At 34.9% G+C, this 144,179-nt stretch overlaps 8 protein-coding genes, 1 long non-coding RNA gene and 1 pseudogene across 20 annotated transcripts in view; 2 read left to right on the top strand and 8 right to left on the bottom strand.

The window, feature by feature from the left end:
* The window catches only part of LOC122289094 (SWI/SNF complex component SNF12 homolog), a 15,870-nt gene extending 7,410 nt beyond the window's left edge, over positions 1-8,460 (bottom strand). Inside the window, exon 1 of the mRNA XM_043096028.1 lies at positions 8,215-8,460. Coding sequence (XP_042951962.1) covers positions 8,215-8,263 — 49 coding nt within the window. The 5' untranslated portion in view covers positions 8,264-8,460. The remainder of the gene's footprint in view (positions 1-8,214) is intronic.
* Positions 1-8,880, bottom strand: part of LOC122289095 (UPF0235 protein At5g63440) — an 11,685-nt gene extending 2,805 nt beyond the window's left edge. The window contains exons 1-5 of one of the 2 annotated variants that reach the window (XM_043096029.1): positions 8,736-8,880; positions 4,601-4,767; positions 3,631-3,745; positions 3,144-3,297; positions 2,580-2,676 (exon numbers count right to left, since the gene is read on the bottom strand). In XM_043096029.1, the coding sequence (XP_042951963.1) occupies positions 2,580-2,676; positions 3,144-3,297; positions 3,631-3,745; positions 4,601-4,715 (481 nt within the window). In that variant the 5' untranslated portion in view covers positions 4,716-4,767; positions 8,736-8,880. Of the gene's footprint in view, positions 1-2,579; positions 2,677-3,143; positions 3,298-3,630; positions 3,746-4,600; positions 4,768-8,735 lie in introns of those variants that run through there. The other variant, XM_043096030.1, reaches the window with a different exon arrangement.
* Positions 8,881-9,379: 499 nt separating this feature from the next.
* LOC122288894 lies at positions 9,380-9,787 on the top strand. Its single transcript, XR_006236047.1, has 2 exons — positions 9,380-9,520; positions 9,635-9,787. It is a non-coding gene; the product is annotated as an uncharacterized LOC122288894 (long non-coding RNA).
* A 9,173-nt stretch (positions 9,788-18,960) lies between these two features.
* LOC122289730 (elongation factor 1-delta-like) lies at positions 18,961-24,355 on the bottom strand. 7 transcript variants are annotated; one of them, XM_043096963.1, is made up of 8 exons: positions 24,220-24,355; positions 21,021-21,130; positions 20,724-20,840; positions 20,476-20,569; positions 20,196-20,319; positions 19,974-20,087; positions 19,535-19,696; positions 18,961-19,161 (listed from the first exon to the last, which is right to left on the bottom strand). In XM_043096963.1, coding segments are annotated over exons 2-8 (699 nt in total). In that variant the 5' UTR covers positions 21,107-21,130; positions 24,220-24,355; the 3' UTR covers positions 18,961-19,159. The 7 variants fall into 7 exon arrangements, with proteins under 7 accessions (XP_042952897.1, XP_042952899.1, XP_042952900.1 ...); XM_043096965.1 differs by having other exon boundaries at positions 24,229-24,348; XM_043096966.1 differs by having other exon boundaries at positions 21,021-21,127; positions 24,220-24,327.
* A 4,905-nt stretch (positions 24,356-29,260) lies between these two features.
* LOC122289732 (elongation factor 1-delta-like) lies at positions 29,261-34,003 on the bottom strand. Of its 2 annotated transcripts, none has more exons than XM_043096969.1 (8): positions 33,856-34,003; positions 31,317-31,426; positions 31,020-31,136; positions 30,772-30,865; positions 30,492-30,615; positions 30,269-30,382; positions 29,832-29,993; positions 29,261-29,457 (listed from the first exon to the last, which is right to left on the bottom strand). In XM_043096969.1, coding segments are annotated over exons 2-8 (699 nt in total). In that variant the 5' UTR covers positions 31,403-31,426; positions 33,856-34,003; the 3' UTR covers positions 29,261-29,455. The 2 variants fall into 2 exon arrangements, with proteins under 2 accessions (XP_042952903.1, XP_042952905.1); XM_043096971.1 differs by having other exon boundaries at positions 31,317-31,423.
* A 27,617-nt stretch (positions 34,004-61,620) lies between these two features.
* Positions 61,621-75,729, top strand: LOC122289191. Of its 3 annotated transcripts, none has more exons than XM_043096158.1 (28): positions 61,621-61,814; positions 61,953-62,112; positions 62,265-62,401; positions 62,670-62,786; positions 63,002-63,145; positions 63,283-63,669; positions 63,757-63,914; positions 67,810-67,931; positions 68,038-68,129; positions 68,402-68,648; positions 68,757-68,820; positions 69,057-69,217; positions 69,321-69,391; positions 69,489-69,662; positions 70,373-70,444; positions 70,827-70,928; positions 71,008-71,097; positions 71,458-71,533; positions 71,608-71,701; positions 71,808-71,877; positions 71,980-72,159; positions 73,166-73,288; positions 73,381-73,464; positions 73,543-73,727; positions 73,936-74,074; positions 74,171-74,230; positions 75,084-75,188; positions 75,285-75,729. In XM_043096158.1, the coding sequence occupies exons 1-28, from the start codon at positions 61,716-61,718 to the stop codon at positions 75,396-75,398; spliced, it is 3,627 nt and encodes a 1,208-aa protein (XP_042952092.1). In that variant the 5' UTR covers positions 61,621-61,715; the 3' UTR covers positions 75,399-75,729. The 3 variants fall into 3 exon arrangements, with proteins under 3 accessions (XP_042952092.1, XP_042952091.1, XP_042952094.1); XM_043096160.1 differs by having other exon boundaries at positions 61,622-61,814; positions 63,283-63,654; XM_043096157.1 differs by having other exon boundaries at positions 63,283-63,914; positions 69,069-69,217.
* Positions 75,730-76,086: 357 nt separating this feature from the next.
* Positions 76,087-82,171, bottom strand: LOC122289192 (uridine kinase-like protein 2, chloroplastic). The gene is made up of 14 exons (XM_043096161.1): positions 81,768-82,171; positions 81,314-81,432; positions 79,884-79,959; positions 79,599-79,714; positions 79,275-79,371; positions 78,794-78,876; positions 78,377-78,571; positions 77,735-77,818; positions 77,563-77,632; positions 77,382-77,442; positions 77,044-77,122; positions 76,846-76,915; positions 76,476-76,564; positions 76,087-76,382 (listed from the first exon to the last, which is right to left on the bottom strand). Exons 2-14 carry the CDS (start codon positions 81,386-81,388, stop codon positions 76,233-76,235), a joined length of 1,245 nt encoding a protein of 414 aa, XP_042952095.1. The 5' UTR covers positions 81,389-81,432; positions 81,768-82,171; the 3' UTR covers positions 76,087-76,232.
* A 31,378-nt stretch (positions 82,172-113,549) lies between these two features.
* LOC122290137 (calcium-binding protein CML37-like) lies at positions 113,550-114,276 on the bottom strand. Its single transcript, XM_043097694.1, has one exon. The coding sequence runs from the start codon at positions 114,086-114,088 to the stop codon at positions 113,666-113,668; it is 423 nt and encodes a 140-aa protein (XP_042953628.1). The 5' UTR covers positions 114,089-114,276; the 3' UTR covers positions 113,550-113,665.
* An 8,984-nt stretch (positions 114,277-123,260) lies between these two features.
* LOC122289154 lies at positions 123,261-130,279 on the bottom strand (annotated as a pseudogene).
* Positions 130,280-132,516: 2,237 nt separating this feature from the next.
* On the bottom strand, positions 132,517-143,211 carry LOC122289821 (ribonuclease J). Of its 2 annotated transcripts, none has more exons than XM_043097131.1 (17): positions 142,855-143,211; positions 141,904-142,132; positions 141,359-141,482; positions 140,749-140,805; positions 139,808-139,999; positions 139,655-139,732; positions 138,869-139,051; positions 138,662-138,742; positions 137,151-137,216; positions 136,966-137,058; positions 136,355-136,480; positions 136,057-136,170; positions 135,100-135,195; positions 134,921-135,018; positions 134,368-134,840; positions 133,199-133,665; positions 132,517-133,068 (listed from the first exon to the last, which is right to left on the bottom strand). In XM_043097131.1, the coding sequence occupies exons 1-17, from the start codon at positions 143,021-143,023 to the stop codon at positions 132,973-132,975; spliced, it is 2,742 nt and encodes a 913-aa protein (XP_042953065.1). In that variant the 5' UTR covers positions 143,024-143,211; the 3' UTR covers positions 132,517-132,972. The 2 variants fall into 2 exon arrangements, with proteins under 2 accessions (XP_042953065.1, XP_042953066.1); XM_043097132.1 differs by having other exon boundaries at positions 141,373-141,482.
* Positions 143,212-144,179: the final 968 nt, after the last annotated feature.

Raw genomic sequence — 144,179 nt, 5'->3', positions numbered from 1 at the left:
CCAGAGCTGCCGTTGCCTCAGCCTCCTTCTCTAGGTAAGTGTCACACGGCTTCCCTCTTTCAAGTGCAGTTCTTTATTCATTTGTGTTTTCCCTTTTTATTAGTTATGTTTCAGACTTCCCAAAAAGCCCCTCCAATGCTTCCATAATCACATATATGCCCTTTGACCCTTAGCCTATACCCTCCTGGACCAGATTCTTTATATTATAATGGCCTTTGGGCTTTAAGCCTTTCGACCAAGTGGTTTCCTTTTAAGGGTGTTGGGCCTAGTTTTTTTTAATAAACCTATTAGGCTTGGTTTTATCTGGACTTGTTTATTTTGGGTGGGCTTGTTTTGCTATATTTCAGAAACTGTTGGAGTGTTTTAAGTGGACTGTTTTCTTTAATTGAGCCTTGGGCCTTCTTATTTTTAAAAGATTTTAAGCATATTTTCAAGTGTTCTTTTATATTGTTTCAGCCTATTACTTTAGTTAATATTCCATTAACCTTTAAATAAATTTTACAAAATTATTAAGATATATGTTTACACAGAATATTAAGTAATATGATATGAGTTTTGAATAATATTATTTTATGTAATCTTTGTATAATTGAATATTTATTAAAACTATCTCTTTGGTATTATTTTAAGTATTTAGAATGCTACGACACTTTTTTCTAGAAAAGTTAGTAACGATTAGTGGCTAGTATAGGTTACGAGCTACAACGTGAGATTGTGGAAGCAGCACTAAGAGGTAATTAGTATGATCATATAATTGTATGTGTACTATAAATTTCCTAATGGTGCATGAAAATATGATGTTTGTCTACACTAGGCTACCAGCTAAGTCAAGGTTAGATTCCTTTCACGATCTTTGATGAATTATGACATTATGCTCGTATGAATGAATTTGTTGTTTAATGGAGTGAATGATTCTAAAATCATATGGAAGCCATGAAATGTTCATGTAGTAATTTAAGTCAAGCATGCCATGTAATAAAATAGCCAGTTTATGTATGCCATGTTCATGTAGTACTTAGATCATGTATGCCATGTTCATGTAGTGATTAAATCATATATGCTATGTAATATCATGAAGTATTTTCAGATAATGTATGCCATGGAATGTTTATGTTTAGATCATATTGTGCCAGATACAAGAATATGCCATGTATAAGGATATGTCATGTTATGCTATGCCATGCTAGAAACGTTCATGATATTAAATAAGTTCTCACGCATTATGAAAGATAAGATGTTAAAGGGTGACATAGACCTAAGCGTGTTCACCACAAGCTATGTTAAGACGGTGCCACGGACCTAAGCATAGTTCACCATATGATTAAATGAAACATAGACCTAAGCGTGTTTCATTCCAAGTTATGTTTTGTTAAGGATGACACAGACCTAAGCATGTTCATTACAAGATATGTTAAGGATGATACGGACCTAAGCGTATTCATCACAAGTTATGTTAAGGGTGACACGGATCTAAACGTATTCACCACAAGTTATGTTATGCGGTGCCACGAATTCAAGCGTGGTTCCACTTATGTTAAGTGAAACACGGACTCAAGCGTGTTTCACTTCATGTTATGACAAATTATGGAGTGCCACAGACTCAAGCGTGGTTCACCATATAATAAGTGAAAAACAAGTTAAACAAGTAATTTATGTATTCATGTTATATGTTTGCCATGATTATGTATATATTCACTCATGTTGATGATGAATATGCATGCTATGAAAATCTGTGAATGATATATGTTTGTTTGAAGAGTCTTATCAAAAAATTAAGTCTTTTTAAGTTATGTTTGCGGTATGATGTACTATTTACTTAGTATTCGACTCATTTTTGTTTGTTTGTTTGTTCTTTGTTCTCTTCTACGTTTAACTGTCACAAACGATGATTGTTAAGGACATAAAGCTGGAGGACCAGGAGTAGATCTAGTACAAGGCTTAGTTTATTTTGTGATTTTTGGATAAAAAGTCAGACGTAGGGTTAGTTTATGTTTTTATTTTGTGGCGGATTTTTTGGCTTGCTGGCAAGGTGCAGTTGGAAGTGGATGAAGTACAGAGGAATGGAGAATGATCGCCCTATGCTTATTCTAGTGTTTATGGCTTGAGAAAAATGGGAAGTGTTTTGAAGATCGTGAACGCACAAGGATGGAATTTAGGGACTTTTTCTTCAACACTTTAAACTCTTGGGTGAATAATCTTTTGAGGGATATCAACATTTGTAATGCTTTTCCTACTGTTTCTGCTTTAGATTGTACTTAGGTTTATTCTTTTGTATACTACCTGTGTACTTGGGCTATGCCTATTTACTATGAATAAAATCTCTATTATCTATCAAAAAAAAAAAGTTTATGCTTTTATTTTACGTTTTCATTTTATGTTTTAAAAAACAGTTATGTTCAGTTTAATTAATTTTTTCAATAAATGAGATATTTCAAGATATGAATCTCTTTACCGGCCATTATATTATGTACGTTAGTAACATCTCTATACTACGGGAACAGGGTGTTACAGCTCTAATATTAAATGTTAAAATTTTTGTTCAACAAGAATGCATGCCAGATAAAATAATGTTTTGTTACTTGTGATTGCTGAACGTTGGGCACGATCTTCAACTTCTATAGCAACTTGAACAAGTCCTCCTTCTAACTGGGATATACAGGGTGGAACAGGAGCATCCTGCAGCACATACCAAAAACGTGGATAAGAAAGATTTTTTTTTTATTGGTATTGTGTGTCTGAGAACAGCATCCCGACTAATCCTGGGGGTGTACACGCCCTCGGCAAGAAGTTTCTTGCAAGTGCACCTCGAGTAATTCGAGTGGAAAGTACAAGCAGAACAAGTAGAAACAAATATATGCATATGGAGAGACAAGGTGCTTGGCCATCCTGAAAGGGTGTAACAGCTAATGAGAGAGAGAGAGAGAGAGAGAGAGAGAGAGAGAGAGAGAGAGAGAGAGAGAGATCCTATTACTTGATAAGTATGAGACAATGAGCTAAAACTTATTGATTGGCATGCTCTCTGACAAAAATAGTATAAGGTTCAATTATGTTTTTATATTCAAGTCCACCTATCAGAAAAAAATTTCTATATTCAATCTACAGATGATTTTTTTTAAATAAGCCGTTATAACCATTTCTTATACCTGTGGGTTAGTTTCGGCAGCAACTGTACTAAGTGAACCATCAATAACATAAATAAAAGAAGCAGTTTCCAGATCTTCTTCTGAGCGGTAGCAGACAAAGAGTTCACAACCCATACAGTTCATTCGGAATTGCTTCTCCAGTTTCCCTTCACCCCTGGATAAGAAAGATCCACAGCGTAAATATGAGATTGAATGCATGCACATTTATAACTCAAAAACCACTCGATGAAAATGATTATTGGTTCATAAAGACAATGTGCTCAGTTGGACAAAACAAGCATCACAAGACACTATCCTGTGTGCCATGGTACAAGTAATAATCAGCCAAATGAACGAAGATAGAAATTTGGCTCTAAATATAGCTTACATTATATTTTAGAATTAACAACTTAAAACCAACAGAAAGGAGCCAAATATTTAAAAAATACTAAAAAAAAAAGGAAAAATAACTATATTGCACAATATTTTTGTTGATAATTAAATTTACCGTTTCAAGAGAATTTTGCCTGCCTCATTGATGTTTAACCTTGCAAGATGCTTCTTCTTGTCCAACACATATGCTTTGTCAGTCTTCCTTTTGGGCATTTTCTGCAACTGGGTATCTTAGAACAAATAAACTTTAGCATCGACTAAAGCAAGTTATACTAACTCTTAAGCACTCCCAACGGATTTTTCACCTTATCCTTTAAAATACATAACTAAAACCCACTTTTTCTATTTTACGTACTGATTCTTACAATATATCATACATCAGCTTATCTATTTTTTCTTCATATCATTTAAATATTATACTTTTTAATACTTTTCCTCCAATAGAAAATCAACAGCAAGAGAGAAACTAATTTAAAATGTTTACAATGATGAATAGTTCCCTCTACATTTAGTGAATTAGCAAAATGTAAAATAAAGAATGGAATACAAGATCCATTGGAGGGCACTTTTGAGAGAATTTCTTTATATTTTAAAGAAAATTGTATTATAGGGCATCCATTGGGAATTTGGGAGTGCTCTTAGGGGGATACAATGCCTAATATGGTCAAAATTATATTGTTTCAATAGGGGCGAGTAGGTAACCTAATCCATCAATCAAATATAATTTGCCTATGAAGTTGTGTTAAGACTCTGAATTTTCTAAAGAGTGAATGTCAAGCTTCTTTTATTTATTTTTTCGAATGTGAATATTAAACATTTCAAAACAATAAAATTCTTTATCCAATTCATGGCCAAAGCCAGTGAACATATATAATACGAGTTAGGGAATAGCTAGTAAATCAATTTGAGTTCATTTCCATTTGATAGAGTTAAAAATGCGAACTACTTTTCATTCAAAAGAAGTAACCTCCATGCCAAAGCGAATACACATAACTTAAGGGGTAGATTACTTGATTTTCCAACAGTTTCTTCGGAACCAAACAGAGAAATAAAATGAGAGAGAGAGAGAGAGAGAGAGAGAGAACCTGTTATGAGGACGTGAGAACCACAGTGTTTGCAGTAATAGACAAAGAGATCGGAATCCGGTCCATCTGGAGCGGCGTCCTCGCTCGAGTATGTATGCGTCGTCCTCTTCGGCATTCCTTCCCCGCTTCTTCCCTCCGAGAGACAGGACAAGTCTTTTGCTTAAAAACTGTCATTTCACGTCTAGAATTAGGCTAGTTTGGATTGAGGGTGTTTTATTTTATCCAATCAGACCATTGTTAATGGATTATACATATGTAAATGACAATTTTGATGAATGTAAGATGAATTTAGATTTTGGCTATTCCATTTACATAAGTATTGGAATAGCTATTTTTTTATTATATAACAATAAAATAATATAACATGAATTTGACTTTAGCTATTCACATCAAATCTCCACATTGGATATCTATTTATTTATAATATAGTAATGAGTAATTAATAATTTAAAAAATATTTAATTTTTTTCATTATTAATTTATTTTATTTTATCATATTTTAATTATTAATTTTTTTTATTTTATCACATTTTACTTAAATAGTTTCAAGTTTGTGAATGTAGATAAAGAGAAGAGAGAGTGCGTTATAAAAAAATAATAAAATAAGTATATGGTATAAGTATATGGTATATGTACAAGAGATATCAAATTTGGTATAAGGTTTACAATTATTGTAGCTAAAAGCCTGTTTTTACAACGCAACAAAAATGATGAAAATGGAAGTTTTAAGAGTCAAATTAAGCAATGGAATTCTTTATGTGTCCCAACTTGGGCAGTTCGGCAAAAGTAACATAGGGTACGTATAAGAGTCGGACAGATTTATTTATTTATTTTTTTTTACTGGCTTCATTCTCCATTACCCTCAGCCATGAAAAATTTACGTGCCATTTAAAGCTTCTAATTCAGCCATTTTATTGCACAGATGAGAGAGAGCCTACAATTCAAAAATTTCCCCTTTTCAAAATCAACTTTTTTCCACTGAGACGGGGGTTTAGAAGTCAGAATATACTGCTAAAAAACTCCATGAAGGTTGTATGAGTTAACAGTGTGAGAATAGTGCAAGCATAAATGCAAGTACAAGGATGTAACATTAATGGAATGGAGGCAGGGGGTTCAATTCTTATCACCAAAAATCAAACTATGCCAAAGATCTTGACTTATTCTGAAAAAGCAATAAAAGATATACAATAAATACGCAGAGTAACAATAAAGGGAACAACTTTTCATTGGAGAATTACCGTGATTCCCCCATCAAAATACACCAAAATAAACTGTTTCTACACCCATGACTTGTGAAAATAACTAATTGCTTTTTTTTTTTTTTCCTTTTCTGGCTAGGACGATACGAGTGAGTAAGTTGTAATACTCTCTAACAGAGGTGATGGAATGAGTAATCGAAGCAGATCTCTGCAACCCACCCATAAAAACTCATAGAAGATAAACAAATAGAACCAAAAAAGCTTACCACTACGGCGATAGAGCTGTGAGATTTGAGAGGCGCAGAGATGATAGGGAGGGCTAGGGTTCTGAAGGAATCAAGGATTTAAATAGAGATTGATAGTGAGCTACTGATTCGGCATTTCGCGACACACCAATCTGGAATGAACGACACATTCCAGACCTTCCGATATTTATTTAGGGTAATGATACCCGTACGTTTTGTTAGCCTTGTTTGGATTGGGAAGTGATCTCATCTTATTTTATCTCATCATTACAACTTTCTTAAATTTCCACATAAAATATAATAAACAATTCAACTTTTTTAAATCCCAATTCAACTTTTTTAAATCTCAAAACAACAATAATAATATTTTATTTAACTTTTATCTTTCATCTAAAATCATCTCACCTCATCTCAGAATTCAAACGAGTAATGGCCACATGGCTTCTAATACTTTATCAACTATTATTTACTACTCGGTCCACGTGGCTTCTATTTTATTTGTTCTAACTTCTGACTTCCAGCAAGATTCAAAATCCAATGCTGAGACTCATTTGCCCTCCGCATCCAAGTTATTTCCTCCACACTCAAAAACCACCGTATACGACAATGAAACAGGGAGGGCTAGGGTTCTGAAGGAATCAAGGATTTAAATAGAGATTGATAGTGAGCTACTGATTCGGCGTTTCGAGACACACCAATCTGGAATGAACGACACATTCCAGACCTTCCGATATTTATTTAGGGTAATGATACCCGTATGTTTTGTTTGCCTTGTTTGGATTGGGAAGTGATCTCATCTTATTTTATCTCATCATTACAACTTTCTTAAATTTCCACATAAAATATAATAAACAATTCAACTTTTTTAAATCTCAATTCAACTTTTTTAAATCTCAAAACAACAATAATAATATTTTATTTAACTTTTATCTTTCATCTAAAATCATCTCACCTCATCTCAGAATTCAAACGAGTAATGGCCACATGGCTTCTAATACTTTATCAACTATTATTTACTACTCGGTCCACGTGGCTTCTATTTTATTTGTTCTACCTTCTGACTTCCAGCAAGATTCAAAATCCAATGCTGAGACTCATTTGCCCTCCGCATCCAAGTTATTTCCTCCACACTCAAAAACCACCGTATACGACAATGAAACAAGACGGTCACTATCACTGACGAACTCTCTCTCTCTCTCTCTCTCTCTCTCTCTCTCCAGAAGCCTCCCTCGCATTGAGGAAAGAGAAAAAAAATGCAAAAATCCAAAATCTAAACTTCTACATCAATCATCTAAGCTCGGAAACAGCCTGAAAAGCTGTGAAAATAAATATGCTAACTAAAAAATAAGCTTCTGAAAATTCACAAATTCTAGAGGACTGATCATGAAACTAGCAATACCATAGATCTTTTTCTAATTGTGGTAGAAGGAGATGACTCTAGGGAGTATGTTGTGAGAGAGAAGCATGGGCTAAGAAGAGGCTTTTAACATTATCCTCCGAGTTTTTTAACATTTCCAATACAGAAATAGTAAGGGAGTCCTCTGATCCCTTGCCTTCTTCAATGCTTGAGGGAGAATGGTTGGAGAATTGGTTTTGCTGGCTGAAGAAATGGTCCGCTCACTTACCTGGGAAAATAGTTTCCCGTGAAGAAATGTAAGGGCTCTTATGAGAAAAGGGGCGGGACTGTTTTGGGCGATTTGGGTCTGAGACAGTGTTCCTACTACAAAAGGCAGAAGGTGAAAAAAAAAAAAAAAAAAAAAGACAGGCAGAGTAGTAGATAAGTGGTAAGAAGTTGCAAGGGAATCATTACTCATAGTCCAATTTTTTTATTCTAATCTAGCGTTAAATTCATAAAAAAAATTGATGTATAAAAAAATAGAATATAATTAATCAAATAAAAGACGTTTGGGAAGTAAGTCCAGAAGTGGATGATCATGACTAATGAGGAGATTAGGTAACCTTTTGACTCCCACGCGTACGTACGCACGTATGAATTGGACATGGACAGCCTGAGCTTGTGCCTGGGCATGAGCCGGAGCCTGAGCCTGCGCCAGCGCAAGCGCCTGAGTTTGAGGCTCAGACAGCTGGAAGTGGCATGGGAAGTGAGACCCACTTTGTGTTTGAGGTTGTGACTGAGATAGAAGATGGGTTTGGACCGTCCCAGGATTACCAAAAGGGATTGGCGCCCCAACATTCTTCTTAGTGTTATTATGATTCATTGAAACCGTTGTATGACGCCACAAATACTTCAGGGAACAAGCTACAGCATCAAAATCCACAAAACTTCCCTTGCGTAAGCATACTAAAAGCGAAGATTCAAGCTATCTTTTGCCCCATTAAAATTTCTTCCATATTTTCAGAACTTAGGTATTTAATCGAGTATGAATCGTGAAATTTCCTAAATCCCAACACAGAATTCCCACACAGCGTCGATTTTCGTATAAACCCTTATTTTTCGGGACCCTAGTTTCATAAGAAAACCAGAGATCTTCAATCCAAAGTTGAAAACATTGAGCCCAAGACAGAATTCCTTTGGAACTCCAGATATAAAATAAATCCAGCCTTCAATTCAAAATACTGCTTCGATACAAAGACGAAGAAAATCACGAAGGAGAATACGAACGATAGACATGAACATGCGTATAGAATTGGAAACACATGTCAAGAGTAAGCAAGACGAAGAAAACTAACCGTAAGTACAAGTTCTTTTCTCCTTTGCTTTGAGACCGCCAATGAAGCCGAACTGTTTCTCCTTCCTCAGCTCCCTGTCGCTCTCGTTCACTGGTATTTGTTCAATCGTCGAAGTTACGAAAGTACCCTCCTTTAGATTTACAGGCTTCGAAGACCCAATTGAAATTAATATGGGCCCTTATTGGGCTACCTTCACTTCTTAAAACGGCCTAACATCTTCGGTAGATTAGTTAGCTACCCGGGCCACAATCGATTTGACACAGCGGCCCAATAAAAAATGATAACGAATTCAAAATGATCAATCTTTTCGTAAATGAAATATTAAGGCCCTCGTGGAAATCTCCCTCGATGGTATTGTGGCACGCCTTTATTGTTAGAAGATAAGAATATAACTGCCCTCATACAATTCTTTACCTGTTATAAATTATCTTAAATTGTATGACCACATTTAGCTAACCGTTAAATGCATAGTGCTAGTCGTCAAATACATAGTACTAGTCGTCAAAAGCATAGTCTCTTTTGTAATCCTATATATATGGATATATTGATGTTATATGATATACAGATCAATAACAAAATCTCCTCTCTCGCTCTCTTTCAATCTCTTGAAACTCTCTTTTTTTTGAGTTCATAACACGTTATCAGCATGATTACTCTCCGTCTCTATCTTGCTCCCTCTTCTCTTCTCCCAACTCCATCACGTTTGACTCTAGATCAGACGAGGATCTGATGAAGTTTTCGTAAGCAGCTAGCTAGCTCTTAGTCTCCTCTGCTTCGCAGGCCAGGTATGTTACCAGCTACCAGTTTCATATTGAAAAACCATATACATACACAATCCTTTGAGCCTTTTCCTGTTTGTTAATCTGCATGCGCACCTCCTTTCTCTGTGTTTGGAATAGATCTTTCACTTCTCGTGTCCTTGCCTTTTCTAGATCATTATTTATTTGTTGTTTCTCTGATCAAGCATAGAGTTGAAAGTTTTACGTTTTATGGGTTAGATCTTGTGAATCTTTTCTTAGTTGTCAGGAAGTTGCTTAAGCACCTGTTTTTGATGCTCAAGGATGTTTATATATTTCTTTAAGAATTGGATTTCAAAGTCTATGTTGAGTTGGAAAGCGTCTTTGTTATTTGATGTATAAGCAGGAAAGGTTTGGTTTCGTGTGATTCTCATGGTTGTATTTTTTTGAATTGGGTCAACTTTGGGATAGTTTTGGGGGTTTAAGAAAGTCCGTCTGACAAATTATTAGTTGTATTTCTGATTCTCGCTTTGTGATCCTTGATTGTAAGGATCTTTGTGATCATTGTTTTCTCGAGAGACAGAGGCCAGAATGGCACTACTGGATCCGCTGCAATGAAGCAAAACCAAATTATGTGACCCATATGAATTCAATTCGAGTAGGCTGATAAACTAATTAGTAAAAGAACTAGCCCTGATTAGTATATTACAATTATTGGAAAGAAGAAAGAAATATTGAACGAAGAGACCTTAAAATAATCACAGCCAACTGGAAGATGAGCTTGTGAATGTGGGGTACATCAAATGGGTCAGCCAAGTGGATGAGGACAGCGTAAATATTAAAGAAAGATAAAAAGTTTCAAATATGGCATGCCGTGGGGCCCTCAACGTGTGTGTTTGGTGAGATCACAAGCATGGTAAGGTCATGGTTCAATGATTCTCTGAAAGTGCTGGAAGCCAATATTCAACTTATTAGTCAAATATGCCAACCATAAAAAGTTTCAAATATGGCATGCCAGCCATAAAAGTTTTTATATCGTGGCTCTTGTCAGAAATAAAAAAAGAAATAATAAATAAATAATAATAATAGAAACCATTAGACAAAATGACATGACAATTATAAAAGAACTTATTTATTGAAGTTGTATGAAGGTTCTGATAATTTTGAAGTCAGTGATCTTCAACTTCAAGTAAGTTTTTAATATATTATTTATAATTGCTGAGGTGAATATTAATGATTATATTCATTATTATTACTTGATAAATTCTATGTTTATTCACATAGTTTATATACAAGTTTTATTTATTTATACTTGTTATAAATTATTTATGATATAATTTATCTGAGAATGGAAATGGAGCATCCCTGAAGGATCGCCCTAAATCAATAATAGCTTTTGAGTATCTCATAGTTTAAATGATTGATACTTGTACCAAAAGCTCATTATAATTTATGCATCTGAAGTTGCATAATTGAAATTGTGGAAAGAATATATATTTGAATGAACGTCTCGAATGTGCTCCTAAAGTATCAATATCGAGTATGCTCTTGAAGTAGCAATATGAAATGCAAACGTTCACAATATATTCTAAATTATATCTGATCTTTCAGTGACTGAGCAAAATAATGAGCTTTTGATAAGAATCATTAGTCACGTCTTACTAGATCTACATCATTCCCTGAAGTGAATGATAATGAATTTATATCATTCTATTCCCTGAAGTGAAAAGAATGATGCATTTCATTCAAAGAAACTAAGAGATTGGATGTGATAATGAATATGTTTTCGGGCCAAAAGCTCGTATTGGAAAAGTTATAAGCTTTCTCTTCGAGATGAAATTATACAATTATTGAATCAAATATTATGATGCATCAAAAAGTGATATGATTCAAAATATTTGTATCATTCATGGTTATCTTGACCATCCAAAATCAATTATGATAAATTGAATGATTTTCATATGGACGTCTATAAAAGAACCAGAAGATTCTTTTACTATAAAGAAAGTCTTACCACCAGAAGTGGAAAGAAAAATTTGCTTGAAGCAAATAAGATGAAATTATTCGACGTTATCTTGATTATCATATGTGAACCAGAAGTTCAGATGATAATTAAATTTTAGATACAATAAGATAAAAATGTCTCATATTCTAGCTGCTAAAATCCCAGCGAGGATTGAAGTCCCTGTAGGACAATTAAGAAATTCAGTAATCTAAAAACATGTCTAAAGGCATGTAAGATGTATTGATACAAAAGATAGAGCATCTCAAAAAAGAAAGACATAAATAATTGGTGCTCATGAAGAGGTCATACCCACAGAACAAGTAATAAAGTCCATCCAAATTTTCTGTATAAAATTCTCCTATATAAATCTCCTGAAAAGTGCCTCCTGAAGAGGTTTTTCATGAAAATGTCTTCCCTTGAAGAGGGACAGGTACCTGAAAATAACGAGATCTCGATACATTTCATGAATATTAGAGAAATTATGGATAGAAATAAAATCGTTGTCGACAACGTATATCCATATGATATGGCAATTGACATTACCAGAAGTAATGGAGAAAGTGAATCAAGAACCGTCGAAAAATACGACATAAAATATTGGCCAAATTTGAAAGAAACAATTCCTGCAGAATTGATTCACTAGTAAAATATGATGCATCGGGACTTATAGTCCAAACACCTAAAGAAGTGATGCTTGTTGAATGTCAGTGGGTATTTATAGAAAGGAAATAAAAGTGTGATAAATAAATCACAAGTCAGTTTCTCAATTCCTGCAGAATTGATATCACTAAGTAAAATGTGATAAATATGGACTTAAAGTCCAAACACCTAAAGAGGTGATTTTTGTTAAATATCAGTGGATATTTATATACATGATATAAAAAGTCTGAAACTTTTAATATGAAAATGTGATATAGAAATCACAAGTTAGTTTCTCGAAGAAATAATATTGATATGATTTTAAAGTGGTTGAAATCATATTGAGATTTTTATTAGCTTGAAAGTTACCGAGAGTTTGGATATGCATGATTAACTGCATATTTATATGGATCATTGGATCATGATATATATATAAAAATCCCTGAAGGATAGAAAATGTCTGAAACTTCTAATATGAATATATCTAGAAATATGTATTCTATCAAATTTCAAAGATCCTTATATGATCTAAAGCAATCCAAACACAAATGGAAACAAGCTATTATTGCAGTGATTTAAATGCCATTGAGACTTTAGAAGAGCTCATGAAAACTGTACATATTTGAAATATAAATCTGAAACCCTTGCGGCTTCAAGGGAAAGATGGATGATATTATTAAATATCATCTCTTAAATACAATTAGTATTTCAGATTCATATTATGGGTTTGATAAGGAGTGTGCATTATTAAAGAAAAAATAAAAGGGAGCACACAGAATATCTACCAGATGATAGATACACAAATATGAATATTTGTGAAATAATTATTTTATTATCTTGAAGCAAAAATTACAGAAATTTAAGACACTTTGCCTCATTCTTCAAACGCTCTTGTTCTTCAAGAATCTGCATGGCATCCCTATCTAAAAGGGTGGGCAATCGAAAAGAAGATTTAAGTAAGGATTTTAAATTCTTATTCTCTTGTTTTATTGCTCCTATCTTCATATTGGACTCCAGAAGAAGTCGCTGAAGGATAACAATATTCTCTTGGAGTTTGTCAACTCCACAAGTTCTAGATTGTAGTCGCTGAGAAAATGCGATAATGGATGATGAGTATCGGGTACCGAGACTCACAAGCTTATAAATAGCTTCATTATCTGACCTATGAGTCAGATCGTTATATTGCATGATAGCACATGTGGTAGAAGCAGAAACAGCTGATGAACGAGGTGCAGAATACCTCATATATTGACCCTGAGAAGATTGCTGAGCCATTGCAGAAAGAGATTGTAGGATAAGAATGCAGAAAGAGATTGCAGAGTAAAAATGCAGTATGATTACAGAAAAGTGAAGAAAATAAGATGCGAATGAAGATGAGCTGAATATCTCTTTTATAGAGAAAATTATGATACAGCATCTCTCGTGAAGCAAGAGAAAAGAGACGAAATATAACTTCATAGCTCTGTGGCACCTGACAGCACGCCTGACACCTACAGAAGAGTTGAAAATCTGCGGTGCTTGTCTGATCTAAAAAGGCTGGCCACCGTTTTTATTGAAAAAGGAGGTTAGCAGTTTAATATTGATGAATTCTCCACTAACTATGTTATTTACAAGAAATCCAAAAGAGTACAACTCCAGAAGAGTAGTGATGAGCAGAAAGATTCAGTTGTGATTATTTTATCAACATGGTTCAAGTCCACAATTAGTTGGATGTACAGATGGGAGTTATTTTTCAGATCCACAAAGAGGTAGATCTCAAACTGGATATGTATTTACTTATGGAAATTCTACCATATCATGGAGACCTATCTGCTACCTCTTTAAATCACTCAGAGATCATTGCAATTCATAAAGCAAGTCGAGAATGCATTTGGCTAAGATCAATGATCCAACATATTCAAGAAAAGTGTGGTTTTCCAGTGATTAATGATAGTCCAACAACTTTATACGAAGATAATGCTGCTTGTATTACTCAAATTAGAGGAGGATATATCAAAGGTGATAGAACCAAACATATTTCACCTAAATTCTTTTATACTCATGAACTTCAAGAGAAATGTGAAATTAACGTCAAACAGATACGATCAAGTGATAATCTGACAGATTTATTCACAAAAGCATTACCAACTGCAGTATTTAAGAAAATTATGCAGAACATTGGAATGCGGAGATTTGAAGACCTGTTATCATACACTTTTCAGGGGAAGTAATGTCCTGAAGACTTGTGCTGATTGTACTCTTTTTCCTTCGCTAAGGTTTTATCCCACTGGGTTTTCCTTTGCAAGGTTTTAATGAGGCAATCCTAAAGCACTCGGCGATACACATGAATATTGTACTCTTTTTCCTCCGCCATTGGTTTTTTTCCCACAGGGTTTTTCCTTGGCAATGTTTTAACGAGGCATATTCTTTAAAATATGGTCATCCAAAGGGGAAGTGTTATAAACCATCTTGAATTGTATGACCACATTTAGCTAGCCGTCAAATACATAGTGCTAGTCGTCAAACGCATAGTGCTAGTCATCAAAAGCATAGTCTCTTTTGTAACCCTATATATATGGGTATATTGATGTTATATGATATACAGATCAAAAAGAGAATCTCCTCTCTCGCTGTCTCTCAATCTCTTGAAACTCTTTTTTTTTTTAGTTCATAACACCACCAATGATATTTTTTCTATTTTTAGCTTTCAAAATTAATAGTGAACACTTACTTAAGAATAAGGGATGAAGTTGTTTCAGGCCAGCTAATTTTTTCAATTTTCTTTCTCAATTTTCTAAGAAACCAAACGGTGCTCTAAATTATAATTTTGGAGATCTTTTGTATATTTTAGGGCTTTAATACAATTAAGGTCTTATTTGATTACACAGTTCAGTTGAGATAAAATTAAATTATGTATTTTATTAAAAGTTGAATAAAATATTATTATAATATAATTTTTTAATATTAATTTTGTTTTGAAATTTAAAAAAGTTGAATTGTTTATTATATATTGTGTGAAAATTTGTAAAAATTGTAATGATTATATAAAATAAGATGAGATAAAATGGTTTGAATTTGGATATACAAACCAACCTTAACTCTCATTTTTCTAGAAAATCTAATTTCTGGTTTTTCTTGTAACAATGGAAATGAAATATACAAATTTTTTTAATATTTTTCCTTCATTTTTTGGGAACTAGTTACCAAATAGAGCCACAGACTGTAATTTCGGAGATTTTTTGTATTTCCTTTGTGTTTTTATATGATTAACTCTCTTTTTTCTCATAAAACTCAATTTCCTATTTTTTCTTGTAAAATATGTTTTTTATCATATTTCTTGTAAGATTTGTATTTCTTTTATTGTCAATGAGTCCTTCTCCAGGCACCGAAGAATCTCTCGAAAAAATGTTCCGAACTGTGTGTTACATTTTTTTATTTTTTATTTTCTTTTTTCAATACATTTTTTTAATCATCATAAATATTTAAAAAATTAAAAAAAAATCACAACATTATTTAAAAATATTTTCTTAATCAGTAAATAAATAAAAAAATCGGACACCTTTTCGATAGAATTAGTATTTCTCATTGTTGATTGTTTCATGCGATGAGCATGAGAGTTTAGGAGAAGGAAAATGCTTGTGTGCCCGTGCCTCCTCAAAATGATTGCTGGTCACAAAAAAAATAATAATTTTTTTATTTAATGATTAAGGAAGTGATTTTAAGTATATTCTCTCTTTTTTTTAAAAAAACATACTTAAATATATTAAAAAATCTGAAAAGAAAAAAAAAACGTAACCATGCGATCAAAATGAGCGGTGCACTCTGGACGGTAGAGTAGCACCGTTCTTAGGAGAAAGATTGGGGGTCAGAGCACCAAGAGAGGAAAGGAAGGGTTTAGAAAAAAGTGGTATTGTAACGTCATCCTTGTCCTCAAGAAAAAGTGGGATAGGTGGTCAAAGCCTCAGAGATGGTTGAAAACATCTAAGAAACCACATGTACCTGCAAGCTAGACCTTGGAAGTGAGACAAACTGAGATGAAAACCCGACAAGAAGAAAGGACAGTTCACTGTCAAAATCTACTTACAAAACCATTCAGCTTCAGAGATTCCAAAAATGCCACCTGCAACATAAGAGAACTGAATAGGTAAATCAAAAGATAAAGTCTCATTTAGCTATTTCAGGTGAAAAACTGGTTGTAATGGATTAGGCAAAATCATGCCGATTGATTTTAAGTTACAGTATTTCTAAAAGTAAAGTCAAATTTGCTTATAATGGTTCAAGGAGCAAATGTTTATTTTAATATTTATTTGAAACTCTCTCTCTCCTCTTGATGTTTTATCACACAACCACAATCAATTTCTTTCACTATAATTTTTTCCCACTTTTCACTTCTCTGCTTCCTTTCATCGTTCCGCCTCGTGAAATTGTAGAAGGAGCTAGCAAAGAACATCACAGGGAGGTGAATCGCCAGGGAAGCCACTGCACCACCCTCTCTTCTCGCTATCTTTGATCCCGTTTGGTCTCTTCCTCTCCTAGTTCCACCAGGGACTTTCGCTATAATAGCCAAAGACAAACTCAAGTTTTAGTTAATATAAGATAAATTTGTCTTTATTTATTCTATTCGCATCAAATCCTCATATTGAATTATCAATTATTCATTATATAATAAAAAAAATTAATAAAATTTTAATTTATTTAATTTCATCATATTTTGTCATTCTACCGAGTACGTGTTAATTATTAATTATATGCTAAGTAAATTATTAGTTAAAAAATCATATTGAGAGGGGTTACAAGAAAATTTTTGTGAGAAAATATCAAGAGGAGAGCCAATGTTCTAAAGAAATAATAAACTATAGATTTGCTCCATCTACAGTTACAAGCGAATTTGACTTTAATTTTGAATATACTGTAGCTAAAACTTGATTCAGATCAGTTTGCCAAATTCAATATAGTCAATTTTTCATCTCTAATAACTATTTGAAGGATTTGATTTACCTTTAGCTATTCAAATGAGAATGCGCTGGAATGGAAGCAACTCTGGAAAGCAAAAATACATGACAAAGACAAAGACTACAATAGAAATGCTAAACCCACACATGGAGGTCCCGACAATTGCGCTTTTTTTTTTTTTGGTACTTAGTGATTAAGAATGTGCTTTTCAATGATGTTGTATTTTTTTTTTAAATATTTAAGAGTGTTGAAAAAATACATGAAAACAAAAAGAAAAAAATAAAATAAAAATTATTCTGTTGGGATCCCATGTGTGGCTATAGACACATACATGGAAAGTAGATTGGAAAATTCTCCAAATCATAAATTCACTTGTAAAGGGAATCTAACGAGAGAGAAGCAAGAGCACCTTTGCTTGGTTTAGATAAAGATGAGCTTCATTTCATTATTCAAATTTTCATATAAAATATAATAAACAATTCAAAATTTTTAAATTATAATAAAAATAATAATATTAAATAATAATATTTTTTTCAACTTTTTACTTATCTCCTCTCTATCTAAACTTAAAGCTTAATGGTAGAGATAATCGCTAGATGCCTCAATTAATTAAAAGCCATCGTTGCCATCAACAACAATCACCGATTCACCTTCTTCCAATTTGACAAATTTCCCTTCAGGGATTGCTCAAAGATCGCCTCAAAATGAAAGCCACATGGATCCTTGAAAGTGTTAATTTTTGTCCAACCAATCACACAAAGTGGACCACATCCAACAACATCATTGAAAAGCATTCACACAAAGCGCCTAATGGATCCAAAGCTCTCCTACGACCCACTACTAATTAGTACTTGTTGTTTTCAATTTGTTTTTCATTTCTCGTAATCTCGTTATGCATAGTAGGCCTATGCATGAAATGCAATGGGTTGATCTGTCCGCAAGATTCAGCTTGAGCCCACTCGACAAAAGTCGAGTTCTTCGGATTCACGTTACTAGTGGGTTGAACTAAGTAAATATTGGTCAAAACCAATACTGACTATTGGGTTTTGAACCAAGGCAGAGCTCGTCGTAATGAAATGATAGCTTTGTACCATGTCTCGAGTCGCATGTGTAAAGTCTGTCAAGGGCAAGTCAAGAATAGTACCATCGCTAAAATGCAAAGAGAGGGAGGAGTGCACGGGATAAGAGAGGAGGGCTCAATACTGGGCGGTGGGCGGTGTGAGTTTCAAGTCCAAGGCCCTTGAAATGTGAGAGGACGTAATGATTAGTGTTGAGGGAGGGTTTGGTTCTGGCAAGGTGAGGATGCTGGGTGAGGGCGCAGAGGTAGGATGTGAGGATGTAGTTGCTGGCAGAGCTGAGGAAAAACTGACAGAAGTGAGGAGCATTTTAGGAATTTGATTGCATGAGTGTAGAGTGCGAATAATGCAGGGTATAGAAGCCCAGAATGCAGAGAATGAGGACGAGTAAGTAAGTACTCAAGGGTGTTGGTTTCGACGTGACCAAGAAGGTGTCGGGATTGGAGAAAGCCACTTCAGCCATTTCCAGAAAACTTAAAAAAAACACCAAGTTTAGAAAAAGAGAGAATTTAGGGCATTGAGCTAGCATTATATTCAGAGGAGGAAGTGTCGGAGCTGTTTTGTTTTTCTGTAATTGGGATGCAAAGCATGAGTTGTGATGTGCCAATCAATGCCAGAAAACGGATGAAAACCCTCTTCCTCTTGGCCTTGGATGGATTCTCATTCAGTGCTAAAAAAACAGATGAAAACCGATTCGTCCGTACAGACCCGCATGTACAAACGGGTCGTGTCAGTTTGGCGCATTTTGAAAATCGGGTTGGATCGGACCATGCGCAGATCCGAATTGGCCTCATCGGGTTGCAAGCCTAATGCATAGATAGTATGTGGTCCACATATTCGGAACGAAACATAAATATGGTCAAGTCATATTATTTCCATGCCAAAAGCACAAAGTAAAATAACAGACCACAAGTCCAGCAAACAAAACTTGGGATATTAATTGTTCTGCATCAAATATAGGAATAAATAGACATTAAATAAAGGTCTTCAATCTCTCCACGACAGCAACCTATCCGACCGAGGCAAACCCTCCAATTCTGCAACAACAATTAGACATGACAAAAATATATATTAACACCAAGAAAAAATTTGCAAATTATACCACAAAAATCCTACTTGATAAATGATAAGTGAAGTAGAAAAATAAATAAATGTAGGGCAATTCCATCACTCAGACTGCAGCAAACTTGAGTAGCCGAGCGGCCATGGCAGCCCTTAAAATTATTAATGTGCGCCTATCGCACTGTTGTGCGCCACGATTTTCTAATAGAAACCTCTCCCGTGGAATACCACGCCACCCCTTCCTCAAGAGGGAAGCGCTCGGCCTTAGGCGCTTTTAATTATGCCACAACAATTCTGAGCCTTAATCAGCCAATCATACACAACAAAGAGATTTCAAACTCCACTTACATATTTTGTTGAAGGCCACAATATCACAACTCTGGACAAACTCATTAATTGGTTCTTCTGTAAGACGTTCCTCAATGAGAGTATCAACAGATACCAAGTCATCCACAATGGTAAGCATTATCTGCAATTTCTTGATACCATACCCAACCGGGACCAGTTTAGCTGTGACAATCGAGTTGATGTCAGAATAGTGTATGATACTTTGCTCCATGTCAGATATCAGAGAACTCACACAACAGATAAAAGGGAAAGAAATTGCCAAAATATAACACCACAAAATGGTGTAACTAATAGAAATATCAACCGTCAGCTAAACTTTGATGATCAATCCAGCTGAGAACAGTTTTCCATGAGAAATTGAAGCAAGACAAAGCCTTAGGCTTGATTACTTTCTAAAGCCCAAAACTAAAAACATGAGAAATCAGAACGAAGAACATACATGCTCCCCAAAACAGCCCTTCCATCTGCACACTTCTTACTGCTTCCTCAAGTTTTTTCATGTCAGTTTCATCATCCCATGGCTTCACATCCAAAAGAACCGAGGACTTGCCAGCTGATTATTTGGGCAAAAAATAAAATAGATTATTACTGCCAGCATGATAACAAAGAATACACTAAAATTTATTCAAAAGCATGCTAGGTCGCAAAAAAAAGCACGGACACTCTTTCTTTTTGCCAGATGCCTTGATGGCAGCGGCGCGTTCTTCTGCAGCCTTCTTCTCCTCTTCAGTCTCCTCGCCAAAAAGGTCTACATCATCATCATCATCATCTTCTGCGGCTGAGGCCTGATAACATCATAACATCAGGAAAGCATCCAGAAGCAAGGTAAATAGTGCAACCCAAATAGACCAAAAACGGAGTGATAAGTAAAAAAGGCATATGAATACATAAACAGGGAGATGTGTAGATTAACACCAAAAAATAATTTAGAAGGTACTTGCCTTAGTGTCAGCAACTGGAGGGGTTGCAATTGCCTCCCTTGTGATGGGAGCAGATCCCTCAACAGTGACACCACATCCTTCTCCAGAAACACCGCTAGAAGCGACATGAACACATAATTAGACAAAAAGAAACCATGCAGAACACAAGGATAAAACGTACAGACATATATCAAACAGCATCTCCAAGACAAGCTCACAAGATGAATAAAGATATCACAATAACAATAAAATTAATAGTTGGGACATACGAGATCCTCAAGAGTGCATCAATGTGATTGAACCACCGAGACACATTAATGTATTCAGCTGATGGAGCCTTCAAAATAGCTCCATATACAGTAAGATCGTCCTTGGAAGCTTGATAGCTGAAAAGAGCGATAAGCAATTTACATACCATAGAAAAAACTTGAATCTAAATCACTATCATGAATGCTAGTGTCTTCTCGTGTTCTTCTCACATACTCCCAAAGCAAGTCTAGGAAGAATAGGAAAACAATGCTTACATGAAAAAAGGAGCATAAAATGACAACTGACGCAAGACTTACCCTGTAATGTAACTACGAGTAAGGAGGTAATCATCAAGTTTCTTCAGGCCAGAGGGTGAGTTGACATCATAGAATGTGACTGCCATTCCAGCTAAGAGTGCGGGTTGCTTCTACAAGCAAATAGGAAGTGCAAAAGACAAGGATAAGTGCTTCTTTGATGAGCAACAACAAACAAATAAACTGGACCTCCTGCAAAATATCTATAGTCTCCCATTTCCAAACATAGTTCTAAGAAAAATTCAAGTTTTAAGCATTTTTCCCTTTTGCTAGTTTGGTGGATCTCTTGAATACTACCTGAATATTGGAGTTCACCCCCTCTTTTGTCTCATTTAAGTTTCCATTACTTGTAAAAAACAAGAAAATTAGAGAGAAGCATGTTTTCACAACGCAACAAAAATGATGAAAATGGAAGTTTTAAAAGTCAAATTAAGCAATGGAATTCTTTATGCGTCCCAACTTAGGCAGTTCGGCAAAAATAACATAGGGTATGTATAATAAGAGTCAGACAGAATTTTTTTATTTTTTTTAACTGGCTTCATTCTCCATTACCCTCAGCCATGAAAAATTTAACTGCCATTTAAATCTTCTAATTCAGCCATTTTATTGCACAGATGAGAGAGCCTACGATTCAAAAATTTTCCCTTTTCAAAATCAACTTTTTTCCACTGGTTTAGAAGTCAGAATATACTGCTAAACAACTTCATGAAGGTTGTACGAGTTAACAGTGTGAGAATAGTGCAGGCATAAATTCAAGTACAAGGATGTAACATTAACGGAACGGAGGCAAGGGGGTTCAAATCTTATCCACCAAAAATCAAACTATGCCAAAGATCTTGACTTATTCTGAAAATGCAATAAAAGATATACAATAAATATGCAGAGTAACAATAAAGGGAACAACTTTTCATTGGAGAATTACCATGATTCCCCCATCAAAATACACCGAAATAGACTGTTTCTACACCCATGACTTGTGAAATTTTTTTTTTTTTCCTCTTCTGGCTAGGACGATACGAGTGAGTAAGTTGCAATACTCTCTAACAGAGGTGATGGAATGAGTAATCGAAGCAGATCTCTGCAACCCACCCATAGAAACTCATAGAAGATTAACGAAAAGAACCAAAAAAGCTTACCGCTGCGGCAATAGAGCTGAGAGATTTGAGAGGCGCGGAGATGATTTTGAGGGCTAGGGTTTTGAAGGAATCAAGGATTTAAATAGAGACTGATAGTAAGCGACTGATTCGGTCTTTCGCGACTCACCAATCTGGAATGAGCGACACATTCCAGGCCTTCTGATATTTATTTAGGGTAATGATACCCGTACGTTTTGTTTGTCTCGTTTGGATTGGGAAGTGATCTCATCTTATTTCATCTTATCATTACAACTTTCTTAAATTTTCACATAAAATATAGTAATCAATTCAACTTTTTCAAATCTCAAAACATCAATAATAATATTTTATTCAATTTTTATCTTTCATATAAAATTATCTCATCTCATCTTAGAATTTAAACTAATAATGGCCACGTGGCTTCTAATATTTTATTCAACTATTCCTTCTAACTTCCAGCAAGATTCAAAATCCAACGCTGAGATTCATTTGCCCTCTGCATCCGAGTTATTTCCTCCACACTCAAAGACCACCATATACGACAATGAAACAAGATGGTCTCTCTCTCTCTCTCTCTCTCTCTCTCTCTCTCTCTCTCCAGAAGCCTCCCTCGCATTGAGGAAAGAGAAAAAAAAATGCAACAATCCAAAATCTAAACTTCTTCAATTCAATCATCTAAGCTTGGAAACAGTCAGAAAAGCTGTGAAAATAAATATGCTAACTAAAAAATAAGCTTCTAAAAAGTCACAAATTCTAGAGGACTGATCATGAAACTAGCAATACCATAGATCTTTTTCTAATTGTGGTGGAAGTAGATGGCTCTAGGGAGTATGTTGTGAGAGAGACGCATGGGCTAAGAAGAGGCTTTTAACATCATCCTCTGAGTTTTTTAACATTTCCAATAAATAAATAGTAAGGGACTCCTCTGATCCCTTGCCTTCTTCAATGCTTGAGGGAGAATGGTTGGAGAATTGGTTTTTCTGGCTGAAGAAATGGTCCGCTCCCTTACCTGGGAAAATGGTTTCCAGTGAAGAAATATAAAGGCTCTTATGAGAAAAGGGACGGGACTGTTTTGGGCAATTTGGGTCTGAGACAGTGTTCCTACTACAAAAGGCAGAAGGTTAGAGAGAGAGAGAGAGAGATGCAGACTAGTAGATAAGTGGTAAGTAGGGGGATCATTACTCATAGTCCAATTTTTCGATTTTAATCTAGCGTTAAATTCCTAAAAAAAATTGATGTATAAGAAAATAGAATATAATTAATCAAATAAAAGACGTTTGGAAAGTAAGTCCGGAAGTGGATGATCATGACTAATGAGGAGATCGGGTAACCTTTTGACTCCCACGCGTACGTACGCAAGTATGAATTGGACATGGACAGCCTGAGCTTGTGCCTGGGCATGAGCCTGAGCCTGCGCCAGCGCAAGCGCCTGAGTTTGAGGCTCAGACAGCTGGAAGTGGCCTGGGAAGTGAGACCCACTTTGTGTTTGAGGTTGTGACTGAGATAGAAGATGGGTTTGGTGGTTCTGGTTCATGGGCATAGACTGTGGAACCGTCCCAGAATTACCAAAAGGGATTGACGCCCCAACATTCTTCTTAGTGTTATTATGATTCATTGAAACCGTTGTATGACCTCACAAATACTTCAGGGAACAAGCTACAGCATCAAAATCCACAAAACTTCCCTTGCGTAAGCATACTAAAAGCGAAGATTCAAGCTATCTTTTGCCCCATTAAAATTTCTTCGATATTTTCAGAACTTAGGTATTTAATCGAGTATGAATCGTGAAATTTCCTAAATCCCAACACAGAATTCCCACACAGCGTCAGTTTTCGTATAAAACCTTATTTTTCGGGAACCCTAGTTCATAAGAAAACCCCAGATCTTCAATCCAAAGTTGAACACATTGAGCCCAAGACAGAATTCCTTTGGAACTCCAGATATAAAATAAATCCAGCCTTCAATTCAAACTACTGCTTCGATACAAAGACGAAGAAAATCACGAAGGAGAATACGAACGATAGACATGAACATGCGTACAGAATTGGAAACACATGTCAAGAGTAAGCAAGACGAAGAAAACTAACCGTACATACAAGTTCTTTTCTCCTTTGCTTTGAGAGCGCCGCCGAACTGTTTCTCCTTCCTCAGCCCCCTGTCGCTCCCGCTCACTGGTATTTGTTGAATCTCGATGTTACGAAAGTACCCTCCTCTAGATTTACAGGCTTCGAAGACCCAATAGAAATTAATATGGGCCCTTATTGGGCAACCTTCACTTCTAAAAACGGCCTAACATCTTCGGTAGATTAGTTAGCTACCCAGGCCACAATCGATTTGACCCAGCGGCCCAATAAAAAATGGTAACGAATTCAAAATGATCAATCATTTCGTAAATGAAATATTAAGGCCCTCATGGGCAGCCTTTACTTCTAAAAAGCCCAACATCTTTGGTAGGCTACTCAGCTTTGACACAACAGCCCAATCAGAAAATGTAACGTGTTCAAGATGACCAATCATAGCATATATTGGCACGTAAGTGAAAATTTACTTCTTGTTATAAAACTATCGAAAGGATAGAGAAAGAGATAGAATTCAGAAAAATTATGAAACTTATGAATTTCTTAAATGATTCAACGATATATATAGGAGTACAAAGGGTATTTTGCTTTTTACAACTAGCACTATGCATTTTGCGGCTAGCTCACTATGCTAGCACTATACACTATACATTTTGCGGCTATCTCACTATGCTAGCACTATGCACTATACATTTTACGGCTAGCTCATTGTGGTCATATAATTTATTTTACAACAATATTATTTTACAACACTTCTTCTTCTTTTCTTTTTTTTTAATTATTCGATACCATGAAATAGAAATAACAAAATTGCAAATTGCGTCTATACATAAGAGATTCATTGTTCATCACAAAGGAAATGACTCTTTGGGCCATGATCACTGATTAATACTAATATCTTTTTTTTGGTTGATTTAGTAACCAGCCACGTGGCATTACTAAATCAAATTAAAAGATTTCTCAATTATTAGTTAAAATAATTTTACTTATCATCCTTATATATTATACATCATACTTATTTTAATTTTTTATTTATTTATTTTTATTTTTTATAATAAATATATGATATATTAATGATAAGTAGAACAACTTTATTAATTTAATAAAAATAAAATATAATAAAAATAATCAAAACATAATTTTTTAATATGTAACATATATAGTGTAGGATGATGAGTAGTATCCATATGAGTTATATTGTCAGCTGATCAAACATGTTCTGTTTTTTAATTAATAGAAATAAGGCATAGTCTATGATATTTATTTGAGATAATAAAATAGAAATAAAATTATGATCATGAAGTTGAATGCAATGATTTTCTTCTTCTCAAAAAATAAAAATTATGATTTTGAAAATAAGAGAGATGGATTGAAATTTTTAATAGTATTATTGTTTGGTAATGAAATTGAATGGTATATATTAAAGGTTTATTAAGGAATTTGATGATCGTTTGTAATTAATGAATTATTTTACAGATGTTTATCATAATAAATTAAGAGTAATTCTATTTATCATCTTCACACACCACATATCATATTTATTTTAATTTTTTCATAATAAATATATAGTATATAAATGATAAATAAAATAATTTAATTAGTTTAATAAGAATAAAATAAAATAAAAAATATATAGTATAGAATGATAAGTAATTCAAACGATCGAATAGCAGCGTCCATATTTAAATTTCAAAACTGTGTTGTTTCTTGTATTGATTTTGATCTAATCACTTAATTGAATTCTTTTCATCATACCTGCCATATGACAGACGATGATTATAAAAAATTTAAAAAACATTTTTCGAAGGAAATTGCTGTAAACCGATGGTTTACCGATTTTATTTTATTTTTTAAAATTTCTTAGTGATTAAATAAGTAAATATGATTGAGTTTATCTATTTTTTGTAAAAAAAAATATATATTTAAAAGTGTTAAAAAAATAAAAGAAAAATCTATACACCATACTACCATTTCACTTTCATCCCACTAAGTATAACATGACAGATTTATCACTATTTAATAATTATTTATTACATATTTTTTTTATTTAATGGTGATTAATGAGTTATATCTTATTTAATAGAATGAAAATAAGATAGAAATGTGGTATATAATATTATTAAAAAATAATTTTAAAAAAAGAAAAAAAACAAAAGAATCGGTTGGATCATCGGTAGGGAATCGGTCCCTCTAGCATGATCCTTTTTCGAATACAATAAGGGTTTCCATATAAAATATGAAAAATCATACAGACAAAAACGTTGTAAATCTTGCAATGAGAAATTAGTAGTCCAAAAGAAGAGCAATGCTATATACAGTCGTGAAATTATAAACGCTGCACAATTGTTTTGAAAAAGAGTGAGGTCCACGATTAAAAAGTTAGTTTTTTTTTTTTTATGTGGATCCCATATTAATTTATTTTTTTCAAAGCGACTGTATGTTGCTTGCACAATTACGGCTGCAACTATCATTTCTCCCAAAAGAAATGGGGAACGGAGACTAAGAAGCACTCTCGATGGTATTGTGACGTCTTTATTGTAAGAAGATAAGAATATAACTGCCCTCATACAATTTTCCACCGGGGATCTTTTTTCTATTTTTAGCTTACAAAATTAATAGTGAACACAAGTAAGGGGTGAAGTTGTTTCAGGCCAGCTAAGACTAATTTTTTCAATTTTCTAAGAAACCAAACAGAGCTCTAAATTATAATTTTGGAGATCTTTTGTATTACTTTAGGACTTTAATAAGATTAAGGTTTCATTTTGTTACACAGTTTATATAAGATGAGATAACATGACGTGTTTTGTTAAAAATTGAACAAAATATTATTATAATATAATTTTTTAATATTGATGTTATTTTAAGATTTAAAAAAGTTGAATTGTTTATTATATTTTGTATGAAATTTTTTGAAAATTATAATAATTATATAAGATAAAATAAAATAATTTAGATTTGAGTATCCAAACTCTCATTTTTTCATAAAATCCAATTTTTCGTTTTTCTTGTAACAATGAAAATGAAAGATACAATTATTTTTTTTTTTTAAATTTGTTTCCTTCATTTTTCTGGGAACCAGTTACCAAATAGGGCCCTAGATTGTAATTTCGGAGATTTGTTGTATTTCCTTTGTGTTGTTATACGATTAACTCTCTTTTTTCATAAAACTCAATTTCTCGTTTTGTCTTGTAAGATATGTTTTTTTATTGTATTTCTTTTAAGATTTGTATTTCCTTTATTGTTGATCGTTTCAAGGGATGGGAACGAGAGTTTCAGAGAAAGAGGGAAGGTGAGACTTGAGAGGGGGTTATTTGGGATTTGCTTATATGAAGGCGGTTGTATTCTTCTAATCTTGGAATGCAGGCATGCCACAATGCCATTGGAGGATGTAAATGTCCTTTCACCTTGCCACATTTAAAGATATTCTAAAAGAAAAATTCTACTCAATATCCTGAGTTCTTCTGCTCAATATTCCTAGACCAAACACCTATTAAATATTGACTTCAAGCCGCAACCAATACTACAACTCATATTATTTAATAATGAGAAATGATATGATAACAGTTATATCATAATCGATTTACAACTAATGGTTTAATAATTATATTTTTCATGTAATTTAAACTATTGTTAGGATAATAATTTTAAATTAAAGTGAAAATAAATAATTTTTAAACATGAAGTTGTAGATAAATTGTAGAGCAATTGGAATTGTAATAACGTCCTTGTCAAAAGTGATATAGATGGTCAAAGCCTCGGAGATAATTGAAAACGTCTTAGAAATCATATGTTCCTCTAATAGCCAAAGACAAACACAAGTTTTAGTTAATATAAGATAAATTTGTCTTTGTTTATTCTATTCGCATCAAATCTTTATATTGAATTATCATTTTATTTATTATATAATAATAAAATAATATTAATTTAATTTTTTTTAATTTTAATTTATTTAATTTATCATATTTTGCCATTCTGTTGATTATATTTTAATTAGTAATTATATTCTAATTAAATTATTGGTTAAAAGATCGTATTGAAAGGAGTTACAAACAAATTTTGAGAGAAAATATCAAGAAGAGAGATGGTGTTATAAAGAAATAATAAACTATTAGATTTGCTCCATCTACGGTTACAAGCAAATTTGACTTTAATTTTGAATATACTATAGCTAAAACTTGGTTCAGATCAGTTAGCCAAATTCATTATAGTCTGTTTTTCATCTCTAATAACTATTTGAAGGATTTTATTTACCTTTGGCTATTCAAATGAGAATGCTCTCAAATGGAAGAAACTTGGAAAGCAAAAACACATGAAAAAGACTACAATAGAAATGCTAAACCCATGGGAGATCCGACAGTGATTGTTTTTTTTTGGTACTTAGTGATTAAGAATGTGCTTTTTAATGATGTTGTGGGTTTTTTAAAAAAAATATTTAAGAGTGTTTAAAAAAATACATGAAAACCAAAAACACAAAATAAAATAAAATAAAAATTACACTATTGGAATCCCAATGTGTGGCTGTAGACATATACATGGAAAGTAGAATGGAAAGTTCTCCAAATCATAAATCCACTTGCAAAGAGTGTCTTTGCTCGGTTTGGATTAAGATGTTATCTTATTATTACAATTTTTATAATTTTTTAGACAAAATATAATAAACAATTTAATTTTTTCATATTCATCTCGACATCTAAACCTAAAGCTTAATGGTAGAGAAAAACGCTGGAAGCCCCGATTAATTAAAAACCATCTTTGCCATCAACAACAATCACAGATTCACCTTCTTCCAATCTGACAAGATCCCCTTCAGGATTGCTCAAAGATCGCCTCAAAATGAAAGCCACAAGGATCCTTGAAAGTGTTAGCTTCTGTCCAACCAATCACGCAAAGTGGACCACATCCAACAACATCATTGAAAAGCATTCACACAAAGCGCCTAATGGATCCAAAGCTCTCCTACGACCCACTGCTAATTAGTACTTGTTGCTTTCGTTTTGTTTTTCATTTCTCGTAATCTCGTTATGCATAGACAGTATATGTGGGCCACATATTCAGAAAGAAATATAGATATGGTCAAGTCATATTATTTGCATGCCAAAAGCACAAAGCAAAGTAACAGACCACAAGTCCAGCAAACAAAACTTGGGATATTAATTGTTCTGCATCAAATATAGGAATAAATAGACATTAAATAAAGGTCTTCAATCTCTCCAAGCAACCTATCCGGCCGAGGCAAACCCTCCAATTCTGAAACAACAATTAGACATGACAAAAATGTATATTAACACCAAGAAAAAACTTGCAAATTATACCACAAAAATCCTACTTGATAAATGATAAGTGAAGTAGAAAAATAAATAAATGTAGGGCAATTCCATCACTCAGACTGCAGCAAACTTGAGTTGCTGAGTGGCCATGGCAGCCCTTAAAATTATTAATGTGCGCCTATCGCACTATTGTGCGCCACGATTTTCTAATAGAAACCTCTCCCGTGGAATACCACGCCACCCCTTCCTCAAGAGGGAAGCGCTCGGCCTTACGCGCTTTTAATTATGCCACAACAATTCTGAGACCTGAATCAGCCAATCATACACAACAAAGAGATTTCAAACTCCACTTACATATTTTGTTGAAGGCCACAATATCACAACTCTGGACAAACTCATTAATTGGTTCTTCTGTAAGACGTTCCTCAATGAGAGTATCAACAGATACCAAGTCATCCACAATGGTAAGCATTATCTGCAATTTCTTGATGCCATACCCAACCGGGACCAGTTTAGCTGTGACAATCATTGAGTTGATGTCAGAATAGCGTATGATACTTTGCTCCATGTCAGATATCAGAGAACTCACACAACAGATAAAAGGGAAAGAAATTGCCAAAAAACAACACCAAAAAATGGTGTATAGAAATATCAACCGTCAGCTAAACTTTGATGATCAATCCAGCTGAGAACAGTTTTCCATGAGAAATTGAAGCAAGACAAAGCCTTAGGCTTGATTACTTTCTAAAGCCCAAAACTAAAAACATGAGAAATCAGAACGAAGAACATACATGCTCCCCAAAACAGCCCTTCCATCTGAACACTTCTTACTGCTTCCTCAAGTTTTTTCATGTCAGTTTCATCATCCCATGGCTTCACATCCAAAAGAACCGAGGACTTGCCAGCTGATTATTTGGGCAAAAAATAAAATATATTATTACTGCCAGCATGATAACAAGGGACACACTAAAATGAATTCAAAAACATGCTAGGTCGCAAAAAATAAGCACTCACACTCTTTCTTTTTGCCAGATGCCTTGATGGCAGCGGCACGTTCTTCTGCAGCCTTCTTCTCCTCTTCAGTCTCCTCGCCAAAAAGGTCTACATCATCATCATCATCATCTTCTGCAGCTGGGGCCTGATAACATCATAACATCAGGAAAGCATCCAGAAGCAAGGTAAATAGTGCAACCCAAAAAGACCAAAAACGGAGTGATAAGTAAAAAAGGCATATGAATACATAAACAGGGAGATGTGTAGATTAACACCAAAAAAAAATTTAGAAGGTACTTGCCTTAGTGTCAGCAACTGGAGGGGTTGCAATTGCCTCCCCTGTGATGGGAGCAGATCCCTCAACAGTGACACCACATCCTTCTCCAGAAACACCACTAGAAGCGACATGAACACATAATTAGACCAAAAGAAACCATGGAGAACACAAGGAAAAAACGTACAGACATATATCAAACAGCATCTCCAAGACAAGCTCACAAGATGAAGAAAGATATCACAATAACAATAAAATTAATAGTTGGGACGTACGAGATCCTCAAGAGTGCATCAATGTGATTGAACCACCGAGACACATTAATGTATTCAGCTGATGGAGCCTTCAAAATAGCTCCATATACAGTAAGATCGTCCTTGGAAGCTTGATAGCTGAAAAGAGCGATAAGCAATTTACATACCATAGAAAAAACTTGAATCTAAATCACCATCATGAATGCTAGTGTCTTCTCGTGTTCTTCTCACATACTCCCAAAGCAAGTCTAGGAAGAATAGGAAAACAATGCTTACATGAAAAAAGGAGTATAAAATGACAACTGACGCAAGACTTACCCTGTAATGTAACTACGAGTAAGGAGGTAATCATCAAGTTTCTTCAGGCCAGAGGGTGAGTTGACATCATAGAATGTGACTGCCATTCCAGCTAAGAGTGCGGGTTGCTTCTACAAGCAAATAGGAAGTGCAAAAGACAAGGATAAGTGCTTCTTCGATGAACAACAACAAACAAATAAACTGGACCTCCTGCAAAATATCTATAGTCTCCCATTTCCAAACATAGTTCTAAGAAAAATTCAAGTTTTAAGCATTTTTCCCTTTTGCTAGTTTGGTAGATCTCTTGACTAGTACCTGAATATTGGAGTTCACCCCCTCTTTTGTCTCATTTAAGTTTCCATTACTTGTAAAAAACAATAAAATTAGAGAGAAGCATGTTTTTACAACGCAACAAAAATGATGAATATGTAAGTTTTAAGAGTCAAATTAAGCAATGGAATTCTTTATGCATCCCAACTTGGGCAGTTCGGCAAAAGTAACATAGGGTACGTATAAGAGTCGGACAGAATTTTTTTTTTTTTTTTTTACTGGCTTCATTCTCCATTACCCTCAGCCATGAAAAATTTACCTGCCATTTAAAGCTTCTAATTCAGCCATTTTATTGCACAGATGAGAGAGCCTATGATTCAAAAATTTCCCCTTTTCAAAATCAACTTTTTTCGACTGAGACGGGGGGTTAGAAGTCAGAATATACTGCTAAACAACTCCATGAAGGTTGTATGAGTTAACAGTGTGAGAATAGTGCAGTCATAAATGCAAGTACAAGGATGTAACATTAATGGAACGGAGGCAGGGGGTTCAATTCTTATCCACCAAAAATCAAACTATGCCAAAGATCTTGACTTATTCTGAAAATGCAATAAAAGATATACAATAAATACGCAGAGTAACAATAAAGGGAACAAATTTTCATTGGAGAATTACTGTGATTCCCCCATCAAAATACACCAAAATAAACTGTTTCTACACCCATGACTTGTGAAAATAACTAATTGCTTTTTTTTTTTTTTTTTTCCCTTTTCTGGCTAGGACGTTAAGAGTGAGTAAGTTGTAATACTCTCTAACAGAGTTGATGGAATGAGTAATCGAAGCAGATCTCTGCAACCCACCCATAAAAACTCATAGAAGATTAACAAAAAGAACCAAAAAAGCTTACCGCTGCGCCGATAGAGCTGAGAGATTTGAGAGGCGCAGAGATGATAGGGAGGGCTAGGGTTCTGAAGGAATCAAGGATTTAAATAGAGACTGATAGTTAAAAAAACCACCGTTTATGACAATGAAACAAGACGGTCGCTATCACCGACGAACTCTCTCTCTCTCCAGAAGCCTCCCTCGCATTGAGGAAAGAGAAAAAAAATGCAACAATCCAAAATCTAAACTTCTTCAATTCAATCATCTAAGCTCGGAAACAGTCTGAAAAGCTGTGAAAATAAATATGCTAACTAAAAAATGAGCTTCTGAAAAGTCACAAATTCTAGAGGACTGATCATGAAACTAGCAATACCATAGATCTTTTTCTAATTGTGGTAGAAGGAGATGACTCTAGGGAGTATGTTGTGAGAGAGAGGCATGGGCTAAGAAGAGGCTTTTAACACCATCCTCCGAGTTTTTTAACATTTCCAATGAATAAATAGTAAGGGACTCCTCTGATCCCTTGCCTTCTTCAATGCTTGAGGGAGAATGGTTGGAGAATTGGTTTTGCTGGCTGAAGAAATGGTCCGCTCCCTTACCTGGGAAAATGGTTTCCAGTGAAGAAATGTAAGGGCTCTTATGAGAAAAGGGACGGGACTGTTTTGGGCGATTTGGGTCTGAGACAGTGTTCCTAATACAAAAGGCAGAAGGTTTAAAAAAAAAAAAAAAAAGGACAGGCATAGTAGTAGATAAGTGGTAAGGGAATCATTACTCATTGTCCAATTCTTCGATTTCAATCTAGTGTTAAATTCATAAAAAAAATTTGATGTATAAGAAAATAGTATATAATTAATCAAATAAAAGACGTTTGGGAAGTAACTCCGGAAGTGGATGATCATGACTAATGAGGAGATCGGGTAACCTTTTGACTCCCACGCGTACGTACGCAAGTATGAATTGGACATGGACAGCCTGAGCTTGTGCCTTGGCATGAGTCTGAGCCTGAGCCTGCGCCAGCGCCAGCGCAAGCCCCTGAGTTTGAGGCCCAGACAGCTGGAAGTGGCCTGGAAAGTGAGACCCACTTTGTGTTTGAGGTTGTGACTGAGATAGAAGATGGGTTTGGTGGTTCTGGTTCATGGGCATAGACTGTGGAACCGTCCCAGAATTACCAAAAGTGATTGGCGCCCCAGCATTCTTCTTAGTGTTATTATGATTCATTGAAACCGTTGTATGACCTCACAAATACTACAGGTAACAAGCTACAGCATCAAAATCCACAAAACTTCCCTTGCGTAAGCATACTAAAAGCGAAGATTCAAGCTATCTTTTGCCCCATTAAAATTTCTTCGATATTTTCAGAACTTAGGTATTTAATCGAGTATGAATCGTGAAGATCAGAATAGAATACCTGTTGAGGAATCAGATGAGAGTTTGTGTAGGGGAGGGGCTGCGTGCAGGGAGTGGCGGCTGCGTGCTTGCAGAGGAGAGTCTGATAAGTTGAGAAATAAGAACTGATGAAGTGCTGAATTGTTTTTACCCTAAAAGCAGTGAAGCACTAAAACGCACCGTATACTATATATATAAAATAAATATTTCAACTAATATACATATATTATACTATAAATATCATAATATAATATTAAGTTACTAATACTTAATACTAATACTATTATGTATTTATCAAAAATTCAAAAGAATATGTTGAGAATTTATTAAGTAATAAAATGTAATTAATATATTTTTTGTTATTAACAACATATGATCAAACAAATTATAAATGTTCATATTTAAAATTAAAATCTTATGTTGTAAATTATAATATAAAATTATTTATATATGATATAATTACATATATTATATATAATATAAATATATATAAAAATATATATATACATAAAATATCTAATATAATATTTAAAATTAATTTTTATATATTAATTTTTTTACAACCAGTCCGATCCAGTCCCAAAAAATGAGAAATCAAAACCGGACCGGTTCCGACAAATTTGCCAAATATAGGAACTGGTCCCTAGACCGAATTGGTTATGAACCGGCCAAACCAGGCTAGTCCACTGGTTTGTCGGTCCAAACTTTCAACTCTATGGAGGAGCTCAATTTGTTTACCAAATGAGCTCTTCGTAAATATAAAATTATAAATCTTAGAAGTTGGTTCAAGTGATAACGATATTGGTTTTGATAACATGCTCTTTTTAAGTCTAAGGTTCAAATCTTTTTAAGTGCAAATAATTTTTAGCGGTCATCGGACTAAGGGAACTTCACATTGAATTACCCAATAAGCACTTATAAGAAACTTTGTGTCCAGAACCTATGATGTTAATGTCATAAATTGCACAATAGACTTGAACAAAAGAAAGAGTCATTCCCAACCCACAAACATGATCTAGGTCTCGATTAAGCGATTTGAAGCCCATGGTGGGGGTTCAGAGCGTTGAAACGGTATCCATATGTACATTTGTAATAGTAAAAATAAAAATAATATTGGAAATGAAAATAAATTGAGAGACACAAATTTACATGGTTCAACATAGAGCCTACATACATGGGTCATTTGGAGAACAAATCTACTATAATAAGAGTATTTTATAATCTCTTATTTATATTTTTAAAATGAAGATTGGATACCTCCTTTTCTGGAGAATATAATTCTCTTAAGAGTCACCTTGAAGTCACTTTCCCTTAAATCTTAGATCCTTTTTATTGTGGCTCTATTAGTAGTATGTGAGAAAATTTAATTTTATGTCACTTCCATTGCTTGTGTGTCTAGGGGTGTAAAGAAAAAATCGGTGAACTGGTAAACCGGTCCGGTATCGATTTTTCTTTTTTAAAACTTGATTGGACCGGTTCATATATATATTTTAATTTTTTATATTATATATAATTTTTATATATAATATATAATTATTATATATAAAATAATTTTGTATTATATAATAAATTACTAATTAATATAATATTAAATTCTAAAATCTTATATCACTATAGTTTATTGTATTAATAATTATACTAATATTATATAGTGCATATTAATAATTATATTAATACTATATCACTATATATTATAATATACCATAATATATCACTATAGTCTATAATACAATTATAATATATATTATAGAGAGGTGCTATATAAGTCCTCTTAAGAGGACTGTATTGCAGTCCTAACATATAAAATGACTTGATTATCCCCATTCTTAGGCTATAAATGATTACTTTATCCCTCTTCGTCTACGTCCTAAAGCCAAATGAAAACAATTTAAGTTCTGCAATATTTATCTTCTGAAGCAATACTGTCGAGCCCCCCCAACCAAATCTCCAGCCTAGTGTTGACCACCACAACCCAATCTCCTCTGCCATCGACGGAACATGCTGTTTTTTTTTTTAACATTTTCCTCAAGCTTTTTGCTCTCTAGCTCTACCTCACTAGTTTATCTTTTCTTCCATTTTGGTTGTTTGCAGTTCTTGTTTTTTCCAAAACTCAACACAAATTTTCTAGAACCAAACATGATAAAATGACTAGAAAAATATGAAAAAGGGATTCGGCTATAAATCAATTAAATTAACAGAAAGGAAAATGTGAAATCAAAGACAAAATTCATCAGAGCAACACCCCTGAACCTATCCTCCGAAAGATCACAGTGCACATCAGCATTCACCTGAGCTGACAATGCTGACATTTTTTTGTACCCATTTAAACCAAATACATCGGTGTACAAAGACAAGCTGGTCTGTAACACCCAAGTGCCCTTGAAAACCAATCCTAATGATCATAACAAAAACTTGGCGAAGAACGCCGAAGGATTGACCGATAAATACAAGGAAGAACCTGCACAAAGGATTGTCAACGCACCGAAAAAATATACACAACGAAATTCCAGCAATAAGAATACAAAACCTTCATTTATAAGCAAAGGGTCTATGTATTCACGGAGAATGACGAGATGATCAATGCCCAGAAGAGAAAAAGTGTCACTAATTGTAGGAAAAATGAGAATCGGTAGGTGGGGTGACTGGAGAAGGTCAAGAAGATGAAGATTTCAAAGAAGGAGGCAATGTGGAGGGCGATGATCAGGATGAAGAAATCGAGGTTTTTCCATCTGGGTTTGGATAAATACCGGGGCAGCAGTGACAACGATGGGGGCGAGGGTGAGTTCATCTACTCCTTCAAGGGATTTTTCACTCATAGATATGGGTGATTTACATGTCACTAATTAGTGAAACACTCCATTTCGTTTCATTTAAATAAAACGATCCGTTTCATTTAAGGCCTGCAAAGCAGTCCACATCCACGGACTGCAATAAGAATTATTCTATATTATAATATTAGTGGACGGGTAATATGCGATGCACGTTTGCTTAGTTGGATTTGTTATTATTTTAGACAAAAATAATATTTTTTATAAAAAAATGATGGTCATAAAAAATTTGCTGTGGATGGAAGGAATAATAAATTTTATGAATTTTTTTATGATAAGTATAGTGAATTGGAGGATATTAATTAGATGATATCACAAATAAGAAAAAGCAAAAGATTAGTTTCCAATACAACATAAAGGGATGGAAGTTGATTCTATTTGTAGATTTGCCAAATTTGTTCAGAGCAAACTTAATTGAAGTTGAACCAAAAAAATTAGACATTGCATCACATAAAATGACATAAACAGGGTGCAAAACAACCCCACACCAATAGTCATTGCACTAAGAACCAAAGTACGGCTCCTTTCAAAACCACCCTGTAAATTTACTCTATCCAGACAATACAACAACCCAACCATACTAAAAATTTCAGAAAACCAAACTTCTTGATCACAGATACCAAAAGCTTGACTATCAATCATACCATATTATTATATCCATCCAATCTAGTAATATACATAGCACCCGGTTGGAGGAATAAAATAATTTTGTAGAAATTATTTTTGCAAAAACAGATAATAATAACATCTTTGAAATGGTAGATGACATTATCATCTCATAACAACATGCACCAAAACTTGGAATAGATTCATGAAAGTTAAGTTGAAAACGTTGAATTGATGATAAAAACCAAGACATAAGCTCTTCAAAGATACATTCTAAACAACACAAAATAAAACACATTCTTTACATAAATTGAACATACAAAATTACTATTCAATTTGCAAGCTCTTATCGTGAGAATTGCACATCCAAAATGACAACTTATTAACACCATTCTTTACATAAATATTATAAGGTTTGACATCTAGGTGAGAAATTTCTCTTTCATGTATAAACTGCAACGATTTCTGAATGTAATCTTGTGCAATCTTTGTGACCTATACATATGAAGAGAATAATAAAACACTCATAAAGAGTAGAAAAAATCTATCCTAATATGAAAATGAAAAATTGTCGTGAAAATAAAAAAAAAACTTACCAAAAATAACAAATTGGCTAAACAACAAAAATTTCACTATCTCATTTATTTATTTATTTCTATAAGCACTTATCTATCATTTATTATGTATAAACACAGAAAATCATATATTTTCTGAATAAAAAAAATCCTCCACACAAAATCATATCTAATCATGAAAAATATTAGCATATTACTTACTTCCACATCTCTTCCACCATAACTCTTGACCTTCTCAATGGTTGGCAATGACCTCTTATCAACAAATTATTATGCAAAGGAACTTTTTGAACACCGTGTCTGATATCAATAGTGTCTGTCAGCTTTCCACTTGATAGGTTTTTAGCCCAACCTTTGAGCTTTCATAATCCCACTTTTTCCCAAGAGATTTCCATCTTGCAAAAACATTGTTTAATTCCCGTGCCATTTTATTTTTCATAATTAGAGTGGAGATTTGAAGAAAAATAACATTATGATGATTAGATCACACAATTAAGGACAATAATACAAAATTTTCTCTTGAAGGAGCAAGGGAGCAACAGTCTATGCAGGACCTACCTTCGTGATAGCAATCACGAGGCTCAATGTGTAAATCACATTTGCCCAGTTTAAATAAAAGATAAACATAATTTTTCTATAAAATCAAAATATAAAAAAAAAATATATATTGGGACTCCACCATGAATAATAGATAGAAAGATGAAAAATTGATTAATAAACTGTGTAATGCATATAAATAGAAATCTTGATGCCAATAGGCATTAATTCAAATTCAATAAGGTGCCTAGAAATATATGTGGATGTAGAAACTGGATAAATTAGATAGGATAGCAAAGTAAAGACTCAAAAGTAATTAGAATTTGTTGTTAAACTATCAAATGAAACAGCACAATGTTAAGACATATCATGAATTCATACAAGTAAGCTTTCACCCTTTAAGTAGTCAATAGCATCCCCAAGAATAGAAGCTCTATCCATCTGAGAACAAATAAAACATAATCATCAGATACAATGGCTCACACATCAAGAGTAATGAATCAATGAATCCCAAAGCAACCACATAATAACTGCCAAAGAACCTCCACACAAACAACAATCCTAGATATTTAGTTATCAGTAAGTATTGGAATTTGACACACACAAACTTCTCACCTCCTATTAAAACATGCAATAGATAATTATTTAACTCAAAAGCTTAAATTAGTTGATTTTAACACTTTCAAGATTTCTCAGAGTTCTTTGGAAGAGGTAACAAGGGGACTCACTCAAGACTATTCAATTGTCGATTGGTCCATAAAGTTCGTGTGAAAGAATTACACAACCATAGACACTCATCATACATAAAACACACGTAGAGGACATCCAAACTTGAGATTATTACTTTTAGCCATTTAGAGAAAGCCATATTCATTTAATTATTGAGAGAGAGAGAGAGAGAGAGAGAGAGAGGCATGCAAAAAAAATTAGGTTGCAGATAGAAAATTGAGGAGTATATATTCAATGAATCTATATGTGCAATACAGCTTCATTTGAACTCATTAACCATTACATATGATACGTCCTAAGAAAATATATGCAGTATATTGCAATTCTGAACATATTGATTCAGTAGCTCAAGATTAGAGAAAGTTATAGCTTTAACTTCTATAAAAAAATTAGTGAAAGAAAAAGGGATGGAAAACAAATACAGACTAAGGCCACGCACCTTCCTCATTGAATAATGATGTCAAGATAGCAAGACAAACACACTTATATTTTCCCCTGGAAATAGATGATGCAGAAATACATTAGCAGAACCTTTAGCAAAATTTTGACAAGCTTATGTAAAGAAAATGGCTCATTTCCATTTTCTTAGGTTTGACCATGGAAATGGCCACTGAGTTCAAGAAAAGCAGAGTTAAAACAAGAAGGTCTCCAAAAATCAGACTACTTTAAGCCTAGAGCAAAAGCCAGAAGCTCAAGCAACCGAATATTCAATCAGATGCGAAGAAAAACTCGTCCAAAAACAATCCCTATTTTTTCAAATCAACTATCAGTTCAATCATGAGAACAAATAAGAACAAAGACATTTCAAAATTCCAAAAAGGGAATGAAAAATAAGTAAAATTCAATGAAGTCCAAAACTTATTTGCCAAAAATACCTTTCCCACTTCAACCATCCATCAAATAAATCAATATAGTTATAAGAACACTAATAAAAAAACTTATTAGTAATAAGAACACTAAATAATCTCATTGAATTCTGGTGGTTACAACGGTTCCTTATCATCCGGTATGTCCTCAATAATGGTTCTAGGTTCATTATTCTTTTCTATAATTTATATACCACCGCCCTTCCAAGATAGAGAGGTTAAAAAATAGGGAGAAAAAGAAAAACAAATCAACAATACAAAGTCACTATCCTGAGAATGAAGGTTCTCTACTTTATTCAGTGAAACCTCAATCTTTTCTTCATGGTCGAGAACCTATACAAAAAAAATTGTTAATAAAAATGAAATGGCAACATAGTTCCCAAATATATATATATATAGGCTTCTTGTGTTTAAAAGATTCTACCAAAAAGAATATAACCTTGGTTCATTATTCTTTTCTATAATTTATATAACATCGCCCTTCCAAGATAGAGAGGTTAAAAAATAGGAAGAAAAGGAGAAACGAATCAACAATACAAAGTCACTAACCTGAGAATGAAGGTTCTCTATTTTATCCACCAGAAGCTCAATCTTTTCTTCACGGTCGAGAACCTACACAAAAAAAATTATTAATAAAATGAAATGGCATTATAGCTCCAAACAAAAAAATAAATAAATAAATTAGGCTTCTTGAGTTTAACAGACAAAAGATACTACCAAAGAGAATATAACCTTTGAAATTGACATTTTTTTAAGTCTTTGTTGCATACATATAGAAGAGAAAGCAACACCGCCTTACCTTCTCTATATTTTCCATCATAACTCATTTGACTTCCAAAACCTGAGCTCTCACTTTAGCCAGCTTGCTGATCTTTGGATGATGTACACAATATTGTACCTACTCCTTCAATTTGGGCCTAAATCATAGAGACCAAAATTTTGGCATTAAAGTAACTTATAAAATTTAAAATGCATAACCTATTTTACAGCAACAATATGATACACTTCAAAAAGAAGAAAAAGAGATAAACAAAAGAAGAGTAAGAAGAAAAGATTACGCAAAGTCCTTGTTGAGGCTATTGGCAACAATTGTTGCAGCTTTTCCTCCACAATTTCTCTGGGTGAAATCCTCCTTGATTCACTCAAGGAAGACAATTAGAATCTGCTACTCTTTTTATTCCTGAAAAATTTACTTCCTATATTTTCTTCACTTTTTATTTAAGTTAAGAAGCTAGTTGTAGTCCAAAAAAAAAAAAAACTGAGTAACTCATCCTACATGCAGGTCTACATGATTTAGGTACTTTGAATTAAGCTTAAATGCCAAAACTCCAATTTATCAACTGAATGATATTGCATAGTCACTATTTTTCATTCTCATATAAGGGGGAAAAAAGACAAGCATATATTATAGAATAAAAATAAAAAATTCAAAGAAAACTTTGAGCAACAAGGACTATATCCATTCTATGGTTTTCAATCTTAGTTCTTAAGACTATACTATAAAGTACATTACATTCTGATTTTATGGGAACAAACTTTACATAAAAATTTATGACATTTACTACACAGTTGAACAAAAAACCTTTCAACAAAACATACCTCAGACAAAAGCTTTGTATCATCCATATCATGGAGATCCAAAAGCCCAGAACCAAAACCACCCCTAAACTCCAGAGAATAAAACATCCATCAAATGTAGTTTGGGCAGTACGTGTGTATGGCTCAGAAGCACAAAAAAAGAAAAAGAAAACAGCACAAGCACATGAAAATAAAGTCATCCTAAACTAATCAATAAGATCCTGTTGCGTTGAAAGGCTGTGGTTGTGGCAGGGGCATTGAACCTGGCCAACTTTCTGGCCATGGTTGTGGCTGGGAGTTGAGATACCCTCTAAGTCTTCACAAATGAAGTACATCAACAGCAGCTAACATCTTTGGTGCTCATGAATAAAGAGTTTCGGTCTATAACAACTTTGAAGTCTATAAAAGGTCCTGTTTAGGTTAGTCTGATATTTTTTACAACTCGCAACAGCTCAATTCAATTTTATGACATGAATATAAAAACTTCAATGAATCAATTCAAACAATAGAAACAGATTTCTTAGAACATTAAAATCAACATTTTCAGTTCTTTATTAATGGGAACACATCAATCCAATAATCAATACACCAATGCCTCTACACCAAACACAACAAAATAATCAAAAAACAATGAGCAATGCTGCCCCTATGAAAATGATTTGCACCAAAGATGCTTCTTCTGTATTGCCTAAGGCCAAAAGAAACAAAAAGAAAAAAAAAAGGCTTATGCTAAAGTAAAGGTATCAAGGAAAGGAAAAGGGCAAGTTTAATGGCATATAAAATGCACCTCCACCATAGTTTGATTGGCCTGATCCTTTCTCATAAGCAGTCGAATCTTATATATTTAAAGAAGTTCACATTGCGATTAAAGAATTCTAAAATTCTAACCCACCATATAAATGTAACAATAAAAGCATATCTAACAGCCATATCGAGAACAGCAACCCAACAATAAAATCCAACAAATCCATGGGCCATTACATCCCCACTTCCACAAACACAAAAATCCAACCACCGAATATGAACATAAACGTGAGTAAAAATCTGTATGTTTGGGTCATGTAAAACTCACCGCGATAGGATTAGCCTCCTCATCCAAAAGATTGGAATTGTAGTGACTCATTGTGCAAGACCTGGAGAGAGAGAAAAATAAAGATAAAATCTTTAGTCTTAAAACCCTAATATCTACAAGTTTCTTTAAATCTAAATAGAATTAAGAAAATAGAGGAGCAAAACAGATAGAAATCGAAGGCAAATTTTGGAAAACATGAACTTGACTTCAATCGTGCCTCTGAAGGAGCAGAACGAGAAATATAAAATCCAAAATGCAAACCGAAGAACACACAATGTGATGATGACAATAGAAAATCATACCCATGGCGCAAAGGTAGCAAAAATGACGGAGAAGAATCGAGAAGCACACACCCCGAACCCAAGAATGAAAATTGGACCCAAACAACCAAATAAATGATGGAACCAAACGAGGAACGCAAAAGCCACAAACTCATTCATCCAGATCCTCTGCTTCTACGTCACGGTGGAGGAGATTGAGAAGAGAAACGGCATATCTCAGTGACTCAGTGTGACACAGAGCTTGCTGATGGCAACATCTGTTGTAGAGAGGGAGAAAGGGCTTGGGGTGGGCTACAACGCAAAGGAGAAAGGACGGAGAAGAGAATAGAAAGAAAGAAGAAAAAAAAAACTTAGGGTTTTAATCGTCCGTAGCGAAAAGAAAAAATGGAAGAAAAAAGAAAACAAACTTGAAAAAAGGAGAGCCAAAGACCAATACAAAGAGAAGATCAGATCTTACCTCATCTACCATTGCATGCAAAGCAAAAAAGGAAAAAGAAACCTACCTGAAGAGAGAAGACATAGAGGTCAAGACGCAAAGAAGAGAGAAATAAAGAGAAAGAAGAGAGAAAAACGTTACTTTTAAAGAGAAGAAGAAAGAGAAAATCAAGAAAGTAGAAAGATGAAAGAGAAAATAAAAGGTAAAGATGCCGACTGTCTGACATAGCTGCAGTAAAAGACCAAAAAATCTACTTTTACACGGATACAAAAGCACTAAGGGTGCTACCCACACCGTATCCCGTCCTGCATGACGGGGTATGGTGTGGGGGGCAATTCGTCTGCCCCCCGCACCCCCCTTCTGGGCCTTGGAAGCATTTTCTGGGCCATATTGGACCCAGAAACCTCAGTAATGGGCCAAAAATGTCCCACAAGGTTGTATTTTTGGCCCAAAAAAAGCTTGTAGGCCATTTTCATTTTTCAGCCCTTAAAATTATAAGTAAAAAGGAAAAAAAAAATTTAAAAACCAGATTAAAAGAAAAAGTGTTATGAATGGTAATTGATTTTATGGCTAATAAAAGTTACTAGTCTAAGAGTCTAATACGTAATAAACTAATAATAATAACTAAGCTATTACAAAATTGAAAGGCTAAACAATTACAAAATTACAAACATAAAAGTGTCCAATGGACATTGTATTAACATTACAAATCATTGAATACAAAATTTGAACAAATAATTAAAAATTAAATATTCTAAAGAGGCTTGTCAACTGTGGTTTGTCTTTGAGTCAATGGGTGTGATAGTTGGGACGGCCCGAGCTTGAGCACATTTTTATGTTGCAGAGGTACTAGACGTCTCATGTATTACTACAAAAATTAATATTAAAATTAATAACGATGAAATGGAAATGAATATAAATAAATTAAAATAATAAAATAAAAAACAATTACCAGGTGGTCCAATTCAGATTGATCACCACCCTTATCGGTCTCCTTAAAATCTAAAATATCTGGAACATGAATATCCTTTCCTATCGTTTAACTCTGTGTGCATATCAATGTCTCTACAGTTGTAGGAGACAATGAATTACAGAAATGATCCAATATACCTCCGGTACTAAAGGCTGACTCTGAGGCAACGGTGCTAATAGAGATGACCAAAATACAATGGGCAATCTCAGAAATGATGGGATATTTCTTTGAGACATTCTTCCACCATCCTAATATTTCGAAATGATCATCATCATCTTGGACCATATCCGCTGACAAATAGTTGTCTAACTCAGAAACGACCTTCGTAGATTAATGGACTAGTGTGAGATTCTGTGCGAGGGTCTTAGTCCAAGGCATTCTGCGCTTCTTTGTAGGAGGCCCGGTCATGGTGTCTGTAGAAGGCATTGGGGTCGGTGTATGTGTCTTCGATGTAGTACCACCCTTAATTGCATTAAACTCATCATATAATTTTTTCAGGGTATCTCGGGCTAATTCACCAATAAGTTCAGTCCATACCTGATCGTGAACAAGTCCAAACCCACCAAAATAAAATTAGGGTTTATGATTGGAACCCCAATTAATTTAGAGGTTTCATTGATTGAAACCCCTAAATTGAGGTTCCAATCCGAAACCCTAATTTTGATTTAGGGGTTTCATTGATCGAAACCCCTAAATTGATTTAGGGGTTATCAATGAAACCCCTAAAAAAAATTAGGGTTTCGGATTAGAACCCTAATTTAATTTGGGGTCCCAATCCGAAACCCTAACCCCTAAATCAATTTAGGGGTTAGGGTTTCAATGAAACTTACAAAAAAAAAAAAACAATCTAATGAATCCAAAAAAATTGAAATCCGAAACAATCACACAATCACACGAATCCACAGCACACAATTCACAAATCCCATTCTCCATCTCCGATTCAACCTCATCCTTCCTCCAATCTCCGATCAAAACTCAAAAAAATAAAAAATAAAAAAATAAAAATCAACGGAGAAAATCAAAAGAGGAGGAGAAAATTTAACTTACCGTGTACCGTGCGGCGTGCGTCCAGCGTTGTGCGAGAGAGAGGGAGGAAGGAACACGATGTGCGGCAGACAAACTGGTTGTGAGAGGGAGAAGGGAACACGGGGGCGATGGGAGTGGGTTTCGGATGTGCGAACTGCGAAGGCCGAAGGGACTCGGGAGGGGAGGGGAGGGGACTGGGGGGGATGGGGACTTAGGGTTAACCCACTAAATGAAACAGCGTCGTTTTGTGGTGGACAAAATGGTGCCGTTTCATTTAGTGGGTTAATAATAAACCCCCCTAAGATGAAACGGCGCCGTTTTGTCAACTACAAAACGTCGCCGTTTCATATAAGCATACTTATTAATATATATAATATATATTATATATATATATAATAACTAGTGCAGGGCGGGGGAAAAACGGACCGGGGGGAGGCCGTTTCCGTCCCCCGCCTCCGCTGGGATCCACCATATGGGCCGGGGGGCCCCGCCCTAACGATGCGGATGCCCCGCCTCGTCCTATGCGGGGGCGGGGCAACGGGTTCCGGGGCCCCGCTGCCCACCCCTAAAAAGCACAACACGGGGGCTAAAAAAGAGACTACACAACATAATACACGGGAAAAAAATGGAAAGTGGAAAAATTACTGTTCTTAGACTGTAGCTCACTGATTACCGCTTATATAATTACTATAGGTACTAGTATTATATATTATATTATATATATTATATAATATATAATATTGTATATTAAAATAGGAAAACTGGATCAAACCGGTAAAACTGGAAGAACCGGTTTAGGTGGGTAACCGGTCAGAATCGATTTTTGAAATGCAAAACTGGTTCATACTGGTTCGGTCCCAAATTTTTTATCCAAAACTAAACCAAACTAGACCAGTTACAACTCTATGCGTGTCTAACTTATTTTTCTTCCTCAACTTTTACTTTTTCTTTCATTCTTCTCTCTTCCTCTAGCCTCCTAAGGGTACATTTTATCATGGATTGGACTTGGTGCATCTTGGTCTGAGCCTGGTATATTTACGCCCAATAGATGCATGTGATCTTAAGATCTATTGAAGGCTTTGATAATCTTCCAGTTAACCGCTATAGAGATAGTTTATGGAAAATTGTAGAAAATATAAATTCTAGGAATTAGTCCCTCATTTTTTGTTTGTTTGTGCAAAGCAACGAAGCTTCCCAATTGCGAAGCTTGGCTTGGTGAGAAATGTACTCAACAACGATAAGTGCGAGTGCAGAGCCGTGCTCGGCTTGGAGAAATAGGTGAGAGATGTACTCGATCGCGTTAGGTGATAGCACGGAGCTTGGCTTGGAGAGATAGGTCGAAGATGTACTCGACCGCGCTATGTGTGGGTGCAAATCTTAGCCTGGAGATAGGACAGAGATATACTCGACCGTGCTAGGTGGGCGGGAGATGTGCTCACTACAAGAAAAAGTAATTTTTACTGTCAAAAATGGAAGGGGTTAGTAATTTTTGGACGCAACAAACCATAAGTTACAGTAGCTGCCCTTCTGTCTTGGCGATTGAGAAATTCGCCATTAAACATATCTTTGGAGTGACAACATACCTTTTGCGGCGATTTTTCTCATCACAAATAATAATAACATGAAAGGGACTGAAATAGCCAGTTATTTCCTTTGGGGCAAAATGTTCATCACTGCATTAAGTCATAAGCGTGTAAATCGATGGAAAAACCCAATCCTCTATTTGCAATATTACTTTACACCCATTTGATACTCTCTCTCTCTCTCTCTCTCTCTCTCTCTCTCTCTCTCTTATTTTTTTTAAATGAAATTAACTCTCTCCCTCTTCTCCAAATCCACTTTTTCTCCTGACAGCGTTCGCTTGCTGTCTAGCCTGTGCCTCCTCGCCTAACCGATAAGTCTCTTCCGTCTCTCTCTTTATCTCTTGACGTTCCTCTCTCTCTCTCTCTCTCTCTCTCTCTCTCTCTCTCTCTCTCTTCTTTTTTTCTTTTTAAATGAAATTAACTCTCTCACTCTTCTCCAAATCCACTTTTTCTCCTGACAGCGTTCGCTTGCTGCCGAGCCTACGCCTCCTCGCCTAGCCGGTAAGTCTCTTCCGTCTCTCTCTTTTTCTCTCACCGTTCCTCTCTCTCTCTCTCTATAATTTTCACTCAATCTCTCTCTCTTCCTCCGTGATTAGGTTGCCCCACCGTCACATGCGACCTTCTCCACTCAGTCTCTATTTCAACAAGCAATCTCCTTCTCTCCTTTCACTCTCTATATGGTATTTCTCTCACTGACCCTTCTTTATTGGTGTCTCATGTGCCTGTGTATGTTTCTCCATCAATTTTGCCATTCTCTCCCTCATTCCATCTCTATCTCTCTCTGTTTTTGGCTATCTATATTTATCTAGCTTTTTTTGTTCATTTGCAAGTGAAAGGTAAAGCTATTTACAGACAGACATTCCGATACTAGTTTAAATTGATTGTGAATCTGTTATGAATTGCAATGCTTTATCTACATTAGGAACTTCTTAATGCTAAAGGATGAGTTTTTATCAGTTTTTAGATGCTGGTTTAGAATTGATTTGGGGTTTTGGGAGTTTGGTGGATGTTGTTTCAGGTGATATATATCCGAGAGTTCATGAAAGCGGGTTTTATTTTATTTTAGTTAATATGGAGTTGCTCAACCCCATATGTGGGATTTTGATTATTATGTTGGATGCCTTTAATATTAACTATCAAAAAGAAATTTTGTCGTGTAAAATGCCTTTGGGTTTATGTTAAAAAAATGTTCCATTAATTTGACCAGGAATTCTTGATGGTTGAAATCACATGCATATATGTTTTAACGGTGGAAAACAAATAAGAAACTTATATATTTGGCAAGCTTTAGTAAAAACGGTGTCGTTTGACTCTGTTTTGGTCACAAAACGGTGAAATGCCACACTCAACATAAAATGGCACCGTTTTACGTCGTTTTGGCTTACTCGGCCCTCCCCCCCATTATTCACCTCAGTTTTCACCTCTTCATTGTCTTCCCTTGCCCTACGATCTCAGCCCCAGCCCTTGGTAGGCATTCACCCAGCCTCTCTCTCTCTCTCTCTCTCTCTCTCTCTCTCTCTCTCTCTCTCTCTCTCTCTCTCTCTCCCTTGTTTTGATGTTTTAAATTTTGTTTTCTCTGAAAATGTTACAGGGTTTCGAGAATATACGAAGTTGTAAGGGTCTCCTAGTCCTTGATTTTGTCCCCGTCACCTCTCTCAGTCCCTCTCTCAACTTCGACGAAATCAGAGTGAATTTTTATAATTGGTTGTGAAAATAATCTATTGGTGATGAACTGATTTATTGGTGATGTGATTTGACATAAATATGGTTCTCACTTCAGACTTTCGATTATATAACATGTTAGAACTTAGGAATTTATTTATTGGATTTGGTTTTAGAGGAATATGCTTGTGTTAGAACATGTTAGAATTTTCGATTTATATAACATGTTGGAATTGGTGATGGTGAATTTGTGTTGGTCAATGGTTGGGACTGGTGAGTCTTTTGAAATGTTGTGAATTTGTCATCTATATAATAATTTGATTTCAACATGCAAATGAATATATTTTGTGAATCAATTTCTTAATGCTTTGTGAATTTGAGTAGATGGGTAGATGCCAAGCAGTTTTAATTAAAATTAATTATAATATGTGAATTAGTGTAGTGGGCTTATGATTTGTGTAGTGAGTTTATGATTTGTGTAGTGGATTTATGATTTGTGTTTGTGATATTGTTGTGTTTTTGGGGTTGTTGGTATTCTTTAAATTTAATTTAGTTGGGGCTGTGTAACTGTGTTTTTGTCAAAACCTTTTTAGGAATGTTGGTATGATTTAAATACATTTGGGGCTGTATTTTTTTCAATGTATGTTTCTATTTGTGTGTGATTATCATTTGAGCTAATATTTATTATTTGAGACTATTTGTGCATTAATTATAATATGCTTAACTGTGTATTTTATAATCTGGATTCTGTTTGGCATATAGGTCCATTTGTGTGTTTTTATGATCTTTTTTGTGGGAATGTTTTGAACGACTAACCTGAACATGTGGGGTTGTTTTAGTGATTTAATATTTCACTAAAACAACCCCAAGTTGAGTTAATATTTTTGTATTGTGCTTTTGGGGCTGTCTAACTGTATTTTTTCAAAACTTTTTTAGGGATGTTGGTATGATTTAATTAAATTTGGGGCTGTATTTTTGTATGATTTCAGTAGGTCCAATTTGTGTAGGTCCAATTTATGAACATGTGGGGCTGTTGAGTTAATATTTTTGTATTGTGCTTTTGGGGCTGTCTTAACCGTATTATTTTGTTTGATTGTTGTGTTCTAGTTCTTAAATCATGAATATATAAGGCACAAGCACTCCTGCATCCACATTTGCATCTTGTCATGCGTCCCAGTATCAGAACAACTTATCGATGCTCCTATAGTCGAAGAGTCTAGTGGACCAATAGACTCTTCGGTAGGCACTCCTAGTATCTTCCGTTCTAACTCTCGCCCTCCACTTGGTAGTAGAAACCCTAATAATAGGTATGAGGTATGTGACCACTTCATAAGAGTATCTGATTGTGATTCTGAAGAATTTATAGTTACTTGTAACTGTTGTGAGAGGCAATAGAAATGTCATCCCAAAAGAAAAGGCACTTCGGCCATGAAAGCACACATCCAACTTTGTTCAAAAAACCGTAAGAGTAAATTGGATAATGGTAAACAATTCTTGGTCTCGGAAACAAGAAGTGAAGGAGGGGAATGGGAGAAAAGTTTAGGGATGACCAAATATAATGAGAAAAAAATCAGGGCTGCTCTTGCTAGGATGGTGATTATGAATGAGTTACACTTTAGGGTTGTTGAGGGCCAAGAGTTTCGGGAATACACGAAATCCATTTATCCTAGATTTCTTATTCCTTATCGATTTACTATAATGAGGGATTGTATGAGACTATTCTTGAGAGAGAATGATAGCTTCAAGAAAGTGTTCTTAACAGCCAAACAAAGAGTGTGCCTGACTATCAACACTTGGACTTCTATCCAAACTATTAATTACATGGGTGTCACCGCTTAATTTAATGATGGTAGTTGGAAGTTGCATAAATGGATCATTTCATTTGTTCAGATTTGCGATCACAATGGGGCAACGATTGGGAGAGAGTTAGAGGAGTGTATGCTTGACTGGGGCATTGAGTAAATCCTCACAATTATGGTAGATAATGCTACCTCTAACAACTCCGCTATTGATTGGTTGAGAACAAGGGAAATAGAAAGTGAGGAGTGTGTTGCGGATCACAAGTTCATTCACATGAGGTGTACAACACACATTTTAAACCTTGTTGTGAGGGAATGTTTTAAAGATGTTGATGATTCAATCATAAGGGTCCATAATCTGATTAAGTATGTGAAGTCTTTTAACCACAAATTTGCCACTTTCAACTCTTGTGTTGATAGGTCAAAAGTTCTATGTTCTAATTTCTTGGGTCTTGAATTGCCCACTAGATGGAACTCCACTTCCAACCTCTACTTGATGAGGATTTCTACTTACGAGTTTATTTGTTTGAGGAAGAACATAGGAAAAAGGGTCTAGGAGCTCATGGGGCTGATGATTGGGAGACCATAAGAAAATTTTACAAAGTTACTTATAGTATTTTAGAATGTCACATTCCGTATTTTTGGTACATTATATGGCACATCAAATTTGTATTTCTAAGAGTTTATTAATATTCATGCAAACTTAAATACTTTTTGTGACAATAGTAATCAGTGCTTGAGTTCAATTGCTTTTAGAATGAAGATAAAGTATGATAAATATTGGGGTGATCTTCAAAAGATAAACAGGTTATTGTTTATTGTTGTCATTCTTGATCCACTATACAAATTGGTTACTTAAGCATATTGGTTCAAACAAACATTGGGCGATGAGAGAGGTGAGGAATTTGTTGCACTCCTCAAAAGGGATACAGAATATTTGTATGACAATATGTTATGTTTGGTGGTGGGTGCGTAACTAGGTCTAAGTCAACTCCTTGTAATGAAGGTAGTGCATCAATGAGGAGTAGTAGTATATGTACAATTGATCCCTTGGCATTTTTGAAAAACCTTCCATAATGAACGAAAATCAGCATAATTGATGGATTGTAAGTTGGAGCTAGAACGATATTCGTTGGAGGATGTTGAGGTTCCTAGGAAAATTTTTGACATTTTAATTTGGTGGAATGTCAACTCCACCAAATATTTGGTTCTTGCTCTAATGGTAAGAGATATCTTGGTCATTCCGATTACCATCGTAGCATCTGAGTTGACATTTAGCACATGAAGTCGTGTCTCGGATCTGTTTGGGTGTTCTTTGGCTCCTATAACTATAGATTTGTTTTAGTTGTTATATATGTTGATTTTGACATTTGTGATATTAACCTCCTATACTTTAACATCTTAATGTAGAATTAACTACCAGTGTGGCGAGCATATTTCGTGAAGATGATTGACATATTGAGATTTCAGTTACTATCCAACAATCCTTTAATTTCTTTTGTATATGAATCTATCTTTTATTTACATTATTAATATTATTATTTTTAATAATGATCATGTGGGTTTCTTTTAGTACCTTATAATTCAAACATTTAATGATAGCTGCACTTCCACTAATTTGTACATTTACCCTATAATTCAAAATTTTGTAGTGTTAAAGTTTCTTTAGTGCCTAGTGATCCATGGACTTGAAGCAAATTGAGTGGTAGAATCAAAATGTGTATTTGGATCCAAACTCTTTGGTGGGTAACCAATTGTATGTAATTCAGATCAAGATTAAGGTTGTGTTTGGCCACTTAAAATTTTCATCTCAAATTCAAAATTCTCATCTCATCATTACAACTTTCCCAAATTCCAATACAAAATATAATAAATAATTTAACTTTTCCTTAACTTTTTCAAATCCCAAAACAATAATAATATTTTAATATTTTATCTTAAAATTCAAAATTTTCATCTGAAAATTCTTAATGGCCAAGCAGAACCTAATATGGTCATGGTGAACTATTAAGACTATGCTTACTTGACCACATGAAGATTAACTTTAATTGAAAGAACAATACATATTACTTATTTTGTGTTTTGTTGACTAGAATACAGCTTGGGTATTTGTGATGTTTTAGGCCTCGTTTGGAATTTAAACTCAATTGAGATCAATTTAGTTCAGTATAATTTTAAGTAGTCTAATATCTAAATACTTAACTCTCAAATTATTAAACTCATATCAATTCAAAATTTCTTTACACGTGAGATTCACAACCTTTTTCAACTTAACACCTCTTTATACGCAAGACCCACAACATTTTTCAACTTTTCATAAATATATCTAAACTCATCTTAACATCCAAATACATCTAAACTCATCTTAGGTGGGTCCCACAAAACTCACTCCACCATCTCAATTAACTACTATTCATAAAGAGCTCAATTCAACTCAACATTCAAACGAGACCTTAATGACTGTCTAGACTCTCCTTGAGAAGAACTCATCTAAAAATGATTTGATAAGTGTTGAAGGAAAGAGTCTTAGGTGGCATTTGTCGTTTATGTTGCCTCGATCTCAAGAACATACACAACCTCAGTTCACTGCATCCATTTGTTTTGAATAATTAAACTTTGATTATAAATTAAAGTTGGAATTGTTTTCCTTGTTAATATTTTCATTTTTTTTTAGGCACAACTTGGAAGTTGGGACATTTGAAAGTTTCTACCATTTAATTTATTTTGGTTAATTTTTTGGGCATTTAGAAGTTTGTAATTTAATTTATTTTGGTGCATTTGAAAGTTTATAATTTGTTGTTATTGGGAATATTTAATTTGGTTGGCACTTAAAAAGTGTTGGATTTCATTGTTGTCAGAATGAGAACTTAGAAAATGTTTGTTGTAAAGTAAATATTATTATGATGGGTGTGGATGATGGATGGTGGGTGTGGATGCTTATTGTAGTGATTAGTTGAATGTTGATAATAGACGATGGGAGGACCTGTAACAATAGGACTTTCTTTTTAATTTTTGGAAGCATATTAGTATGTTATTTGTTTCTTTTTAGTTGTATTTTTTATTATAATCAAAAGTGAATTATTTAGTTTAGATTTTAATTTTTGAAAAAATTAAAATTTGAAAGCCAATACATATTTTTTTTAAGGTAAGCCAAATATGAAGTTGAAAAAAAAATAAAAAAAAGCCCCAAAATCCGAGTTTGCTCCAACAAGTTGGAGTCGGAGCTGAGGATGTACGTAACGGAGTCAGAGACCTCTAACAAAGTCGGAGGTTGGGCCCTCCGACTTTGACTTGGTCGGTGCTCAACCCTACTGGTGCTCTCATCGTGAGGTTGAAGGTAGGGTTGTGCAAATATCCGATTATTCCGATTCCGTCTGATCTCTGCTCCGATTCATACTCCAACAAAGTTGAAGTGTTTGGAAATCGGAGTTAGAATCTGAGTAGTTCCGAAAATATTTTTGGAGTTCAAAGTCGGAGTTCAAAGTTATTCTGAATTCCAAACTCTGAATTCCGATCGATATACTTAATATATTTAATATTACAATATATATAAAGGATGTCTCATTAGCCTAATGGTCATTAATGTTTTTATTAAACTCCATTACTGGAGTTCGTGCCCCCCCCCCCCCCCCCACCCCGCGCCCCACACCCAAACGGCCCAAGTGAACAAATGGTTTTTAAGAATAAAATCAAATGTTCTAGACTAAAATTAATAAATATGAAAAAGTAAAACCAAACCATCAGTTGAGTAGTCCCTAACTCCCCCACATTAACTTTGGAAGCTTTTTGAACAAATGTTCCCTAACCCTCTCTCATTTCTCTGTTTTTGTGCAGTGCCCATTCTTTAGAAGCTTTTTGAAAACAATTGTTCCACAGACCCACGATCAATTCTCTCTCTCATTTCTGCATCTTTGTACAACGCCCATTCTCTCTATTTTTTTCAATTATACGTCTTGCGAACTCGAAGGCGTGCCCATTCTCTCTATTTTTCTCAATCTCTCCCCATCTCCGACGTAGGAGCCATGTTCGACGAGGAGCACTACTTCGAGTCCCAGCCCAAGCCTTGCAACATTTCGATCCTCTCTCTCTCCGCCTCTCATGGTGATCGTGATTACTTAGAATTAAATTATGCAACTTTACAGAATTGGAATTCCGATAGGAGCTCCGATTGTCATTCCGAACTCCGATCTCCGATCAGAGTCAAACTCCGACTTCCGTTCAGAGTTGGAGGTCGGAAGGCACTCCTCCAACTCCGTCGAAGTCGAAGCTCAGGCCTAGTTGAAGGTGATCCCTCGATCTTCTCTTGAGAGTTGTCTCAAAGTCCTTTTCCCTCATATCGGATATCCCTTTTATTGTAGTTCTGTTAGTAGTAGGTGAAAAAATCGGCTAACTAAATAACTACCCGCTCTCTCTCCAAAGATGATTTATCTTTGCAACTCCAAGGAGTGTAACCTTAATCCCTCATTTCTACTCCCCTCACAAGCGCCCTGGATAAATCACAATCTCTAACTTTAATCTTTCCTTCTATGGATATGGAGTAGTTGATTCACCAAATGAAAGCCCTCTTTTGGGAAGGCTTAAACCTTTCGCCTGACCATGAACCTGCAAGAGGAAATGTTGAGTTAGCTCTTATTGGAAGAATAGTTGCAACACACCCCCTGAATAGGATCTCCTCACATGCTTCCTTTAGAGCAGCTTGGAGCTTCATCCAAAAATTCCACATTGAAGATTTAGATGTTAATCTTTTCATTTTCATTTTCCAAAATGCTGTGGATAAACATAGAATTTTGAACCAAGTTCCTTGGAACTTTAAGGGGCATCTTCTCATCTTAGAAAATTATCCTCCAAATTCCACATGGCAAGAGATTAGTCTCAACATCTCCCATTTCCATGTTGAAGTTCATAGTTTAACCAGAAATCACATGATAGAAAAAAATGATGCAAAAATAGAGAGAGCCCTGGGCAACTATCTGGATGTGGATGTTGATCCACTGTTTGGTTTAGCATGTAAGAAATTTATCAAAATAATAGTGGAGATCGACATCACTAAACCTCTGATACAAGGACTCTGGGAACCAAGGGATTTAAACTTTGACACTTGGGTTTTGTTTTTAAATATGAATGGCTCTCAGATTTCTGATATGCTTGTGGTAGGATTGGACACACTCAAATTTACTATAATCATTTAAACTCTATCCCAGAACATATGCCATTCGGTCCATGGCTTCGATCGGAATCTCCAATCTTCATGACCGTCAACCCATCTCAACATGCGCAAGTGAGAGTTCCTAGACTCACTATGGAACATTTTATTGAGGATGGTTTAAACCTTGGTGTCCCTCAACCTATCACGGAATCGAAAGTAAATGGGGTTTTTGGATCTTCTGCTCTAATCTTACCCATGTCCCCGACGAATGTGGAAAGGAAAGACTCACAATCAGACAGTTTAATCAGAAAAGGAAAGGAAGCAATGGTGTTTGAAAAACCCGCAATAGTAGAGAACAAACTCAACGAATATGATCTGAGTAAAATTTGGAAATTTTCATAGGGACCGATCAAGGTAAACTCCCCTTAGGAACTCTTTACTTGCTCAAATCCATATGCATTCAGCCTCAAATCAAATGTAGAGGAAAACTTAAGAAAGAATTATCAAGATCCCTCTGGAAGCATGGTGTGGCAGAGGAAATTGACCCCCAATCCAAGGTTAGAGCAAACCCCTTTAGCCCTCTGTGGTGGCGCATCAGAGATCAAGTTTCCTTCAAATCGAAAGGTGGAGAAGCTCTCATCCACTGTAGAGCATAGTAGCTCTTTGCAAATCTTTAATGCTTCTCCAACAACCGGAATAGAATCATTCACTTAAGGCATTTACTCTCCTCCACCAAACCCGATCACATCAATCATAAGAGATCTTCAAGTCCTTCCATCTCTCACAGAACCGGCAAACCCATACCAAGCTCTCCCATCAGTGTTGAATGCAGAAGAATGGGTCTCTCGTTGGCTAAAGACTAGCGCCGAAGCTCTGTTACAAAGTCAGTTGAAGGAACCCATTAGTAACTAGATGAAGATATACGCCTCAAATCAATTAGATGAGTCATCAATTTCGGGCTCAAAAAACACAAATGAAGCTTCAAGCTGCCCAATAAGTGATCATACGGCCCAATCGTCAGGTACTTCCTTTCAAAGATTTAAACTACAAGCCCAATATCACTTTCATCCAATTCTCTTGAAGCTTGGGCCTCCTTATAACATCCCAAATCATCCTCACACGAAAAAGCCAAGTTACTCTTGTTCCCATAGTTGAGACCGAAGCTTCATAGAAAAAAGTAGCCCCTCCAATTGATTCAATTCCATCGACATAAAAAATGTGAAAAATTATAGAGGAAGGAATTATGAAAACAGAAGGTAGTATCAAAGAAATTGAAGATGAAGAAAAAGAAGTGGCAACAATGCTCTTATCTATTAAATCAAAGCTCTCAGGAAAAGCAAAAAAATCTAAGGAAGCTGAGAGAATTAAGCCTTATAGTAAGACAACAAAAATGACACTGTTGCAGGGAATTGCAAAGAAAGCTGACGAGGCGGGCTTTACGATGCCTCCAACCCCCCCATGAAGTCCCTGGTTTGAAATTGCAGGGGACTTGCTTGCCCTAAATCAATCAGAAGTATAAGGGATAAATAAGTTTAATCCGGATATTATCTTTTTGTCGGAAACCCTAGTGCCTTCTGATAGTACCTCTAATATTGTAAATAGACTAGGTTTCCATCATTTTGTACATGTCCTCACCTCGGAAAAAAAGGAGGCATTTTGTTATTATGGCGACCGGGTGTGGATATTGAACTGGTTCATACTAATGCCAATGCTATTTCTATTTTGGTTTACTCTGATCCCCCTATAACCCTTTGCTAGTAACTTTTGTTTATGCTCTAGCACAATGGCATCAAAAAGCAAACTTCTGGACTTATTTGGACTCAACTCACAGTTCCTTTCATAGGCCCTTGGCTTTGCATAGGGGATTTCAACGACTTACTAAGCCAACAAGATAAATATGGAGGTAGGCTAGTAACATCCTCATCCATAGGCGGCTTACAAAGCCTAATGAATTCTCATTGCCTCATAGATGTTGGGTTTTCGAGACTTATTTTCACTTAGACAAATAATCGAATTAGAAGAGCGATAATTAGAGAACGTCTAGAATGTGGTATTGCAAATGCAAAATGGCGCCTACTCTTCCCGAATGCCACAATCCAGCATGTAGTTTCCTCGGCATCGGATCAAAATCCACCCTTACTCAACACATTGAAGATAAAGAAGAATCTCTCTTCTTTTAAGTTTGAGGAATTCTGGATCTAAGAACCACTCAGCAAGATGAGCACAGATAACTGGACAATGGACCAAAATATTATTGAATCTACTTTCATAGATTATTTTAAATCCATTTATACCACCATGAATCCTATCTTCTCAGAGAATCTTGAAGATCTCTTTGAAAGGCAGATTTTTGATGATGAGAATACATTCCTAACTACCATGCCATCTGGATCTAAGAAACAGGATCGATTCAATCAAGATGAGCACAAATAACTAGACAATGGACCAAAATATTATTGAATCTACTTTCATAGATTATTTTAAATCTATTTATACCACCATGAATCCTATCTTTTCAAAGAATCTTGAAGATCTCTTTGAAAGACAGATTTTTGATGATGAGAATACATTCCTAACTGCCATGCCATTGGAAGTGGAGATTTATAGAGCTTTCAAGCAAATACCAAACCATAAAGCACCAGGACTAGACGGAATGACAAACATTTTATAAAAAAACTACTAGCATATCATCAAATGTGACGTAGTTGCAGCTGTTCAAAATTTTTTTAGAAGTGGGAAACTTCTGAAACAAATCAACCATACCCAAATAGCTCCCATTCCAAAAATTGTAAGTCCAACTTCCCCTCAACACTTCCGACCAATAAGTTTGACCAATGTTATCTATAAAATCATCACAAAAATCCTTGCAAACCGTCTAAAAAAATCCCTTCCAGCCAAAATTTCCCCACTCCAAATAGCCTTTGTACCTGGTCGTAACATCAAGGAAAATTCCCTTATTGCTCATGAAATGTTTCATCATCTAAAGAATCACAAAGGGAAAAAGGGTCATATGTCTTTAAAGCTTGACATGGAAAAGACTTTCGACTTTATTGAATGGAATTTTCTCTTCGCTGTCATGAAAGTGCTGGGCTTTAATGCAAACTGGATAAATCTAATCAAAGAATGCATTTCGATGGCCACATTCTCAATTCTTATCAATGGTTCCCAAAAAGTTTCTTCAATGCACAAAGAGGCCTTCGACAAGGTGACACCATCTCACATTTCCTCTTTATCCTGTGTACGGAGGTGCTCTCAAGATTATTGGCAAGATTGGAAGATTTGTGGAAGCTAGAAGGTAACAAAATCAGTAGAGACTATCCTCCAATATCTCATCTTCTTTTTGCAGATGATTTAATTATCTTTGCGAAATCAAAAGAAAAATCAATCTAGGCGATCAATAGTGCTCTAGAGGAATAATAAGTTTGGTCAGGCCAATGAATCAACCAACACAAATCCTTTATCTTCGTTATCCAAAATACTAGTTACAAACAAGAAGGGTAATCTTGGAGAACTTGCCAAAAAAAAACTTGGAAATGCTAACAACATTTAGTCGATCCAGACAAGAAGACTAAAAAGAAATTCTAGGGAAAATAAACAAAAGATTGGAAGGTTGGAAGTAAAAAATGATTTCTCAAGCCGGAAGAACTATGCTCATAAAAAATGTAGCAAGTGCCATTTCCACATACCAAATGTCAACACACTTGCTTCTAAAATCAATTTGTAAGAAACTGAATACTAGCTTTAAAAACTTCTGGTGGGGAAAATCAAAAGATCATCACAATCTTTGTTTAAAATCATGGAAAACTATCTGCCAACCAAATAAAGATGGAGGATTGGATTTACGATTGACGGAGAACATGAATCTAGCCATGTTAGCAAAGTCTGGATGAGAAATGAGCCAACAAAACAATAGCGTTTGGCACAAGCTATTATCGAAAAAGTATTTGAAATCAAACATCTTTGAATTATCTACCCCAAAGGCAACTAACTCGAATCTCTAGAAATGAATTCTAAAGACCAGATAATTACTGAAAAAGGGTACGTGTTTCAAAATTACAAATGACTTGTATGTGAGAGCTTGACTTGACCCTTGGATCTTGACCTTGGGAAACTTCAAGACTATTCCTCTAATCGATACAGCTGACTTTACGAGTACTCTCAAGGTCTCAGATATTCTTATCCAAAATAATAGATCTTGGAATATCCCAATTTTAACATCTCTCTTCTAGCAAGAAAGAATAAATGAAATTCTAAAAATTCCTTTGCCCCATTTCAATCAAATTCCGGATTATCCCATTTGGACCAAAACTCAAAATAGGAAATTTTCTATTAAAAGTGCACATCATCTAGCGTCAAATTTATCAAACTTTGATAGAGATATAAGCTCGGATACCCATTGGAGCAAAATATGGAATCTCATAATTCATGATCGCCACAAGCTTCTTCTATGGAAAATACTTTGGGATATTCTACCAACAAGAGAGCACCTCAAAAGATTTATTCCAATTATCTCATCTATTTACAGCCCGCTTTGTGATGAAAAAGAAGATACCCTTCTTCACCTGTTCATTGAATGCCCTATATCTAGAATTCTATGGAGTCATAGTAGATGACCGTTAAATCTCTCCAACTTGGCGATAAACTCAATGAAGGATTGGTTCCAGTTCATTTTAAATACCAAGCATAAACTTGGCCTCACCACCCAGGAAGAACACCCTTTCAAAATCTTTGCAGGTTTGATTTTGATTTTATCTGGAGGCTACAAAATGATCAAGTCCACAATCCAAATGAACTCTCTCTTAATAAAATCTCACAATAACTGAATCTCTCTTATCAAGAAAATCTACATGCTTGAGAAGAAAAGACAAACTCCAAAGTAGAAAAAGGCTGGCAAAAACCTCTTACAAATCAAAAAACTCATTTTCTTTGGCCTCAGCGGTGAGCAGAAACTCAAAAGGTGAAGTCATTGAAATTTAGACTAAGGAAAATCCCACTACTACTCTGGTGATTGCGGAGGCTCTTGTAGCAAAATTAGCTTTCAAAATGGCGTAGTATCTCAACTATCATTTCATCTATCTTGTTGAAGATTCTCAATTGGTCATTTCTTCCATTTATAAAGAGGAAGTGATTTGGAAAATTTTTCCAATCTCAGACGACATTGCAAACTCGTTAAAATCTCACAATGGCTGAAGTTTTAACAAGATAGATCGATACCAAAATCGATTTGCGCATTCAATCGCGCAATGGATCGCTACAAACTCTTTGTTTGGTAACATTCCATTAGATACTATCTCTTCTTGTATTTTGTATATTGATACTGGGAAAGACACTCCTTAGACTTTTGTAACACTCTTTTATTATATGCAAGCTTGCTTAGAGAAAAAAAAAAAAAAAGAAGATGAAAAAATCAGTTTTATGTCACTTCCTACCCTTGTTACTTACCTTTCTCAACTTTTGCCTTTTCTTTTATTCATCTAGATTTCTAATGGCACATTTATCATGGATTGAGCTTGGTGCGTCTTAGCCTGGGCTGGTATATTTATCTCCACCATCTGCGTTTTGGAGATTAGTCAAAATTTTGTTCTCAGACATATGGTTAACTATTTCATTTCATATAATTATTACAACTTTCTTAAATTTCTATATAAAATATAATAAATAATTCAAAATTTTCAAATACTAAAATAAAAATAATATTTTATTTAATTTTCATTTTTTTATCTCATTTGTATTTGTGTAATCAAATGAGACCTAATGTGTCAATAAAAAGAAATATATGAAATTATAGTAATAACTTAAATTTTATATTTGTTTTTATAGTAGTAACTTAAATATATTATGATAATATTTTAAAGAATAAAATAAATTGTATTCATATTATCATAAGTGTTGCTTGAATTCTTTTAATATAATTAATATGTACATCCCAAGTATTGTATATTGTTTATTTAATGCAGCGATGATTAAAATATAAAAATAAAAATTATTTTTTCATTTTTTTACTTTAATTTTTTTATTATCTTAATTATATGACGTCGTTAAAATTACTGAAAGAGAAACTCTCTGAATTGTATAGTCTCTCTCTCTCTCTCTCTCTCTCTCTCTCTCTCCGTTTCTTGCATTATAGCGTTCAAATAGAGGCAAAAAGAGGAAAAAAAAATTAGTGCCAGAAGGGAGAGAGAGCCATGGTTTCAACGAGGCGGAGTGGATCTCTCTCCGGGAACAACAATAGCAAAAGATCATCTTCCTCTGAAGATAAATCTCCCTCACCCAAGCGTCAAAAGGTGTCCTTTCCCGTCACACCGAACAAAAATCCTAACCGAATTGAAGTCTTTAGTTTTCTTTTTTTCTTTTTCCATCTTTACAATCTTTGGAAGCGTCAAACATTAGGCTTCTTGAGCAATCGATTTGTTTGATTTCAGGCCGATAATGGCGGTGCCTTGGAGAAACCCACTACAACGGCGGCTGAAAATTCCAAGGAATCTTGTGCGCCTGCGACATCGGAAAATGCTCCGATCACCGGAGACGTCGTGAGCCCTGGGAAGGGCGAGGCAGCCCCGGTGGTGTCGCCGATCGCCGAGGGTACGCTTTTCTTTCCTGCTGTCTTTGAAGCTTTTGTCTTTCTTTGTGCGTTTCGATTTGTCAAATTTTATAAATATAAGATTTTTGTACTTATAAAAAAAAATAAATATAAGATTTTTGTAATTTCTGAGTTTTCTTTTTGTGTCTTGAAGGGGCTTCGCCGGCTGTGATTGTGGATAATCCGAGGAGTTCGTTCTCTTCATGGAGCGTTTATCAGAAGCGGAACAACCCGGCGACGACCTTCGAGACCCCGGTGCCGTGGTGCAGGCTTCTATCACAGTCTGCACAGGTTTTTTTCATTTTTTTTTTCTTTTGGTTTTGGGTGCTTCACTGACGATGTTGTCTAGCTGAAATAGTTCGCAAAGGTTCAAGTAAAGCACTTCTTTTGGTTAGCTGCGATATGCAGCAACATAATATATATTTTGGGCTCAAGGATCAGTTAAAGCCGCGCACGCGCGCGCGCGCGCGGGGGCACACACCCACTTCGGGTTTGAATTGACTTGGAAACTGGGTTTACCTTTTCCGTGGGGTAATTTTGTTTATTTTATATGCTGCAGAATCAAACTGTTCACATTTGCGCTGAAAACTTCGTGATTGGTTCGAATAAAAGCTGCCATTTTACTTTGAAGGATCAGAGTGTTAGCGGGAATCTGTGCGGAATCAAGCACACGCAGGTATATCTTGGGCTTGAATTTGATTAATTGGGAAAATAATTGCTGGGGTTGATGTGGAATCAGGCATGTGTTACTCACAAGCAAGCACATTCAGGTGCTGGTGACTTAGCTGGCTGTGGTTGTGCTAGGGTGTACTTGGTTTTCTGTGTTTATGGAGACGAAATCCTTAGAAACATGTACATGCAATATGACTAATTATTTCTGGACATGCTCAGCGTGATGGCAATGACCTAGCTGTGCTAGATATTCTTGGGAGCAAGGGAACGGTGCAAGTAAATGGGACAAATGTGAAGAGGAATGGAGGCAGCTGTGTGCTGAACTCAGGCGATGAGTTGGTGTTTGGTGCAAACCATGCTTATGTATCCTTCTTTTCAGTCTTTTGGTGTTTCTTTCACTTAGTTCTTTGTTGCTCCCTCCCCCACTTTTCCTATCTTTGTTGAGCTGTATATGCATTCATATCTCTGTGTTTATGTGTTCCTTGATCTTTATCAAATAGGTATTTCAGAATCTGATGAATGAGGTTGCAGTCAAAGGTGCAGAGGTTCAAAGTGGTCTTGGAAAGCTTCTGCACCTGGAGAGGAGAGCAGGGGATGCCTCAGCTGTGGCTGGAGCTTCCATACTGGCCTCTCTTTCTAGCATGAGACAAGGTCTATCACGTTGGAAGTCTCCAACTCAGACCACCAGCAAAATCCACCCGGGCCCTGAGGTGCCTACTCATTCTCTTGTTCATGATGGCACGGAAGCTGAACTTGATCTGGAATGCAACTCGGCCCCAAACACTGAGATTGATAAAGCTGCAGAAGTTGGAACAATCAACAAGAACTCTCTTCACGATTGCAACCCGGACTTTGGCACGGAGGCAGGCAATGTAAAACTCTATGGGGTGAATGATTTGATATGGCCTTTGTTCAGGATGTTAGCTCAATCAACTAGTTGTACACTGAAATTGAGCAAAAATATTTGTAAACAGGTTTTGGAGGAAAGAAACGAGTGGATGAGGGATTCACAGCCAGCATCAACATCGGGTATGTCTTTGAGGTGTGCGGTGTTTCGAGAAGACGTTCGTGCGGGCATTGTCGATGGCAGACACATAGATGTTTCATTTGACAAATTTCCTTACTATTTAAGGTGCAATTCTTTCATGATATCCTATCTTCATTGCTGTTTACAAGTATCATACCCTGGTGATTCATTGGATCTCTTCTCTTAGAACTTTCCAACTTCAGGTTTTGACGATTCAATTATAACAATATACTTGGAATGTCCGGGGACTAAAGTAGGTCCTAGTTGAGGGAGAACTAGAGGGTAGAAGCAATTGTATTATGAAACCCAAGATTCTAACTTGGAATGTCCGGGGACTAAGAGATATTTCTAGTAGGATTGTTCTGAGTTTACAAGTATTGAGGAGTGTGTTGGGGAATTTACATTGGCTTGTAAAAACAATCAACATCTTTGAGTGGGCCTTTATCGCAGTTTATGGGCAAAAACTAGATTGGTTGGACATGCCTTGGTGTATTGGTGGTGGTTTCTCTTGTATTAGCTCGGGGTAGCTGCGTCTTTGAGCTTGGTCTAGATTGAATAGGTTTCTAATTTCTCCCTTTTGGGCTTTGTTAGGATCATTTTCCTAGATGGGCTTAATGTTCATGATCTCCTTATATCTATTTGTGCACCCTAGCTAGGTGTTCTCTCTTGCACACATCCAGTGTACTTGGCTACACCTATTGATATTAATAAATTTTTACTTATAAAAAAAAACAATATGCTTTATATTGTGGATTGTTTTACTTCTTTCCTTATATATATGTATATATATTGGTAGTGATGACTTTATTTTTCTGTCAGAGCATTCCTATGTTACTTTTTCGGTGTACTATGCTTCAAATGCTGTGAAATAAATGAAGTGAAACCTAGATATTCTGAGTGTATTAAACTTTTCGAAGAAGCCCCCTATTTGGGAAATTTATTTCTGTTGGGTCAAACGACTTCTTTTTTGACTTGTAATCTGTCCTTTGGTTATCAAATTGTTGAGTTCAAGAATTCTTATGTCACTCGCCAGCCCTCAAGATTCCTTTGGAGAGAGAGAGAACCCTAGCTTGCCGTCTCCCCTCCACGTTCGCCGGCAAGTGACATCGCACCACCGGCGCAGACAAGGTCGACGGGCCCCGGCAACTCCTTTGAGGGTTGTCCGGCGATGGTCCTCCCTTCGGCGGCGTGAAAGTTTGAAAGGGATTCTCTTGGTTGACTGTCAGAGTGTGCCGTTGGCCTTGCAGTTCACAGATAGAGTCGCTGGCCTTTGGCGAGACTGTTGGGCTTCATCCGGCGGCAAGTTCTTTTCTATTCTCGACCACATAGGAAGTCACAATCCAACGTCGACCACTTTAAGAGAGGTCAGAACGCCTATCAGCAGCCACAGAAAGCTTCCACGGTCACCCAACCACAGAAATCGTAGTTGGCCCTTCTTGGTTCCTCTGCTGTTCTTCTGTGGTTTGGAACACTCGGTTACATTTGACGTAAGGGACTTCCTTTACCGTGGATCTGTGAGAAGTCCTGGGGCTGAACCCTTTTGACCAAACTCAGGGGTCCTCGGATAGTGGCACTTCCTTTAAGGAAGGAGTTGGATTAGAATCTGTATTAAGTTCAGTGGGGATTTGATGATGACGAGGTGCGATAGGGATTCACTTGACGTGGAAGGTGAGAGGTGGTTGAAGGTGGAATAAAAAAATTTCATTTTTATGAAAGGAGGAGGAAATAGATTTCGTATCTCTGAATGTAGCAAATGGTTGGCTAAGTTCATGCGTCTAGGTGGGACGGCAGTTTCGTGGGTGGCGAAGGGAATAAGAGGATTGTTTAGAACTTAAATGTCATAAAGGATTCTTTAGAGAGCTAAGAATGGTTAATGGAGTTCTCATTATTCAACATTAGTCTAACGCAAGGGGTAGCTTTTTGCAACTCTCAGATTTCCAAAATGATAGGAGGAAAGGATTGTTGGTGATTCCGGAAGGAGCTAATGGCATTAGATGGAAAGGCTTTCTTCAGTCCATTCGAAGCGTTATTGGGTAGAAAGCCACTATTCTGAAGCATGCAAACAACAAAGGGGAGTTTGTTGATGGAAAGACAATGGGAAGGTGTTCCTTAGTCAAAGGTGCTTTGTATGCTGCGATGTTGAGTTCACAAGTGGGTTGTCTAGTCCAGATCAGCTCCAAGGTAGAAGGAAATGGTAAGGCGTTTGTTGGAGACAAATGCCATCAGGTGACATTGGGAGAAGTTGAAGGGGTCTTGTGGGACGTCAAAGCTCAATTGACGGGGAGTTATGGAATATGTGAGAGATTTGATGTTTAAAGTGGATAAGGGGCTGGACCTAGTAGTGGGTTTCGGTGGTGGGTCGAAAAAGGATGAGGGAGAGGGGGGTAGATTCTACGGGTTTGAAGGCCTCAAGTGAGTCGGTAAAGGGTGTTTCAACACCGGCATAGACATGGTCGTTGGATGCGGGCATCTTTTCCCATGCTAGTGTCACTCAGGACGTTGACAATGTGTCGTGCATGCCTCCTAAAGGAGTAGTAGGCCCACAGTTGCAAATGGGGTTGGTACTTTGGAAGAAACAGTCGAGCCTCTTGAAGATACAAATGGGGTAACAGAAGGTAGTGCTTCCCCTACATGTTCTATTCGTGAAGCAAATTTCAGCAATGCCATCATCGATGGAGGGGAGGAACCTTTTATGGTGACAGAAACAATGGATAGCAACTGTTTAGCTGTCGAAGAGACTTGGGATTAGTGTGTCTAGAGATAATGTTGCTCTTCTAGTTTCTCTTCCTCCGTCAAATGATATAGTGGGTTCACCATCAGATTGGGTTCTTAATAAAGTTAATGGGTTTAAGCAAATCGCGAGAATTTCAAATGATGCATATGAAGACCAAATTAAAGCTCTATTCACTATGATTGAAGCGAGCCATGCGCTTGAAACCAAATCAAATTTCAAGAAAAGCAGGGAGTTAAAACGTCTTTCATGGGCAATTAACTATGACACTAAGGGAGGTAGTTCAAGTTGAGGGAAGACTAAAGGGAGGGCATTGTGAAGACGGTCTTGTAGAGGGATTTGAATTAGTTGTATGGGAAACAAGGGGTTGGGGTTGGGGAGGTGTGTTCCATTCCGATTCGGGTTTGGTGTAGTTAGGGTAGTTTCCACGGGCTTTTGGGTGATTAGGGGCACTCTAGTATGGGCTAGGTGTTTTCTTGTATCCGTCCAGTGTACTTGGTTACTCCTATTGATATATATATATATAATATTTTTACTTATCAAAAAGGAAAATATGAAACAATTTCATTGGCTTACACTTAAAAAAAAAACAATTTCATTGGCTTATAATTGAATGGATTAGGTAACACAACTGTTTTACATTGATTTATTGATACCTAATATCCTAGGATTGAATTGAAAATGATGGCTTTACTTTAACATCTGAAGTAAACTTTTATTTTATTATTATTTTTTAATAAGAGATATAAAAATAATGTGATAAGATTAAGCTTTAGGACATGCACCATAATCAGGTGTCAGAGCATTAGAACATAGCACTTTGATCAGTGGAACTTATGGAGTGACATAGTGGTGTATGCATTTGCATTTGCTGTGAGTTAGTAAGCCATTTTTGCACATAAAAATGATAGCACGCAAGTGCTATCAGTTTTGGGGAGACAAGTTGCGGTGGCAAGCAATCTGTGAGACATGATGAATGATAACTTAGTTTTATACAAGTCTTTTAAGGATTGATGAAAATTTTAACCATCTCGTACCATTTAGTTTATGGCTCTGTATAGTTTTACCACTCAAATAGTATCATTTGGCCTTGGCAATCAGCAGATCAAATTATTATCAGCTGGGTGTGTTGTAGTTGTCTAGCGTAGATTATATAGAGTTGGTAGCTTTAGATGTTCATTTGTTGACTGGTGGACGATATGTTGGATGTTCTGGATCTTGAATCATGCAGTGGTAACTTGTGGTTTCCCTTTTTTCCCTCTCTTGCAGTGAGAACACAAAAAATGTGCTGATTGCAGCTTCGTTTATACACTTGAAGCATAAAGAACATGCAAAGTACACCTCAGAGCTTACTACTGTGAACCCACGAATATTGCTTTCTGGTCCTGCAGGTGTGTGGGCATTTTATGCTAATTTGACATTTAGATATGTTTTGAGGCGATATCGACTTACCTTACAAAATATTGAACTGGAATTTGTCTTTAAATTTTTTTGTAGGGTCAGAGATATATCAGGAGATGTTGGCAAAGGCACTTGCTAACTACTTTGGGGCTAAATTGCTCATATTTGATAGCCATTCTTTTTTGGGTGTAAGATAAACTTACCCTCTCAACCGCAATATTAAAATCTCAGCCACACCTAGCATCTTTTTGACTCTTATTTTGGAGCTATGCTCTTCTCTTTTCTCACTTACTGTTTTGATTGGCTCCAATGTCTACTTCTCACTATGGTCCATTGAGTCGGTGCAATTTTATCTGTTTTTAATTTTCATTATATCCATCACTTCGATGTGATCTCTACTTTTACTTATAATAGATGACGAGGCTAATTAATTGGAATATTTATAATTAACGTGTCATAGGGTTTATCATCAAAGGAAGCAGAGCTGCTGAAGGATGGATATAATGCAGAAAAGTCCTGCAATTGCCCCAAACAAAGTCCTTTAACGATGGAATTGGCTAGGAACACTGGCCCATTGGCAGTTGAAGTGGATCCACCCAGCTCTTTAAATGCACCTTCTTCATATGGCTTGGAATCTCAACCTAAGATGGAGTCTGAAACCGTTCCCTCTTCCTCTGCGACATCTAAGAATTTATTGTTTAAAATTGGTAGGCCATTTTAATTATACACACAGATTCCTTTTTCACCCACCTTTTAGTTGTTTTGGATTTGCTTTTGTTTCCCTTGCATCATTTTTCTGAATATGAACCATGCAGGTGATAGGGTAAAATTTAGTGCTTCAACTTTGGGTGGCTTATATACAGCAGCATCTCCTTCACGGTAACATTGTTGTCAATAGTTTACATGGGTTAAGTTGATTTTCTGGTCTCAAGGAAGGCTGCTTGCCCTTTTGATACGTTTGATTTTCAATTGAACTTGAGCTTTATATCTCAAGAATTTCTTCCTTAGTTTCTCTCTGTCTGTTCTTTCTCTCAACTGATATTACATTTTATCATTTTTATATTGCTACAAGATGTGTTTTTGTGGTTTTCCTCACCTAAAATATGCCTTGTTAGTTCATTGTGCAGGGGTCCACCTAGTGGAAGCCGTGGGAAGGTGGCATTGGTTTTTGAGGAGAATCCTTTGTCAAAAGTAGGTGTGAGGTTTGACAGAGCCATACAAGATGGGGTTGATCTTGGAGGTCACTGTGAGTCAGGGCATGGATTCTTTTGCAATGGTAAAATCCTACTGAAGTTATACATCTTCGCAAGCTTAGACCTTGCAGTTTGTACTATTATTCTCAGCATTTTCTCTTGCTATATGTTTTCTCTCTCTCTCAGTTACGGATCTTCGTTTGGATAACACGGGTGTAGAAGAGTTGGACAAGTTACTTATTAACACTTTGTTCGAGGTTGGTTTTTATCCTGTTCTAACCAGTCTTTCGGGTTCTGTCTTGGCGTATTTTTTTGCATTAGCAACTTGATGACTTCATAATGTCATGTAATCAGGTTGTGACTAGTGAGAGCAGAAGCTCACCTTTCATTCTGTTTATGAAAGATGCCGAGAAGTCTATTGTGGGAAATGGAGACTCGTTATCAACATTTAAAAGCAAAGTTGAAAAGCTTCCTGATAATGTTGTCGTAATAAGTTCGCACACTCATACTGATAATCGCAAAGAGAAGGTAGTGATTGTGTTTATATGATAGAATTTTTTAACCATGTGAGACTTGAGTTTTTCCTTTTTGCCCCCCTTTCTCAAAAACTAGTTTTTGGATTATTAAATTAGGGACTTAGAAGATATGAATATCAGGTTTCAGGTCTAAATATAGCAATGCTGACAACACATCGCACATCATTTATCAAGGCTTGGGGGAGACAGTAGTGTAGGTGCTAACACTATAGCAGTAGTTTTGGGTTTACTTCCCCTAGACTAGGTGGAGCGCCTAGGGGAAGTAACTGCCTTCATCTGTTAACTGGTGACTGCTGCCTACCCAGGCTGAGGGGCCTATGAAACTGAGAGAGGGACAGAGGGAGTTGAAAAAAGGTTTGGGTGACGTATTCATCACTTCTACTGCATCTTTATTTTGACAAGTAATGAGGAATTCGTTACAATATTACACATCCAAAAAAGAAACTTCATTACAAGTGCAAAAGGTGCAATTTAAGTACAAGAGGTGTACAGGAAAGTCTAGAAATAGAAGAAGGAAAAAAAAGCTGAAATATTTCTTTGATATGTAAAGAAAAAGATACAATTGTAGTCAAGTAGAATTCTAATCTTGGAACTAGGGAAGGCAGTAAAATTTTTACTTCTACATGGCATTTAAAGTTCTTTCTTTTTGTTTCCTCATGTTCAATTTGACAATCTTACCATGTCTTTTTTCCTTTCTTGCAGTCACATCCTGGTGGTCTGCTTTTCACGAAATTTGGCAGCAATCAAACTGCACTTCTTGACTTGGCTTTCCCAGTAACGTTTATGCCTCCTAAAAAATATGGCTCCTTATCTTTCCTTAAATTTGTGCAAGCATTTGTGCATCATTTTCCTATTGTGAATGCGCATTTTTGTGTGGAGAAAGGGTTACCATGCTTTGGTTTATATGGCACTGCTTTTTGGATGTTTGTCGAAATTTCTTTAATTCCAAATTCTGAACTTTAAAGTTCTGACTCCAATTGGAGTGGAGTTGTAGTGGAAAGTGGGATGGGGTTCGGAGTTTTTGCACACTCTCAAACACATAGAAAAACTAATTTTTATGGGCTATGTACAGGTTACTGACTGAAAATTATGAAGTTTTGTTGCAGCTGAAAGAATTTTTCAGCAGCGTGATGTTACTGTGTTTTGATTTTCTCAGGATAGTTTTGGAAGGCTGCATGACAGGGGTAAGGAAGTCCCGAAGTCGACAAAAGTTCTGACGAAGCTTTTTCCCAATAAAGTAGCCATTCACATGCCACAGGTCTGTATGGTGAATCCTATTTGATCAGTTACTTGGCATTGCTTTTCAATAATTTGGGGAAGACTAAAAATCATTGCAGGATGAGGCACTTCTTGCATCATGGAAACACCAATTGGATCAAGATGCCGAAACCCTAAAAATGAAAGGAAATCTGAATCACCTCCGCTCTGTGAGCAATTTTTCCCTGCATATACATTTTAGAGAATTAAGCATTATTGTTGCTTTATGTTTAAATGCTTAGATTGATACTCTAGTTATTTAACATTTTTAGGAACTATCAAAAAAAATAAAAAAAGGAGTTACTTAACAGTAAAAATAAAAAAAGGAGTTACTTAACAGTTTTAGGCTATACAAAAAAGTAGAATATTAACCTTGTTTAGGGTGTTAGCATATGTAATAAATAAATTGGGGGAGTGTGGTGCCTGCGTGTTTCATGTCTTATGTGATACTGAACCTTGTGCATTGTTGTATGATTTGAAAGTACAGTGTTTTCCAAATGATACTTATGGTTACAGTTCGTTATGTATAGGTTCTTGGTCGGAGTGGGATGGAATGTGACGGACTTGAGACATTATGCATTAAGGACCAAATGCTTACAAATGAAAGTATGCTCTATTTTTATATATCAAGACATAATGAGTTTCCAGATTTATTTTATTCTATTTGTTATATATTGCAGGTGCAGAGAAGGTAGTTGGATGGGCTTTAAGCCATCATCTAATGCAGAATCCTGAAGCCGATCCTGATGCTAGGCTTGTACTGTCTAGTGAGAGGTAATTGTAGGTTGCTTGCTGCCATCATTTTCATTCATTGTTGGCTGAAATATTAGTGATTTGATTGGAATTACACAGTTGTAATGCCATGTTGCAATTCTGGCAGCCTCCAGTATGGGATTAGAATCTTGCAGGCTATCCAGAATGAATCGAAGAGCTTGAAGAAGTCGCTTAAGGTATTTAAAATTCATTCCCATGTAGACTATACTTTTGACTGGTTTTGTTTGTTGCACCTATTAGTTAATAATCTTTATGCTGACTGTTTAAGCTGAAATCAGGATGTTGTAACAGAAAATGAATTTGAGAAAAGGCTTCTAGCCGATGTTATTCCACCCAGTGACATTGGAGTGACTTTTGATGATATTGGGGCTCTTGAAAACGTGAAGGATACATTGAAGGAGCTGGTGATGCTTCCTTTGCAGAGGCCTGAACTATTTTGCAAGGGCCAATTAACCAAGGTTTTTTCATATTCTCTCCATCTAGGGTAGATTTACTCTTTTATAGATATTGATGAGCTGAAAAAATATCGACAAGTTAGAATTAATCAACATGCTGATTCGGATCTTGAGATTAGGGTTGGGTATCAATTACCCCTTTAACTAACTGATGGTCATAGACTGTCAGAACTAAACTGACTCTGATGGCTGTTGATTGGCGGGGTGGTGGCGCTGGCAGGCTAGCAACAAGGATCTCAGATCTGAGATCTTGCACCTTCACCACTACCGTTCCACATTTTCTCCCATCGGAAATAAGTTTCCCATACCGATCTCTGTCTGAGCAATGGCAGAAGCCTACCGTTTTGTGTAGGTTAAATCAGAACCATCAAATGGGTATGAGTGTCACATGTCAAGGGGGTTTCCCACTCATACTGAGATTTATAATTGCTACGACAAAAGGTTTGGGCTTTTTATATATATAAGGAAATATTTCACTTTGCTCCTTGAATGTTGATTCAATCATTACTGGGGGTTTCCATGGACAGCATTTATTCACTTTTTTTTTTTTTTTTTGGTGACATTTAGTCCAATAGATAGAATATTTAATTTATTTTAAAGTTGATTTCTGCTTTTATTTTCATTTTTGAACCTACTGTATTGTCATTACTCTTCAGATGACATTGAAAGGTTGCTAATGTGTGTAACGGGTTTCTGGCTTTCTGTGAAAGAATATGTGTGCTGTACAATTTTCAGTACATCCTGTAAATTACTACATATATATATATATATAGATATTTAAATATAACTGATATCATATATGGAATCTGCATGCATATGTGTGAAGGTTTTGAATATGATGGTCTCCTTCAAGCTTTAAATTTGGATTTTCTTACTTTATTACTTGACCCATGGCCTTGGGTCCCTTTTTCCTTCATAAATTTGCCATATGTAACAATTCATGCTTCTATTGAGCTTATATGGTTATAAATAATTAGGGTAACAATCTAACTGTATATCTTGTGTACAGCCTTGCAAGGGCATATTACTATTTGGTCCCCCTGGAACAGGTAAGACAATGCTTGCGAAGGCTGTGGCTACTGAAGCCGGTGCAAATTTCATCAATATTTCCATGTCAAGCATCACATCCAAGGTTAAGAATGATAACTTCTGTCATCTACTATGACAATTGTTATAACTACATTTCATAATTTGTAACTCATGTTCTTGTCCTTCTGATTGCAGTGGTTTGGTGAGGGTGAGAAGTATGTGAAAGCTGTTTTCTCACTTGCCAGTAAAATTGCACCTAGTGTTATATTTGTTGATGAAGTAAGCATTTTAACTCATTCATGTTGACTTCTTGTTTGTTAATTATTGCCAATGCTTTTTCACTTGGTCTTCTTGTAGGTTGACAGCATGTTGGGCCGGAGGGAAAATCCAGGGGAGCATGAAGCCATGCGAAAGATGAAAAATGAATTTATGGTGAATTGGGATGGCTTACGAACGAAAGACACAGAGCGGGTTCTGGTGCTTGCTGCTACAAATAGGCCATTTGACCTTGATGAGGCAGTCATTCGAAGGCTTCCCCGTAGGTAAAACATCATGTCAAACAAGGCTCAAAAGTCTTGTGCAAACATATACAACGTAAAACACAAAATCTTTGCTCCTGTGCTTACATATATATGCATGCACACATCTTGTGTGAGGTCATTGCTTTCACTAACCATTTGCTTGATTAATACATTTATTCTGGTGGTTCTCAATGTCTGTGTATCATGTTCTATGTGTGTTCTTCGACAGATTGATGGTAAATTTGCCTGACTCTCCAAATAGAGCGAAGATACTAAAAGTTATACTGGCTAAAGAGGACTTGGCTCCTGATGTTGATTTTGATGCAATTGCAAATATGACTGATGGATATTCTGGAAGTGACCTGAAGGTGATATTTGTTACTAATGTCATTGATTATTGACAGCTTCATTATTATTGTATAAGTGGAATCACTCTCATCATGCTTACTCGATATATACTGCAGAACCTATGTGTAACTGCTGCTCATCGTCCAATTAAAGAGATATTGGAAAGGGAAAAAAAGGTCTGCTTCTTCCATCCAATCAATGCGCAGTTTAGCAGTTTATTCTTCTTGTTCAAGCATTGTCATCACTGCCCCTTGTTAGTGTAATCTTTAGTTTTTTGGGACAGGCTGCACCAAATCTTTCCTTTTCAATCTAGGCTATTAATGTGTATTTTTGCCAAGTAATCTCGCTTATGGATATTCTCATAGCTATTCGAGACACTGCACCAGATGACAGTTCCAAGCGCTTTTGTTTAGATACAAAATCTCTACGCAGGCTGTGAAACTAGATGTTTAACAATTGTCTGCTAAATGCCCAATAATGTAATGTTTTGATGCCTTTTTGGTTCTTAACCCTTTCTATGAGTAAACTTTTTTTGGTTAGTGAGCTTTAGCTCAAAAAATCATGTCCTTCACTCGTAGTGGCAGGGCTGAAGTTGTGGTCTTGTCCTCCCCTCATGGTAGCAGGGTGAGGTTGTGGTTGTGTTTTGAATCACCGAGTGCATATGACTTGCAAGTTTTTTTCTTTGAACAAACACTTGGAAACTGCATTTTTTTTTTTTGGGGAAACCACTCCATGGCAGAGCCCTTAGGACTCACCCATGGAACCTAGACCCCCAGGGAGACTAGTACAGTGATCCGCCGCCATGGCCTCCCGCTTAAATCGCAGTTTGATCCTAGGGGGGAATCAAACCTGTGACATGGGGCTCATGCACACAAGTTTGCTCTTACCACTTGGGCTACCCACATGTGGGTTAGAAACTGCAAATTTGAGGTGAACTGACACGTAGCTGTCCGCTGCTTAGATTCATAACCAGCAGATGCAGCTGCTCTTTTTATAGAAGTAATATGATCAAATCTGCTACACTTTCAGGAGCATGCTGCTGCTCTTGCAGAAGGTAGACCGGCACCGGCTTTGAGCAGTAGTGCAGATATACGGCCTTTGAATGTAAATGACTTCAAATATGCTCATGAACGGGTAAAGTGAAACTAAAATATCCACTGATGCAACCTATTCATTTTTTTAACATTTTCAATTGTCTTTTGATTTATTTTTATTTTTATGTGGGTATAGGTATGTGCAAGTGTTTCATCCGAGTCCGTGAACATGACCGAGCTTTTACAATGGAATGAACTTTATGGTGAAGGGGGTTCTAGAAGAAGAAGGGCTCTCAGCTACTTCATGTGAGGGCTTTTCCCGTCCAAATGGTTATATTTTTCCCTTTAGAACCCTTTACTCTTGTGATTGAGGACGTTGCTATGGTGAATTTTGCTTATATTTTAGGGCTTGATAAAGGAGAGCCATTTTGTCTGTAAAGTGAAGTATAGGTTAAGTTGTTTTTTCCTCTTGAGTTTGATTTGTGATGGTGGGAATAAAGTGAGTGAAGTCTTCCAAATTCTTGGCTTGGCTCCACTGCTTTTGTTTTGTTCCCCATCCCCTTGCCGTCAACATAAAGAACTGTCTTTTAAATCAATAAGCATCAGAAAGAAAGTGAACCCTCTGCAAATATTTATATTCATTCTTTACGGGTTTGTTGGAATTGAGCAATAATCGGTGACACAGACACCATGCCACTATACTTAGCGCGCGCACACCATGCAGGTATCACCCCTAATCTCCACACACCACTTTTTCTTATTGTTTATAATTTTTTTAATTTTATTTTATTCTTCTTAGAATCTTAAATTAATTGACTTTTTCTACTCATCATCTATACACTACATATTTGGTAAGAGAAAAAAAAAAAAAAAACAATCATGTGGTATGTGGTGTGAGGATATGATGAGTACAATTTTAAATTTTTCTTTGCAAAATACTATTTTGTCCACCTTAAAGCCAACCAAAGCCAACATACATATTCTTAATATAACAGAAGGAAAAAGAAAAGAAAAGAAAATAAATTATTATTATAATTAATATGACAGCGTGGCAGTGATACATGGTAGAAACTCATGCCTTCCCAGGTAGGAGTTTAATTTTTATTTCTGAATTTATTTATACAACTTACTAATATGATCGAAATTAGATGTCATTAGTCCCATAGTAGCGGCCTCCAAAGTCTCCAATTCCAGGTATTACCTTGCCTTGTTCGTTTACTCCAACATCAATAGCTGAAGTCACAACTTTTAGTTCTGGATATTTTTTGCATACCTTTTCTATTCCTTCTTTAGCCTACAATCAGTGTAGCAAAAGAAATAAATGTTGTATATAAATACACATTCAAGCATGAATATTAGTAACTAGCACTTGAGCTAGCTCACTCACACAGATGATGTTGAGGAGTATGATTTGAGACTCGTGGACTTCCTTTCCCTCATTCTTCAGAAGTTCAATTGCTCGGATGGCAGATTTACCTGCAGGCAAAGAAATTCAAATGAATACATTAGTTTGGATACAAAACTTGTTTAAGCTCATTTGATCTAATCATTATAATTTTTTTAAACTCGCATAAAGTAGCATTTGTTTTTAAATTTTAAAACAATAATAATATTAAAAAAATAATATTATAGTAATATTTTATTCAACTTTCACCTTAACTCATCTTATAATAATAATGCTCTTATTTTAAACAGTACGGAAGAGTGGTAAAAAAGTTGCATATATGTAGTATTATTTTAATGATAATAATGGTCACCTGAGGCAAGAACAGGATCCAAGAGCAGGATATGCCTTTTTGAAATATCTTCTGGAAGTGTGCCAACAACCTACATGGATGAGGAAGGAGAGACCATAATACATTGAGACAACTCCTTTTCAACTCGATGAATTTAACAAAAACAAAAAAAAAGAAAAGAAACAAATACTCGAACAATTCAATTATGTGTAACACCACCTCAGGTCTAGTTCCGAAGATGAATCCTATGTCAACTTCTGCACAGCATGCACGCAATGCATTCTCCATGGCTTGTCCACTGAAATATAATAAAGATGATTTAGGGAACTAATTATTACTGTTACTAATTATTGCTCTTTAGGAAACTAAAAACGACATAAAAGTAAGAAACTTGATCATCTTTGGTTATACTAATCGATAAAAAAAATTTTATATACAGTCACTTTTACGTACTCTACTAATATGATTGACTGCGTCACTGTTTTTTTAATATAAAATAACTATTTTGACTAATTACATCAGTGGAGTGTGTGCAAAACTGACTGTACGTAGTATACATTCTATTAATGGATACGCCAAATAATTTCTTTGAGAAACTACATCCCTTATATGGTTCTCCTGGAGCATAATGTCAAAGTTAGGTTAGCAGCAGGGTTTGATATAGCAGCATCAAGCATAATTAAATAATCATAATAAAAAAAATTATTAACAATTTGTGCTTCTCTTCCATACACACACCTAGAGGAGTAGTTACTTGCTTCTCTGTAAAATGTGCAGAAGGAAAGCAGGCAAGACCTCGTTCCACCACCTGAAAAATAAAATGGTCGTTCAAGGGTTTTTTTTAGACACAAAAATAGACTCACAAAAAATAAAGGTTCTTAGGATTAAACAAAAGGTAGTGAGTGCATACCAGACGAGCTAAACGATCCGCGTGAAAAATAAATTCATGCTTTCCTATTTGCTTGTCACGAATTAGAGTATGCAAGCATAGCATCTGTATAATGATAAGATATTTTTAGCATTAATATGCAAGCATGCCCAAAATTTTTGTCGTTTATAATGATTTCAAGGAACTCCAAGTGTAACTGATCGACTTAGGCCAACAGAACACAATATTACTTGGCAGAAAGAACAAGAAGATGATAAGTATTGTGAACTCCAACTATTCACTATGATTGAGGCGAGCCATGTGCTTGAAACCAAATTAAGTGTCAAGAAAAGCAGAGAGTTAAAGCGTCTTTCATGAGAAAGTAACTATGACACTGAGAGAGATAGTTCAAGTCGAGGGAAGACTAAAGGGAGTGCATTGTGAAGATGGTCTTGTAGAGGGATTTGAATTAGTTGTATGAGAAACAAGGGGCTGGTGTTGGAGAGGTGTATTCCATTCCAATTTGGATTTTGTGTATTTTGGGTAGTTTTCATGGACTTTTGAGTCATTCGAAACACTTTAGTATGGGCTAGATGTTTTCTTATATATGTCTAGTGTACTTGATTGATATATATATATATAAATACATATAATATTTTTACTTATAAAAAAAAAAAAGTATACCTGGCCTGCAAGTTCAATGACATTTACATTGGGAAATGTGTTGCAGAGGTTATGATAACCAATCTTTTCCTGGACTTGCTGCAAGATTGCATCCATGGCAAGATGGTTCTTCACACCATTGGGTATGATGAAATCTGCATGCTTCCTTGATGGGAAGATATAAGTATCAAAAGCAGGCTTCTCGAAGTCCAAATACTGCAGATTCCATGGATTCTCAAGATCAATATATATATATAATTGAAACTCTTTCAAGATCAAAACTCAAACCCACAAAAAACATCATATATAGTATCAACCATGAACAAAAAACTGAAAAATTCTCTACCAATGCAGGAAAATAAAAGTCACTGCATGAATTCTTGAACAATTATGTTATAGGCCGGTTTCCTTTATGATCACAGGAAAAATGATTCTTGCCTGCTCGAGCACAGAGGTAACATTTCTACCCAGCTCAGGAGAGGTGTCACGCTTTATTCTTCCGGCAAGCCTAACATCAGCATCTACATAAAAATGTAAGAACAATCAGATCACATGTAGCGAATGAGAGGAAGTAAATTCTAAGCTCGGATGACAATTGTTTGAACAGAAAAGTCCTGACTTTTCAATCACAGATTCACTCGAGAAACTAGATACAGTTAGTTTAGATTGTTGTCCCACGTACTCTATTTAAAAAATCAAACATCTATCATTTTTTTACATCAGTGATGTAGAAAACTTTCACATTAGCAGTGTGTTGGATGTGTTAAAAGAAAATAATAAAATATATAAAAAATATATAAACAAAGAATTAAACCCTTTTTTGTTTTTTTATCCAATTGTTATTCCTGATTTCCTGGGAAGAGGAAAAAGCAAAGGTGTATTAAATAGATTTTCTTAAAAAAAAAAAAAAAACGTGTACCTGTATCAATGAAAATCTTCATATCCAACAAGCTGCGGACATGTTGACTTTGCAAAAGCAATGTCCCTTTCAAGATGAGTACATTGCATGGATCCACCTACCAAAGTATGAGCAAATAAAACAATCAAAATTAAATAAATGTTTCCTTTGATAAGAGTACGTAAGTTTCGCAGAGTCCTTTTAAAAGTATAGGACTCATTATAAAAAAAAAAAGAAGATTTTTTTCACAGAAATTTCAAATTTATCCATTATTTTTTAAAGGGAGTGGGCAGAGTTGTACAAATTATTCCCCTATGACTAACTTCTAGCAGGAATTAGAAGTACCTGCAGATAACTGTCATAGCGCTGCTCCTTAAAATTGTATTCATGTGGCACTTGAACAGATTGACCGGATTTGAGCTTTTTAATGCACTCTAAGAGCTTTTCCATGTCGAATGCATCTACATATACATAATGAGGAGACCATAAACAATTTCATTTATGAAATTTATATATATTTCTTTAAATAAAATAAGGAAATTTTGTAAATCAATAGCTATATATTATAATATACTCAAAACTACATAGGAAGTAACTAAGCATGATGAGTAGAGTTTTTCATAAATATACCGGGATCATCGAAATTGAACTTGGATGCATATTCCAGTCCCTCTTCTCTTAAAGAGCGTTCGTGATAGAATGAGTCCTACGTACATAAATCATAACCAAAACAATTTATGAGATTAAGAAAATTATCATATTATTCTATCAAACAAATTCCAAACCACAACATTGTATTCCCGAGAAAATGAAAGTGAAAACCCTTATTCCATTAGGTTACGATACTTTTATAAAATCTTTTTATAGTTATACATGAGTTATATGTGTGTTCGTGTAAAACCTTGATCAATTATATAAACATATATATAAAGAACTATAGGATCATAACCTGCAGTTTATTTGGATCAAGTTTCCCTAAAGTTGATCTTTTTTATCTAAACCCTAAAGGATTATTAATGGAAAGATAAACACATATAATTTATAGTGAAAATTTTTAACAACATTAATAAATGTCACAATAAATATTGCAAAATTCTGCTTTTAGGTGTGTTTTTGTCTCAATTTATGTCGATAGTATATATATATATATATATATATATATATAAATTTTGATCTGTTTTGTTTGATTTGTTTACCATTTTGTCTTTAAAACCCTAATATGATCCGTTTTGTTTGATTTGTTTACCATTTCGTCTTTAAAACCCTAATATGTCTCAATAATATATATATATATATATAATATAGTAAACTGGAAGGTGCTAATTGGAGATGAATCTGAGGAGAAGTTGAGCTTGGCGCGCGAGCAAGGGTGTCAAACTCCCGATTGGTTTGACATCTATATTAAGGTTGTGTTTGGAACTAAACTTATCTCAAACTAATAATTGATGTGATCCATAACTTTTCAACTTCTCATAAAAAAATTAAAATTATCTCAACCTATTTCATACATTTTAATATAAAAAGTTAAATTTATTTCAACCTAAAAATATTAAACCCATCTTAATGAGACCCACAAAATACTTCTATTCATAACTTAATTCAACTCATCTTAACATTCAAACGTAGTAATCTTGGGTTTGAATTCAAATATTAATTAGCCTTATACGTATTTTGAGTGAAAAGTTATTCTATTATCAAGTTGGTATGTGGAGAACATTATCCACATTACTTAAATGGTAAGATCATTTGATTTGTAAGATTCAAAATTTAACATTTCCTTTCCAAATCAAATTATATTATATAATCACTTTACTAAACATGTCATCCATATCTGCTTAATTGAGAATAGAATTTTTCTTTGAGTGAATAGTGGTTTTATGGTCATGCCTAGCTAAGGTAGGCAATTTGAAATTAATATATGAAATTACTTATTAAAAATTATGCATGACCTTTAATTCATCAAGGTAATCTTTTGAAATATTCATGAAGCTAAATTTATTGTTATTTCATTAAAATCATGCTATAAAGTGAATAATTGTCACAAAAATAGAGAAGCGAACCTGACTGATTACCACAACCCTAAAATCTGTATAGAGCCGCGGTTGAGAATTTTTGAGGAGACGGTCACTTATCATGTTACACACTGCAGTCTTGCCGGATGCTGTACCTCCCGATACCCCTGAAATCTCCACAAAAAATGAATCAACAATCAAGTTAACAACATATGCATCGTGTTCTACGGAGAATTAATTAATCACAATGCATGTCACTGTTTTTCAGACATCAACATCCGTTAATGATTAGAACACGAAGTAGCTCACTGCTATCTGTTTAGTTGCTGAGAAAAACAGAAATGAAAAATTAGCTTCTTCCATGATAGCCTTCCGCTTCCTTACGTCCTCAGCAATCAAGCAAAGTTCTTATTTTTAATATTTCAAAGTCAAGACATAAGGAAACAATGTTGGTCTTTTGGAATGCTCGTATATTAAGCACATACAATATATAACATTTTACCGATGACAAAGGCTTGTTTCGGAGATGCGTTGGCACCCGGATTTCCAGAGGAATCAAGGGGTGGTGGCGTGCTAGGTTCATGGCCGGATTTGGGAGGTGCTTGGGGTTCACCGGAGGGAGGTTCTTTTGGAGTGGTTATGGTGGGTTGTTCAGGAGATTTCGGACGAGGTGCACCGCTAGTTTCTGTGGGGAGTTTGGGGGGCGTTTCCAGTTGACTGGATGGAGCTTGTTTGGGAGGGTATGATACGCTGAGCAGGAGTCCACAGAGGTTTGGAAGCTGTTAGAAGGGGATTCGTATCTTGCTCTATCCTCACACGATTGTTTGCCGTTCTTTGTTGTTGCGATGATCTCCTCATCTTGGTACCTAGTTCTTTAGCAAAAACAAAAAGAATGACAATGTTTGTCTGATCTGGTGGTATGGCTTTATAGAGGCACTGTTACTTTTTATTTGAGGAGTGATGTAACTACAAAAACATATTATAAATGTAAACTCAATAATTTACATGACTTGATAAAATATATTAGATTATAAAAATATTTTTATTATAAAGTAAATTTACACATTATATTGATTTGTGATCTTACTTTTGTGATATTTATTTATGATTAAAATATTTCTCTTCACTTAAATGACAAAACTATGTTTAGACTCTTGTCGTGTATTTTTAATTTAATTCTTTTATTTAGTTCAAAGGAAAAACAATAATGATCTTTTAAAAGATGAGATGAGAAACTATATATATTTTACATGTTTTCTTTTTCAGTTCTTATTTTTTTTGATACATTTTGAGAGGGGAGTTTCAAACTCTAGACCACCATTTTGGAGGCTAGGGGTAATGCCAATCATACCACAGGACTTGGGTCTTGCTTTCTCAATTCTTACTTCCCAAGAAACATTTAATAAAAATGCATCTTTTGATTATTTCTCCAATTATAGATTTCCCTCCCAAAGATTCTTTCATTTTTTTGAATGAAAACTCAAAATTTTAAAGCCAAAAAATTGTACAACAGGCTGGAAGGGGAGAGAGTCATTCTCGATCCATTGTGACGATTTGAACCTCGATCAGTGAGGTGCTGCAGCTATAAAATTTTTTTATAAATGCAAACTAAATAATTTACATAACTTGATGTAGTACGTTAGATTATAAAACTATTTTTATTACAAAGTAACTCTAACGTATTATACGAAATTACATCAATTTGTGAATTTAATTTATGATATTTCTTTATGATTAAAATATTTCTCTTTACTCAAATGATAAAGCTATGTGTAGACTCTAATGCTGTATTTTTAATTTAGTTCTTTTATTCAGTTATGAGGAAATACAATAATCTTTTAAAAAATTAGAACAGAAAGTATCTATATTCCACATGTTTTCATTCTCAATTCTTATTTCTCAAGAAACATCTAAAAAAAGCTTATTTTGATCATTTTTCCTCTTTTGGATTTTCCTCTCAAAGATTCTTTCATCTTTATGAATAAAAACAAAAAATTTTAAAGTGAAAAAATCGTACAACAGGCTGGAAGGGTAGAAAGAATCATTCCAGATCCATTGTGACGATTTGAGAATCGATCGGTGCGGTGCTGCGGCTACAAAATGATCTTATAAATTTAAATTTAATAATTTATGTGATTTGATATAGTTCATTAGATTATAAAACTATTTTTTATTAAAAAATAAATCTAACGTATTATATGAGATTATATCAATTTATGATTTCATTTTTGTGATATTTCTTTATGACTAAAATATTTTTCTTTACTCAAACAACAAAGCAACGTCTCTTTACTTTTAATTTAGTTCCTTTATTCAGTTTCAAGAAAAAACAATACTCTTTCGAAAGATGATACGAGAAAATGTCTATATTCAACATGCTTTCTTTCTCAATTATTACTTCCCAAGAAATTTCTAAAAAATGCATCTTTTTATCATTTCTCCTATTTTGGATTTCCCTCCCAAAGATTCTTTCATCTTTTTGAATGAAAACTCAAAATTTTAAAGCTGAAAAATCGCACAATAGGCTGGAAGGAAAGAAAGAGTCATTCCCAATCCATTGTGATGATTCGAGTCTCGATCGGTGATGTGCTGTAGCTATAAAAATATCTTATAAATGTAAACTCAATAATTTATGTGACTTGATGTAATATGTTAGATTATAAATATATTTTTATTATAAAGTATATCTAACGTATTATACCAAATTATATCAATTTGTAATTTTAGTTTTATGATATTTCTTTATGACTAAAATATTTATCTTTACTCAAATGACACATATATGTTTAAACTCTTATGGTGTCTTTTTAATTTAGTTCTTTTATTCATATCTAAAGAAAAACAATCATTTTTTAAAAGATGAGACGAGAAACTATTTATAATATTCTACATGTTTTTTTTTTCCCCTCAATTCTTACCTTTGAAGAAACATCTAAAAATTACTTTTCTTGATCATTTCTCTTCTTTTGGATTTTCCTCACAAAGATTCTTTCATCTTTTTGAATAAACTAAAAATGTTAAAACTAAAAAATCGCACATTAGGCAGGAAAGGGAGAAAGAGTCATTTCTGACCCATTTGGAAGATTCAGGCCTCGATCGGTGCGAAACTATAGCTACAAAAAGATCTTATAAATGTAAACTCAATAATTTACATGAATTGATATAATATGTTAAATTATGAAAATATTTTTATTATAAGGTAAATTTAACTTATTATATGAAATTACATCAATTTGTGATTTTACTTTTGTGATATTTCTTTTTGATAAAAATATTTCTTTTTCCTCAGATGACAAAGCTATGTTTAGACTCTTGTGGTGTATTTTTAATTTAATTCTTTTGTTCAGTTTTAAGGAAAAACATTACTATTTTAAAAGATGAGATGATAAATTATCTATATTCTACATGCTTTCTTTCTCAATTCCTACCTTTGAAAAAACATCTAAAAAATGATTCTCTCGATCCTCTCTCCTCTTTTGGGTTTCCTTCCCAAATACTCTTTCATCTTTTTGAATAAAAATTAAAAATATTAAAGTTGAAAAACCTTACAACATACTGGAAAGGGAAAAAGGGTCATACTAGACCCACTGTGCAGATTCGAGTCTTGATCGGTATGATGATGCAGTTACAAAAAGTTCTTATAAATGTAAACTCAATAATTTACATTACTTGACGTAGTACGTTAGATTATAAAATTATTTTTTTATTATAAAGTATATTTAATGTATTTATACAAAATTACATCAATTTGTGATTTTACTTTTGTGATATTTTTTTATGATTAAAATATTTTTCTTCACTCAAATGACAAAACTATGTCTAAACACTTGTGGTGTACTTTTAATTTTGTTATTTTATTTAGTTCAAGGAAAAACAATACTCTTTTAAAAGATAATATTAGAAACTGGCTATATTCTACATGCTTTCTTTCACAATTCTTTCTTTCCAAGAAACATCTAAAAAAATTTCTCTTGATCATTTCTCCTCTTTTGGATTTCCCTCCAAAAAGGTATTTCAAATTTTTGGATAAAAACTATAAATATTAAAGTAGAAAAATCACACAAGTTGGAAGGGGAAAATTGTCATTCCTAGCCCATTGTGGTGATTCGAGCCTCGATCGGTACGGTGCTACAGCTACAAAAAGATCTTATAAATATAAATTCAATAATTAAGGTGACGTGATGTAGTACATTATAGCATAAAACTATTTTTATTATAAATTAAATCTAACATATTATAGGAAATTGTATCAATTTATTATTTTACTTTTGTGATATTTCTTTATGATTACAATATTTCTCTTTAGTAAAATGACAAAGCTGTGTGTAGACTTTAGTTGTGTACTTCTAATTTTGTTCTTGTATTCAGTTCCAAGGAAAAACAATACTCTTTTAAAAGATGAGACGAAAAATTATCTATATTCTACATGTTTTCTTTTTCAATTCTTACATCTCAAGAAATATCTAAAAAATGCTTTTCTTAATCCTTTATCCTCTTTTGGATTTTCCGCTAAAAGAAATTTTTATCTTTCTGAATGAAGAACCGCATAACAGGTTAGAAGTGAAGAAAGAGTCACTTCCGACCAATTGTGAAGATTCATGTCTCGATCGGTGCGGTGTTGTAGCTACAAAAAGATCATATAAATGTAAATTCAATAATTTATAAGACTTGAATTAGTACGTTAGATTATAAAACTATTTGTATTATAAAGTAAATCTAACATATTATACAAAATTATATCACATGGTGATTTTAATTTTGTGACATTTCTTTACGACTAAAATACTTCTCTTTACTCAAATGAAAAAGTTATGTCCAGACTCTTGTGGTGTACTTTTAATTTAGTATGTTTATTTAGTTTCAAGGAAAAAATAAACTCTTTTAAAAGATGAGACAAGAAATGATCTACATTCTACATGATTTCTTTCTCAATTATTACTTCCCAAAAAACATCTTAAAAATGATTCTCTTGATCATTTCTCATTTTTTGGATTTTCCTTCCAAACATTCTTTCATCTTTACGAATAAAAACTAAAAATGTTAAAATCAAAAAATCATACCACGGGCTGGAAGAGGAGAAAGAGTAATTTCCGACCCATTGTGACGATTCGAGCCTCGATCAGTGCGATCTTACATCTACAAAAAGATCTTATAAATGTAAACTCAATAATTTAGGTGACTTGATTTAGTACGTTAGATTATAAAACAGTTTTTTTTAATTATAAAGTATATTTAATGTATTTATACAAAATTACATCAATTTCTGATTTTACTTTTGTGATATTTCTTTATGACTAAAATTCTTCTCCTTACTCAAATGACAAAGCTATGTCTAGAATCTTGTAATGTACTTTTAATTTAGGTCCAAGGAAAAATTATACTCTTTTAAAAGATGAGACGAGAAACTATCAATATTTTATATGCTTTCTTTCTCAATTCTTACATCTCAAGAAACATCTAGAAAATACTTTTCTTGATCCTTTCTCATCTTTTGGATTTCCCTCCAAAAGATTCTTTCGTCTTTTTTAATAAAAACTAAAAATGTTCAAGTCAAAGAATCGCACAACAGATTGGAAGGGAAGAGAGAGTCACTTCAGACCCATTGTAAAGATTCAGTCCTTGATCATTGCCGTGTTGCAGCTACAAAACGATTTTATAAATTAAAACTCAATAATTTATGTGACTTGATGCAGTACTTTAGATTAAAAAACTATTTTTATTATAAAGTAAATCTAACATATTTATACAAAATTACATTAATTTGTGATTTTACTTTTGAGATATTTCTTTATGATTAAAATACTTCTCTTTACTCAAATAACAAAGATATATCTAGACCTTTGTGGTGTACTTTTAATTTAGTTCTTTTCTTCAGTTCTAAGGAAAAACAATACTCTTTTTAAAAAATGAGATGTGAAACGATCTATATTCTATATGCTTTCTTTCTCAAGTCTTATTTCCCAAGAAACGTCTAAAAAATGCTTCTCTTGATCTTTTCTCCTATTTTGGATTTTCCTCCAAAAGATTCTTTGATTTTTATGAATATAAATTAAAAATGTTAAAGTCAAAAAATTGCAATACAAGCTAAAAGAAAGGGTCATTCCCGACCCATTGTGACGATTCGAGTCTCGATCTGTGCGGTGTTGCAACTGCAAAAAGATCTTATAAATGTAAACTCAATAATTTACATGACTTGAGATAGTACGTTAGATTATTAAACTATTTGCATTATAAAATAAATCTAACGTATTGTACAAAATTATATCATTTTGTGATTTTACTTTTGTGATATTTTTTATGACTAAAATACTTCTCTTTACTTAAATGAAAAAACTATGTCTAGACTCTTATGGTGTACTTTTAATTTAGTTTGTTTATTCTGTTCCAAGGAAAAACAAAACTTTTTAAAAGATGAGACGAGAAATTATCTATATTTGACAAGCTTTCTTTCCCAATTCTTACTTCCCAAGAAACATCTAAAAAATGCTTCTCTTGATCATTTCTTCTCTTTTGGATTTTCTCCCAAAAGATTTTTTCATCTTTATGAATAAAAACTAAAAATGTTAAAGCCGAAAAATCGCACAACAGGTTGAAAAAGGAGAAAGAGTCATTCTCGCCCCATTATGATGATTTGAGCCTTGATCGGTACGGTGCTGTGGTTACAAAAAGATCTTATAAATGTAAACTTAATAATTTACGTGATTTGTGTAGAACGCTAAATTATAAAACTATTTTTTTTTATTATAAACTAAATATAACATATTTATACAAAATTACATTAATTTGTGATTTTATTATTGAGATATTTTTTTACGACTAGATACTTCTTTTTACTCAAATGACAAATCTATGTCTAGACTCTTGTGGTGTACTTTTAATTTATTTCATTTCTTCAGTTCTAAGAAAAAACAATACTCTTTTTAAAAGATGAGATATGAAACTATCTAAATTCTACATGCTTCATTTCTCAATTTGTACTTCATAAGAAACATCTAAAAAATGCTTCTTTTGATCATTTCTTCTCTTTTGAATTTTCCTCTCAAAGATTCTTTCATCTTTATGAATTAAAACTAAAAATGTTAAAGCTGAAAAATTGCAATATAGGCTGGAAGAAAGGGTCATTAACGACCCATTGTGACGATTCAAGCCTTGATCCTACGTACGATACTGCAGCTGCAAAAAGATTTTATAAATGGAAACTCAATAATTTACATGACATGATACAGTATATCAGATTATAAAACTATTTATATTATATAGTAAATCTAATGTATTATACAAAATTATATCACTTTGTGATTTTATTTTTGTGATATTTCTTTATGACTAAAATACTTCTCTCTACTCAAATAGAAAAACTATGTCTAGACTCTTGTGGTGTACTTTTAACTTAATTCGTTTATTATGTTCAAAGGAAAAAAAAAACTCTTTAAAAAGATGAGACGAGAAACTATCTATATTTTATTTGCTTTTTTTCTCAATTCTTATTTCCCAAGAAACATCTAAAAAAATACTTTTATTGATCATTTCTCCTCTTTTGGATTTTCCTCCTAAAGACTTTTTCATCTTTATGACAAAACTAAAAATGTTAAAGCCGAAAAATCGCACAACAGGCTGGAAGAGGAGAAAAAGTCATTCCCGATCCATTGTGACGATTTGAGCCTCGATTGGTGCGATGATGCATCTATAAAAAGATCTTATAAATGTAAATTGAATAATTTATGTGATTTGATGTAATACGTTAGATTATAAAAATATTTTTTTATTATAAAATATATTTAATGTATTTATACAAAATTACATCAATTTCTGATTTTACTTTTGTGATATTTCTTTATGACTAAAATTCTTCTTCTTACTCAAATGAGAAAGTATGTCTAGACTCTTGTGATATACTTTTAATTTAGTTCATTTATTTAGTTCCAAGAAAAAATGATACTCTTTTAAAAGATTAGACGAGAAACTATCTATATTCTATATGCTTTCTTTCTCAATTCTTACATCTCAAGAAATATCTAGAAAATACTTTTCTTGATCCTTTCTCCTCTTTTGGATTTCATTCCAAAAGATTCTTTTGTCTTTTTTAATAAAAACTAAAAATGTTAAAGCTAAAGAATCGCATAATGGACTGCAAGGAGAGAAAGAGTCACTTCTGAACTATTGTGAAGATTCAGTCCTTGAGCAGTGCTGTGTTGCAGCTACAAAAAGATTTTATAGATGTAAACTCAATAATTTATGTGACTTGATGTAATACTTTAGATTAAAAAACTGTTTTAATTATAAAGTAAATCTAACATATTTATACAAAATTACATTAATTTGTGATTTTACTTTTGAGATATTTCTTTATGACTAAAATTCTTCTCTTTACTCAAATGAAAAAGATATGTCTAAACCCTTGTGGTGTACTTTTAATTTAGTTCTTTTCTTCAGTTCTAAGGAAAAACATTACTCTTTTTAAAAGATGAGATGTGAAACGATCTATATTTTATATGCTTTCTTTCTCAATTCTTATTTCCCAAGAAACATCTAAAAAATGTTTCTTTTGATCCTTTCTCCTATTTTGGGTTTTCCTTCCAAAGATTCTTTGATCTTTATGAATAAAAACTAAAAATGTTAAAGTCAAAAAATCACAATACAGGCTGAAAGAAAGGGTCATTCCCGACCTATTGTGATGATTCAAGCCTCGATCTGTGCGGTGTTGTAGCTTCAAAAAGATTTTATAAATATAAACTCAATAATTTAGATGAGTTGATATCGTACATTAGATTATTAAACTATTTGCGTTATAAAATAAATATAACGTATTATACAAAATTGTATCACTTTGTGATTTTACTTTTGTGACATTTCTTTATGACTAAAATACTTCTCTTTACTCAAATGAAAAAACTATGTCTAGACTCTTATGGTGTACTTTTAATTTAGTTCGTTTATTCTGTTCCAAGGAAAAACAAAACTCTTTTAAAAGATGAGACAAGAAACTGTCTATATTCTATAAGTTTTCTTTCTCAATTCTTACTTCCCAAGAAATATCTAAAAAATGATTCTCTTGATCATTTCTTCTCTTTTGGGTTTTCTCCCAAAAGATTCTTTCGTCTTTATGAATAAAAACTAAAAATTTTAAAGTCGAAAAATTGTACAACAGGTTGAAAAAGTAGAAAGAGTCATTCTCAACCCATTGTAATGATTCGAGTCTTGATCGGTGTGGTGTTGAAGTTACAAAAAGATCTTATAAATGTAAACTCAATGATTTATGTGATTTGGTATATAATGCTAAATTATAAAACTATTTTTTTATTATAAAGTAAATTTAACAAATTTATAAAAAATTACATTAATTTGTGATTTTACTTTTAAGATATTTTTTTATGACTAAAATATTTCTCTTTACTCAAATGACAAAGCTATATCTAGACTCTTGTGGTGTATTTTTAATTTAGTTCTTTTCTTCAGTTCTAAGGTAAAGCAATACTCTTTTTAAAAGATGAGACATGAAACTATCTATATTCTACATGCTTCCTTTCTCAATTTGTACTTCTTAAGAAACATCTAAAAAATGCTTCTTTTGATAATTTCTTCTCTTTTAGGTTTTCCTCCCAAAGATTCTTTCATCTTTATGAATTAAAACTAAAAATGTTAAAATTGAAAAATTGTAATATAGGTAGGAAAAAAGAGTCATTAACGACCCATTGTGACAATTCGAGCCTCGATCTGTAGTACGGTGCTGCAGCTGCAAAAAGATCTTATAAATATAAACTCAATAATTTACATGACTTGATATAGTACGTTAGATTATAAAACTATTCGTATTATAAAGTAAAGATAATGTGTTATACAAAATTATATCACTTTGTGACTTTATTTTTGTGATATTTTTTTATGACTAAAATACTTCTCTCTACTCAAATAGAAAAGCTATGTCTAGACTCTTGTGATGTACTTTTAACTTAGTTCGTTTATTCTGTTCAAAGGAAAAACAAAACTCTTTAAAAAGATAAGACGAGAAACTATCTATATTTTACTTGCTTTCCTTCTCAATTCTTACTTCCCAAGAAACATCTGAAAAAATACTTCTCTTGATCATTTCTCATCTTTTAGATTTTCCTCCCAAATACTTTTTCATTTTTATGACAAAACTAAAAATGTTAAATCTGAAAAATCGCACAACAGGCTGGAAGAGGAGAAAGAGTCATTCCCGACCCATTGTGACGATTTCAGCCTTGATTGGTGCAATGATGCATCTACAAAATAATTTTATAAATGTAAACTCAATAATTTATGTGACTTGACGTAGTACATTAGATTATAAAACTATTTTTTATTATAAAGTATATTTAATGTATTTATACAAAATTACATCAATTTCTGATTTTACTTTTGTGATATTTCTTTATGACTAAAATTCTTCTTCTTACTCAAATGAGAAAACTATGTCTAGACTCTTGTGATGTACTTTTAATTTAGTTCATTTATTTAGTTCCAAGGAAAAATGATACTCTTTTAAAAGATTAGACGAGAAACTATCTATATTCTATATGCTTTCTTTCTCAATTCTTACATCTCAAGAAATATTTAGAAAATAATTTTCTTGATCTTTTCTCTTCTTTTGGATTTCCCTCCAAAAGATTCTTTCGTCTTTTTTAATGAAAACTAAAAATGTTAATGCCAAAGAATCGCATAACGGACTGGAAGGAAAGAAAGAGTCACTTCTGAACCATTGTGAAGATTTAGTCCCTGATCAGTGTTGTGTTGCAGCTACAAAAAGATTTTATAAATGTAAACTCAATAATTTATATGACTTGATGTAGTACTTTAAATTAAAAAATATTTTTATTATAAAGTAAATCTAACATATTTATACAAAATTACATTAATTTGTGATTTTACTTTTGAGATATTTCTTTATGACTAAAATTCTTCTATTTACTCAAATGAAAAAGATATGTCTAGACTCTTGTGGTGTACTTTTAATTTAGTTCTTTTCTTGAGTTCTAAGGAAAAACAATACTCTTTTTAAAAGATGAGATGTGAAACGATCTATATTCTATATGCTTTCTTTCTCAATTCTTATTTCTCAAGAAATATCTAAGAAATGTTTCTTTTGATCCTTTCTCCTATTTTGGATTTTCCTCCCAAAGATTATTTAATCTTTATGAATAAAAACTAAAAATGTTAAAGTCAAAAAATCGCAATACAGGCTGAAAGAAATGGTCATTCCTGACCCATTGTGATGATTCGAGCCTCGATCTATGCGGTGCTGTAGCAGCTTAAAAAATCTTATAAATATAAATTCAATAATTTAGATCAGTTGATATAGTACGTTAGATTATTAAACTATTTGCATTATAAAATAAATATAACGTATTAGACAAAATTGTATCACTTTGTGATTTTACTTTTGTGACATTTTTTTATGACTAAAATACTTCTCTTTACTCAAATGAAAAAACGATGTCTAGACTTTTGTGGTGTACTTTTAATTTAGTTCGTTTATTAAGTTCCAAGGAAAAATAAAACTCTTTTAAAATATGAGACGAGAAACTATCTATATTCTACAAGCTTTTTTTCTCAATTCTTACTTCCCAAGAAATATCTAAAAAATGCTTCTCTTGATCATTTCTTCTTTTTTGGGTTTTCTCCCAAAAGATTCTTTCATCTTTATAAATAAAAACTAAAAATTTTAAAGCCGAAAAATCGCACAATAGGTTGAAAAAGTAGAAAGAGTCATTATCGACCCATTGTGATGATTCGAGCCTTGATCGGTGTGGTGTTGTAGCTATAAAAAAGATCTTATAAATGTAAACTCAATGATTTTATGTGATTTGATGTAGAACGCTAAATTATAAAACTATTTTTTTATTATAAAGTAAATATAACATATTTATACAAAATTACATTAATTTGTGATTTTATGATTCTACTTTTGAGATATTTTTTTTATGACTAAAATACTTCTCTTTACTCAAATGACAAAGCTATATCTAGATTCTTGTGGTGTACTTTTAATTTAGTTCTTTTCTTCAGTTCTACGGAAAAACAATACTCTTTTTAAAAGATGAGATATGAAACTATCTATATTCTACATGTTTCCTTTCTCAATTTGTACTTCTTAAAAAACATCTAAAAAATGCTTCTTTTGATAATTTCTTCTCTTTTGGGTTTTCCTCCCAAAGATTCTTTAATCTTTATGAATTAAAACAAAAAATGTTAAAATTGAAAAATCACAATATAGGCAGGAAAAAAGGGTCATTAACGACCCATTGTGACAATTCGAGTCTCGATCTGTACTTACGGTGTTGCAGCTGCAAAAAAATCTTATAAGTGTAAACTCAATAATTTACATGACTTGATATAGTACGATAGATTATAAAACTATTCGTTTTATAAAGTAAATATAATGTATTATACAAAATTATATCACTTTGTGATTTTATTTTTGTGATATGTTTTTATGACTAAAATACTTCTCTTTACTCAAATGGAAAAGTTATGTCTAGACTCTTGTGGTGTACTTTTAATTTAATTTGTTTATTCTGTTCAAAGAAAAAACAAAACTTTTTAAAAAGATGAGACGAGAAACTATCTATATTTTACTTGCTTTCTTTCTCAATTCTTACTTCCCAAGAAACATATAAAAAATACTTCTCTTGATCCTTTCTCTTCTTTTGGATTTTCCTCCCAAAGACTCTTTCATCTTTATGACAAAACTTAAAATGTTAAAACCGAAAAATTGCACAATAAGATGGAAGGGGAGAAAGAGTCAATTCTGACCCATTGTGAAGATTCAGTACTTGATCATTACTGTGTTGCAGCTACAAAAAGATCTTATAAATGTAAACTCAATAATTTATGTGATTTGATGTAGTACGTTAGATTATAAAACTATTTTTTTATTATAAAGTATATTTAATGTATTTATACAAAATTACATCAATTTCTGATTTTACTTTTGTGATATTTCTTTATGACTAAAATTCTTCTCCTTACTCAAATGTCGAAGCTATGTCGAGACTCTTGTGATGTGCTTTTAATTTAGTTCATTTATTTAATTTCAAGGAAAAATGATACTCTTTTAAAAGATGAGACGAGAAACTATTTATATTCTATATGCTTTCTTTCTCAATTCTTACTTCTCAAGAAAAATCTAAAAAATACTTCTCTTGATCCTTTCTCCTCTTTTGGATTTTCCTTCCAAAGACTCTTTCATCTTTATGACAAAATTAAAAAATGTTAAAGTCAAAAAATCACACAACAGGCAAGAAGATGAGAAAGAGTCATTTTCGAACCATTGTGACAATTTGAGCCTTAATCGGTGTAGTGCTGCAGCTACAAAGAGATCTTATAAATATAATCTTAATAATTTACGTGACTTGACGTAATATGCTAGATTATAAAACTATTATTTTTTTATAAAATAAATTTAACTTATTTATACAAAAGTATATGAATTTGTGATTTTAATTTTATGATATTTCTTTTTGACTAAAATATTTCTCTTTACTCAGATGACAAATGTATGTCTAGACTATTGTGGTGTACTTTAATTTAGTTATTTTCTTCAGTTTTAAGAAAAAACAATACTCTTTTTTAAAAGATGAGATTGGAAACTATCTATATTATATATACTTTCTTTCTCAATTCTTACTTCCCAATAAACATCTAAATAATGATTCTCTTGATCATTTTTCCTCTTTTGGGTTTCCCTCCAAAAGATTCTGTCTTTCTTAATAAAAATTAAAAATGTTAAAGCCAAAGAATTGCACAACAAGCTGGAAGGGGAGAAAGAGTCACTTTCGACCCATTGTGAAGATTCAGTCCTCGATCGGTGCCGTGTTGCAGCTATAAAAAGATCTTATAAACGTAAACTCAGTAATTTATGTGACTTGACGTAGTACGTTAGTTTATAAAACTATTTTTATTATAATGTAAATCTAACGTATTTATACGAAATTATATCAATTTGTGAATTTAATTTATGATATTAAACTATTTTTATTATAATGTAAATCTAACGTATTTATACGAAATTATATCAATTTGTGAATTTAATTTATGATATTTCTTTATGACTAAAATATTTCTCTTTACTCGATTGACAAAACTATGTGTAGATTCTGATGATGTACTTTTAATTTAGTTCTTTTATTCAATTCTGAGGAAAAACAATAATCTTTTAAAAAATTAGAAGAGAAACTATCTATATTCCAAATGTTTTCATTCTCAATTCTTATTTCTCAAGAAACATCTAAAAAATGCTTTTTTTGATCATTTTCCTCTTTTGGATTTTACTCCTAAAGATTCTTTCATCTTTATGAATAAAAACAAAAAATTTTAAAGTGAAAAAATAGCACAACAGGCTGGAAGGGTAGAAAGAATCATTCATGATCTATTGTGATGATTTGAGAATTGATTGTTGCAGTGCTGCAGTTACAAAATGATCTTATAAATGTAAGCTCAATAATTTATGTGACTTGATATAGTACGTTAGATTATAAAACTATTTTTTTATAAAATAAATATAACGTATTATACGGAATTATATCAATTTGTGATTTTACTTTTGTGATATTTTTTTATGACTAAAATATTTCTCTTTACTCAAATGACAAAGCTATGTGTAGGCTCTTGTGGTATACTTTTAATTTAGTTCTTTTATTCAGTTCTATGGAAAAACAATATTTTTTTTAAAAGATGAGATGAGAATTTATCTATATTCTACATGTTTTCTTTTTCAATTCTTACTTTCCAAGAAACATCTAAAAAATGATTCTCTTTATCTTTTCTCCTCTTTTGGATTTTTCTCCCAAAGATTCTTTCATCTTTATGAATAAAAACTAAAAATGTTAAAACCGAAAAATCGCAATACAGTTTGGAAGGGAAGAAATGATCATTCTCGACCCATTTGACGATTCGAGCATCGATCTGTGTGGTGCTACAGTTGCAAAAAGATCTTATAAATGTAAAACTCAATAATTTATATGACTTGATATAATACATTAGACTATTAAACTATTTGTATTATAAAATAAATCTAACGTATTATACAAAATTATATCACTTTGTGATTTTACTTTTGTGACATTTCTTTATGACTAAAATACTTTTCTTTACTCAAATGAAAAAGTTATGTCTAGACTATTGTGGTATATTTTTAATTTAGTTTGTTTATTCAGTTCCAAGGAAAAACAAAACTCTTTTAAAAGATGAGACAATCAACTATTTATATTCTACGTGCTTTCTTTCTCAATTCTTATCACTCAAGAAACATCTAAAAAAGGCTTTTCTCTATCCTTTTTCCTCTTTTGAGTTTTTTTTCAAAAGATTCTTTGATCTTTATGAATAAAAATTAAAAATGTTAAAGTCGAAAAATTGAACAATAGGCTGGAAGGGCAGAAAAAGTCATTCCCGATCCATTGTAACGATTCGAGCCTTGATTGGTGTGAAACTGCAGCTACAAAAAGATCTTATAAATGTAAACTCAATAATTTGATATAATATGTTCGATTATAAAACTATTTTTATTATAAAATAAATCTAAAGTATTGTATAAAATTTTATCAATTTGTAATTTTACTTTAGTGATATTTCTTTATGACTAAAATACTTTTCTTTACTCAAATGACAAAGCTATGTCTAGATTCTTGTAGTTTACTTTTAATTTAGTTCATTTATTTTGTTTTTGAGGAAAAACAATACTCTTATAAAAGATGAGACGAGAAACTATCTATATTCAAAATACTTTCTTGCTCAATTCTTACTTCCTAAGAAATACTCTTTTGGGTTTTCCTTCCAAAGATTCTTTCATCTTTTTAAATAAAAACATGTTAAAGCTAAAAAATCGTACAACATACTGGAAGAGGGGAAAGAGCGATTCCCGACCCATTGAGGCAATTCGAGTCTCGATTGGTGTGGTTTGGAGACTCCGTATAAAAGATTAACCTTTTGCTTCAAAGCTTAAAAGCTTGTTTTGAACATTTAGAGCTTGTTTGGGATTGAGTTTAAAAGTTTAAAAAGTGTTTTTAACTGTTTAAAAGCTCTTTTAAAAAAAAATGATATGTTTGGTAAATTTATAAAAGGTATTTTAATCACCTAAAAAGTCTAAAAATCTTATTTTTCAAAAAGTACAAAATTAAAGTTTTTATTGAAAAGCTCATGTAGATAACTATTTATTTTTAAAAAATTAATGTAACTAACTTTAAAAGTGTTTTAGATACATATTTATTAAACAGTAAACAACTTTTGATATATAGAGCTTAATATTTAAGTTATAAGCTAGAAGTCTTAAAGTTATAAGCTATATTTCCCACTGCAATCCCAAACATGCACTTAGAGTATTTCATAATTATGTGAATAGTTGTAAAATGATTTGAGTTACGATAGTTTATTAAGTTTTGAAAAATGAGAGTGAAAAATTTGAATAAAAATATTATAAAGTTAAAAAAAGTTGTATGAATATAATTTTTTAATAATTTTTGTTTTGAAGTTTGAAAAAATTTGTATTAATTTTTATGTTTTGTTTTTAAGTTTGTAAAAATTATATTGGCTTTATATTTGAATAATGATTAGGTATATTGATTAAATGAAAAAGTTGAATATTTGAATTTGAAAAGTATTTGGAAAGAAAATTATGGGAAGTTTTGAAGATTTCTTATATCATCTTTGTATCCAAACATCCCTAAGGGCCAGAAAAAGAAATGGTCATAACAAGCCATTTTTTCTTGTAGCTGGAGTCATTAAGTTTCTACGATCTCTCTCTCTCTCTCTCTCTCTCTCTCTCTCTCTCTCTCTCTCTCTCTCTCTCTCTCTTTCTCTCTCAATTTTATTTTAATGGTAAAACATATTTCATTCATTAATAATGGGACATTACAACTTTGACTTGAAACATACATTACAAGCCGACTACAATTTCAATAGCTCCCAGTACACAACTATGACTGACATGGTCTAGTCCATGCTGTAATTCTCTACAGACCCACTGTTTGAGAGACAACATTTTGTCTAAGACAAAGTTAACAAACCCCATACTTTGTCTAAGACGGAGTAGAGAACACACTTTATGAATAAAAATCCAACAGACTATGTCTATTTTTGTTTTTGTTTTTTTTTTCTAAAACAAAAGACATAATAGAGATTAAAGATATATGAGAAAATAATGAACTACAGCTTGGAAAGATGTAGATCTACATTTTTAACCTTGGAAGAAAGCAAAATTCCATCAAACTGACTATGATAGTGCGTTAGAGCCATGTGCCAACCTGGGAGTATGGCAGACAGTCGGGTTTGAAGAAACCGGTGGCCTTGGACCCAGAAAAGTCATGCGTGGTGGTAGTAGAGCTTTCCTTGTGGTGGCACGTGGATGTCACGCACACACTTTGGGCCGTGGGTGTGGCACACGTGCCACTCTGTTTGGCAAAATTCTTTGCCCATTTGAAGGATTGGCGTCTTGGAAATCCTTCGGTGGGACGCGTGATCTTTGGACTCCAGAAAACTATAGATCGGCCTTTTGCCATATTGTGAACAAAGACAAAAACCTGAAAAAGAGAAAAAACTAGATGGAAGAGGGAGGAGGGATGAGTGAGGGGGGAGGGAGGGAGGAGCCAAACGGCTGGTTTTTGTTGAGGGATGCCTTTGGAGAGAAAAGTGAGAGAGCATCTTAGAGCCTACAATGTATCTCTAGTACTATGGCAATAATGTATCTCTAGTACTATGGCAATGTATCTTTGCCATGATATTTCCTTGTGGCTTTAGAATTTCTCATTGTCATAATAATATTTTTTTGGATATTTGTCAGAGTTTTCTTTGGTATTTTTTTTCTTCAAATGTTTGTCAAGTACTGATAATGCTTGAAAGCATTGAAAAGGGAATATTTTTCTAAACAACCTGAATTTTAATTTGTTTTACATTGCTTTTTTTGGATTATATTCGATCAATTTAAAGGAGCTCCTATTGATCTTCTTCACATTCAAGATTCCTTTTATTATCTCTACTGTCAACTTCTCTTGAGTATTTGACTTTCATATACTTATCACAATCGATCTAAGGCCAATTCTCCTGCATTTTTTATTTGATAAAAAGAAAATTAACAAAACTGCAACTAAAAGCTCTGCGTTACATCCAACCATGATGTTAATTATAAAAATGAGAATGATTTGTAGGTGTAAGCCTTACTCACTCACTTTAAAAAAAGTGGATAAATCTGAAATCGATATGAAAAAACTAACTTTTTAATATTTGGTCTTACTTTTTTGTTTTTCCAATGGAGTGCACGAGGCTTGCATACCTTAACTACGACTATATCTAGTATTACTTACTAAAAGTCCCGCACAAATTATTTTTGATTAACAAGTTATTTTAATATCACACCCAATTAATATTATTGAAGCAAACTGATCATACCGGAGTTGCAATTACTAAACATCTATAGCTATCCCTTAAAATCATAAACTTTCTCGGATCATAGTCTAAACTTTCAGCATAATGGATAGCCTTGTCAACAATACATGTAAGAGTAATAATAAGTAGATAATTATTAAGAAAATGGTTTGAACTTTTGAAGTCCATGCATTTTGACAGTGAAGGAGAGTTTGCACTTTGACAGACATTATTCCTGGAAGGGGCCTAATCCTCTCCCCGGGGCTTGCTGGGTCGTATCATGGGCTTGGGCTTAGCACGGCCTAATAACCTAGTTGATCCAAGGCCTAATCCAATCCAAGCATATTCTGGCTAGCACCAGAAGAACAACCGCCCAAGAACTTCAGGATAAAAGGGCTATCGGCTCAATCAAAGATAAGCTAAATCTTAACATCCCAAATGCTTAAATTTCAAATAATGGATGAGATGGTTATCGCATAATAACAGGAAGCATAGTGAGCTTTATATATATATATATATCATCCAGGTATGATTATGAGATCCATCTGATTCTTTGGCTGGAGAGAGATTTTTTGTTATTATTACTGACTTAGGCATTAGAGGCATTCTCCCAGAACTCCTAAGCCACACAACTCTTTGGTTGTAGGTGATCATGTGTGAGAAGTTATGAAACACATCCTTAATAGTTGCGTTGTCTGTGGGATCTATTCTTTCTACAACCAGCGTGATTTTCACATGCCCACCACTATCTCAATCTTAAGCAACCAGAGACCAGGAAGTGACATCGCGAAACATGGAGGGAAGGCTCACAGAGATGGAAGAAGTAGGGAAGAAACTTACTGCCGAGATGGAGTCACTGCGGAAAGAGAATGAGGCCCTTAGAGCAAACAACAGGCCATCAAGGGAGGACATACATAGCGCCCAGCCAAGCAGATAGGGTTGAGATGGAAGCACATAGTACTGGAGTAGGCAAGCCGCTTCAGGAAAATGAGGAAACGAAAAAGATGCATCATGACCTGCACTCCAATGGATAAGTACGAGGAGATGAATAAGAAAAAGGGATGTCTTCCTCAGTTGATCAGCTGCTGACCAGCACCAATGTGCCATATAGTGTAGAAATTATGGTAGTACCATTGCTGCCAAAGTTCAAAGCCCCATCGATAGATATGTAAGAAGCATTTAAAGACCCGGTGTAGCATTTGGAAACCTTCAAAGCTCATATGACACTCCATGGGTTCCCTGGAGAGATTGCATGCATGGCTTTCCCCTTGACTTTGAAGGGAATGGCCCGAGGGTGGTTTGAAGTATTGCAGCTGGGATTCATCGACAACTTCGAAGAATTGGGTGGGGAATTCTTAACCTAGTTTATGGCTAGTCGAAGGCGAAGGAGGCCGACAACATACTTGCTGTAAAGCAAAGGGCAGAGGAGAGTTTGAAAGCATATCTGGCACGGTTCAATAAGGAGAGAATGACAGTCGATGACCAAGATGAAAAGATCATGTTGGCCGCTCTGCTTGAGAGCATTTGGCCTAGAAGCCCTTTTATGGCTGAGTTGGGGAGGAAGACCCCCTCCACTTTAAGAGAATTTAAGGACAAGACAGAAGATTTCATCAACGTTGAAGATACACTAATCGCCTTAACTACTCTACATAGAAACTCAATACCCTGAGTGGTTGTCAAATGTAGTGTTGGTGAAAAAGTCCAACAGGAAATGCGGATGTATGTAGACTTCCTGGACCTTAACAAGGCTTGTCCAAAAGATCACTTTCCTCTTCCGTGAATAAACTTGATAGTCAATGCCACAACAGGGCATAAAGTATTGAGCTTTATTGATGCCTATTCACTGTATATGAGTCAGGCCGACCAAGAAAAGATAGCTTTCATAACCAATCGGGGATTGTAGTGCTACAAGGTCATGCCTTTTGGATTGAAGAATGTGGGAGCATATAGGTGTACGTGGAGGTATACTAGTAAGAGATAGCTTTCACCAGTCTCTTGTTTACCAGAGATTGGTGAACGAGATGTTCAAACATCAGATAGGCCGAAGCATGGAGTTGTACGTGGATGACCTATTGGTGAAAAGTATGGAGTTTAGACAACATATGGAGGATCTAAGGGAAGCCTTCGGCTTGTTACATCAATACAAGATGAAGTTTAATCCAACTAAGTGTGCATTTGGAGTGCAATCAGCCAAATTTATAGGGTTCATGGTGTCGAAGGAAGGCATCGAAGCAAATCCTGAGAATTTATAGGTAATCATTGAGATGAAGTCACCTACGAATTTGAACGAGGTCTAGAAGATGGTAGGGAAGATAGCAGCCCTTAATAGGTTTGTGTCCTGATTGATTGACAAGTGCCTCCCTTTCTTGCAAGTACTGAAGAAGGCTCAAGGCCAGGATTCCAGATGTGAGGAGGCGTTTGCACAATTGAAGGAATACTTGACACACTGCTGCTGCTTAGCCAGACCAAGCAAGGGGAACATTTGTCGCTGTATTTGGCCGTAACCCCAGATGTAGTATCGGCTGTGCTAGTGAGGGATGAAGGGAAAGAGCAAAAACCTTTATACTATGTAAGCTTTAAAAGGAGCCGAAATGAGATACCTAAAGATAGAACTGCTTGCTTTCGCTGTTGTAATAGTTGTGCGGCAATTGCACCCATATTTTCAATCCTACCCGATAAGAGTTGTTACCTCATTGCCATTACAGAAGGTACTACAAAGGTCTGAAACCTCAAGGTGATTGGTAAAATGGTTCTTTGAATTAAGCAAATATGACATTAGTTAGGTTCCCAAAATTGCTGTCAAAGAACAAGTCCTGGCCGACTTTGTAGTGGCATTCACGAATTTCCAAGAGGAAGTGCCCAAGGCTCCCGAGAAGAAGCCATGGCAAGTGTATGTCGAAGGATCATCTTGCTGAGTAGGAGGCGGCGTAGGTGTGCACATGGTGACAAGTGACGGGGTTGAGTCGAATCATGCAATACGGCTGAACTTCAAAGTAACAAACAACGAAGTCGAATATGAAGTAGTGCTCACAGGGTTAGCCATAGCAAAGACTTTAGCCGGGGAAGAGGTTGAGATGAGAGTGGACTCGCAAGTCGTGGTTGACCAAATCACAGGGGAGTATTTGGCAAAGGAAAAAAGCTGATAAAGTATATCCACTAGGTTTAGGAAGGGTGCAGTTGCCTTTGATATTTTTGAATTGAGTAGATTCCTCGAGGAGACAACTGGAAAGCCGATCGGTTGGCACGAGCAGCCTAAGTGAAGCAGGAAGAAACCTTGTCGTGGGAGGTCAGCCTCTGGGCTATTGATACATCGACCATAGGGAAAAAGGTCTTAGAGGTTGGAGAGAGCATAACAGGGTGGGCAAATGATATAATCAAGTGCCTGGAAACTAGAAATCTTCCCACCTCTTAGGAGAAAGTAAGGAAAGTCAAAAGTAGGGCAGCTCGATTCACCATGATAGATGAGACACCATACAGGTGAGGTTTTTCGATCCCATTGTTAAGATGCATCTCGAAGGAGGAGGATGAATATGTAATGAGAGAGGTGCATAAAGGAGTATGCGAAAATCACTCAGGAGGAAGGTCACTTGCCGCAAAGATCATGAGAGCAGGATACTACTGGCCAAACGCCCTAAGAGAAGAAAAATAATTCATAAAAATATGCATCCAATGCTAGATGCAAGCACCAGTCCCAAACACCCCTCCTGAAGAACTGAGGTTGATAACCTCCCATCGGCCATTCGTTCAATGGGGGCATAAACCTGGTTAGCCCTATGGCCCTGAGCAAAAGGGGGATCAAATTTATCATTGTTGTCATCAACTACTTTACCAAGTGGGTAGAAGCTAAATCAATGGCAACAGTGACCGCCCAAATCGTGATGAAGTTCTTATGGAAAGCTATCATATGTAGGTTTGGGGTGCCACAAAGCATTATCTCCGACAACATCAAAAAATTTGACTCCGAACATTATCGCAAGCAGTGTGCTGAACTCATGATCAAAGTCAGATATTCATCTTTAGGACACTTGCAAGCGAATGGATAGGTTGAAGCAACCAACAAAACTATTGTTGGGATACTAAAGAAGAAGGTAGGCAAGAAGAAGGGGACGTGGGCCTATGAGTTCCTGAAATCTTATGGGCATATAGGATAACAACAAAAACCTCACTAGGCGAAACACCCTTCGCCTTGGTGTACGATAGCGAAGCAATGATACCGGAGGAAGTAGGATTTCCAAGCCATAGGAGGAACGGCTTCGATATCGGTGAAAATGATGAAAAGTTGGAAGAAAATTTGGACCCGCTAGAGGAGGTGAGGACGAATGCCGAAGTAAGAATGGAAACTTGCAGAAGGAAGACAGAACAGTACTTCAACAAGAGGGTAAGTCCAATGTCCTTTAAAGTGGGCGACCTAGTCTTGAGGAAAATTGGAGTAACTACAGCAGAGGAGGGAAAGCTGGGACTGCGATTAGAAGGGCAATACGTCATGGTAGCTAGTCATAGTCCTAGAGCTTATTACCTTAAAGACACCACGGGACGTGAATTGCCCCACCCCTAGAACGCTGAGCATTTAAGAAGATATTATGTTTAAACTTATGATGTATTAATTTCGGTAGAACAAATTCATTAGTTTGATTGGATAACACCTTGTTTTCTCTAATTTCTTTATGTTATCTCATTGCCTCGATAGTTGCCTGGTTATTACTCTTTTTGCCAAGGTTACACGGTCAAGGGAATTTCCTATTATATCTCTCGCTAAGGTTACCTGGTCGAGGAACTCTCCAGTTACACATGTCACCAGAGTTACACGATCGAGGCATTCTCCCACCACATTCTTTTCACCAAGGTTACATGGTCAAGGGACTCTCCTGCGACACCTCTCACCAGAGTTAGGTAGGAGAGTGCCAGTTACATAGTTGACGCACTTTCCCACTACACTCTTTTCACCAAAGTTATGCGGTCGAGGGACTTTCCCACTACACCCCTTGCTAGAGTTACGGGGTTGAGGCACTCAATCGATACACTCTTTTTGCCAAGGTTACGCGGTTGAGGGACTCTTCCACTATACCTCTCGCCAAGGTTACTCGGTCGAGAAACTCCCGTTACACCTCTAGCGAGTTACGTAGTCAAGATACTCTCCTACTACACTCTTTTTGCCAAGGTTACCCGGTTGAGGGACTTTCCGGCTACACCTCTTGCTAGAGTTACGCAGTCGAGGCATTCTCCCGCTATACTCTTTTCACCAAGGTTACATGGTCGAGGGATTCTACCTCTTGCCAAGGTTATCCAATCGAGGAACTCTCCTGTTAGACCTGTCGCTAGGGTTATGCGGTTGAGGCATTCTCCCACCAAACTCTTTTCGTCAAGGTTACACGGTCGAGTAATGCTCACGTTACACCTCTTGCCAAAATTATTTCGTCAAGGTACTCTCCTACCACACTCTTTTCACCAAGATTGCCCGAAGGAAAAGCACTAAAGAAAAAAGGGGCCAATCACCATGGAACCAAAGCTGAGCACAAAATCAAAATAGCAAACCAAATTGTTAACTAAATGCAAAAGTTCTTCACAACATATAGAACATTAAGATAGTTCTTCACAATATACACAACGTCAAGACAGTTCTTCATAGCATACACATTGTTGATCCAACATATACAAGTTCTTCACTAAATGCAAAAGTTAGAATTTTTAGGAACGGCGAGGAGGAGAAAAGGCTTCTGGCATGGTGTCTCGTCCAAAGGAATCGAAGACGTGGTAAGCAGTGAAATTGGCTCGTATTGACTTCCAGTCTAAGGTGCATAGATCAGCCTCAGGATGATTAAGCAGAAATTCTCACAACTGTTTAATCCTAAGCTTGAACCCAAGACCCCTGGCTTGACCCTGAATGGTATAGGCAACATTCAGTTGAAAGCAACCTCACCTTGAGAATGAGCTAACTTGATGTTCAGTTTGGTCACCCTTGATTTTGACCCAGACAGCTATTTTTTATGAGATTTCAATATTTGGTTCAGCTGTAAGTAATGGCTATCATATTCCTTAAGCTATTTCTTTGTCTCTGCTAGATCTTGTTCTGCCTTAGCTTTCTCACCCTCAGCTATACTTAGTCGGTTATTTGATTCCTGACGTCCTTCTTCTGAGTTCAGCAGGTGATCAACATAATCAACTTTTGCTTTCTTAAGTCCCTCAACCTCTTTCTCCATCTGATTGAGGTGAGTGACTAGACTATCCCGTTTAGCCTTGCTGGTTTCTTCTAAGGAGCTCGCCACCTCCGATCTAAGCGAGTCAACCTAACCGCACAAGGAAGCGACCTCATCCTCAAGTTTATGAGAGCAGGATTCAACTCGGGATGATTCTTTGTCCATCCTTTCCTTCTCGATTTGTGCAGTGACAATAACACCATGAGCATTAGTGGGGGATAGGTTTGGAAAGACAAAGGGCATCTTAGAGGTAATCTAGCCTGAGATAGTTGAGGCAATAGGAGAGCTAGATACCACTACAATAGCTCCAATCGACGGGCCCTCAACATCTTCAACTTACAAAGACTCCCCGAAGCCATCTAAAGAAGGAGGAAAACTGCTTGGTACATTACAGGGCACATTTAGGAAGTTTGGGTTCAAGATCGTGATGACATCGCCCTCACCAAATGAAAGTCATATTCTGTGGCCGCCAGGTGAGGGGAAGTATGTGGGATTACCTTCTTCTATACTATTCAGTGACAAGTCAAATTCGACCTTTATCACCAACTCCATATCAACCTTAGCTTGGCCCATAAGCTCGTCAAAGGAGTTGGTCATGGGTACTTAAGGGTGACCCGAGCCCTCTCCACCACTCACAAAAGGTGGTGGTGGGGGTCCACTTCTAGTGGAACTAGATTCATCTGAGAGTTTTACACCCAAACAAGCTTTCTACTTTTTCTTACCCCCTGCTGCAGATGATGACCCCCTTTTTAAACCGCTAGCCGGGGACAGGGTGCCTAGAAATTGACGACTAAGAACATGTGCCCTACTAGGCACCATAAAAATCTATCAATATTAAGAGGTTAAAATAGTATTGGACCAGGTGGAATGATCTCAAAATAGTGCTCATCGGGAACTGAGGACCTTGAAGCCATAATGGGAAGCTCATGATTCACACTTTCCTCAACAAGAAACTCCCAACCATCCCCAGACATGAAGAAAAATTTCCTTTGCCAATCCTTAGCATTGGAATATTTTCGCTCCAATTGAATCAATTTGTTGTGAGACCTAAAGCTGCAAAGGTTTTATTCCAAGTGTCTAAAACCGTGTAGAGAAAGAAATTCATGAGTCGTGAGGTCAAGGTAGTTATCACCCATGGGCTCCAAAGCGAGCCACCAGAGAATGCAACAAGCCATCAGAATCTGCTAGGCATTGCACAAGTTTAGCCAGAGCAAGACCCAAGACGTCTAACATGTCACAAATGGGTCATACGAAGGGCAAACAGAGTCCCATCGTGAACATAGTCAAGTAGAAAGCAACAGAAACTGACATACCTCTCACGTTGACAGCTCTGTGACACTGGTCTGGTAGACCCAGGATCATTGAGTCTGGGATGTTGAAACTGCCCTCTCGGAGTCCAATTTCCGATGGGAGACAGTGGAGGACCATTGATGGCCTTAAAAAATTGAGGCATGAAATGATGAAAAGCCCAAACAATGAAACAATGCCATAATTACGAGTCCCATAATGCTTAATGTGATGAGACTTTATGGGGTAACTGGAAGGGGCCTAATCCTCTCACGGGGGCCTGTTGGGTCATATCATGGGCTTGGGCTATAGCACGGCCTGATAACCTAGTTGATCCAAGGCCTAATCCAATCCAAGCATATTCTGGCTAGCATTAGAGGAACAATCACTTGAGTACTTTGGGATAAACAGGCTATCAGTTTATTCAAAGATAAGCTAAATCATAACATCTTGAAGGCTTGAATTTCAAATAATGGATGAGATGGTTATCATGAAGCATCGTGATTTATATATATATAATCCATGTTTGGTTATGAGATCCACCTGATACTTTGGCTAAAGAGAGATTCTTTGTTATCATTACTTAGGCATCGGAGAAGTTTCCTTAGAATTTTCATGTCACACAATTCTTTGACTGTAGGTGATCGTATGTGAGAAGCTGTGAAACACGTCCTTAACAATTCCATTTATTTTATATTGAGATTTTATGTGACTATACACGATTAGGGCTTAATTGTAGATCATTTATCCAAAAGCTGAGTGTCCATGCATGAGTTGACTCGATAGTGTTACCGTCACGTCAATTCATTACTCTAATGATAAACACACACATAACTTTTCACAACATGTTCTACAATAATATTTTAAAAGGAATGGTATTTTTGTAAACTACCTTATAATGTGTTGTCAAATATGTTACGAAAACTATTGCCTAGGAATCATTACTCTAAAGATGTTATAAACTATCTTGAATTGTATGACCACATTTATCTAGTCGTCAAATGCATAGTGCATAGCGCTAAGCATAGTGAGCTAGCATAGTCCCCTTTGTACGCCTATATATATCATTGAATTCTTTAAGAAATTCATAAGTTTGATATACAGATCAATAAGAGAATCTCCTCTCTCGCTCTCTCTCAATATCTTGAAACTCTCTCTCTCTTTTCATTCAGTTCATAACACGTTATCAGCACGATTACTCTCCGTCTCTATATTGCTCCCTCTTCTCTTTCCTCTCTCTCTTTTTGCGAAAGCAATCTCTGATTTTGGCGAACTCTTTGAGGGGATCGACGATTGAATTTTTCTCTCTATGGTTTCTAACGAGAGAATTGAGAAGAATCCAGAGTCCAAAGTTTCATCTGCCAGCTCAACACCTATGGCTTTAGAAAATTAGTTCCTGATTGGTGGGAATTCTCAAACGAATACTTTCACCATGGTGAGAAGCACATCCTGCGCGAAATTCAGCGCCAAGGAGGAGGAGACCTTGTACAGCGTTTTCACCAAGCTTTGGGCTGCCTCTGCCGAGCGTGATCTTGTCGTCCCAGCTGGAGATCCGAATCTGAGCAGAGGATCTATTCCACCAAGCTTTGGGCTACCTCTGCCGAGCGTGATCTTGTCGTCCCAGCTGGAGATCCGAATCTGAGCAGAGGATCTATTCCACTAAGCTTTGGGCTGTCTCTGCCGATGTATCTATGGCCGCCGATGTATATAACTTCAAATAGGGAATAAAAAATAATAAAAAAAAAGTTGAAAAAAAAGAGAGAAGAGAGACGGAAATCTTTAAAAGATCATGATTATCTATGATTTTTTTTTTCAAATCTGACAATAGACCTGCAGGCATTGTACAACTTGCAAGGGTGGGACCTTTACTATTTCGGCTTTATGCAACAAAGTCAGCAAAAAGGGGCGTTTGTTGATGAAAATAAAATAAAAAATGATAAAAGTTAAAAATGGATGGGTGGAAGAAGACGTCCATTATAACTCCTCTTTTCTTATATTATTATATTTTTTTATTTTATATTATTATATCTTGAAAAAGTATAGATATAAAAAGAAAAGTTTGATTTATTTAGTGCGGTGGATACCTACGCATGCAACTTAGTGTTGTGAGGTGAGTGTTGCTATAAAGTTTTCCTACTCAGTTTTGCAAGTTGCTAGCAAAGGACAGGCAGCCTGGTAAATCATGTGGAGTGGGGTCCAGATACCATCAAGCCAATTTAAAATCCTTTTCGGTGGAGTTCAAAGTAAACCTATATGACAGAGTTTGAACAGGATTCAGTGGGCATTTTTACTTCAAGTAAGTTTTTCAATATATCATTTGAAATCTTTAAAGTAAATATTGGTGAATTAAAATTTTCATAATTTACATATCAATTATATCTGTGAATAATTTTATTCACATAGTTTAGATACAAGTTTTATTTATTCTTTTTGTACTTGTTATGAATTATTGATGATATAATTTATCTTAGAATGAAAATGGAGCATTCCTGAAGGATCACTCTAAATCAATAATTTTATTGAGTACCTCATAGTTTAAATGAGTGATACGTGTACCAAAAACTCATTATGATTTATGCACCTGAAGTTGCATAATTGAAATTGTGAAAAGAATATATATTTGAATGAACGTCTCGAATGTGCTCCCGAAGTAGCAATATCGAGTATGCTCCTGAAGTAGCAATATGAAATGCAAACGTTCACAATATATTCTAAATTTACATCTGGTTTTTCAGTGACTGAGTAAAATAATGAGTTTTTGATGAGAATCATTAGTCACGTCTTACTAGATCTATATCATTCCCTGAAGTGAATAATAATGGATTTATATCATTCTATTCCCTGAAGTGAAAAGAATTATGCGTTTCATTCAAAGAAACTAAGAGATTGGACGTGATAATGAATATCTTTTCGGGTCAGAAGCTCGTATTGGAAAAGCTGTAAGCTTTCTCTTTGAGATGATATTATACAAATTATTGAATCAAATATTATGATGCATTAAAAGGTGATATGATTCAAAATATTTGTATCTTCTGATGGTTATCTTGATCATCCAAAATCAATTACGATAAGTCGAATAATTTTCATATGGACGTCCATAAAAGAACCAGAAGATTCTTTTACTATAAAGTCTTACCAACAGAAGTGGAAAGAAAAATTTGCTTGAAACAAGATGAAATAATTCGACGTTATCTTGATTATCATAAGTGAACCAGAAGTTCAGATGATAATTAAATTATGGATGCAATAAGATAAAAATGTCTCATATTCTAGCTGCTAAAATCCCAGCAAGGATTGAAGTCCCTGTAGGACAATTAAGAAATTCAGCAGTCTAAAAATATGTATAAAGGCATGTGAGACTTATTGATACAAAAGATAGAGTATCTCAAAAGAGAAAAGCACAAATAATTTGGTGCTCCTGAAGAGGCCATATCCACAGAACAAGCAATAAAGTCCATCCAAATTTTCTATATAAAATTCTCCTATATAAACTCTTGAAGAGTATAAATCTCCTGAAGAGTGCCTTCTGAAGAGGTTTTTCATGAAAATGTCTTCCCTTGAAGAGGGACAGGTAGCTGAAAATAACGATATCTCGTTACATTTCATGAATAATGGAGAAATTATGGATAGAAATAAAATTGTTGTCGACAACGTATTTCCATATGAGATGGCAATTGACATTACCAGAAGTAATGATCGTCGAAAAATACGACGTAAAATATTAGCCAAATTTGAAAGAAACAATTCCTGCAGAAATGATTCACTAGTAAAATATGATGCATCGGGACTTATAGTCCAAACACCTAAAGAGGTGATGCTTGTTGAATGTTAGTGGGTATTTATAGAAAGGAAATAAAAATGTGATATATAAATCACGAGTCAGTTTCTCAATTCCTGCAGAATTGATATCACTAAGTAAAATGTGATAAATATGGACTTGAAGTCCAAACACCTAAAGAGGTGATTTTGATTAAATATCAGTGGATATTTATATACATGATATAAAAAGTCTGAAACTTTTAATATGAAAATGTGATATAGAGATCACAAGTTAGTTTCTCGAAGAAACAATATTGATATGATTTTAAAATGGTTGAAATCATATTGAGATTTTTATTAGCTTGAAAATTACCGAGAGTTTGGATATGCATGATTAACTGCATATTTATATGGATCATTGGATCATGATATATATATGAAAATCCCTGAAGGATAGAAAATGTCTGAAACTTCTAATATGAATACATATGGAAATATGTATTCTATCAAGTTTCAAAGATCCTTATATGATCTAAAGCAATCCAAACGCAAATGAAAACAAGCTATTATTACAGTTTATATATGATTTAAATGTCATTGAGGCTCCAGAAGAGTTCATAAAAACTGCACATATTTGAAATATAAATCTGAAACCCTTGCAGCTTCAAGGGGAAGATAGATGATGTTATTAGTCATAAAATACCATCTTTTAATACAATTAGTATTTCAGATTCATATTATGGGTTTGATATGAAGTGTGCATTATTAAAGAAGAAATGAAAGGGAGCACACAGAACATCTACCAAAAGATAGAAACACAAATATGAATATTTGTGAAATATTATTTTATTATCTTGAAGCAAGAATTACAGAAATTTAAGGCACTTTGCCTCATTCTTCAAATGCTCTTGTTCTTCAAGAATCTGCATGGCATCCCTATCTAAAGCGGTGGGCAATCTAAAAGAAGATTTAAGCAAGGATTTTAAATTCCTATTCTCTTGCTTTATTGATTCTATCTTCATGTTTGACTCCAGAAGAAGTCGCTGAAGTATAGCAATATTCTCGTGGAGATTGTCAACTCCACAAGTTTTGGATTGCAGTCGCTGAGAAAATGCGACAATGGATGATGAGTATCGGGTACCGAGACTCACAAGCTCATAGATAGCTTCATTATCTGACCTATGAGTCAGATCATTACATTGCATGATAGCACCTGTGGTAGAAGCAGGAACAGCTGATGAACGAGGTGCAGAGTACCTCATATATTGGCCATGAGAAGATCGCTGAGCCATTGCAGAGTAAAAATGTAGAAAGAGATTGCAGAGTAAAAATGAAGTATGATTACAGAAAAGTGAAGAAGATGAGATGCGAATGAAGATGAGCTGAATATCTCTTTTATAGAGAAAATTATGATACAACATCTCTCGTGAAGCAAGAGAAAAGAGACGAAATATAACTTCATAGCTCTGCGGCGCCTGACAGCTAAGGCGCCTGACAGCTGCTGCACCTAACAGCACGCCTGACAGCTGCAGCACTTGACAGCACGCCTGACACCTACAGAGGAGTTGAAAATCTGCGGTGCTTGTCTGATCTTAAAAGGCTGGCCACCGTTTTTATTAAAAATGAGGTTAGCAGTTTAATGTTGATGAATTCTCCACTAACTGTGTTATTTACAAGAACTCCAGAAGAGTAGTGATCAGCAGAAAGATCCAGTTGTGATTATTTTATCAACATGGATCAAGTCCACAGTTAGTTGGATGTACAAATGCGAGTTATCTTTCAGATACACACAAGAAGATCATTGCAATTCATGAGAAGAAAGTTGAAATTGATATCAAGAAGGTACGGTCAAGTAAAAATCTGGCAGATTTATTCACTGAAGCATTACCAACTGCAACATTTAAGAAGATTATGCAGAACATTGGAATGCGGAGGTTTGAAGACCTGTTATCATGCACTTTTCAGGGGAAGTAATGTCTTGAAGACTTGTGCTGATTGTACTCTTTTTCCTTCGCTAAGGTTTTATCCCACTAGGTTTTCCTTTGCAAGGTTTTAATGAGGCAATCCTAAAACACTCGGCAATACATATGAATACTGTACTCTTTTTCCTTCGCCATTGGTTTTTTCCTACAGGGTTTTTCCTTGGCAAGGTTTTAACGAAGCATATTCTTTAAATATGGTCATCCAAAGGGGAAATGTTATAAACTATCTTGAATTGTATGACCACATTTATCTAGTCGTCAAATGCATAGTGCATAGTGCATAGTGCATAGTGCTAAGCATAGTGAGCTAGCATAGTCCCCTTTGTACGCCTATATATATCGTTGAATTTTTTAAGAAATTCATAAGTTTGATATACAGATCAATAAGAGAATCTCCTCTCTCGCTCTCTCTCAATATCTTGAAACTCTGTCTCTTTTCATTCAGTTCATAACAAAAGATAAATTGTCAATATTAGCTGTTGAATGGACTGAAGTGGCGGCACTGCTACGTCAGCTAGTGCACTTTGTGCTCGGGCTGGGGGCCATAGTACTAATTATTTAATTGCATTATGGAACATTGATGTGTCAAATTGAGTTTTAAAAAAGTAATCTATAAAGAGATAATATAAATTAATATTGTAGAATTCATATAATCTGTCTATTTTTTTCTATAATTAGACCATTTAATTGAATCAGACAATTAAAAAGAATATTCATTAATATTAAATTACAGGGAGATTAAAAAAGAATAGTTTGCAAACTTGCAAAGTGAATGAAAATTAGGAATGCTTAAAGAATAATTATCACTGCATCATGATTCTGAATTCTTCAAAACAAAGAACACCATCCCCATTCAAATCGAACTGTTTGATCATCACTGTGCATTCATCAATGGACTTTGAGTCACCCAATCTGCTGAGCATCCTTTTCAGACTCTTGGGTGTGATAAACCCACACCCTTCTGTATCATACATTGAAAAAGCTTCTCTCAAATCCTTTACCTTCTCTTCCTCTCCCCCTCCTTGTACTAACCCAATAAAATCCTCCAAAGACAAGAACCCATCTCCATCAGAATCAAATGCCTCAACTGCAACATTTATCTCTTTTGAAAACAGATCTCCACCCATGACACCCAACCGATGTCTCAAATCCGAAGCCGATATTTTCCCATCACCATCTTCATCGAAGTACTCGAAAACACTCTTGAACTCTTCGCCTTTCCCCATTTCAGTTCTGAAGTAATAGAAATGGAATTGATGGACAATAAGGGGTGATTACTTGTTGTAAGAAGTAGAAGCAAAAGCCAAGAAGCTCCTTTGCTATTTTGAATTGCTATACAATATTGTTACATCCGTCCTTGTATATATACACCTTTTGAGGCTGCGTGACTCGTGAGGTTTTAACCAAATCCGAACCATCTATGATGATGGGAAGAACCTGCTGTGAGTTTTCGAAACATAAGAAACAAGTGTTCAAACGAAGAAAAAATAAAAACGGGAATCCCGTGGATATTAGGTAGTCTATGGTTGTCACTTTCACGGGAAATTGTCTTGAGAAATAGACGGAGAAGCTGAGAAAAAATTGGCAACTTCTACGGTCCAGAACGTGTTTAATGGTCAACAACGCGAACCATTCAGTCATGCGTGATGCTATTAACTACTAAAATAATATTTGAAATTTTAGGATGACAAGACTTATATCTTCCTTTTGAAATAAATAAATAAATATAAAATCTATATAAAAAAATAATTTTTTTAATAATATTCAATAAATTTAAAAATTATATAAAAAAATAATTTTTTTAATAATAGACTTCAATTTTTTTTAAAGATATGCAAGATTTGTGTACTCTATAATTAAAGTTGACGTTGATATCCTACAAGTAACTTTCTTGTATTTTTCATAAACATCCCAATTTTTATTTTATTTTATTTTATTATTTTTAAACTTTGTCTCTAATAGCATTAATTCGCATCCGGCTGGACATAAGCATCTCTTTGCAAAAATGAGAAAAAGTCGTTGATTTTGTCCAAAATTTGCCCCACATGGGACCGAGTAAGATAGGGAATAATCTTAAGTTTGCAACAGTAGCTTTCTCAATTTGCTCAGTAACGATAGCAATATTCCAAAACCTATTTATATTAATATTTTAGTAACCATCAACAAAACCATTTTATTAATCCTCAATAAACTAAAGTGTGATTAGAAGAGCAAGTCCACTTATGTATACACTAATATATAATATATGACCATTTGGAAAAAGTCCCAAGAATTTCAAAATTTTGACTATTTAAAAACCTACAAAATTTGTTAGGGTTGAAAATGAATGTTAGAAAATGAAAAAAAATGTTATAGTTAAAAATGTATGATTTTGTTTTCAGTCTCTTAGTAACATGCTCTGGCGATTTGGGCAATTTATGCGACTTAGGGGTGTTTACTTGAGAGTTTGCATCTTGTTATCTGGTACACGTTTCGGTTGTGGTGTGGCCCACAGTGGCTTTGTTCTGTCTATGATGGCGGAAGATTTAATATACAATATTGATAAGATTCATTTATCAGTGGTGGAGACTGAGGAGATTATGGTTACTGATTATGTTCCAGATTTAACATCGACGCAGACTGACTTTTGCTTAGTATTTACACTTTTGATGAGAAAGTTTGTGAATAATGAGGCTTTTAGGAATATGATGAAGATGTTGTGGAATCCTAAGGGAGTAAAATTCTTTGATCTCAGTGATGGATTATTCTTGATGCAGTTTACGGATGTTGTAGATAAGTCTTGTGTTATTCGGAATGGACTATGGTTTTTTGACAAAAGTCTTGTACTGATGTGGGATTATGATGGGAACATCCGACTCTTTACGCTTTGTTTAAATCGTGCATCCTTCTGGATTAAGTTGTTTGATCTACCACTGAATTGCATGAACCCTGCGGTGCTTCATATGATTGGTAATACTATTAGGGAAGTGGAGGACATAGATATACCTGAGGCCGTGCTAGCATGAGGGAGTTTTGTAGAGTTTGGATTAAACTGGATGTCCAATTGCCTCTTCCACGAGTTAAACGTTTAAATTTATGAGCCTTTGAATCTTGTTGGATCCATTTGAAGTATGAGAAGCTTTCAACGTTTTGCTACTGTTGTGGCATCTTGGGTCACTCAGTCCGTGAATGTGATCTATGAGAATATAACAGGGTTCACTTTGAGACTGAAGGTTATCCTTTTGGGCCATGGTTAAAAGCAGATGGGAATTTACTGCAGAGTCAGGGGCGTCTATCTCGTCGATTAAATTGAAAAAATGATCTAAAGGACTTAGTGAAAGGAGATTCTTCTTCTAGGAGCCTTTCTTTGTTGATTGTGGTTGAACCTATGGATTTTCTGGTGAGGATGGTACCAATGGCAAAACGGAGGAACAATCTTGTTGCCCAGATGACTAACACAAGAGGGGGGGTGAATTGAGTTGTATTAAAAAAAAATAACAATTATAAGTCAAATATATAATATAAAATATAAACAAAATATGAAATAACAATAAATATAAAGAGTAAGGGTAAGAGAAAAGCAAACTCAGTATGTTAACGAGGTTCGGCCCCACTGCCTACGTCCTCGGTACACCTTTGAACAACACCGCTACAAAGGATCCGTGTAGAACACCCTCTACACTTACAATCACCTTACACGTGGTGATTCAACTATTCCCCGTGTAGAATACTTTCTACACACACAAGGGTTATACACACCCTTTTTCTGATACAAAAGCTGATAGTGGGTAGGTTATCAGAAAACACTCCTCAATGAGTGAAATAAGAACAATACAACGCAAACTATATCTCTCAAAATGAACAAGGATTAAGGCTCAATGCTTAGAGAAGAGAGAATGAAAGCTTTGAATGAATGTTGTATGCTCTTGGTGTTGTGAATGTGAAGCTCTCAAATGATCTATTTATAGGCATATGAGACTTCATATTCAAATTTAAAAAGATTCACATGTCAAAGACAACATCATTCACTTTTTCAAAAAATTCAAATAAAAGGTTCTTCTTTTTCAATTGTCAAAGACAACATCACTCACTTTTTCAAAGAATTCAAATAAAAGGTTCTTCTTTTTTAATTATCAAAGACAACATCATTCATTTTTTCAAAAAAAATCAAATCTAATCTTTTACTTTTGGCATATGACAAAATGAGCACACTTTCATTTTCAAAAAATTCAAACCTAATCTTTTACTTTTTGTATAAGTCTAAAAAATCATCAATCACTTTTGAAAATATTCAAATAAAACATGCACATGTGAAAGATGACAATCAATCGTCTTTAATATTTTCAAAGTTCAACCCTTTAATCAAGGCATGCACATGCAAAAGATGACAATCAATCATCTTTCAAAATTTTCAAATTTAATTTTCAAAAATATTCATGCACATGTGAAAAATGTATTTTAATGCTTTATGATAAAATATTAATTTTGAGCATTAATCCTAATTTCGAATTTTGAAGAGATTTACAATATTACTCTATAATTTTAATGTGAATTTGTTCCCTTCTTGCTCATGCTTGTTTCCTTGATGTGCTTGACTCCATTGTGTAGACAACTTGAGTTTGAGACTTCTTTATTCTTTGAATTCATTTGTTATCATCAAAATCTATGTGTAAATATATAATTACACAAAACTTGAAATCTTGGGTTTAACAAATCTTGGCAGACAACCGTTACTAATGACGATTACGGTGGAGATGCACGGAATAGGAGTGTGGAAAAGTAGTTGGTGGGGATGACCGTTACTGAATTTTGAAGGGATGTCAGTTATTTCTTCAAATGCTGAAATGAAGGAGACGAAGAGAGGGACATGTGATAGAAGGTGTGGGCTTGGAATGGGTTGTGTTAATGGGCTAGAAATGGTTTGCTTGAATGGAGGGGATAGCATGGATGTGCTGGATTGTTTGAGTAAACCTTTACTGTCATCTGCTAGGGCAAGTCTTGAGTCTAAGGGTAATTCGCTCAGTTCTCTTGAGAAGCATATGCATTGCAGGTCAACGGCTTTTGAAGGGAAATTGTCTTCAATATTGAAGGGAGATCCAGCAGGCTTGAAGATTTCAGAACTTTTTGCTGAACCGTTGGCTAATTTCTCAAATTTGGATGGAATTCAAGGTGCAAATGATATCGGCATTAGGGAAGAGAGGATCTTTGCTATGGTGGAGGAGCCGAATGCCAAAGGAGCATCAGTTTTTCCATCACCTAACTGCTCTACTCAGGGAAAGGATGTTCAGCAAGGTGCAAGGAGAGGTCGGCAGTAGGAATCACAGTTTCTGAGAAGGGTGGTAGGCGACGAGCATGTTTCAAGCCAAGGGCTTCTGGTTTTAAACCATTTACAAGTAAGTCTCATTCTTCTTCTATACCATTAAAACGGTTGATTGAGTTGGTGGGTTATGCTGAAAGTGAAGGCTCAAATGACTTTAAGAGGCTTCGGTATTTTGATGATAATTGTTTGATGGATGTTTAAATTTTATCGGTAGAGGTTGATGATCAGTCCTAGCGGTCACCATGAAGCTGCTAAGTTGGAACATTCGGGGGCTTGGGAATCCACGGGCTGTTTGTATTCTTCGTGATGTTATGCGAAGAGAAGATCCTGACATACTGTTTGTGATGTAGACAAAATGTGTGAGTAGAAAAATGGAAGATTTGAAGTTTGTATTGGGATTTAATGGTTTCTTAGTTGTGAATTGTGAAGGACGAAGTAGGGGTATTGCACTGTTTCGGCAAAAGGGTGTTAGTTTAAATCTTGTTTTATTTTCAAAAAACCATTTTGATGCTTGGGTTACTGATTTGGCTTTGAATTGTTGTTGGCGTCTAACTGCTGTTTATAGTCATCCAGATGCTGTTGGTCGAAAGGGTATTTGACAGTTGATTAAATCTATTTCAGGCCCTCTAATTTTTTTGTGGATTTGTTTTGGGGATTTTAATGAGGTGGTGTTTAACTCTAAAAAAATGAGTGGTAGAATACGTACTGAAGGGCAAATGAGGGACTTCAAGAATGTTATCGATTCTTGTCAATTTCAAAGTTTACACACGATTGGAGATTTTTTTCACATGGTCTAATATGCGAGAAGGGGGAGGCTTTCATTCAGGAGAGGCTTGATAGATTTTTGGCCAATTTTGAGTCGATGTTTTTTTACCCTTTTACAAAGGTAACAATTTTTCTCTTAGTCACTTGGATCATAACTGTTTACTTCTTGATACTTGTGGGGCAGAATCGAGAATATGTAGAAAGAAGAGGATGTTTCATTTTAAGGCTATGTGGATTGGAGCTGAGGGGTGCAAGGATGTTATTTGTAAATCTTGGAATGCTCAGCCCCTTGACAATGTTATGTATAACTTGCAACAATCTCTCTTGCAGTGTGAGAAAGAGTTACAGATTTGGAAGTATCAACAATTTGGTCATCTTCATTATGAGTTAAGAGCAAAACAGGCTGGGTTGGAAAGATTGCAACATGGCCCAGGTTTTGTTGTGGACATCAGAAATATTTGGTAGGATATAAATGTGTTATTGGAGAGGGAGGAATTGATATGGAAACAAAGATTAAGGCCATAATGGTTACACTCAGGGGATAAAAACTCAAAGTTCTTTCACCATAATGCTTCCCAAAGGCGATGAAGAAATTCCATTGTAAAGCTAAAGGATGATGTGGGGATATGGAGAGAAAATGCAGATCTAGAAAATTTAGAAGTTACTTATTTTTCAGATTTATTTAATACTTCTAACCCTATCGATATGGATGCAATTCTAGATACTTTGTAGCCAAAAGTGAACTCTCAAATGAATGAGATTCTTTTACAACCTTTTGTTGAGGAAGATGTGCAGGAAAATTTGTTTCAAATGCAAGCTGTGAAGGCACCAAGACCTGATAGTATGTCTCCTATCTTCTACCAAAAATATTGGCATATTGTTGGAGAGTTGGTGGTGAAAATGGTGTTGGCTAATTTGAATCTTGGGTATATTTCAGCAGAAGTTAATAAGACCTACATTGTACTTATCCCAAAGAAGCAAAAATCTGAAAAAATTCAAGACTTCAGACCTATTAGTTTGTGTAATGTGATTTATAAGATAATGGCTAAGATAATTGTTAATAGGCTAAAGCTTATCTTGGGTAATGTTATATCCCATATGCAAAGTGCTTTTGTTCCCAATAGACTTATTACGGATAATGTCTTATTAGCATATAAAGCAGTCCATTCTATTAGAAGAAGAAGAAGAGGTAAAAATGGTGTTATGTCTATTAAATTAGATATGAGTAAAACTTATGATAGGGTGGAAGGGAAATTTTTGGAAAGAGTAATGATTCAGTTGGGGTTTGATAATAAGTGAGTTTCTTTGATACTTTCTTACTTATCTTCAATGTCTTATTAGATTCTTCTTAATGGTTTGCCTTCATCTTCTATTTTTCCTTTTCGAAATTTAAGATAAAGTGATCCGTTATCGTCATACCTGTTTATGTTGTGTGCTGAAAGTCTGTCCTCTCTTATTCAAGAAGCTGAGAAGAGAAGAGTGTTAAGAGGTGTTAAAGTCTATAATGGTACTCCGATGTTAACTCACTTTTTTTTCTTTTTTGCTGATAACTATTTGTTGTTTTGTAGAGTAAGTATGGCCGAACATTCTGCTTTGAAAGATTTACTTAACTTATATGCAAGTGCATTGGGTCTCTAGGTAAATTTGGAAAAACAGAGTTATTATTAAGTAAAAAAGTGTGGGTGGAGGATGACAGCCATTAAGGTCCTTTCGAATGTTCCGGCAATTCAACACCATGCTAAGTATTTGGGATTACCATCATTTGTTGGTAGATATCGGTATGCAACTTTTCAGGATATCAAAGCCAAAGTATGGAATAAGTTTTAAGGGTGAAAAGAGAAGCTTCTCTCACAAGCTGGCTGGGAAATTGTAATAAAGGCTACAACACAAGCTTTACCTTCTCATTCCATGAGTTGCTTTAAGTTACCAATGGTTTTTTGTAAATATTTGGAAAGTATGTTTGCCAGATTTTGGTGGGGGTAGTATGGTGAAAAGTATCGTATTCATTGGGTTAGTTGGAAACATATGTGTGAGTCAAAGATGGTTGGTGGAATGGGATTTCGAAACTTGGAGATGTTTAATTTATCATTACTTGCAAAACAAGGATGACGATTAATGCAAAATTCTAATTCTCTATTGTTTAAGGTTTTTAAAGTCAAGTATTTTTCCAAAACAACATTTCTAAAGTCTCAACTTTGTAACAATCCTTCTTATGCTTGGAGGAGTATTTTTGTAGCAAAAAACATCATTCTTCGAGGCTATGTTTGGCGAATAGGCACCGGAAAAAATATTAAATTATGGGAAGATAGGTGGGTACGCAAACTTGAAGCCTTTTAGTGGGCACTCTTCTCATTGTTTATATTTGGATGCTACGGTCAATTTGCTAACCATTTCTTATTCTAGATATTGGAATGAAGAGTTAATTCGTATTGTTTTTCCAGCTTATGTAGCAGACCAGATTTTACAGATTCCTTTACATTATTTGGCAGTTGATCAACTTGTATGGGGAGGAAACAAATCAGGTATGTACTCCATTAAATCTGGCTATCATTTTGCTATGAAAATGGTATATAGAAGGGATACTGTGGGGTCCTCTCATTCTCATTCTCATATGGGTTTGTGGAAGAAGTTGTGGAATTTGTCTCTCCTTAATAAAGTTAAAAATTTTGTATGGAGAGCCACTGATAATTTGCCTACTAAGGCTAATTTGTTTAAAAGGGGTGTAGTGGATGATGGAGTGCGTGATTTTTGTCATGTGAAGGTTGAGGATGTCACTTATGTGTTCTGTTTGTATCCTAATTTTTCTGAAATGAGGAAATCTCGATGCCAAGTTCTTTTGCCTTTCTTGATTGCTGGACATCGGTTTGAAATGTTAATATGGAAGATTATGGAAATTGATTTGTCTTTGATTTTATTTTTTTTTTACAATCTGCTGAAGTGTGTGGAGATTGTGAAACTTGTGTTTGTTTGATAAAGCTAGGAGTTCAATATTGGATATCGTGGATTATGTTGTGAGTATTTAAACAGTTTCAATGCTATCAAATCATCTTCTTAGATTGTGAAAATGGAAAAAGGGCTTAAGTGGGTATCACCTCCTCTTAAGAAGGTAAAACTAAATTTTGATGGAGCATTGTTTTGCGATGAAGGTAAGGCTACGGTGGGAATTATACTTAAGAACTACATGGGACAGGTGTTGTTTGCTTTAAGCCGAAAGGAAGAAGGTGTTTTTGAAGTGGATGAAAATGAATCTCTAGCAGTCTTGAGAGGCTTGGAAATGGCTTTTGGTATGGGTTTTTATAGTATTATTATATAAGAGGATTCCTAGACAATTGTTGAAGATATTAAGAAAGGAAACGCCTCTTTATCACTACATGGGCCTGTAGTTTTGGAAATTGTTTGACCACTACACTTGTTCTCAGATTTTGAAATCTCACGTGGGAAGACAAGGTAATGAAGCTAGTATATGTTGGTAAGATTTGCTCGGAAAATTGATGATACTCTGCAATGGTGGAATAGCTGTCCAGATTTTATTCTTAATCGAGTAGTTCTTGATGCTGAAAATTGATTGATGTCTGAGGTAGTAGTCTTTTAGTTTTATGGGTTGTAAAAGGTTTTACTGCTCTGTATCCTGTACTGGATATATATCTCCTTTTGGAATAAAGTACGTGTTAGTTATAAAAAATGAAAAAAAAAATGACAAAAATATTACTTATGAGATGATCCCATTTTTTTTCTAAAATACGATCATTTGGAAAAATAAGATTTTTTAAAATTTATTTTTGTAACAAAATTACATTTTTGAAAATATTAACGTTTGTAAAAGATAAATAGTTTAAGTTTTTAAAAGGATTTCGTAGAGATGAATTGTTGAAAACACAAGGAGGACAACTAATTGAATTGTTGAAACATGTGGAAATAAATGAACTAAAGAATAATAAAGAAATATTATTTTAATAAAATAGAGAAAGAATGGATAGAGATTGAAGTTTTGCGAAGGAGAGTAGCTAAGGAAAAAGAGGATTTTTGAGTAAAATTTGATAAAAGACAAATTTGAGTGCTCTATATATTGGGCAAAAAAGTCAAAACCACGGCGAAGATACATTGGAGATAAAAGTCAAGACCACAGCCTAGATAAGAGTCAAAACCACAGCCAAGAGAAGAGTCAAAACCGCAGCCAAGATACATAAAAGCCCGAAGGGAGGCTCTATTGAGCATAAAAGTCAGAATATTTTTTTATAGTTTATTTTGTAGGCTTTAGCAGAAGTTGGATAGCAAAAGCACAGCCAAGATACATTGGAGACGTACGACTGTGTAAAGCAAAAAGAAAATATGACTAAATACATATATTATGTATTTTTCTTTGCTTATGTCACCATGTACATCAGCTACAATACAGAAAATACGAACAAGGAGAGTACAACTTGAAAATCGAATGGAAACTACAGAATCCACCAAAGACCTTCAGTTGATCAGATGTAAATGAAACGTCCTCGAGATGCAACTGCATGCATTCGTTTGGGAACTCGGAAGAAAATAAACAATAAATACATCAAAGTTGTCTCACGAACATGTTAAACGCTCGTACTTTGTCTTGAGTAGGAAGCAAAAGAAAGCCATAAATCTGAACCATAAAGAACACAACCAAAGCTCTCACTCAAGCTCAGGCCACCTCAACCATTTCTTGCTCCACAGAACTCGGGACAACTGGGTAGTATTTGTAGTGGAGTTCCCCAACATCATCATCGGATAGTTTCTTCCATCCATTTGTTCCCACATAATATACTGAAATCGAACAATACGTGTGTGTGTGTGTGAGAGAGAGAGAGAGAGAGAGAGAGAGAGAGTAAAGTTACATGTCGGCCATAACACGTAGTGCAGGTCCTAAGTAACCCCCTTGTAGAACACCAGCCTAGTTGGAGCTTGACACAATATTGGTCGACTAGCCTAAATTTACTGGAAATTCCAAATACTCTCTTAACATGGCCCTCTTTTAGTGCCCATGTAAGAACAGGAATGTCAAATAAAGTTAATGCTAGTTATTTCAAAGTTAATAATCTGTGGCCTTGAGAAGAAACTTTATGATTTTTGTTATCACAGAAAAATATATTTTACTAAAATTACACTAATTTTTATGAGTAATTATAATCATAATCCCATAATGTGGCATAGATGATTGGAGACTATTTATTATATTTCACTTTTGAACCTATTATCTAATGTCATATCATGGATAGACAGAGAGAGATTACCACTGGCAACTCCACCACTAGCTGCATCACGGAATGTTGCATGATAGATCGCCCTCGGCGCCAATTCAGCAGCCTCTTTGATTGACATATCATATCGGTACCTGGTGAGAAAAGGGTAAAACCACGTCAACAAAAAGGGGGTAGGGAATCTATTAATGGCCAGATGGATAGAAGTTTTATCACAGACCCATTATCCAGTACACCATAAGCATATGGTGAACTAGATCCAACAGAGAATCGGGCTCCTTTAAGCCGTCCTCCTTCACTGTCGACATAGTACAACCCAGGACCCTGTAACCAAAAGACGCAATTAGAAGAGAGTCAAATTGGCATGGAACCAAACAGCACTAGAAAAATGAAAAGAGCCCATTACCGTCTCATCCCATCCAGCAATCATGGTCCCTACAGATAGACCCATTCCGCGATATGAGAATAAAATATTAGCAAGCAATTTTGAAGTTTCTGTCACTGAAATTCTCCTTATTTGCCAAATCATGCAATCGGCACTGAGATTACCAAAATTAATTTAGAGAAACCTTCCCATGCATTAAGAGATTTGCAACTTACACAGCCAGAATGATAAATATATAGAAGCACTAGCCTGGATAGATATATGAAGCTTCTAAATAGACCCCCAGCCAACAAATCAATCCTAAGCAGTATTGAATTTGGCTTACCCACCAACCCAATTATTATTCTCAGACATCTACATGTATTCCACTGATTTAAGTCATGAAAAATATAAGATGCGTCTTGTGAATATTCGCAAGGCATGTCTTAGGCCCCATTTGAAAAAAAAAAAAAAAGTGTTTCATCTCACCTAATCATTACAACTTTACCTAATCATTACAACTTTTTTAAATTTTCATAAAAAATATAATAAATAATTAAAAAACAACTATGTTACATTAGAGTAGTCATCAACAAATGTAACAAAATATTGAAATTTGTTTGATTCAATGTTGATTAGTCCCCATATATCAGTGTATCAATTCAAAAGGACTAGATGCTCGTTTATCAATTTGAGATATAAAAGACACATAGTGATGTTTAATAAGTTGACATGCTTCACAAGGAAAGCAACACATTTCCCAGATTCCTAACTTGATATTTCAAACGAGAAAGAGGGCGACCAAGGTGACAGTGCCATTCATAAGCAGATGATGAGGATGTAAGGGCTCGAGTGGGTAACTGTTGAATATTTAGATAATACAGACCTCCAACTTCATGCCCCGTACCAATCTTGTTCCTCGTATTGAGATCCTAAAAAATACATGAAGAGATAAAAGGTCATTGGACATTGAAGATTTCGAGTAATCTTACTAATGGAGAGTAAACTAAAGGGAAAACTAGAAACATATAGAACAGATGACAAGAATACAGAGTCAGTGAACTTTGTGGCCAATGCTTGTAACTTTAGCAAGAGAACCATTAGCAAGAATAATACTTTTTGGAGATGTTACAATATCTAACTTAGATAAGGTAAAAGACAAACCGGTCAGATATTCATTAGCTACCGAATCAATGACCCATGGATCTTGAGTGGATGATACGAGACATGCAGACGCTATACTTGAGTGGGCAAGAGTAGCTATGGAAGATGAAGCCCGTATGCGACCTAAAAGCTGATCATACTCATTCTTCAATATGCTAATCATATTTGGAGCCAGGTTGGGGCTCATTGATTGTGACGTAGCATTGTGGCAAATGGCCTGATTAGCGGGAGCCAAATGGTCTACCATGTAGATCCCAACAATAGTCTACCGAGTGATTAGTGCGACCACATTTGGTGCACTTACGAGATTCTCTACCTCGAGTGCGATTATCTTTGATATCATGTCTCCCATATGCACCTCTACCACCCTGGCCTCTACACCCACTAGGAGCAACATAAGAGTCAACCAAAGCAAATCTATCACTAATTTGATTAGATGACAATTGAGATCAGTGTCTAGATAGCGTGGCACGTTGAACTAGGGAGAACACTTCAGGAAATGAGGGAAGCTGTGGACTTGCCAAGATTTGAGAACACACCAACTCATATTCAGGTTTTAAACCAGCAAGAAAGCGAACAACATTAAACTCTTCACATTGTTGTTGCATCCGTGAAACATCAGAAGTGATAGGTTGATATATATTCAGTTCTTCACATATGCTCATCACTTGAGAATAATACTCTTCCAGGCCCAAAGTACCTTGTTCCAACCCAAAGAACTGTTTACATAACTCATAAGTATGGGTTATGTTCCTAGCACCCGAATACATCTGTTTGAGATGCCCTCACACTTTTTGAGCAGTGTCAAATTTAAGCAAATATTAGGTTCAATACTGGTCAACATCAAGGAAAAGATTTGAGCATCCTCTTGTTCTCATTGAGCAAATGTAGAACTACTTGAGTCAGGTCTTGGATAAACCAAGTGGCTAGGAAGTCTCTTGCCTTTCAAAAATATTGCAACAGATTTTGACCACAGCATATAGTTCTTTCCATCCAATTTCACGGAAGTCATAGGCATATTAAAGTTTGGTGCAAGAGACTGCAAATCAATTTAGTTGCCATAGGTATAAAAAAATATCACAATTCAACTTCGAGATAGAAAATTCACACAAAATATGAAATATGGATGAAAACCAAGGAATACAATCTGGAAACCTAGAAACCCAACTTAGGTACCCGAAAATTCAATCTGAACAACCAAATTTCGGCTAACTGGACTTTATTGGCCAAAATCGGGTCTGAATCAGTCGGTATCAGCCTGTTGCTGTCCTTAAACAGAGATTAGGTTATTCTAAACAAGAATAAGTGATATGGGTATTACCTTATCCGTGTTACCAAACAGGTGTTATTTTGGATAAGAACAAGTTCTTACTCCAGGTTTGGGCTATTCACACTCGAGGATTGGATAACTTATACCTGTAACCAAACACTTTGAGGCCTCACAAGTTACAACATGTTCCTCTAATTCTACATAGAAACACATGGAGAGAATTATTACTTTATTCATTGATGTACCATAATAGATATATACTACATACAATTGACAATTATACCTTCACAAGTTACACTAATTACAACCATGTCCTACAACCATGTCCTCTAACAGCACTAAAAAGGGTATATACTTTATGAACATGAGAAGACCAAGGCAAGCTCGGAGCATAAACACTAAAACTTGCACAAGACTTGACCCAATTCATTCCCTAGAGATACAAAACAGGGTAACAAGTTTTAACACGTTTTACTCATAACATTCAATCGATAGGCATGATTCATTTCTAATGTTTCTCTCATTTATTCTTAACTTCGACTCTGATTTATCGGATTGGAGTTGGAGTGAAGTTAGATTTAGGCTTTTTTTTTTTTTGCTTAATATTTAGCTTATTTTTAAATAAGACTTTACATATAACAGATCATTTTGATGTGGGCTTCCATTCAAGTTTACTAGAAACATTACAAAAAAAAAAAGATTTTAGATATGAAAAAACCAAAAATATAACTAAAAATATTTCATATACTATGCAAACCTGAAAAATAAAAATAAAAATATAAAGAACTTAAAAATATCGATCCAGTAGGCCCTTTAGGTTATTCATGATATACTATCATTCATAATTTCATATTAGAGTCTCAACTCCCAAATCAACTTAAAAGAATAAAATGATTGCCTAACCATCTAGACAAGGCCCAATGGCAATGTCCATTATCCAATCATTCATTGCTGAATAAATTACAAATAGGAAACACAACCAGCCACTCAAATACAAGCTGAATATTGTATTAGAATCTAGTTACATTCCACTATATTATAATCTAGATAATAAATTAATAGTCTTACTATATATACATTATACACGGTACATGACTCACTATTAGCCAATCAAGTTTCATCTACCCTGATATATGTAACACGGTTGATAGTGATACTATGATGTATAGTGTGTACATATAATTGATTATTAGTCTACTAATATTATTCTTTAAGAATTATCACTTGAATATTAGTCTATTAATATTCTTGAATTTAACTATATAAGTTCTAGACATTTTATATGAGTATATATGATCAATATATAAATAATACATTTTTATTAAAGTCGGAGTCAGAGGTAAGAGTTGGAGCAAAGTTGGTCGGACAACAAATTTGACACCGACTTTAAATGCAAAAAAATAAACGTCCGACTCCACCTCAGTTTTATTGGAGCTCCAACTTCGACGGTATGGATTTGGAGTCGGATTTTTGCACAGCCCTTGCCATTAGCCTCCAGGTTCCGCATCAATCAAATCACATTGTGGATAGTGGTTACTCATTTTATTGCAGAAAAGTATAAAATTTCTTTTTATTTACAATTTCTGTTGAAATGTTTAAATGAATTTTGCTGCCATCTCCTACAGAAACCTAAATAGAAGTAGTAAAGCCTGCTCTGCAAAGCTCTGTAGTCCTTGGCTATGCTACTGCTAGTATTGCTTGCATAAAAAACAAGCGTTAGTTTGTGAGCTTTGCAAATGGTTTATGCAGATAGTAGTAACAGATTTTTCTATTCCTTGTATTCATAGTCATGTATAGAAAGATGCAGAAAATTCATAGCATGCAGATTACCTTGATGCCTAGGTTTCTATGCCAAAATTGGTAGTCCGCAGCTCCTCCAGCCATTGTGCCGAGCATGTAAGGATTGATTTCAATGATTTTCTTTACAGACTGAGATGCTGGAAATTGGGGAAAAGAGATTAATAACATAAATTCAAAGAAAATATTTTCCTTTTTCATAAAAAAGAAATAAATAAAAAAAGGGTCCTTCTTTAGGTATCACTATCATATGGCTACAAATAGAACATAACAAACAAATGGGGATATTTTAATTGTGAACAACTATTGCTAACACAATTATCTCTATCATAACTCTGAAAACAAGAAACCATGATCCCTAGGCAGCACGATGTCCTCATTGGCATGCAGCGAAAAGATCATAAGTAGGAAGCCAAATAAGACAATTTAATGCCCTGAACTTTTCAAACACCAAATAAAGTAGTAGCAGCAGTAAGGCAACACTTTGTGGCAGCCCCTATTTGCTTACAGAAAGGAAAGCCTGGGCAACAGCAAAATGAATAGGCATCTGCATACGAAAAACAAGCACACTTCTCAGAAATCAATCGAGTTACATAAATTATATCACATAGTTTATTGGTAACGAACCCTTTCTTCTCCATATATTAGAATAGCCAACAGACATAAAGGCAGCAGGCCAAGATTGCGTCTTATTCCAATTTGATTATAATTTAGGCTGTGCAGTAAGCTGCAATAAACCAAAAATGGTAAAGCGTAAACACTAGATAACCGAGGCCACTGTACATACAAATGTATCCACCCATGCTGGCACGAGAATCCGCAGCCACCATAACCCCTTCCTTAAAAATAAAAGCAAGCGTCGTCGTCCCTTTCGCCGGCTTCACCATCTGTATAGCCTCCTTCTGGAATCCATCAAACTAAAAGAAAAGGAAAAAAAAAAAAAGAGTAAAACAAACGAACACATCGTTGGTAAACTAATATCTTTTACATTCCTTTGCTCTAAATTCTCAGAAACCAAACCAAGTGTTAGTTTCTTTTAAATAGATATCAGAAAAAACTATAATAAATTACTTTCAAAACGGAAACTCACGTCGACCGTGCCTGGGAGCTCAAACGATGGGGATGAGGGAAACCCATTCCCGGAAAGCTCGCTGCTTGCGCTGAAAAGTGTAGAAGACGATTCGAGACCGCTTGTGTCAGGCTTCATGATGATTATTTTATACAAACCTAGTAAAAATATCAAAACACACAAACCAATCCCTACAAAATTAGTTTGGACTGATAATCCCTACAAAATTAGTATCAACGGATAACAATAATATGCGTCAATGTAGTTGGATCCGTACAAAGCTAAGGTGAAATAGTGAGCCCTCATTTACCTTGATACAGAGGGAGAGCCAGTAAAAAACGAACCAACTGCGTATTTGATGCTCACACAGACAGAGAGAGAGAGAGCACAGAGCCTGAGAAGCAAGAAAAGGTTGAGCCTCCGAGGTCGGTTCATGCAAACTCAAACTCAAAGTTCTCGTCAACTTGTCACAATTTTCTCACCTCCGCGTAAAATATAATAAATAATTTAATTTTTGTAAATTTTAATTTAACTTTTCAAATATTAAAATAATAATAATATTAAAATATAACTTTTATTTTAAAATTCAAAAATCTCATATTGAGAGCAAATCGAACCTAAATATTAAGAAAATGATTACTAGTGTCTAACCAATCTAATTTGATTAGATTGTAAATAAAATTTGAGATCGAATTAGTATGAATTAATTTTACATTTTTAAGAACCGACTTTGTATCGATTACTTCTCTAAACCAATTCTTTCAATTTTACATGTTCAGTTTGGTTTTTTAATTTTAATATATTATATTATATATTATATAATATATATACTACTATAATGATAATATATTATAATTATATTATAAACTATAGTAATATATTATAGTATATTATAATATATAGTGATATAGTATTAGTATAACTATTAATATAATAAACTATAGCGATATAAGATTTAAAATGTAATATTATATATATTAATTAGTAATTTATTATATAATACAAAACTATTTTATATATAATTATATATTATATATAAAAAAATTATATACAATATAAAAAATTAAAATATATATATATGAACTAATCAAGTCCAGTTTTAGAAAAAGAAAAATTGGAATCGAATAGATTTTGACCGATTTTAATAAAAATAAAATTGATACCAAATCGAATCAAACTCAATATCAGACCAAACTTACCGGTTCACCGATTTTTTTTTTTTTTTACACCCTTAATGATTATTACTTTGAATTAGAATGGCAGGTCGTAGCCAAGGTATAAGATTTGGTCCCTAAATAGGAGAATTAAGTTCAACCCCACTTCTAAATCAAAAAAGTAAAAGGCTACTTGAATCGTTAAAGTTTATCAATAAAATTGACCTATCGTGTTTTTTATTTATTGGTTAAAGATGTTACTATTAATAAATTTATTTATTTTTCAATATTTAAAAATTTATAAAAAAGTTAAAATAAATAAATTAATTAATTAAAAAGTGCATGTGCAATTGGTACAATGTGGGGGCAACATTCTCGGTCCCCTAGCATTGTTCCATCAAAGAAAGAACGACAACGTTATAACCACTCGAAGTGATTACTAAACGCAAACGATTCCATCGACTAGGCCCATCAAACTTTATGCACATCGGATCTTATGTATTGTTTTTGGATTTAGTCCCGATATGTTCAATCTCTGGTGCATCGGCCTTGTGGACTGCTAACGTCACGAGCTCCAAGTCACGCGTGCGTTGAGACTGACAGTAGTATGGAAGGACTGAGAGTAATTTCTCTTTGAAAAATTACTTCTATAAATTTAGAAATTGTAAGTGAGATAGCCATTTAAAAGAAATTAGGACTGAATGAAAGAATCTAGTTTTTTACAGTGAATCCTAGTTTATACAAGTCTTGCACATCCTAAACATGTATCTAGCTTTACTCATTTTCTTTTAAATTAAGATTGTCGAATTTTGAAGTCCAAAATAAAAGGGAATAAATTTTTATATAAGATGTTTAAATAATACATAAAAATTTTCCTTCCTCTAATTTTCTAAACTAGTTTCAGAAAATGATGGTTCTTTGAGTGGAAATGGGGAGGAGTTGGATGGGAAGATTGATGCTGTTGAGGTTTCAATTGAGGATACTGAGTGAGAACGACGACGCAAAAGAAGGTTGATGACGGGGATGATTTTTCTGCGTGGGCACTTTGTGTCGGGTAAGATTGGGATTCACCCATGGTGTCCAGTCCTTTGTTTCAAGGGCTTCATCCCATAGGGCTGGCCACAAGCAAAGGTGCCATCTTAAAAATATGCCACAAGGAGCTGGTCCCTCACTAGTTTCGACCATTCATTACATGGCATCTGAATGATCAAAGGATCGACAGAAGAACGTTGGCTTTTGAAGCCCTTAAAAGAGGAAAATATTGAAGAGATGTCAGAAGCAAAAGTAATTCGAAGAGATTTGTTCATGGAGTTGATAATAGAGCATTGATAGTAAATGCTGGAATGATCAAAGGATGGAGGCCGTGCCCGAAGGAAAGAATTGGGAAGCTTTCAAACCTTTTGTACCAACACTCCCAATCAGTGAAAGCTATGTTCATTTTTTTCAAACCCCAAAAAAGATAGGGCTGACGTGGCAGGTGCCAATTGGCCTGCCATATCAGCAAGCTTATCTTCAGCGCCAGTCAGCATAAAATGGTGACTAATTATACACGGTCCTACCAAGAACATAAAATGGTCAGTATCATATTATGATAGAAGAAACTTCATCATGGTAACAAATTATAAGAGCATGTCAAAGAAGCTATTTTCAAAACTTCTCTTAATCTTCAAATTATGTCTGCATGACCAATGAAGCTACACAATAATTTATTATTCAGATTATTTTCTTTAGAAAAAAAAAAACCCTCCACCGTTTCAACTATTCCACCATTCCCTTTCTCATCTATTCATTGCAATGGCTTACAGAGAGGGTTTATGGCGACCAGACTACTGCATGTCTTCTTGGGCCTTGGTTGATTCTTTCACATCACCTAAGATATTCCACTCCATAAATCCATCATGAATGAGTGAGTCCATGGATCTTTGCCATGGTCAAAAACAAGTACCTTGCCCAAAGTAGAAATTGTCAAAGGTCTTCCAAAAAATGGTGCAAGCTGTTTTTTTGTTTGCCAATCATTTTGTTGCCATTGCATCGGTATCAGAAAAAACTCTATCCATTTCCTCAAAATATGGCCAGCTCTTCTTGCTTTTCTTCCCACTCTTGGTCTCCTGTTCAAAAAAAAAATGTTGGATTAATAAATCATAACCGGGAAAGGATAATAAATTTATCTTCCATAAAGTAGTAAACGTTGATGCCATCCCATGACTTAAATAAACCAAAAAGGGGGGAGGGACAAACCTCATATTTCTGAACCAGAGATGTCCATAGAGATTTGCACTCCCCTGCACTTCGAGTGATCCCATCTCCCAACAAGTTTCCAGATATCTCTTCCCAGAGGGCCATTCTCCCCTTCACAACTTGGAATCTGCTATGTAACTCCCCACGCATTTTTATCAACTTCTTAACATCCTCGGGTTTCCATTTATTCCGTTTCACAGGCTTGGATTTTGGTTGAGCATTTGATAATTTTAATGAGTCATCTTTACCGCTTTCAGTACCAACTTTCTCAACCTGTGACACATGTTTTGTGTGTGGGACAAAACCATTGTTAGCTTTAGCCACTTTATCGACAGGTGATGATGACGTAAACACTTTCCAGAAATCATCTGAATCATTAGAATCGGGTAACAGTTGTTCTGTTAAGCTGGAACTTGAAATTGTGGTGTCTTCCTCGGGTAGTAGACTTTCAAGTTCAGTATATTCACCTGCATCGATAAATTGAGATGAGGGGAAATAGCATCATGAGAATTGATACTACAGATCACTGTATTACGAAAACATATATTTACTAGGAGGCTCATATGGTCATGATTACAAAATAACTTCTCATCCCAACAACTTTTTTTTTTTTTTTTCTTTTTGGGATGAGAAGTTTTCTTACTTCATCCATGCACAGGCACCCGTGAGTATTCATATACATGGATCTTTTGCATGAATCTGTTCAATGCCTTTTCTAGAATACTTCTTATGTAATGGACAGTAGTTCTACTGATGAAATTTCATCTTCCCAAATTTAAGTGAAAGTTCTGAGTTTGACAACCTAATAACATATTACTTCTTATGTAATGGACAGTAGTTCTACTGATGAAATTTCATCTTCCCAAATTTAAGAGAAAGTTCTGAGTTTGACAACCTAATAACATATGAAACCCCACATAAGGAAAGAGATTCCACCATCTTGGAGCAGAGCTCTTTGAATTATGCTGTAATTTGATGGCACTGGGTGCAGAGACTTCGTTAAGGACGTGTAGCTATATCCCCCCAGCAGTGATACTTAATCTATTAGTAAGAATTACAAAGATGCATACATGCATTCTTGCATGTTTTTATAGAAGCAACAAGGACATGCACAAGCAAACGCACTGACCCTACTACCCACACACAGAGAGAGAGAGAGAGAGAGAGACCTTCTAAAGATTGTTGTGAGGTGTTCTCTAAATGTATACTGGCAATGTCTTCTTCTGCACGCTTCCTATTGGACCGTTTTTCTTTTGGATGTCCATCAATTTCTTTTTGACGTCCATCAACCACTTTTCTCAGTGCAGACATCCCAAAATCAACATGGGACTTGCCAGATAGCCTTGCATTCAGCTCATCAGAGAGAACTGCTTCAGGGTTCTCCACAGCAATGGCAATGACTTCAGGCCTTTTACCACTGTACTTCCTTACCATCTTCCTCAAGACCTCGGCCACAGTTCTTTCCATGTGGGCCAAAGGACAATTGACAGGACAGCTTGAAAGTGCAGCATGGGCGGCTTTATGGAGTGCATCTAAGAGCTTCCCTTTGTCAAGCCATAAGCATCTTGTAGTGATTCTTATCTTCCCTTTCAAGCTATTTTCAATCAGACCATCAGCATCTTGACCGCGCAAAATTTCCATACTGTAAAAGTGAGCTATCAGGATGCTGTTATACAGATGATAAATGACACTCAAATTAACTGCAAGATCCAAAAGGTCTACCTGACCACTATAATGCCATCTAATGCAATTCTTTGTCTCTCATCAATGCAAAGTTCTGTTGATGTACCAAATGCTTTATCACCATCACTATACATCAACTGAAATAAAAGAACAGATTCATCAGAATTTTCTTGATTAAATTATCATAATAAATAAGAAAATACTTGAGGATAACCAACCTGCAAACTCTCTTTCCCTAGGGAAGTGAAACCGGAGGACAGAACTCTCCTATTTCTTAAATGAGAAACCCCCAGCATCTCACCATTCTTAATAACCTGATGATTAAGTAAATCACGTTAAATATTTTCATCATAGTGTTTCATTACCTTAAATGTGTATAACTAACATAAAAAGAATCCCAACCATTGCCATGTAACTTAATGGGCCTGTCATGAGAAGGGATGAGCTTTTTTTCCCACTTCAGTGCAATTTCTGACATGAGAAGGGACAGATTGACCCACACTAAAAGCCTTGTGCTATAAGAGTAGCTTTTAGAAAGTCTAATTTTACTATTCCTTTGTCCTGTGGATCTATACAATCTACAGACATAGCTATTTGCAGTCAGATAGAAGCTGCTACATAGCTATGAATTTTAGGGAGAAAAGACATAAGAAAGGGTTTTTAACTTTAAAAAAAACCAATGCAACGGATGAGAAAAGGCAACTGCAAACTAAAACCAATTGTGACAAAGATCCCCACACACGTGACAAGAATTTTTTTTTTTTGTTAACATGATACTAAGCCCTCAAAGGGAAAGGTTTTTTTTATAGGTACTCTCAGAGGGAAAGGTTAAAAAAAAAAAAAAAAAAAAAAAAAAAAAAAAAAAAAAAAAAAAAAAGAGAGAGAGAGGTTTCACGGGAAAAGTAAACAGGAAAAAAAAAATTCCATGTGACAATAAAACAAAAAAACCCCACCTACTTGACCTTGCTAAAAGTAAGAGTAAACTTGGTTTACCATGATCCTCAATTTCATTCCGTTTCTCTTTAGTCAATAGGTAAAAGCATATCATACTGATGGCCCAATAAGTTAAGATGAGAAGGCTGTTGTGATTTTTCTGACAAATATTTTTCTTCATGTTAACGACTACCTCTCACCAGTAGACATAAAAACATTATAACAATGAAGCACCAACTTACACAAGTGTGCCGAATGCCAGTTGATCTTCCAAGTAATTCATGTTCTTTCAAAAACAACAGTTCTCCATGTATGGGCAAAAAGTGTTGTGGCTTTACAATTTGAAGTATTTCTTCCTGCAGATATGTATTTTATATTTGATTAGTTTCTTTCTGAACGTAAGAACACCCCCCCCCCCCCCCCCCCAAAAAAAAAAAAAGCCTCTAGCTTATGAGTATAACAGGAAAGAGCACAAAAATTTTATTGAGGCTCAATTGGATATCACCCATAGGACGGGAATAATAAAATGATGAAACTTACCAGTTCTCCACGATGTCCATGACCAGATGTATGCAGGCACTCATTTTTACCCATTACAATGGGTGTTCCAATCTCAGATATCCGGTTTAGCATTTTCATCACTCGAGATTCATTACCAGGGATTACCTAAGGGGCAAATTGTTAAAAAGAAATTCTGGCCATCAAATTTTTACCAAGTAACTTAAATTGACAAAATGTTAAGAGATCAAACAGCTCACACAAACAAAAGTAAAAAACACCTGAACTCTCTATTTTTCTAATCTTCAATGCATAACATTTTTCTTTTAACTATTTCTAGTTCTTATCTCTTGCATATGTCCCATGTACTTGGGCGGCGCTTTTTCTATTATGAATAAAATTTCATTTACCAAAAAAAAAAAAAAATAGCAAAAGGTAGAGAGAATTAGAAAATAATTTTCTTGATAGAGAACATTTTCGTGTTACAGCAAAGCAATAAATCCACGGCATTCAAATATTAATTCCGCATATGAACATTAATCATGTTAATTTTCTGTTGATGAAAAAAAGTCCAGTTCAATCAGAATGGACTCAAAAGAAAATTAAACAATATTTGGTTGTAAACAACTGCATATTATACCAAATGTTGTTACCTTAGCTGAGTACAGAATTACATCTTCCTTGGTCAGTTTGAGAGAATGACTACCTCCGTATGATGCAAGATTTAGAGCAGCACGTGGTTCTGCCTGGCACGTGATATGCCAACAAAAATTGGTCCAATAAATGATAATGTCATCTATGGAACTAGGCAGCCACCAAAGGCATGTAGTGAACTTACTTGAGAACCAGTCGTCACGATTAACAAATCCTTTGGAGCATAGGCATCAATATCCTCAACTTTCACCTATATCATTAGAAAGAGTAATAGATTGGATTTTATGTGCACGAAGAGTAGCAAAACAGTGGATCACCCCCTACTTTATCACAAGGCATTTAGTACTTTATTTATTTTTTATAAGTTCATTTATTACTTTTTAAACATGATCTTTTGCCAACTAGGGGTAGATTAGGTGTCATGCCTTCCTGAGTGGTTGATCTCCTAACTTGTTGAAAAGGGCAGTTTGGTCATCATCAGTGTGCATTATTATGAAAAGTAATTCTGTCTTGTTTAATGTAGTGTATTGGAAAGAGAGAGAAATGGGCTTAGCTTTGAAGATTGTGAGAAGTCCATGATGGACCTTAAGATTCCGTTTCTAAACATGATCCCATCTTGTATAATGTGTTTGGAGAGAGAGACAGAGACAGAGATATGGGCATAGCTTTGAAGATTGTGAGAAGTTGTTGATGGACCTCAAGACTGTTTTTAGAACACCTTGTACCACTGGATGGTGGTCCACAATAGTGTCACCTCAAGACTTTTTTGATCAATTTCCTTCCTCTATTTAGGTGTAGACGTGTGCTGGGATAACACTCTTTTTATTCAATAAACTTATCTTACCGAAAACTGAAAAAAGAGTAGATAACAAAACTGTTATTTGTTGTAAGCTAACTCAAAAGGGATTGATGAAGGGAGCAATACAAATAATACCATTGTTATTTTAGAAGTGCAACAAGGAAAATATACTTCAAGATGAAAACTCCAGAGTCAATCCACAAAAATTGTAAAATGAAGTTACAGATCTAGCCTGTAATAGCCATCAATCACAAGGCTGTTACACTTTCAAGCCTATATCCCACTTTTTAACAACCAACTAATTAGAGTCGCCACTTGTTCAGAAGACATGACAAAAGTTCTATAGTGCTTGCCAACCTCCCACATCCCTCCTTTATTTGGTCTCAGGAATGACTATGCAAAAGAAAATGAGAATAAAGTATGAAATGAGGAATTAAAATATTGAAGTGCAACCAGCTGGATTGAACCAGCCACCAAAGGATGGCTCTCTGACAGGAATTACAAAGTTGGCACATACAATAGTAGTAATTTGTGTTTAATTAATCAAATGTTTACGCAAGGCCTCAGCCATAAAGCCCTAACTCAGTGATTAAGCCCCTGAATCCAGTAAAATGGCAAAGATTCACATCGATAATCACTTAATCTATGGCTGGAAGCCTGCCAAGTTTCACGGCACAACATAGGCTGAATAGAACTCTTACTTTCTTCACCCCTTTAAGGACCCGCATATAAACTTTCAAACTTAATATTTTTACTCCTATTGATATATATATATATATATAATATTTTTACTTACCAAAAAAAAAAAAAAAAAAACTTTCAAACTTAATAATTAAGGGGAACGACAAGTAAAAGAAAATGGGCTAAGGGGCAGAGACGTTTATGAGTATTCTTACCAGAGTTGATGGATCAATTGGTGCCTTTCCGTCCTTCCAGGCAGCATCCAGATATGTTCTTAAGGACATGCCAACAAATACCTAACACAAATCACGATATCAAAACTTCCAAGACAAAATATCTATCAGAAATCCCAAGGTTGCAAAGTATTCTGACCAAAAAGCTAGTAAAAATTCAATAGATCAGATTAGTTGTGGAGAACGTACCAGTTTTCTACCAGTTAAATCAGCTGCAGCTTTCACACTTCCAAGGCGGTGTATATTCGATGCAAATTGAGTAGTAATAACCCTTCCTTTAGCTGCTGAAATACGCCTCAATAATGCATCTGCCACTACAGATTCACTCATTGTCCTCCCAGGTGAAAGAATATTTGTTGAGTCACTCATCATCTGAAAGTAATGTGTTATTTCCCATATTTTCATTTGTTTATATTCTCACAAAGCGGTTAAATAATGCTGCTTATAGAAATGACATTTTAATCCCACCAGATTAACACACCACAGAAAGTGAACAAGGACTAATCAAATAAAGAAGACCGAAAAGACAAGGGCATGATAACAACGAAGGACAGAGCAAAAACAAGAAATACAAGGCATCAGATGCCAGTCTAAACTGTCCAACCTCGAGAATGCAAGTGAAGAGGAAGTTTGTTAAAAACCTTCGCACAATTTCCCAAAATAAAGAGAAATGACTATCCCATGACTTTTTGAGAGAAGTCCTCTCCATACATAATGCTGCCATGCAAACCTCATATAACCTGAACAAGGCACTGGCATTGTATCGGGATTTCTAGAATATTACTCTCCCAAGAAAATTGGCAGTATGAAATTCATTATCTTTATTTCACTGTCAGGACAAGCACACGGAACCTATATTTTCATGCTTTAGCCCCAGTGAATCCTACCTCTACCCCAATGTTAAACCTGATAGATCTCCCTTTGTATGAACTGTATCAATATAAAAACTTTATAACAAAGGTCCAGATGACTTACCAATGTTACTCCTTCTTTTGAAAGTTCCTCTAATGCTTCACGATCAAAAACTTTTCCATCTAATGGGGTTTCATCAATCTGTAAACGCTTCTAAAGCTTCAGAATGAAAGCAATAAAGAGCCAAGAAAACAACAATATACAAGTTAACCTTACCTTCCAGTCCCCAGTGTGAAGAATCGTACCATCAGCACAGCGAAGAACTAATCCACAGCAATCAGGAATAGAATGGGTGACCCTGATAGGCTCAATTTCAAATGGCCCCGCCATAAACTTCCTCCTTGTTCTAAATAACTTAAGTCTAGATGAAACAAAAATCCCATTCTCCTTTAAACGCTTCTTAATAAGCTGTTGAAAAAGAAAGATAATTACCTTCCTGTACCAGGGCGAACAGAAACAAAAACAATATTCATAGAATAGAGCACGAAAGGGTTTCATAATTGCCGGGTGGGATTGCCTTGGGTCATGCCCAGAAGTATTGCAGAGCTTTTTATTCTTGGAGAAGACTAGAAGGCATCCTGCAACTTGCAGCAATATGAAAGATGGTCCCTATTTGTCTCATTGGTGTATCTGAAATGAGAGAAATAATAGAACCTTCAAGGACCATGTTTGGAGGGCAGAGGAGCTCAGGAACTTCTTTATCAACACCCTTTTCCTTGGATTGTATCTATAGAATTTTATGGACTCAACTTGCATGAAGTTTTAGTATCTTTCTCAACTTCTAGATGGGTGTATCTCTTGTATACTCGTTGTTTACTTGAGTTGTGTCTTTTACTTATAAAGAAGGGTTTCATAATTGCAATTGCGTGAAACCTCAATCATAATAGAAATTAGCTTAATGGGATGGAAATAAGGAGAGCGTGAGAAAGAATGAGAGAAATACAGGTGCATGAGTTATGAAGTAAATACTTTCATTAAGGGAATGTCAAGCACCAATAAAAAAAGATTGTGCTACTTCCTATCAGGAATGCCATTATTTGGCTGAGAAGGCAAGCTCTTCTGAAAAGTAGCGCATTTCATAAACTTAATGTGCATGTATTTGAGTGTATATAATATGTAAATATATGATATTAAAATTTAAATCCCTTGGAAAGTACCTCCATCGTAAAGGAAGATGCAAATATTGGTGTACGAGAATCCAAAGCAGGGATGACCTGTTTAGACAACAATTAACTAGTTAAAAAACTGTAACAGCAGAAACACACAAAGGAAAAAATACTTAAAACTTCTTAGTATCAATGGAAATGCAGAATACTGGGTGCTGCAGAAAAAACTGAAAAAAATGTAGACTTAATAGATTTTTTTTTTTTTGGATGTCGGGGAACCTCTCCAAGGCAAGGCCCTTCAGACTCACCCTTGCAGAGTAAAGCCTGGTCCCATGCACCACACCATCGAAAGTTTACCTACACGAAACTGGTTAAATCGTTGGCTTTTCACCAAGGGGTGTGGCCCCAAAGGATTGTTTGCACCCATGAGGTGTTGAACCTTGGACCTTGAAAGGAGTGATATCCCAAGACCAAGGCCTTCACCACTTGGGCCAACCCCTTGGGGTTCTTAATAGAATCTTCATAGGCATAACAGGATAGATACACTTCTAAAAGGGGAGATAAATAACTAAGAGCTTGATCCATCATTATTCAGTCAAAATATTGTTTCTAAGGATAAGGAAGTTCAATTTTTGATGAATAATCAGGGGGGGAAATTTACCCACGGCAACGCACCAATGTGATCTTCGTGGCCATGTGTGATAACAACTGCTTCGATTTTGTGACTCCACCTTTTGATAAATGTGGTATCAGGTGTTATTTTTTGGACCCCGAGCTCATCATAGCTGAAATACAAGTTAAGACGTATATCAATAAATTAGACAAGGCTTAAGCAGCATATGCAATCACTAATGCAAAATGCAAATGGAAAAATGAATCTTCCAACCTTTGTCATGCAAAAAAAGCATTTCCAATATATGTAGTCAAAAAAGGGGATTTAGACTGCAAACTATATTAGAGTTTGAAATCTGGTAACTTCTTCAAGCAAGTAAATTTGGCACGGTATATCAAGACTTCAGGGAAAACCTCTATCAGGAAAAAAATATTGACTCATATTTACTAATCAACAAAGGGAAAAGAATTCTTGACTTGGCAAAAAAGAATGTAGTGGCCAAGATATAATATTCTTGGACTCTTCACACCTATGTGATAGAAACTTCAACTCAAGGCATTTGATCAGTAGCAAACTAGCGCTCACAGACTTACTCTGGAAACATGACACCAGCATCAATCAGAATGTACCGATCATAATTTCCAACAAGCATGCAATTCATCCCAATCTCACCCAGGCCACCGATTGGAAGAACACGGAGGGGTGGTCCATCAGAACCCTCATAAAATTCTTCCATCTTGCGCTGAACCGAGTCTTCCATACTTGTCCTTGCCCCTTCCTTCATCCCCGATCTTTTACGCGGTACTTTAGATCGGCCAGTACCTAAGATGAGAAGGAATAGATTAAAACAACAAAATGCAATTATAAATAATGGCATTAACAGCAGTCACATAGCTAAATACTGCAATTGTCTATTATTCGTCATGCTGGATTTAAAGTTTATGCAAATATGCAATAACATACACGTGAAACAAAGAGGAACTAAAAATTTTTACTTCACGATTATAGCCAACAATAAGGTGAGGTATGGACAGTGAATTGAGATGAAAGTTCAATAAAATATTATTAGAATATTATTTTTTAATATTATTATTATTTTGAAATTTGAAGAAATTGAATTGTTTATCATATTTTGTGTAAGAATTTGAAAAAGTTATAATGATTAACTTAAATGAGATGAGATAGCTGAGAACTCTCAATCCAAACGGGGGCAAAGAGAGTTCCTATTCAAAATACAACAAACGAGGCAATAAGATAGAGCTTTTTCCTTCAAACTGCTTTGCACTCTGTTTAAAAAATGTTAAAAAATTAATTCAATATAGAAGCTGGTAGTTCTCAACTAATACCTCGACTTATAAAGAACCCAACCAAGCACAAATCCTCTATTCTCAATGTAAACCTCGAACCCAGAAAAAAAAAACAATAAAAACTCAAAAACATATACTCCATTGTCTTCGCTATAGATTTCTTTCATGTTCTCAGCTACCAACCAGAAACATCGACTACAAAATAAAACATGATAGGAGATTTGAAACTTCGTCTACCAGTACTGGTTTGAGAACCAAGAGAGCACGAAACGGAACGCTTATTTGTGGGGTTGGGCCGCCACAAGAGGCTGCACGGGCACAGAGAAAGAGCACCAAAAGCAGCCATTCTCGGCGACAAGCTCAGTCTGCGCGAGAGAGGGAAACCCTCGGGAAACACCGACTGCATATGTTACGGGAAGAGCTTCGTAGATTAGAAATGCCTAGAACAGTCCCTAGAAATCTTGTATTGAAGTTTAGGGTTTAAAGGCTGCTTGAGCAAGAAGCGGGAGAGAGCGAGGAGGTAGAGCGTGCAAATGAAGATTTTTGTAAGGCAGAGAAATATCTTTCTATTATCAATATCTTTCTATTACCAAATGTTCCCTGGTAACGTGTGCTGAAGTGAATAAAAACAATGTCGTTTTCTCCATTGGATGCCAAGCAACCCTGCCACAATTATTTAATAAAATACCGGTCTATCTGTTGTCGAGGTTTTTAACAACCTCCAATCAAATTTTGCCACGTGAACAACTTCACATAAAATTTAAAAGGCGCATCAAACTAGAATAAAAAGATTTTTGCAAGCTAACCACTTCGTTTTGCTCTAACTTAATAACAACAACAACAGCAGCTTCAGCTCTAACCTTGACGACCATGTCCACCACCACCACAAGGCTTACTCCACTTGTGGCTGCACTCGTTCCTTTTCCAAAATCCCTTCAAACGCTACCCTCCCTCCCTTTCTTCTTCTTTCGAAGACTCACTCACCACTACTATCCCCTCCTCCGACTCCAAACCCACCAAGTCCAAAAAGCTCTTTCTCGACCAAGACTACCTCACCCTTCTCAGTTTTCAGTTTCTCCAAGCTCTCCCTACCTCCCAGCTCTTCCCCAAACCCAACCTCCTTCCCTACCCCTGTTCCACCCTATTGTCTGTCACTCCACTTTTGACCCTTTCAACTCCCTCTCCAAGAACTTTGTCGTCTTGCCTCCGATGGATTCCCTTGCTACTGAGCCAGGTTTCCTCACCCTCAACTCAAACCCTTATTCCTCGAAGCATGCAAGGACTGGTGTCATCCAAGTCACATCGCTGTCAAATTCTAGGTTGCCTCCTCTTCCTCCAACTTTGGGTTAGTCAATTTTGAACCCGACTCAGTCACCGACAAAGACCCCCTCATGGTCCTTGAGCTCTGGGGATGCGAGTGTGGGTTTGAGCAAAGAGAAGACCCCCAACTCCAAGGTTTATACCTCACTTTCGGTTTTGTATTACATGTCTTTTAGAGTTTGATTAGAGAAAATGATTCTTGAAATCGATGGGTTTAATCTGAAATCATCAATCTTTGTTAC

The sequence above is a fragment of the Carya illinoinensis genome, chromosome 12 (assembly GCF_018687715.1).
Source record: "Carya illinoinensis cultivar Pawnee chromosome 12, C.illinoinensisPawnee_v1, whole genome shotgun sequence".
Classification (NCBI taxonomy): domain Eukaryota; kingdom Viridiplantae; phylum Streptophyta; class Magnoliopsida; order Fagales; family Juglandaceae; genus Carya; species Carya illinoinensis.
Note: the sequence above shows the minus strand (reverse complement) of the source record. Positions and strands in the feature narration are given on the sequence as shown.

What these genes read in the sequence shown, in the direction of transcription:
- LOC122289730 (XM_043096962.1), bottom strand. An exon ending in GATGCACTCTTGAGGATCTC is followed by an intron (nt 20,570 to 20,723) that starts GTATGTCCCAAC and finishes TGTCGCTTCTAG; the next exon opens with CGGTGTTTCTGGAGAAGGAT. An exon ending in ATCTGGCAAAAAGAAAGAGT is followed by an intron (nt 20,088 to 20,195) that starts GTCCGTGCTTTT and finishes CCAAATAATCAG; the next exon opens with CTGGCAAGTCCTCGGTTCTT.
- LOC122289732 (XM_043096969.1), bottom strand. Translation starts at nt 31,402, where the DNA reads ATGGCAGTCACATTCTATGATGTCAACTCACCCTCTGGCCTGAAGAAA. An exon ending in ATCTGGCAAAAAGAAAGAGT is followed by an intron (nt 30,383 to 30,491) that starts GTGAGTGCTTAT and finishes CCAAATAATCAG; the next exon opens with CTGGCAAGTCCTCGGTTCTT. An exon ending in AGGGCTGTTTTGGGGAGCAT is followed by an intron (nt 29,994 to 30,268) that starts GTATGTTCTTCG and finishes TGATTGTCACAG; the next exon opens with CTAAACTGGTCCCGGTTGGG.
- LOC122289191 (XM_043096157.1), top strand. Translation starts at nt 61,716, where the DNA reads ATGGTTTCAACGAGGCGGAGTGGATCTCTCTCCGGGAACAACAATAGC. An exon ending in GCGGAATCAAGCACACGCAG is followed by an intron (nt 62,787 to 63,001) that starts GTATATCTTGGG and finishes GGACATGCTCAG; the next exon opens with CGTGATGGCAATGACCTAGC. An exon ending in TAGCCATTCACATGCCACAG is followed by an intron (nt 70,929 to 71,007) that starts GTCTGTATGGTG and finishes AAATCATTGCAG; the next exon opens with GATGAGGCACTTCTTGCATC.
- LOC122289192 (XM_043096161.1), bottom strand. Translation starts at nt 81,388, where the DNA reads ATGATAAGTGACCGTCTCCTCAAAAATTCTCAACCGCGGCTCTATACA. An exon ending in GGGTTGTGGTAATCAGTCAG is followed by an intron (nt 79,960 to 81,313) that starts GTTCGCTTCTCT and finishes TTATGTACGTAG; the next exon opens with GACTCATTCTATCACGAACG. An exon ending in TTACCTCTGTGCTCGAGCAG is followed by an intron (nt 78,572 to 78,793) that starts GCAAGAATCATT and finishes TGGAATCTGCAG; the next exon opens with TATTTGGACTTCGAGAAGCC.
- LOC122290137 (XM_043097694.1), bottom strand. Translation starts at nt 114,088, where the DNA reads ATGGGGAAAGGCGAAGAGTTCAAGAGTGTTTTCGAGTACTTCGATGAA.
- LOC122289821 (XM_043097131.1), bottom strand. Translation starts at nt 143,023, where the DNA reads ATGCAGTCGGTGTTTCCCGAGGGTTTCCCTCTCTCGCGCAGACTGAGC. An exon ending in TGGTTCTCAAACCAGTACTG is followed by an intron (nt 142,133 to 142,854) that starts GTAGACGAAGTT and finishes TTCTCATCTTAG; the next exon opens with GTACTGGCCGATCTAAAGTA. An exon ending in GCTGGTGTCATGTTTCCAGA is followed by an intron (nt 141,483 to 141,903) that starts GTAAGTCTGTGA and finishes CTTGTATTTCAG; the next exon opens with CTATGATGAGCTCGGGGTCC.